The 110233-nt window shown below is 44.2% G+C and overlaps 6 protein-coding genes and 3 long non-coding RNA genes across 20 annotated transcripts; 3 read left to right on the top strand and 6 right to left on the bottom strand.

Annotated features, from left to right (window-relative positions):
• Positions 1-7649: 7649 nt before the first annotated feature.
• On the top strand, positions 7650-8547 carry LOC135260063 (uncharacterized). 2 transcript variants are annotated; one of them, XR_010331459.1, is made up of 3 exons: positions 7650-7847; positions 8049-8099; positions 8440-8547. It is a non-coding gene; the product is annotated as an uncharacterized LOC135260063 (long non-coding RNA). The 2 variants fall into 2 exon arrangements; XR_010331460.1 differs by lacking the exon at positions 8440-8547 and adding an exon at positions 8154-8249 and having other exon boundaries at positions 8049-8103.
• corin (corin, serine peptidase) lies at positions 8323-36894 on the bottom strand. Of its 4 annotated transcripts, none has more exons than XM_064345197.1 (22): positions 36701-36894; positions 34236-34380; positions 28655-29002; positions 26319-26529; positions 24968-25149; positions 23063-23176; positions 20968-21075; positions 19118-19228; positions 18605-18727; positions 17461-17568; positions 16689-16920; positions 15750-15895; positions 14600-14707; positions 13637-13750; positions 12995-13105; positions 12457-12580; positions 12030-12158; positions 11449-11498; positions 10892-11066; positions 10242-10513; positions 10003-10136; positions 8323-9029 (listed from the first exon to the last, which is right to left on the bottom strand). In XM_064345197.1, the coding sequence occupies exons 1-22, from the start codon at positions 36827-36829 to the stop codon at positions 8847-8849; spliced, it is 3357 nt and encodes a 1118-aa protein (XP_064201267.1). In that variant the 5' UTR covers positions 36830-36894; the 3' UTR covers positions 8323-8846. The 4 variants fall into 4 exon arrangements, with proteins under 4 accessions (XP_064201267.1, XP_064201269.1, XP_064201268.1 ...); XM_064345199.1 differs by lacking the exon at positions 36701-36894 and adding an exon at positions 34910-35145; XM_064345198.1 differs by lacking the exon at positions 36701-36894 and adding an exon at positions 34925-35144.
• A 404-nt stretch (positions 36895-37298) lies between these two features.
• nfxl1 (nuclear transcription factor, X-box binding-like 1) lies at positions 37299-62628 on the bottom strand. Of its 3 annotated transcripts, none has more exons than XM_064345201.1 (24): positions 62550-62628; positions 61179-61385; positions 60906-61085; positions 60686-60795; positions 60388-60518; positions 60098-60276; positions 59649-59810; positions 58958-59058; positions 58438-58552; positions 57769-57893; positions 56362-56484; positions 55686-55776; positions 54028-54148; positions 53315-53474; positions 52160-52251; positions 51068-51089; positions 47205-47345; positions 45023-45189; positions 44369-44438; positions 42886-42990; positions 42204-42290; positions 41340-41393; positions 39127-39332; positions 37299-39062 (listed from the first exon to the last, which is right to left on the bottom strand). In XM_064345201.1, exons 2-23 carry the CDS (start codon positions 61375-61377, stop codon positions 39159-39161), a joined length of 2709 nt encoding a protein of 902 aa, XP_064201271.1. In that variant the 5' UTR covers positions 61378-61385; positions 62550-62628; the 3' UTR covers positions 37299-39062; positions 39127-39158. The 3 variants fall into 3 exon arrangements, with proteins under 3 accessions (XP_064201271.1, XP_064201272.1, XP_064201273.1); XM_064345202.1 differs by having other exon boundaries at positions 37299-39077; positions 39142-39332; XM_064345203.1 differs by having other exon boundaries at positions 37299-39332; positions 62550-62626.
• Positions 62629-63315: 687 nt separating this feature from the next.
• On the bottom strand, positions 63316-68421 carry cnga1b (cyclic nucleotide gated channel subunit alpha 1b). Of its 4 annotated transcripts, none has more exons than XM_064345193.1 (8): positions 68171-68421; positions 67360-67518; positions 67164-67226; positions 66822-66863; positions 66579-66710; positions 66157-66261; positions 65693-65799; positions 63316-65411 (listed from the first exon to the last, which is right to left on the bottom strand). In XM_064345193.1, the coding sequence occupies exons 2-8, from the start codon at positions 67455-67457 to the stop codon at positions 63910-63912; spliced, it is 2049 nt and encodes a 682-aa protein (XP_064201263.1). In that variant the 5' UTR covers positions 67458-67518; positions 68171-68421; the 3' UTR covers positions 63316-63909. The 4 variants fall into 4 exon arrangements, with proteins under 4 accessions (XP_064201263.1, XP_064201266.1, XP_064201262.1 ...); XM_064345196.1 differs by having other exon boundaries at positions 67360-67472; XM_064345192.1 differs by having other exon boundaries at positions 68188-68421.
• Positions 68422-76409: 7988 nt separating this feature from the next.
• Positions 76410-78410, bottom strand: LOC135258631 (uncharacterized). The gene is made up of 4 exons (XR_010331051.1): positions 77962-78410; positions 77518-77593; positions 77209-77250; positions 76410-76856 (listed from the first exon to the last, which is right to left on the bottom strand). It is a non-coding gene; the product is annotated as an uncharacterized LOC135258631 (long non-coding RNA).
• Positions 78411-81348: 2938 nt separating this feature from the next.
• LOC135258630 (uncharacterized) lies at positions 81349-82064 on the bottom strand. Its single transcript, XR_010331050.1, has 3 exons — positions 82031-82064; positions 81689-81760; positions 81349-81437 (listed from the first exon to the last, which is right to left on the bottom strand). It is a non-coding gene; the product is annotated as an uncharacterized LOC135258630 (long non-coding RNA).
• Positions 82065-85077: 3013 nt separating this feature from the next.
• On the bottom strand, positions 85078-92622 carry LOC135260058 (uncharacterized). The gene is made up of 10 exons (XM_064345191.1): positions 88010-92622; positions 87771-87842; positions 87356-87508; positions 87027-87191; positions 86751-86816; positions 86571-86654; positions 86268-86342; positions 85985-86038; positions 85752-85845; positions 85078-85432 (listed from the first exon to the last, which is right to left on the bottom strand). The coding sequence occupies exons 2-9, from the start codon at positions 87828-87830 to the stop codon at positions 85771-85773; spliced, it is 732 nt and encodes a 243-aa protein (XP_064201261.1). The 5' UTR covers positions 87831-87842; positions 88010-92622; the 3' UTR covers positions 85078-85432; positions 85752-85770.
• A 351-nt stretch (positions 92623-92973) lies between these two features.
• On the top strand, positions 92974-96509 carry LOC135260057 (clumping factor A-like). The gene is made up of 2 exons (XM_064345190.1): positions 92974-93012; positions 93406-96509. Exon 2 carries the CDS (start codon positions 93490-93492, stop codon positions 95758-95760), a length of 2271 nt encoding a protein of 756 aa, XP_064201260.1. The 5' UTR covers positions 92974-93012; positions 93406-93489; the 3' UTR covers positions 95761-96509.
• Positions 96510-97962: 1453 nt separating this feature from the next.
• Positions 97963-102673, top strand: LOC135260056 (serine-rich 25 kDa antigen protein-like). Of its 3 annotated transcripts, none has more exons than XM_064345188.1 (10): positions 97963-98254; positions 98383-98437; positions 98574-98621; positions 99042-99086; positions 99573-99611; positions 99758-99823; positions 99925-99954; positions 100285-100320; positions 101183-101248; positions 101732-102673. In XM_064345188.1, exons 1-10 carry the CDS (start codon positions 98241-98243, stop codon positions 102017-102019), a joined length of 687 nt encoding a protein of 228 aa, XP_064201258.1. In that variant the 5' UTR covers positions 97963-98240; the 3' UTR covers positions 102020-102673. The 3 variants fall into 3 exon arrangements, with proteins under 3 accessions (XP_064201258.1, XP_064201259.1, XP_064201257.1); XM_064345187.1 differs by having other exon boundaries at positions 97965-98254; positions 99752-99823; XM_064345189.1 differs by lacking the exons at positions 99758-99823; positions 99925-99954; positions 100285-100320.
• Positions 102674-110233: the final 7560 nt, after the last annotated feature.

Below are 110233 nucleotides of genomic sequence, written 5' to 3'. Positions count from 1 at the left end.
GAAAGGAGGATTGTCAAAAAAGGCTTTCTCTAACAGGGTGCTAATCCTTGAGCTGTTGGCTAATTAATCTGTTATGAATATTGATGAATATTCTGTGTACTAGAATGCTGCTTTTACCATATCTTGCAGTGCATTGCATGGCATTAGTGTTCAATACTTGGTCCTTTTTTTCCAAGCAAATCTTCACAAAGAGAACCGAAATATGTAAACCTTTTTAAACAATCTCTTTTTAAGGTTAAACTTTTTTTTTTTTTTTTTTTGCTGCCTGTCTTTTCATTTTTATGCATTTTGTAAACGTATTTTTCGGCATATTATCGCTTATTGCTTTGTGATGATAGCTTTTAGCAGTTTGAATCACTGTATTTCTCAGCTCATTTGTTCAGCTCTGTTTATTCCCTGCACTTGTAATAGTTTTGCCACCGCTTGCAAATTAAAGACATCGTGGAGTAGGATGTAACTGCCATAAATCGATTGTTGGACAGCCTTCTTCAAAGTATAGAAGCTTTTTTAACAGCATTGCTTTATATTGTCGAATATTGCTCGGGCACATTTGGGCTTCAGTCTGGCAGCCATAGATTCTCCATTGTTGAGTGTGAATAATGAAGGCTGGGGAGTCTGTAGGAAAACAACACAGCGACTGATTCAAATCTGCATTCCTAATGTCGAAAGCGAGCCCCAGCTGTCCTGTGTGGTCAATAAATAGTCGCGAATTGTGCTATCGGAAACTCAGTTTTCATCAGCCAGTGTGACAGTGCCTTCTGGCAACCCACGGCTCCAGTGACAGTGATCCCGTCCTTCTCTTTCAGACTTACAAAATCAGAGGAGGAAAGTTACTTTTCTGCTTCGTTCACTAAATATGGACTTCGTGTGTAGGCAAGATGAAGTGATTTAAAGACATTTTTTAAAGTTTGTTTTGTCTGAAGGAGGGTGACATAGTGGTAAGAGGTGTTCTCAGTAAGAAAGGTTATGTTGTCAGGTTATAAAACACAGTACCAATAAGTTGGTATACTGTGGTTAATTGATTAAAACAAAACACCTGCATACATACCGGACCACCATGACCAGAATTGCCCACCCATTACTGCTTTGATGCCTCATGTTATTTGGGGCTTTTTTGCATGCTGTCCCTAATTCCACACACTGATGATTTCCACTCTACCTCTGGGCAGGTCTTTCCGTCACAAACGCAACAGCAACTTTGCATTTTCTCTTCAAAACCCATATTAATTGACAGCCAAAACTATGAAGATTACATAGCTGTCATTTTCAATTTCACTAGGCTAGAATTTCAACCAGCTACTGCGTTGCATTTCCATTAAGTATTTTGTAGTATTTCCTTTATACGGATAATATCATTTTTGTAAGCTTATTTGATCTACATTTTACTATGAACAAAACTTGATGGCTGGCAGTAATTTGTCAAAAAAGAAGGACAACAGAGTATTCATGAATGAAGAATCAATGAGGTAACAGTGAACATTGTAAGGTTTCGCTCTAGTCAGTGGCGTAGGTTTCGTTTGAACATCGAGGGGGACACATTAAGTGGGGGGTCTGGTGGTCCTCCCCCAGGAAATTTTGAGTGTCAAACACTTCATTTCCTGCATTCTGGTGAATTTTTTATGCACCAATTTGTGGCTTTTCCGTATCAATTCATGGTGGAAATGTCTTTATTTATGTAAAGGAAAACACAAACTTCAGTTTTTATTGGGAGGGACAAATGCACGTGTTCTAAATATTAAGGGGGAAGTATCCCCTGCAACCCCCAAAATCTACGCCTATGGCTGTAGTTAGCCATAGGCGTAGACGTTGGTCTCACCGCAGAGAAGCAACAGGGAATGGAAAAAAATTAAAAATAAAATTAAAATTAAAAAAACAAGTTTAAAAAGCTTCTCATTTTGACTTTAAGGCTTCAGGCACTGAAACCGTGTACTTCAGCAACCTGGCACAGGTCACTACACAGCATGGTTGTCATGGTTACTTTGCTCTTGTTTAGCATAAGTTCCATGTTACACTGTCTTTCAGACCAAACACTGGTGTTGTGCAACCACACCCTAAAATGTTTAGCGATACAAGAAGAAGAAAAAAAAAAAAACTAAACAATAGGGTAGTTTCACATTATCTCTCTCCTCACCTGTGGACCTAACACATTATTATCGTAAATGAACCACTCAATATTCCTGCAGTCAAAGTTCTCAACAGCTCAACATCAGAAGGAACATTGGCGGATGGTGACATCACACCAGCTAATGTGTGAATATGTGTGAATATGATCTGGGATTTCCTTTCTGGTAGTGCTAGTGCAGAGTCACAGAACCAGCCAGGTCTTCCGTTTAATTTACCAACTTGCTAAAAACACAGTAGCTCGATATCAATGGTTTTTTAGGGAGTGACTTTGATCCCAGCACATATAGCAGGAACAGATATTAAACTAGTGCTGGTACTCATCTTGTTGATAAAAGAAAGCAGCCAGGAAAGGTAGATCTAGCCATGGGCTGTGTTTGAAAATGCCAAATTGTGGCTCCGTAATACGAGTGTCTAAAAAAATCAGCGTCTCACAGACGACCTTTAACCCCTTAAGAAAACTCCTTTTCTGCAGAGGTAACCCAGGGTTCCTGACCATCCTGTGGTTTTGAGAGTTCAGCATTATACAGACGAAACCATTTAATCATTACATTACAGTACATTAGAGGCATTTAACATTTAACACTCTTATCCAGAGTGACAGAACTTTATACTGTGCATAGCATTTACATCGCATCCATTTATACAACTGGATATATACAGAAGCAATGTAGGTTAAGTACCTTGCTCAAGGGTACAACTGCAGTGTTCTACCCAGGAATTGAACCTGTGACATTTAGGTTGCAGAAACAATTCCTTACCCATTATACTACACTGCAAACCCACCATTCCCATCCGCTTGATACTGTGAGAAAGTCATGGTACCAAACCATGGCCTGATGCTTAGTCAGGCCTGCACCATCCTCAGCCTGTGATCCTCAAGCGTCTAGCTATTCACACACCCACTATCTACCGCGTTTCATCCATACTGGTGAATATTTGATTAGTAAACCTCACTTTTTTTTGGAGGTGGGACACAAAACAAGACTTGCATTGTGGAAACCCTGTGACCCAATCACAACTTGAATGGCCGAATCTCAGAGAAATCACTAACGGAAGAAACGCCAAGACTACAGTAAAGCATATGAATCCCTGAACGGTAGGTGTGTGAAAGAACTACTTCCTGCAGGTGAAAAATTGAAGTGGTGATACAATTAAGTGAGAGGACTTGCATTCTGCCAAGAGAGGAATGACCCTGTGGAAACATGACTGGTCCCCGAACACAGGCTTAACAGAAGCAACGCAAAGTCTAAGAGTAACCGAATCCCTGAACTGAGGGTGTGTGAGGGCCCTTTTACCCCCACCGGCAGAGCAGAAAACAGGTGTTAAATAAAGCAGGGACTATCCTAAAACTAGAAGCGGGAATACAAATAATTGAGACGACTCGCGTACTGCATAGAAAGGAATGACCCTACGGTATCAAGAAAGATAGATCCACAAATTAATATTTTAACAGGATCAATACTAAGACTAAAAACTAAAAGAATCACTGAACTGCAGCAGCGTAGGTGAAGTATTTTCAGCGAAAGGAAAACTACGGTTAAATAAAAAACCCTGAAGCTTTATCAAAAAATGATACACAAATGGAATAATAACCCTGCTTTCATTTTCGAGACTTCCGAAGGCGGCTGAAATTATTTTCTGACGGCTCAAGCAGCATTAAGCGTCAGGAGACATCTTGGCCCGCCGATTCGGAGGAAAATTAACAGGTAGGAGACTCAGCGATTTACCTCCAGTGAAAGGAGAAACACCCATGTGCATCTCGTCCAGCATTTCTGACACCCTATTTCTGCTGCAATTTTCATGTTCTGTAATGAACAATCAGGACTGACAGGATATGTTCTGATTTTACTGGGGGGGGGGGGGGAGGGCGGCATCGGGGGCACCCCACAATCAGGACTGGCAGGATACGCTTTGATTTTACTGGGAGGGGGGGTGTGGGGGGGCATGAGGGGCACCCCCTAAATAATAAAAAGCATGCAATCACAAAAGCAAAAGACATGCTGCAGCAGTCGGTCTGTGTCCTGCTGTGTACGGTGCATGTGTGACATTACAAATGAGGAGCAAAAATTGATTTGAGATTCAGAGTCAAGTCAAGCATGTATGCTTTGTAATTACTTGTAGTTACTTTGTTTTTTTTCTTAAAACCGAAGTAGGGCAATTAAACCAAAACAACATTATGGTATTATAAAGAAGCAAGAGGAACAAGACATAACTGCATCAGCAGATAATTGGAATGACCAGTAACACATTTCCTTTTGGGATGTGATGATGTTTAAATTTACCTTTGTCTGTGTCACTTGCAATGAGCATTGAGCTGAAGGAAAATTTCCATTTTATTTTATATTTAATGGACAATGTTTTTTCTATTCTATTCTAAAATAAATACAAATAATATTCATCGATTAATATTATTAATTAATGACCATTATCAGTTCATTTTTACAGGCTAGCACAGAGGCGGGCAATGTGGGCTGTGGGCTCATTCTCTGGTTTTAATGCTGACTTTTGGCCTCAGTTACATAATTATCCCTAACCTTTGTGCAAGCTGACATTTCAGCTGCATTTCCTGATAAGTGCACGAATGACAGCTGAAGGCGTTCTACTGTGAACTAACCCAGGAGTGAGCCGGAGTCGGGGTCAGGCAGCCAATTAGCTCGTTTAGCCAGGGTAACTGGTGGAAACGAAAACCAGCCGGCCCTCCAGGACCGGAACAGGACCCACCCATGGGTGTAGTGCAATGCTAGTTTTTGTTTGTTTGAATTTTAACAAGCTGTTACTTTTTTTTATTAATTATGTGCTTTTCATGTCTAGGGGGGTTCATTTACATAATAGTGCTTAAGATGGTAAGCAATACCTATAAGTATAAAAACCACCCAATTAAGAAAAATCAAGTTTGTTAAAATCCTGGGATTGGCTGGAACAAAAACCAGCATACACAGGGGGTTCCCAGGACCAAGGTTGGGAACCACTGGTCTAGTGTGTTTGGACAAGAGTCAAGACCCCAAAATGGTAACATACTGCCACCAAGTGGTAGTCTTTGTGTAGTGTACCTCAGGGAAAGATTTGTTAAAGAAAACATGTCCTTTCTGTTATTCACACAAAATACATAATTTCATTGTTCATATATACCTTTTTTCAAATATAAATTTCTTAATAATGATTATTATCAAGACAGTTGTGTTCACAAAGTTTATTATTTGATAGAAATTAAGTCTGGTATGCTTGCCATAAATGCACCTGCTTATACATTTTGCCTTTTCAAATCAGATTGTCATTTACAATTGAAATAATAACAAAACTGTAAAAATACCAAAGTCATGTTTGAGACTAAAACAGTTCATGTGCGCACATACAAAAAGCAGTATAAAAATACTTTAGAAAATTACAAACAACAAGTCTTTACATGGAATGTTACACTGAAACATTTAAGCATAAGAGTACGCATGTACTCATCGATACAGACATACACAAACACACACACACATACAGAAACACACCCAGGTACACGCCCACACACACACACATACACACACTCACTCACGTGCCCACAAGTGCACACGACACAAGTACTAATATCAACATCGTCTCTTTGAAGAGAAGAATAGTAGTTTCCACACAAGTACGTGCTGTATACACACAGAAGTAACAAAAAAGCATTTAGACTTTGGCGTAAGCCATCCAGTTGTCTTGGGCACACATAGCATTGCTGCTAACGTCGCGTACGGATTTTCAAACACAACTGAATGAATGTACTAGATGGATAATGAAACTTTGATTAAAACATTTCTATTTGCAATACTGCCGATAGCTGCACTGGTGGTGAATACTGAGACATGTGATACACTTCTGAAAATTGGCACTCACAGTTCTAATAAAGAATTAGCTATGCTGTGCTACTAAACTAGCTTATCTCACCTTTGCTTGATATAAACTTTGTTCGCTTGCTTAGCTTCTACAATTATAATTTTGTACAATCTGTTATATACTGTATGTGCATGACCAAAGGGATGAATTCATAATGTATATATTTGGTCATTCAATGGTTCATATGTAAGACCCCAATATGCAGACTTATCTGTAGTCATTGTCTGTTGTTTTGCCTGTCCTTTAAAGCAATACGTGGGTGTTATACAAACAGCTTCAAAGACACCAAGCAACTCTTCATGTGCAGGTTGTCTAAAATGTAAAAAAAATAAAATTTAAATACAAATATTTACGTATTACTGAAAAAAAGGTGCAAAGACAATATACTTTAGAGCTAGTCTGTTCACACACTGAGTCCATTTTCTGCTGAAACATTTTTCCTTCTATGAGCAATTCTACCAAACGTAGGAAGTCCATTCTGATATTTAAATATGTGATATTGATCTTTAAATGTAAAACATTTGACCTAAAAATAGCATGTTCAGATTTTCTATCGCAAAAGAGTTCTCATCTGTCAAGATAATAAACAATGAAAATTTAATTTCAGTAGTTTTCTCAAATTATTACTGTTTACGGGGGGGGGGGGTTGTACTGAAAAGCTGACATATTTGTGAATGAAGACATGTCATGAAACACTGCATTTAATATGAACTAATAAGAAGTCAATGTGCTATTTCATTTATGAATCTGGGATTCAGATACACTCAGGCTCAGAGGCAGATAGCAGCTATTTACGTGTAAAAAAAATGATAACAGTCACTCAACTGTGTGCAAAAGAGAAACAAATGGCACATATTTATCATTTTGTCTTCATAAAGGCTTTCAGAAGGTCTCCTATATTACTATACATTTTATGCTAGACCAAAATTAAGCCAAAAGTACCCCTCTGTCCAGGGGTTATTAAAAATCAAAAGTGTTTTTGTACTTTTATGTAATATGATACCCAGAAAAAAATGTAAAAATCAACATTTTAGGATAAATTAGCTTTACTAAGAGTACCTGACTCTTTAAAAAAAATGTCTCCACACATACAAGATTACCTGTAGCCATGAATCTAGTGTGTATTTGTATAAAGTTTGTGGTGATCATTCTGACATAAAATGTCTTCTTGTGTATCCTCCAAATGGATGAAACATGTTGTTGGTTGAGGTTAGTTGAGCTTCCCTCATTCACTGTAAAGTGTGAAAGGTTTTTATACAAACATAAATAATAATTTAATTATTGTTAATTATTTTAGTTATCATTATCATTATCTTTGTTTAGCATGTACACGGAGTGTGACAGTTTTAACATTGTGATTTAAAACACAGGATACACGCTTCACTTCTATTCCCTGTTAGAGCAGGACCTCTTTCACAATTTTATGCCTTGGTGTAAATGTCGCGCTAAATTAAGTTTCTGAATTGGAAAACCGTCATTTACATATTCTTGTGCTTCCTCCTTTTGCCTTTTCTTGATTCAATGACTCACTCACACCCACACACATGCACGCGCACACGCATGCGCGCACGCACGGACACACACAAAATAATGCACACATGCACACACAGACAAACACACATCCTGTTTATATCCTGTTTATATATAGTATGCATGTGGCGTGTGCATGTGTGTGTGTGCGTGGGTAGGTGGGTGTGTGTGCGTGGGTAGGTGGGTGTGGTGTGTGGGTGTGCGTGTGTGCATACGCGTGTGTGTGTGCGTGGGTAGGTGGGTGTGGTGTGTGGGTGTGTGTGCGTGGGTAGGTGGGTGTGGTGTGTGGGTGTGCATGTGTGCATACGCGTGTGTGTGTGCGTGGGTAGGTGGGTGTGGTGTGTGGGTGTGCGCGTGCGCGTGTGCATGCGCGCGTGTGTGTGCGTGGGTAGGTGGGTGTGTTGTGTGGGTGTGCGTGTGTGTGTGCTGCGTAGTTTGGGCTTGTGTGTGTGTGTGTCGTGCGTGGGTAGGTGGGTGTGTGTGTGGGTGTGGTGTGTGGCATCGTGTGTGGTGTGTGTGTGCGTGGGTAGGTGGGTGTGGTGTGTGGGTGTGCGTGTGCATCCGTGTGTGTGTGTGCGTGGGTAGGTGGGTGTGGTGCGTGGGTGTGTGTGCATCGTGTGTGGTGGCGTGGGTAGGTGGGTGTGGTGTGTGGGTGTGTGTGCGTGGGTAGGTGGGTGTGGTGTGTGTGTGTGTGTGTGTGTGATGCGTGGTGTGTGTGCGTGGTGTGGGTGTGTGTGTGGTGTGGTGTGTGTGCGTGGGTAGGTGGGTGTGGTGGTGGGTGTGTGTGCGTGGGTAGGTGGGTGTGGTGTGTGTGTGTGTGTGTGTGTGTGTGTGCGTGGGTAGGTGGGTGTGGTGCGTGGGTGTGTGTGCGTGGGTAGGTGGGTGTGGTGTGTGTGTGTGTGTGTGTGTGTGCGTGGGTAGGTGGGTGTGGTGCGTGTGACTCAGTCACAGGGAGACAGCAGCCCAGACGCTGCCGTACTGTGGAATGCAGGTCTGATGCATTTACACAGCTGGCTCGCAGCGTTCAGAGAGACAGAACAACGACTAAGACGACCAGAGTATCCGGCGGGCGTTTCCTCCTGGAATGGCCTCGGAACACAGTGACGGGGATCGCGCAAGTCCCGAAATCTCCCCTTCCTGGGACAACCAGAGGAGAGCCGCACCCTAACTTTCGGGGTTCCGCCCCTCTCTTACCAGCAACCCTGCCTTCAGGCCCACAGAGGAGGGGGACAGCGATCTCCCGGCCGGTTCCGCTCACGTCCCCTTCGACCCGCGCCTAAAGAAAGAGAGCGGGAAGCGACGGACCTCCCCGGCGCCGCGCGGCCCGGCTAGGTGAGCTGGAACGTGTGCAGGTAGATCTGTCTCTCGATCCACTCCACAAAGTGGGTCACGTTGCTGTAGACGCCGGGCCCCAGGACTTTGGAGAAGCAGACGGACCCCCAGGAGGTGAGCCCGTACAGACTCCAGCGGCCCCCCGGCTCCTGGCACACGAGCGGCCCCCCACTGTCCCCCTACAGCACAACATGGAACACGTTATACAAGCAGCCATCTTGGTTTCCTTCCACTATACAAAAAAAAAACATATTTTTTATTTTATGAAACAATCTTGAAGCACTGGTTTTGTTATTGCTGGCTGTGTAAAAAGCTAACATGGTAGTTAACCGAGTGTATATTTTTTCGTTAAGTGTGCTTAGTGACTAAAACTGATTTTTCTAAATTGAATTAATCAATTAATCTCCCTAACACAATGTTAAGAAGCTTTGTGTTACTTGCCGATTGATTAGTCAGATTGTTGGCACGCTTCTTAATCAAGGAAAATGAATAAAAACAGGTTGAGACCAATAACCAGATTAACGGAAAGATTTCCAGCCCAGCTATTTTCAGTTCACCAACTACTGCTTGCTGGGAGTCAATGTATAATTAACAATTTGGACTATCATCAAATGTTTCAGCCAAAGTGACTTTAAGGGACAAAATGTGGCTTGTTGGTGTTTGGTCCTACTGCTGCTGATGGCTTGGATATAAATTTTTTTCTCTTATTTTTTACATTTTACTCTCAAATATTCCATAAGCAGGAACGGTTGCATTCGGTACAGCTGTCTCCACAGTGGGTGTGTGAAAACCAGCACCTGCCGTCTGTGCATCTCAGATGAAATTATATATGGGGACAGTAGGAGGAAGGGGAGCCGTCTGTCAGAGGAAGAGTGCGTGCACAGGAAAAGGGTAAAAAAAGGATAATTCACGAATACGGTATTTTGGTACTTATAGACTGTACCTTGGCTGTGGATAAACACCCCAATCAGAAGAACAGCACACAAGCTGAACGTGACACGTTGTGTATGAAATACTGTTTCGATCATTTTGCTTCCACAAGAGGGCACTATTGAAACTATATTTACAGTTCTGAGTTTGAACAAATTAGAAGCGTTTTTTTTTTTTTTTTTAACAGTCAATGGGTGAGTCACATAAAAAAAAAGTGCTCACCATGCAGGAGTCCACAGTCCCTGACTCGTACCCGGCGCACAGCATCCGGGAGGTGATGGTCTTCATGTCAAAGTAAGACTGACACTGGTCCAGGGAGATGATCCTCACTTCCCCCTCCTGCAGCTTGAATGGCACTAACCACAGAAGAAGAAAAAGAAACAGGAAGTCAGACACTCCCACTCAGCGGCGGAGCAAAGAGGTCGCCGCGGTTACACAGGCAGACAAGTTCTCAAACTCACTCCGGTTGCCCATGTGACCCCAGCCGGTGATGTAGCAGTAGGTGTCGGGTTTGGGCAGCTGACCCCGGTGGGGGAGACAGACCGGGCGTACGTAGCTGGTCTCCTCCACCTCGCGGTCCAGCTCCACCACGCTGATGTCGTAGTCCACCACGGCGCGGTTGTAGCGCGGGTGAACGATCACGTTCTTCACCTTCCTGGTCTGCATGAAGGGCGACGGGTGGTCCAGGTTGTTGATTCCGGAGACCACCTTCCACACGTCCGCGCTCTCCCGGCTGAGGGATGGTTTGTTTAGAGACGTGAGTTACACTTCCAACTGAGAGTACCGACAGAGGGTAACAGAACTCACACACAGTAAGAAAGTGATACATAATTCAGGAGATTTAGGATTACTGACATGCACTCCATGCTTGATTAGAAAGGAAAAAGCATGTTCAAAGATATGACTGACATCTATTGTCTAATCACAAAACATTTATGGAACCTCATGATAGAGTATAGATTATGTTATCATTATTATTATTATTATTATTATTATTGTTGTTGTTGTTATTATTTCTTTGACTCTGTGAAGTTGCCTTTTTGGCTCTTTCAGGGCTGTAAAATGTATTTTTTAACTCTGGGAGGCACACGGACACTAGCAGGCGACTCACCCTTCGAAGCAGTGCGCCACCGTAAGTGCCCACTTCCGGCCAATCAGCACGCAGCCGCAGATGTGCCCGCTTGGGTCGCTCTGCAGCGAGCACTGCCACGGCCAGCGCCCCGGCCGGCTCGTTCGCCCGCCCAGAATCCGCTTCGACATGCGCGCTGCCGGGCGACGCCCACAGTCTGGGGGGGGGGAGAGGGGGGGAGAGAGGGAGGGGAGGGAGAGGAGGGGGAGAGGGAGAGAGGGAGGGGAGGGGAGAGAGGAGGTGGAGAGAGGAGAGAGGAGGGGGGGAGGGAGGGAGGGAGAGAGAGAGGGAGTGTGGGAGACAGAGAGAGAGAGACCATTTATCAGCTCATACATCACAATGGGAATTTTTATGCACTAACTTTTTTCAGTCCTGCTTGATTTATTTAATTTAAAGATTTTGTTCATTAAGTTCAGATATCCATTCTGGGACTCATGCAAAACTCCAATCACATTTATATAGTTGTTCTTGTAGACAGTGTTGACACACACACACAAACACATATGCACACACACACACACACACTCACACACACTTACCTTCTCTGGAGCAATGGAGGGATACTTTCGTACGTGAATGACACGGGTGTCTATTAAAAAAAGAAGGGATTTTTTCATTTTTCCATGATGAACACAGTCTGAATCGGACACTTAGCACATACATAAATCTCTTTATTCTCTTTAGTGCACTCTTTGCATTCCTCAGGGAAAAGCATTAGCATGCAGGCAGTTTTACAGGACATTAGCGATGAACGAGGGGCATAAAACTCCAACGTTTGTTTAAAAATGTGAGAATGGGACAGTAAAAAAGGAGGAATGCCAGACCAACACTTTTTATGTGCAAGGCCAGAAAGACTCACAGAATTTGCTAGGCCTTTAAGTTGTGAGGTCACAAACATGTCATCAGAATGTTCTTAACTGGACGTTCTAATGCTGATGTCACAATCACTGCTGGTGACTGCTGGTGAGTGGAGTTCTAGAATGCTGACTTAAGAATTTTGAATTAAAAAAAAAAACATTCCAAACAAACCTACTCTTCAAAAGGGTAAAAGGCACAAAGCACAGCTCTCACTGCTGCAGCACTAGTCTTCTGCACTAGGGTTCAGGTGCGAGGACCCTACCCTCTCTTCTCCAGCATGGCCTGCAGCGCCGACCCATTCTTCTGCAACCAATCAGGACGCACGTGGAGCCACCGCCTGCGACCCGGCTGGCTGGGCTCGTCCAATAGCATCTCAACGGCAGTCGGGACTCTGGAAAGCAGCAACGCACACAAGAGGGCCCACATGACAAGGGTGCGCACATCTTCCCTGTGAAGACTGGAGCACTGAAGCTAGCGTACCCAACTCAAACAGAAAAAGAGGAAAAACACACAAAGGAGTTCAGCGTGACTGCACTCGAAAATCTTCTCATGATGTCAGACCTGGGTGAAATACGTATTTGTTTTGGATTCAAGCGCTTTCCTACGCTTCACTGACACTGTGTGACCACACACAGCATGCAGGGCTCCACCCAGTTAGCAGCAGGTGCTCTGCCAGCTACTGACCTTACCCTAAACCCATCTGCCCGCAGGCCAGCCGACTCAGCGCCGGATGCCAGTCGTCCGCGCACACCTGGTACTCCGACGCCGTCCTGCGCACGGTCAGCGCCGCGGAGCTGCCATTGGACAGGGACACTGCGGAGACAGAAAAAAACGGCCAATCAGCAACCAGGGAGGAACGCCAACAATCACAGGCCCGCACAGGTACAGGTCTGTACATGTAGGCCGGGGTTATTATGAATGAAAGGCTGCGGGTGTTCCAGGTGGGTGTTAACGGGGAAGGTCCTGTGTGTCAGAAATTAGCGGTTTGTTGCCATGGATACAGTAAACTTAAGAATGCGAACTATAATGTCGAAAATAATTTTTAAGTCATTTTAACGATTTAATAATGCTTCCTGGTTAGCTGTTTTGAAAAATGTTCAGACATTTTTTAAAAGCTATAGCCAGTAACAAAACATATCTGATTAAAATAACGCGTTTCACGGTTTCTGTTCACTGCCTGCAGTAGCTAGTCGTATTGAAATGCTGCCCCCTTGTGGCCGTTCTTACCGCAGTCCCACTCATCAGAGCTGTCGGAGCAGTGCTTTCTCCCGTCGCACCACAGCGTGCGGTGGACACACTCGTGATTGTTGCACGCGAGCTCATTATCATCGCAGATAGCTGCGGGATTAAAACACACAGAGTACAGCGCAATTAATAAGACATCTGAAAACCTATCCATGCAGAAACTCCCTTTATCAACTCTGTGTGTATTCACCAGTGACACTAAGGTTACTTTATACAGACAGATAAGCTTCCTATGCTCTGAAATTTAAGTTTAAGTTAAATACGACTTAAATATGACCGTGTGTGTGTGTGTGTGCATGTGTGATTCTGTGTGTATGTGTGTGTGTTTGTGTCTGGGTGTGTGTGCGTTCGTGTGTGTGTGTGTGTGTGTGTGTGCACGTACATGTGGCGTCTAATCAGAGATACCTCCCTCAAGCTAACCAGCCTGGGTGTGTACCCTCACTGGTACAGCAAGCCCCAGGACTTTAGTGAATGTGACAGAAGCGCAGGGTGAGTCGGGCACATCTCCCGCTCGCTCGTCGTCAGCACAGAAGTAAACATCCCGCCATGCTTTAGGGCCGCAGAGCGCGGGGGGCACCGTGTGTGACCTCGCCCGCGGCTCCCTCCCCACGGACGCACACTCACTGCAGTTCCTCTCGTCCGCTAGGTCCGGGCAGTCTGGGAAGCCGTCGCAGATCATTGTGTGCTTGATGCAGGCTTTGTTGCTGGGGCATTCCCACAATCCCCTCTCCTTACAGCCTGGTAACAGGGAAAGGTCAGTGAATGCGCTGTCCTCTTGCGGGCAAAAAAAAAATGGACGTGTGGTCTCTCTGTGACTCAAATTTCTCAATAATTCAGAAGCATTCAGTTGCTTTTTATCGCCAAGCATAAAAACCAAAAACCAAGCATAGCAACCTGCAATGACTTAAAAAAAAAAAAAAAAAATTTGTTAAATGAAGGTAATTTGTTCTGGCATGTCAAAACATGTTCAGACACTCCCGCTGAAACAGTCACCCCGCGTGCAGGTACTTCTGGGCGTCTGAAGGAACAGGGTGACATTGGCCCCCAGCAGACCGTGTTCAAGAAGGAGAAAATGTGCCGCTCTCCTGTGTATTAGCATTAGCGAGCGGAGAGCGATGCCGGCCGTTTAGCATTCTACGAGCACCAGGCGTCCTCTGATAATATCATTAGTCTGGGTCAATTCAATTCTGAGTCGGCGCAGTCCGGTGTGACTGTCTGGAGAACTTTCTTGTCAAAGATGATTTGTGTCTCTCCCAAAAGACGCCCTGGGAAAGTATCACGGTGCCTTCGTAAAGTAAACCGTAAATCTATTTACACAAACAATAAATCCTATTATAGAAACTCAACTGCCCCCCGCCCCCCATCCCCCACCCCCCGGGCAGGGTCAACTATTCTCTGTTTCAAGATATGCTGGGACCCATTCTAATTTCTCTCATTTGTCTCGTCCCGTCTTGTTGGCCCCGTGCAAGAACAAAACGAAAAGACACGAGACAAGGTGAACCGGCAGCTGGAGAATAGAAATGATGAGACGAGCCAAACCCTCCCCCCACCCCCGCCAGAATGTGACACGGCAGTCTGCTCTCTCACCGCAGTGCTCTTCATCGCTGTCATCGTCGCAGTCCATCCGTCCGTCACATCTCTTGGAGGACAGGACACACCTCCCCGACCGGCACTTGAAGTGACTCGGGGAGCACTCTGTTCACACACACAGACAGCATCGAGATCAGAGGGGGGCGGGGCAGTTCCAGCTTGGGAGGGGCATTAACACAGCGTCACTGTAAATGAGTAAGCATGCTCAGTCAACCTACCCTGTACAAATAACGGGTTAAAATAAAACACATTAAATAAATAAAATTACATTATGCGAAGGCAGTTGTGGACAATTCCGATTCCTCGAGTCCACTTTGCTAAGTCTAGCCAAAAACTACTGACAAAGGCACAACAGCTTGTTGTGTTTTTGTTTCTTTCGTTTGTTCTGAATATGCTGAAATAACCACGTAGCCCTTCTTGATGAATAGTGACACAATCAACATCTTCGTTTGCAGAGACTGAACTGCGCTTGTTAGCACCTGCTTTATCCTTGATAGCGCAGACAGCGAGATCTTTCTCACCCTAAATACATCCACGTATCTGAGCACCGGCCATGTATTGTGGCATTTTCACACATCATGACAGCTTGATAAAGCCAAGAATAAAAAAAGAAGGAAGTCAGCAAGTTACTCCGGATTCGTAGAACATGAATAGGAGAACACAGGCCATTTGGTGAACGTTGAACAAAAACAAAGGAGAAAAGTAGATCAGTCAATTTTACTGTTTACTGTGGTCTAGTACGTTAGGCTAAAACAGCATTTGGTGGATTCATAATCCCCTTTTTTTTCCTTTTAGAACCTTTGTCTCTTTCTCCTTAGCCAAAGACATTTTGAAGAGGTAAACAGTAAAGGGGATGGGCGGCAGTGTAGTATAATGGGTAAGGAAAAGGTCCCAGGTACAATTGCCGGGTAGGACATCGCTGTTGTACCCTTGAGCAAGGTATTTGACCTGCATTGCTTCAGTATATATCCAGCTGTATAAATGAATGCAATTTAAATGCTGTGTAAAAATGCTGTGTAAGTCACTCTGGATTAAAGTGTCGGCTAAATGCCTGTAATGTAATGTAATGTAATGCTTCAGCTGTCACATATTTTGGCAGGTGACCAGCATAATTTGGTGGTCACCCAGTAGAACATAAAACACTGACCGTCTACGTCCGGGTCGGGCAGCAGACAGGTAGTGTTCCCCTGGCCGTCCTCGGGGAACTGGGTGCAGTCGGTGTTCTCAGGCCACTGCAATCCCACAATGCCGAGCACGGACTCGCACCGCTCCTTGGAGTTTCGGCACAAAGACCTGAACACAGACGGACACACAACATAGCGACTTCCTGTGTACAACCACAGACACTTTACAAACCGCTAAAACTGAATACGTCTATGGTTTTCTACAGTTACTATAGCAACAAAAACCCAATATATTTTTAGCTATCAACTGCAGAATTTAAGGTTTTTTAAGGTTGTTTTTAAATGAGTAAATTTAATCAGGGCGGCACATCATCATTGGGATAATTAATTGTTTGACCAACACACTGTATAAAAAACACACCACGCTTTCCTACTGAATGGTGGAGAAGACACGATGTTCTCGTTTTTTGTCAATTTCTCCCACTCTAATTCTTCCCCTGTTAATTTATGCTCTTTTCAGCCACTGCTAAATCAACAGCTCTTAAAAGTAGCCAATAAATTTATATTCGGAACAGTTATGTTAACATGGCAATGGCAGGTTTGTCCAAAATGGCAAGTATTTGTACAAAATGAATTTTAAATTATATGTATCCATAAATATAAGCACACAATGCATAAACGAGCAGATAAAAATGTGCATGGTTCAGGTGGACACAGTGGTCATTACATTACAGGCATTTAGCAGACCCTCTTATCCAGAGCGACCTACATTGTATCCAATCATACAGCCGGAGCAATGCAAGTTAGGTACCTTGCTCAAGGGTACAATGGCAGTGTCCTACCGGGGAATCGAACCTGTGACCTTTAGGTTACAAGACCAACTCCTTGGCCATTACACCACACTGCCGCCCCAAATGATAGATAATGAGTCACAGCAGTTGTAAAAAAAAGAGCTACTGTACCGGCAAGGAGGTACTTTCTGATGGCTCTCCGGGTCGCACTTGGGCACCAGGATGGTGCAGGCGAAGAACATGAGGTACTTGTAGCAGTTGGTCTGGACCAGAGCCGGGAAGAGAGAAGACTCCCAGCTGATGGACGTCTCCTTCTGGGTCTGGTGGCCCAGGTAGTTGGGGAAGCTGGTGGTGTTGTAAGGCAGATTCATACAGAGCTCCAGCGTGATGGGCTCACACTGACCTGGAGAGACAAACGCAAACCGGGGTCAACTGGGGGGTGGAGAAGTGCGTCCTGTAAAACAGTATTTATGACATTAAATCACATACCAGGCAACCTTGTCCAGGGTGACGTGAATAGCTTATGTTTGTGCCTTTCCTACGCGTTTGCACATCCGGATGTTTAGCTGAAGCAATTCCAGTTAAGTGGATTGTTCAAGGGTAAAATGGCTGTGACCAAGCTGGAATGTGAACTCGCAACCTGCGAGTCACAAGCCCGGTACCTAAATCATTGCGCTACACAGCACAGGTTCCTGGCTGTTGCAAACGTCTGACCCACTGCTAACACCTTTCTTACAGAACAAATCTGTAATTCGCCAATTGACTTTTGATGCTGTACAAGAGCAAAATACCTAACAATCAAACTTAAAAAAGCCAAATGCTTTCGAAGTGCTCACGGCTCTGTTGTAGCACATTTGGGGACTTATTTGTCCTCACAGGCAATCCAGTTTTTTTTTTTATTCAAATGTTGAGAAAGAGTCGCCAATTTTGGAGTCACACTTACTACAGTTGGAGCCGTTGGTGCGGCTGTCACAGGGAGTATTTCCATGGCAACCGTGAGTACATGTGGTGGAGATGCAGCTCGGTTGTCCAGGACTACATGTGCTCTGGCCTGTAAAAAGATTCCTTTTGAGATTTGTGCCGAAATAACAGCGAATAGATCCGAAGACACGCGGATTCTAATCAGGGTAGCATATTAGCAGTTGCTGAATATAACACGTTCATATTTCATAGGCGTGCATGGCATGATCCAGCCCCAAATATGTAACATGAAAAGCTGTATTTGGATTCAGACTAAATGTTTCAAGCCCCATTGTCACTACCGTTTTTTCAGCCTTCGAAAAGCAATAAATCATTATGGTACACAAACAAACAGAGCTTTCCACATGATTTTAAGGGCCAGAAGTCGTGGGACCATTAATGTTCTCAAAACCAGCACTGCACACAAAACAAGCTTTTTCTCATCAACTGGAGGAGGTTTGCTTTTTTTAGGTGTTCAGTACGTCATTGAATCAATCAATTCTCCATGTCAGTATTTGATACCATGACAAGTAAAGTTTTAAATATCTGTCCAGATTTTAAAATAATAATCTTCAAAAACATTCAAGATTTATGCACTTACAGATACATGGACAGGACCCTGCTCCCCCAACTTTGGGAAAACATGTTTTCCCAAAAGAAAAAAAAACCTTAAAAAAACTTTCCTGTTTGTCTCCCCCCACCCCCACCGAAAGGCTGAAATGAGATCTACATCCTTGTACACCAGGGGTGGCCAACCCAGGTCCTGGAGAGCTGCAGGGTCTGTCGGTTTTTGTTTGTCGCTCTGCACTTAATCGATCAATTAAAGCAGCCCATTTCACAGTTAACTCACCTCGCCTGGTTTCTTTGGGCTAAGCGGTTATTTGTATTTAAGGTGAAAACAAAAAACAGCAGACCCTACAGCTCCCCAGGAGTAGGGGTGGCCACAGCTGTTGTACACAGTATATTGCTATCTACCACCTTAGGAAAGACTCAAAATAAAAACAGTCAGGTGAGGGCTAATGAGAAGAATCAGTCGTGGATTTCTCTGACGTAACTCAAGCGTTCAGGCACAGTAGTGACCCAACGCGTGGAGTCCCCCGAGACAGGGGCTCAGGCGTTGCGCTCACTCTGATGGTGGGTGCAGTTGCCTTCGTCGCTGCCGTCCTTGCAGTCTTCCTCTCCGTCGCAGACGAAGGCGGTGGGGATGCACTGGCCGCTGCGGCACTCGTGGAGACCCTGGCTCTTACACGCTGGGGAAAAACCAAGAAGCGCAAAGTCCAATCAAATCAAAATGTATTTATATAGCACATTTCACAACAATTCACAGACAACCCTGGCCTAAACCCCCCACAGGAGCAAGCCTATAGCAACAGTGGCAAGGAAAAACTCCCTGTGTCAGATGGGAAAGCAGGTCATCTCACCAAAATAGATTGTGGCTTATGAAATATTACTTATGTTAAGATATAAATGTATGTGGCCTTTATTCTAAGGGGCGCTACATACATTTAAAACAAGAACTACTTGGATTCAGTTGATTAAACTTTTCAGAGCTCTGCAAGTAAAGCACACAGCAGGCTGGTGGTTTGCTGATCACATGATTAGGGTTAATCACATGACTGTGCAGAACGCGTGTGACTCACAGCAGTTGACCTCGTCGCTCTTGTCGATGCAGTCGTGGTCTCCGTCGCACAGCCAGTCTCTGGTGACGCACCGCCCGTCCCCACACCTGTGCTCCTTGGCCGGGTCGCACTCTGAAACGCAGCCCTCAGATGTCAGCCAGAGACAGCTCTGAATGCTTTCACAGCCTAAAATACCTACGGAGATGTATATTTAAGTAATGCACAAACCCCAGCTCTCCATACACCCACAGAACAGATGTGGCAGATGTAAAAAAAAAAAAAAAGGAAAAAAAGGTATTTTCAGGGTGCGTAAAAATACCTTGGCTGTGAAGGCATAATATAATATTCTCATTTCTGTTTTTTATCTGCAGGATAAGGGAGCTGGTTATCAGAAAATAGTACCTGTACCAGCTATTAGGATCACCCTAAGATTGCAAATCAATAATCACTTAAAATTATGTAAAAGGAAAAATTTAAAAAGTTGACATATGAGAACTGCAATAAAGAAACAATACTCAAGACAATAGTCAAAAGAACGCGCGGTTGTGATAATAACAATGACCCTGCCGCAGAATGGCAGTCGTGTGAGCAGCCAGCGTTCCCGAAATGCCGTTTCCGCGCAACTGTCGCCTGTCTCCGCGGCTTTCGTCCACGTGCGCACAGCCCAACGTCAGCCAGGGGGCGCCGAGCGTGACTCACTCCCGCGCCACGTCCGCTGTGACTCAGGAGACCGTCGCTACAACTGCCTAGGATTAAGGCCTAGAGCTTGGGCACCCAGGGTCCCATTCCCTTGCTGTGTCGCACGCCGAGCATTGTGGGAGTTGTAGTCCTACACCAGCCACTGTAAGGTCAGGAGGTCGTGGGAAGCTTCTAGAATTATCTAAAATATCCTATATTGCATACAAATAAACTGGCTGGGCCAATCCAAAACATGAGAAATAAAACATTGAAAAAACAGAAACTGAACTACCCTTATAAAATGAGATCCTATCACCTTATTGAGACATTAATACACAGTGAAAGGGTTGTATGTGGACGAGAACGAAACAGTGGGCGGTACTGTAGTTCTACAATCAATTTCTCAAGGTCTATGTTTTTCCGACCCACGCTGTGCTCAGTTAGCAGGTCAAATGTAAGACCTATTACAGCAGGCTATAGGTGGGCAGGGCCTGGATTTCTAACCATAGGCGATGGGACTGTCGCATCCGTCAAAAATAGACCACAGTTGTCTATTTCAGAAATGCGATGGACAGGCGTGCGGGGGACTGGAAAGCACCATAGCCCCAAGTAGACCGCCTTTCCCGTAGTCGTAATGGAATGCTCTGTGCTCTCATCTGTTCCACATGCCATTTTGAACGAGTGCGCAGTTGTGTATGGACTGTGGAGCGTCGCTAGGCTTTAGAGAGAGTACTGGAGAAACCGTGCACGAGGACAAGCTTTCAAACGTGAGTAGCAGAACGAACGTGGGAGGAGTGGGAAGCTGTTAGCAGGCTGAAGCGTTGTTGTTAGATAACAAAGCTCGGGTGCCGGGGAAACAATGGGCATCCCTCTCCGGCTCCTCACGCCCAACGGTTTCTCCCCCCCCCCGCCCCCCCCCCAGCCCCCACCGGAAAGTTCCGGAATAATCACTCATCCCGGAGGAGATGATCAGCGGGGGCCGACCACGTGCCGGAAAGACGTGGGCGGGGTGGGGGTTGGGGGATTGAGAGAGGGGAGGGGACGGGGGATGGATGGATGGGAGGGGGGGGTGAGAGAAATGACACTCGCCGCAGTTCTGTTGGGGGGATTGGGGGAGGGGTGGCGGGGGCCGGGTAATGAGGCTCACCGCAGTTTGGTTGGGGGATTGGGATTTGGGGAGAAACGAGACTCACCGCAGTTCTGCTCGTCGCTCAGGTCTCCACAGTCGTCGTATCCGTCGCACACGAATCCGTGGCCCAGGCAGCGCCCCGTCCCGCACCGAAACTGGTCGGCCTCGCAAGCTGGAGACAGAGGAAGAGCATGGCGGGGGGTTAGCTGCAGCGCAGGGGGGGGGGGGGGGGGGGGGGGGGCTAACTTGGCTCCAGGGCCCTGCGCATGTTAAAAACCGGCTTCGCCTCGCCTCGCTCCCTGAATGAGGGGCTGAGGGAGAGAGGGAGCGGTGTTGACTCATCCACGGCATTATGCTCGCATCTCAAAGAATTCACTTGAAGCAGAACCCAGCAAAACACAGAAGCCTCTCTTAGCAACCGTGAGAAAAAGAAAATAAAATGGTGGCTTTCAAAGATGAGTAACCCCTTTTAAGGGTTGACTTGGGGACCGTATACATTTGATGTGGACTCAGTTACTGCCAGCGAGTGGGTTTTGTAACGCTGGACAGAGCTGGAAAGGAAAACTGCAGCACAATTCCTGTCCAATATCAAAGAATCGCTCTTTATTTCAATGCCCACTTCCCCTGAAATAGAAGAACACCAATAATTTCCTTCTCCTCTTCCTCGTCCTCTCGGAGAAGAAGAAGCCGCTTGGCAGCAGCTGCCGCGAAACGCTGAAATCCAATCGCGGCAGACATTAAGACCGTCGGCACGGAAACGCAGCGGGCCGTGTGCCACGGAGATCTGTCAGTTCTGAATTTAAGACAGTACAGTAGGACGGGACGCCGAGGACGTGGAGCGTTGCTATTTTAATACGCCCTTGAGGGTCGGGGCACTCGTACGCCATTTTAACGGGATTTACTGGGCGCCTGAATCCTCTCGCTAATCAGACGGAAGAGCTCGCAGGAACACCGGCGTCGTAAATACTGCCTGTAATCGTCTGACAAACCGAATCCGTCGCAACTCCCGATACCGGCACTCCGCCTCCACCTGCGCTAATTAAAGGAAGACACATTTCTCAGGCAGCGTTCTGTCTGCCGAAGACCAGCCGGACAAAGTATCAGGACTAATTATTTCCCCTCAGACTGGCTTGTCCGAAAAACTTGGCTTCCCTTAGAGGGCAGGGGTGCGTAACTACGACCCATCCCATACCGGTGTTTGCACTGATTCAGATGGTGACGGAGTTAATGGGTTGAGATTTTCGGCAGTGAATAAGGTCCCGCTCAGTCCAGAACATTCCGGCAGGGGCAGGAGACAGGCTCTGACTTGCTCCCCCCCCCAGCTTTAGTCAGGGAGGGGTGACCTCGGTGTTTGACTTTTTCACACCAGCGTCAGGGATGATATTTGCAGTCTGGCAGAGGCATCCAGGGGTGGGGGCGGGGTGGAGGGGGTTGGGGTGGGGGTGGGGGGGACAGGGGTTTAGGGTCTAATCTTCAGAAACGAAGCTCGAGATCTGCAATGCCAGGTCAGAGCTCAGCACCGCCACAGTCAACTGGCGCGGAGGGGGGGGGGGGGGGGGGCAATTGCAAAATAATTATTAACAATTACAGAGTGGAAAAATGGCATGCGCCTCTGGGTGACAGGAAAATTGGGATTTGATTCTAATGTCAACTTATCAATCGCAGAGCTGTCAGGACCGAGTCCCATCACAACGCCACAATCACACAAAAACAATGGCGCGTTCGCAGCGTGTCATTTGGGTTGCGTCACATGAAGCCCAAAGAATGGAGGGAAGAACGTCAACCCATATGAACCTGGTGTTCATCAATTTATGTTTTTAATTACCAGGGTCCTAGATACTGAAAACCTTTTGGTTCTCAAACTCGGTCCTGGAGGACGAGTGTATGCTGGTTTTCTTTCCAACTGTAATCTGGGGTCCCCAGTCTTATCCAGAAAGGGCTAGTGTGGGTGCACACACCTGATTCTGCTCATCAACCACTAGAGTCCGCACTGGCCCTTTCTGGATAAGGCATTTAGTCGTAATATTAACTTGGTTTTTTGCAGTGTGGATGACACCTGGTGAACTCCCCGGGTTAAGCTGGGATACAGAAGGAGCCGTTGTCACGGAGACAGGATGGGGAGGGCACAAGGATGGGGATGGGGGGGGGGGGGCACTTACTGCACTCTGCCTCATCGCTCCAGTCGTCACAGTCGTTGTACCCGTTGCACACCAGCTTCCTGGGGATGCAGATTCCTGTCGAGCACAGGAAGTGATCTCGTCCTCCACACAGAGCTGGAGAATTAAAACCGACAGCAACAACAAACACACCATTTATATTTATGGGCCACTTCACCCTGCCAAAGCAGACGATAAAAAGATTAAATCAATTATAATAGATTTGTTTTTTTTAGCAGCGTAACCTGCCCACATGATATCCATGGTTTTGCAAGATAAACGGAATGAATCACAAACAATATGAATCATTGTTTAAAACCAGCACAAAACACAATTAACACATTAACAGTGCTGACTCCACGTAACCTCAGTTCTGCATCTTTTTTTAGCCAGTAGTAAACAACAAGGAATTTTTTTTCTGTTTGAGGTTTTCTTTGAGGTCTAAAATGCACTGCCATCAATCTACAGTTGCTATGACTAGTCACCAGCTGAAAAATTATATTAACCTAGAGGTTAATTTGTGTTCTGCGACTGCCTGTGCACGTTCTGAATTGTTCTTTAAAGCTTTGTTGTGCGTGCAGTGTGGGGTGGTATCTTTCAGTTTAAGAGCCAAGAAAACACATAATAATTACATATAAGGAAATCAAAAAGAAAAAGATGAAATTTTTATATTAAATGTATGGATATAAGCTGCACGTAACTATTTTTTTTAACTAACAGGGATGCTAATACAGATACTTTCAAGTATATAAAATATTCAAAAAAATATAACCCCAAATTGAACTGAAGCACAATGAGACACTTGTGCTAATTCGCGGGTACGCAGCCGTGACGTCACCCGTCAGAAAAAGGAAAACAGAAATTTAAAAACACAAACAAACAGGCGGATGGCACAGGACCGAGAGAGCGGTGTGTCCAAGGCCGCTACCCACAATCCCAAAAGCCGCGGGAACGCCGCGGTCTGGCGCTCTGACGTCAACGGGCCGCTCCTGAAGGCAGCCGACAGATTTTGCGGTGGAAAAACAAACCGGTTAATTCAGTAAAGGCTGGCGTACCTTTCCGCCTTTCCCTCCGTCTGTAAGCAGTACCGCTGGACACATGGCTAAGGCACGCGAAGGTAGCTTTATTTTGCTAACTTCCCTTTGCTGAAAACCTGGAGCGCTTCCAAACGTTTAGCGTTCAGATAACGCTTTATTGCCACCGCACTGAAATTGCCTTTGAGTGTCGCCCATGGCGATGTGGGTACAGTGTGGGAGAATGCGAGAATGCCATAGAAATGTTTGATATGAAAGACCGATCAGAGACACAGCAGAATGGGTCCTCAGATGGTATCGCCGTACTCAGTTGATTTTAGTTGGCCAATTTCCGACATTTTTTTTTTTTTTTTACCCCCTCTCTTTCTCGACCAGCTGGCAATCTGTTATCTAAAGACCCTTTTGGAACAAGGGGCCGTTTGTAGCCAGGCCAGATTTTAATACCTCAGTATGGTCATAAGTGTGTTAGTACATGACCTCAGGTCTGGGCCTAACCACAGCACACCCCGACACAGCGGGGCCTACTCAAGCAGGAGCTTTTCCACACATTGTAGCGGTTACTCTAAGTGCTCGTTCATGGCCACCGCCCATTCCCGCCATTCACCAGTCTTAACGGGTTTAATAGTCCTTTATTCCTACCCAACGCCGTGCTCAATCAGGCACTCACAGAAGAGCAGTCAGGCACTCACAGAAGAGCAGTCAGGCACTCACAGAAGAGCAGTCAGGCACTCACAGATGGGAAGTTGGGCACTCGCAGACAGGAAGTCGGGCACTCACAGACAGGAAGTCGGGTACTCACAGACAGGAAGTCGGGCACTCACAAACAGGAAGTCAGGTACTCACAGACAGGAAGTCAGGCACTCATGGGCCTTACCTTTGTCGTGTTTGGGGCTGTAGCAGACCGCGGCGGTGGCGCCTCTATCCGACGCGGCCGAGCCGTTGGTGAACTGGGAGCAGCGCAGGAAGTCGGGCCAGGACGCGTTGAACATCTGGAGCACGGGCTCGCACCCCTCACGCGCCGCCTCGCAGAAGGACATGCAGGGGAACACCAGCCGCCTGCGCGTGGGAACAACGGGAGAGCGGTCAGCGGTGGGGGTGGGGGGCGGGGGGGAGGGGGTTGTATGCCCACGGATGGCGAGACTAATCACACGCGATGAGTCAGCGGGGTCACACAAGGCTTTTAGCAGCATGTTTCTACGGATTATTGTGGGTGTGAGTATGTGTGGATGTGCACGTGTAAGTAAAAAGTATGTGTATGTGCACATGAGCAGGGTTCATTATTACTCTCTTCAATTGCTGCCATTGTCACGGGTGTTCCAGCAGTTTTGGTAACCATCTTAGCACACAACTCTGTCAAACGTTCATCTAAATGGAAATTATTTAGACTGACTGTAGTTGATTTAGGATACACGTGCACATAGAAAGCGCCGTGCTCAAAAGATATTCACGACGGCGCTTTGTCCAATGGCCGTTGACGCTGCCCTTGGGTGTGGGTTTGCAGCGCTGGGGAATCCCGGGTGCTGTATGGGAGTCTGAACGCGCCGCGCCGCGCGTCTTCCCCGGGCGCTAACGGGGGCACGCGTTTCAGTGACTCACTGCGTTATTTTCGGCGAGCGCAAAGCTCCTCTTGGACGGCAGTTCTGCTTGATGGCCAAAAAACCGGTGGAGCCCCCCCCCCCGCCCCCTCCCCCCCCCCCCTCGCTCACAATGAGGCACGCGGCTCAAGTGTGATTAAAATATTATCAGGTTCTGCTTCCGCGATTAGACACAAGCCGGGGTTTTAACCGCGTCGCAAAAATACGCATCTGAGAATTACAGGGAGCAAGCCTTTTGGACTTCCCATTAGAGAAATGAAATACACTGCAATATATTGCATACATGTGGACTATTTTTGAAAAATGTATGGATAAATCCAACTTACAGCACAGTATTGTAGTATATTTAAATACCAGAAAATGGCAATAACTGGTATATTTCCCATAAATTGTTGTGAAGTGAGTACAATATCTTGATAATGAGCATCAGCAGTGAATTAATTTTTTTGTTATTAATGTCTTTCACATTTCAGGCTGCCACTGTACCAAATTCCTCTCTTAAATCAGCATATCTCCTTCTGGGTGGGGGGGTGGAGCGGCGGTCACATGACCTCTCCTCAACAAGGGGCCAAAGGCCAAGCGGGAGGGGGGGGGGGGAGGTTGGGGGTCAAGGGTCACCTATTTGCATACCTTTCCTCGCCCTCGCTGATGCATTCTGGGAGGGCCAGGCTGCAGCCAAACAGCATGATGTGGCGGTAGCAGCTGAGGCGGTAGAGATAGCTGAAGAACTTGAGGAACATCTCCACCTCAATGCTCTTCACGATGGCACTGCTGGACGACTGGCTGGTCTGGTTGTAGGGCAGCATGTGGCACTGGCTCTCGCTGACGTCCGAACAGGCATCTGGAAGCCACAGGAAAACCATTAAAAGGCCGCCATTTCATGAATGCGCATTGCTTCCCCAGCAGGGCACTCATCCGAGAACCACAGAGTGCTAGGTTAACATGAGCAGAGAAGATGCTAGGAAGCCAATGTCAATATCAAATGTCATAAAAAGCAACTCAGGCTGCAAGTCAGCAGCCAGACCGCCCTGTATATTTCTCCTGCCTGGTGGGGTAAGCTAAGTAGGGCTGGGCTCAGATACTGCTTGGATGGGAGACCTGACAAAACTAGCTCAATGCTGGAAGTGGCATTAGTGGGTAGGCAGTCTTCCCCAAAGACAAGGAGAGGAAAGAAACCAATGCCTCAGTGAAACCATGGGAACGCCGTGTTGTAGGAATTAGACAGCCAAGATCCTGACTTCACTGGTCATCAAAGATCTCCAAGCATTCCCGACAAAGAGATTGGGTTGCCTAGTATCAAACAAATGTGTGGGAAGCATCCTGGCCCAGAATGGCAGGTGTTCATGAAGTTCACAGATTAGTGGCAGTTCAGGTGTGTTTGCCCCTTCACTTTAAAGCATTTTTGAGAGACTGAGAAGAAATAAAATGAAATATGACAATTAGGCTTTTCTTCCTTAACTTAGCACTGTCATGAAACACTGTATTTTTTAAGCCAAATAATTTAGTGGGTAAACAAAATATCTATAACATCATGCACCTCTTGCAAATGCACTGGAATGTCAGTTCAAAGCGACAGCATTCTTGTAAGATTACAATACTTACAGGCTTAAGAATTTAATACAACATAGTTTGCCTCTGCTTGGTAATGTAATTCAGTTCATCATATCAGTGCACACTACAGAGTTAATGGTCCTTGGAAATGCCTTCTTTTTGTTCATTTGCATAAGCATCTCCACCCAGTGCAAGACGTATGAGCAAACCATTAAAACACATTCCTGAACCACTGCGTCTGTTCAATTGACCGTGATAATGGTTCTTCCCAGTGGATTGCAGCTATGAAATCCAATGATTCATTCTTCAGATCATAATAGAACACAGAAAATTTCTTTGAACATTTACCCTGTATGGGGCAAAGTGTTAGATGTGATTCATCTATCCATTTTTTCATTAAAAACAAAAGTGCCGTTTTAAATGCTAGTGCACTGCTTTGAGCCACGCCACAGACATATATAAATAAAATTCAGTCCATACAACAGATTGCAAACAACACTGAAAACACAACTAAATCATTGACTGTACACACTTCTGATCTATATTGATTTGATTAGACCTGTCAGCAGGCCCGAAGCAAAAGAAAGTAAAACACAAATGGAGCGCTTAAAAGTGTGAAGGTTCTGACTTTCTAACCGCTCCTGTACATCTCATCTAAAAGGAAGCTTTAGCTCTCTCATAAGTAGCAGTTAGCGCCTAGCCTGACGGGTTCATTGTAATTCTCCGGATATTTCGCTGCCCTCAGAGCAGGGAATGATTCAGGAATATTTGCGCTGTGATTTATCTTTATGGCGCTTGGACCGGCCCGTGGAAGCAGCCTGTTCTTCCCTTCACCAAGGGGGGTCAGCGCTGGAGGACAACGCGGGGGTGCTGTATCAGGATTCCAGTCACTCCCGCTTTGCAAAGGACACACGCTGAAACCGTGCAATGATAACTGCGCCTGCCGTAGCTTCCATTAGCCGAGCAGAACAAACACAAAACGGAAATCAAATTTAAGGCAAGAGGAAGGATTAAAATGGCAAAGAGTAACTGTATTTTTTTAATTTCTTTCTTAAAGTCAGATAGAAGAAATGCCACATTCAATTAATTCAATTTTATTCCTTTTTTTCCCCATTCCAACCTTCAATAGATGTGTAAACACACAACAGGGAAAATGTATGGCATTAATATTGCAGTGCCATTGGGTAACATCCATGTTTTTACTAGCAAGGCCAAAGAAAGAAACTGAACTGATTGTTCTTTTGCTCCCCGGGTCCAGATGTCTCAAAAATGCACATACGCAGTCTTGGTCATTTAGGCCTCAAATTTGTGCAGGTAATGCGAGAGCAGCGATACGCTGGAATGTGCCTGAGGGCTAACCCGGCTAATTCGGCCTGCGACCCCCCCCCCCCCCCCGCCATACCCCAGGCCCTTACCCTGGTCCACAGAGGGGGTGACTCTGTCCCGGGGGGTGGCCAGTGCCGGTGGACCCAGCGTGGACAGGGAGGTCACCCACTCCGGGGTGCTGGTGGACGTGTCCCGGGGTGGGGTGGTCAGCGGGGGGTCAGAGGGGCGGGGCTTCCAGCGACCCCAGCCCTGGGCGGTCTGGTCACGGCCGGCGTCCAGCGACGCGGACTGCGTGCTAGGCTCCGCCCCAACCCTCGCGGTCGCCCCCGGCGATGCCGTGTTGAGCAGGGTGAAGGGAACACCGGTGGTGAGGGCACCTTCGCTGGTCGACAGCGTCTCCGTCTCGCTGCTCTCCAGGATTCCATTTCCGATTATACCTGCATTCACATCAGGGGATTCAGCGCTTTTATTTATTATTTCATTTTATCATTTTATAAACATTTATGTACTGCTTATGAAGGAGATAAGAAGCTCTTATGAAGGGCTATTCATAGAAAGTGATGCCCTAGAGCAGGGCTGCCCAATCCTGTAACTGGAGATCTACCGTCCTGCAGGTTTTCACTCTAACCCTAACAAAGCACTCCTCATTCAAACAGCTAGAGCAAGGCTGCCCAACCCTGTTCCTGGAGATCTACCATCCTGTAGGTTTTCATTCCAACCTTAACCTCATTCTTCAGCCAGCGACCAGATTAGAGCTGCAAAGTAAACCTACAGGACAGTTCATCTCCAGGAACAAGATAGGGCAGCCCTGTTATAAAGCATTAGCTAAAATCAATTCAAGAAACAAACATCTGTAAACAACAGTAAACAAGTGCTTACTTTCAGTTCCCCCAATAACCTACCACATAAAGCCAGACCAGGGATATTAAAAGTGCACGTATACATTTTTGTACGGACGTGTCTAAATATAAATATTCCGACAGCTGTGTCTAAAAACACCAGTGACCAGAACAAGACTTATAAATACCACGCCATGCGTGCCTGAAAAAAAAAAAGAAAAGAAAGAGGAGCCCTGACTGACAGCATCTGTTGAATTACTCACTGTTCTGGAAGGCGGTGTATTTATTTGTTTTGTAATGACGAATTTGAGTTTGTCCAAAAAAAAAAAAAAATGTAAAAAATGTACTGCCTTTATGTCCTCAACATGCCTCATAACAGACACTTACAAATGGAACAACATTTTATTATTTTATTATTATAAGCTATTATGACTTGGGGGGGGGTAGTTGTTTACAAAAGCAAATAAAAGAGAGCCCACATTCAAAACAAAAAATATATATATCATAGGTATCTTGGCAACATAGTTCCTTTTCAGCTCTTTATTGTGGGCACTGAAGAAAAATATGTTTTGGCCTCAGCTACCCTCAGTGTTTTTACAACGCCCTGCTGTCTGCACAACAGACGTGCACTTTCTGTCACTGTATCCTACTTCGTAAGTCTGATAGCAAAGGTGAACTGGAGGACTGGTCAGTCCTTCATTCCAGTGCTGACAGTAATCAGTCATATGCCCCTTCCACAAAACGACAAAATAGAGAAAATAGGAGGTAATCAGACAGCTAACGGCCAACTGTGACAGGATGATAAAGATGCATGACTCATGGGGGGGGGGGGGGGTGAAGGGTTCAAATCTCTTCAGGGAAAGTGAAGCTGTACCTTCGAGAAAGGTATCCATTTCAATCCGGAATGCTGAGTCAACAAGAAGGTTACAGGGGAAACGGGACAGAGCTCAGACAAGAATTAACCCTTTGAAGAGTAGGATTTTCTTTTTTTTTTTTTGGAATGTTCTTTTCAAAATTTCAAGTCAGTGTTCTAGAACTCCACGGCTTAGAGCTGCCAGTATTGATTGCTACATCAGCATTAGAATGTTCAGTTAAGAACATTCTAATCACATATTTTGTGCTCTCACGCCTTAAAGGGTTAAACAAGTCCCGCATTGGAAACACTCACACACCCTTTTGACCGCTGCCATTTCGCGGGATGTGTGTGTGTGTGCTCCTATGAAAACAGTGCTTTTCTCAGGGAGACAAATCAGTGAGGAGCTTATAGTTTCCATACATGATTGGCTGAACTGGCTGCGATAAAGGGAAGTGGGCACTGCTCTTTCAGCAGAACAGGAATGCGGCCCAAACAGCAGGATGTGCCTTTAGATGTCCAGACCCACACCCTCCAGGGAGTCTGTTTGGGCTTTTTTGTAGTATTTTTTTTTTTTTATTCCACTAAACTGACCTCCCACCGCCTTCCTCTTAAGACCCACAGCTGCGGAGCTGTAAAACCATCCATGTTTACGGCCCACCTAAGAAAAATGTTAGCTTGCATTCCTGTAGCATGGCAATAGCCAAAACAGAATGGCTTCAAACATATATTTTCTTTATACATAGATGTCAAGACTAGAGAAATGTGGTGCATTATTATTATTATTATTATTATTATTATTATTAGAACAAATGTAAAAGGGGTGTGATGATAGATTACTTTTTGAAAGCTGGTGGATGTTGAGTGGGGACGCAGAGCATGCTGTGCAGTAAAATGTTTGTACTCCATGTACTGAGCAATGGAGATGCCTTTTGGTTCCAGCTTTAGGAGCCATTTGTTTGCACTGCGGATAAGGGCTGTTGATGCCTCCTTCTGAAGCACTTGTTTTGCTGGGCGCAGACGCGCTCACGGGCCAGTGCGGAATCTGTTGTGGTGCCAGCCGTGACTAAACTAGCGTACAGCTGGCCACGGCATTTCACAAGGGCAGAGAGGGAGAGTTTTATTTGACAGGGGTTTCGTTTGTCCCGTCTTGCTGAACAAGGGCGGCTCCTCCGGTTGATAAGGCGTCTGCCGTCTCCCTGTGGCAAAAAGCACACGCCACTGCAATTTCAAACGACCGCACACTCTGCATTGTCAAAGTAAAACGTTCCACTGCGACATATCCCGTCTGAACGAAAGAGCATGATTTAGACTTCTGGTGTGTGTGCCCGGCAGAACTCCAGACACCTGAGGGGTCCATTTATGGCCTAAAGCCCAATAAACACACTGTTCCTCGAGTGCTGACTTGTGTCCAACAACACATACAGCAGACTGGTGGTCTGAAGAAATGTGTCCTTGTTTCAGAGAGAAAGAAAAAGGCCCATCGCTTTTGAAGTATGCCATGCATAGAATCTTCAAGGGAGAAGAGGACACATTTCATCTCGGGCAATTTTGGTACATTTGGGCAGAGAAATACAAACAACAGAAGCATTGTTTGCCACTATTGTAAGAGAACACATTTGGTGTGAAAGGGTCTTATCCTAATGTGATGGGAAACAACAGATGCCCTGGTCTGTATTAATGGGCCATGGAAAGCACATGTCAACAGGCCAGTCATTACACTGCTCGTGTCTGTAACCAAATATAACCTTAGCGCTACACAAACTGGCCACAGTGAACAACTGAAAACACCCTCTTAAAAGTCGGCAAGACGAAGTCGAACGCAGTACTCCGAGGATAAAGAAGGACTATTATACAGAAAGCTCAAGATTCTTTGTTTTAAAAAAAAGAAAAAAGAAAATAAAGCTTGACTAATTTCACCCTCGTGTTGTTAATTCTCCCGAGGTTGCTTTTAATCTGCCAATGCTTCGATCCGCGTTGCCGTGGGAATACAAATGGCCGCCTCCTCGTTTCGTAAGTTTTGTGTGTATGCCGCGAGTGAGTCACACGCTTCTGCTGACATAATTAGATATCTGGAGCTTATATTCAAAGCCTGCGAGTCAATGCCATCTGTGGATGACAGCAAAGGAAATGGGGGACGGGGGGGGAAAAGTTTCTTCTGCATAATAATGACACACAGAGGAAATGACAAATATGGTCATTAGCAATGTCATTTTCTTCTAACATGTAGAGCTGAATGCCAAAAAAAAAAAACGCTTTTACAATATGAAGCATGTGAAACGCATTCGCAGAGGAATGTTTGCTTCTTTCTGTCTCTACACAGCTTTGAAACTCATGCCCTGTCTTCGCGAGACACGCCCACCTACCTCCGCACTGATCCAGCTGAAATCGAGCAGGATAAAGACATTTAAATACACCCTCTCTGAAGCTACGAAGTGCCCATGCCTGCCAAACTATATTTATAAATGCAGCTCACAATATCTAATTAAGACCAAAAAAGACTCGCACGCAATTGATTTAATTATAAGCTGTCAGAGCACACCAGTGTGTTAAATTAATGCTTACAACCATCTGAGATTCTCTCCCTATTTTTTATTTATTTTTATATTTTGTTTACCATTTGCAGATTCCTGACCATGAAACAGAGAAAAGGATTAACCCACAGTATGGAAAACAAAAGATGAAGAAGAGTCACACATTGCATGTGGTTATTTTTGGTCATTTCTGTCTATAAATGTCTATAAAAAAAGCAAGTTAAATTTAATTTGGTTCAGAAGCAGCTGAGTCCAATTTTGCATACACAATGTGCACATGCTCCACATTGACCTGTAATTCACTGAGTGCATGAAAAGAAAATACAACAGTTGATTGATTATATGACGTATTGAGTATGATACAGTACAATTCTAAGTCTACATGTTATTACACAATGTCTCTGCTCTGAACGCCAATGATTGTTACCCCAGTGTCATAAATATGAATAGTCAAAACACTGTTCCCTGGGAAAAAATATTTCAGTTTCCCCCAGAGAACAGGGAGCAGTTTTCAGTTAAATGCTGGAACACACTAACAACAGCAAGTGATCACATTAAAGATTCAAATTTTGTTTGCTGGTGTTGATGTTTTTTTTCTTTTTTTTAAGAATATGATTGACTTCTACGGTTGAATGACCCTTCTTCCAAAGCCAGAGATGGATTTGGAATATAAAATCCTGCAAATTCTCTGCCACCCACCAGAGAGTAGGAGGGGGGGGAAAGAGAATGACTCCAGCATATGACAAAGCAACATAACGCTGGTGATATTTCAGTGAAAACGCGCGCCACATCTCAATGCACTCCCTGACGCACCACACGTTTTTGTTCTTTCAAAGAAAGGATGCTTTTTTTCGGTTTCTTACGTTTGAATGTACGCCACATATTTTGCTTCATAATTCTATTAAAACCAGGAATTGGAAATTTCACACTATATAAACTCACATGTGCGGCATTAAGTGCATAATATGCATTTTACTTGATTAGCCAAACCTATAGATCGGACATTCATTGATAAACTTACAGCACAGCAATGTTAGTATCACAGTACTGTTAATGTACTGTAGTTTTGCAAGTACACAAATATGAAATGTCTACCCCACAGACACATCACAAGACTCATTCCAAGGCATTCAGTTTTCCAAACTTTGACGTACATCTAATCGAAAGGTATTTCCTCCACCTTCATTTCTTCACACGAGATATATTGAGAGGTGTCACTATAAAACTAGCCATACAGTCAAGACCTTCCCATTTCCTTCACATGACACCATTCATGCTGCTTTGATTGTGCTCTCTGCTGCAAACCGTAACACGGAAAGCAAGCTATAAAAAAATGTATGAAAATCCCATTCTCTCTCCTTCATAAGTTATAGCAGTGAGTAGAGATACCGACCAAGAGATACACATGTATAATGAGAGGAATATGTAAGTCAGGGCTGCTTACCCACAAAAGCCAGGAGGATGACCAGCAAGCAGATGAGGGCACAAATGCAGGGGATCAGGATGAACAGGAGGAGCCGGAGGTACTTGGTAGATCCCAGCTTTTGAGAACAAGCATCCCCCATATTGTCTTCATCTGTCCCCAACACCTGTTTCAGGCAGGTTGCAAACACTCAAACCAAGGAGATGATCACACAACTATCAGCTGCAGAGCAGGGTTTAAAACAAACTCTGATTGTGCCCAGGGACGTTAAACGTGATACATTACGATGACAGGCTAAGATCCCTTAGGCTACCCATGCTCTATTTTAATACAGTGAGGCTAATTCAGTCAAGTTAGGACGCGACGGGGGGACGGGGGGGGGACGGGGGACGGGGGACGGGGGACGGGGGGGTGCGAAATTATACAAAACTTAATTTGTGAACAACGGCAATCGAATACAGAATTAAGTCGCAATGTGTTAAGACCCATGAAAAAAAATAATTATAAGGACCCCGAAGAGCTGAAGCATGAACCTCAGTGGTTCCTTTAGATAGATTACTGTACGACAAAGTTACTGGCACAGAAAACAAATAATGATACCAACATGTCAACAACATTATTATTAATAATAATAATAATAATAATAATAATAATAATAATAATAATAAAATTGAGCAAGTGGAAAAATCACTTACGATTAGACAGCTTACCTGGCAGCAATGCCACAGCAACAAACCTTTACTCTTTCACGCGTTTTTATTAGAACAACCTTCAATAACGCACCGTAGCGTTTAAGCGATAGGCTAACGTGGTTATAGTTTTAAAACTTACATTGAAGGAGACTTTTGGGAAGCAGTAAAGGGCATGATTCGGATTTCAGCAGAAGGCAACCAGTGCCTCTCTATCTCTGATAACGAGTTTTAAGAGAGAAGATGTTCCTAACGTTGTCAAAGCTGAGCGGTATGCCGCAGGGTCCTAGAGCGAGCATTGCATATGTAACAGTGCTATTTCGCATCTCTTGGTGTTTTTTTATCTTATTTATTTATTTTTATATACGTAAATAAACCCCATTATAGGCCAACTATGAAATTACGTTGGCGACTGAACACTCTCCCCACAGTGTGCATCATCATACTGTTAAGGATAGAATTTATTTATAGATAAGGCCCTAGGTGAGCTACTAACATGACCAACGTAAGTGGATTGTTTCCTGTCGTTTTCAACACCAGGGCAAATCATGGTAAAACACCTGATGACACAGCTGATGGGGTTAGGTACCCTCGTCCTGTATAGCCTACAGATCATTTACACTGACGAAAAATATAATAAATATATTTGAAACAACTTGCATATAAAGAATTCGCTAATGAGACAGGTAGGACGTCACGATTCAACATTTAGCGCAATACAACATGCAATTGCACGCTTGACGCGTGCTGCTATGCGGTCCCTACCATAGACACGTGCCTATGGTCCCTACAACCTGTGCGTTTGCGCTAGGACCCAGTACCATAGTACCACAGTCCCCTGCGTCCTGTGAGACCCGTCTCGCCGTCTATTTTTAAACAGGTATTTTTCACTTCAGACTTTCCATTCCAATGACAGTGGCACTATACAGCATGAGGGTCTGAAATCTCATCTTGGGAAGAGGAATATTTTTAGCTCGTGGAGGGGAATCGGAGCTCGTGTCTCCGCTAGGTGTGAGGTGGTGGTACAGTGAGGAGACGAAGCTCCACGCCGCCCCTTCCCCCTCCCCCCGTTTAAAATAGCTTCACACAATTCAAAACAATTCACCGGATTTAACCTTCCGAGCTATGGGACTTTCGGAAACACAATATGCTGTTAATGAACTACTACGTCAGCAAAGAGAGACACATAGGAATGCAAACGCATGCATCCCCATGGCTGTGAGTTTCATTTTACCGTGTGCCACTGAAATAAACTTTTAAAAACTTTCCGCTAACGTTGAATTTCCATTCAGAAATACAGAGCTATACATTATCATTCATAACAAGAAAACACTCGGAACCAAATTCTTAAAAATGAAAACGGAATAAACCTGGCAAAATCATTACTCAGTTTGAGAGAGTTTAAGAAATCAGTCACTGTAAATTGATGTGGTCAAAGCCGCCAACGAAACAGCGATTATCGGCCCTTTAGAGGTTTAAAAACAATTTATAAAACCAAAATAACTAGATGTCACAATTTTATTTATAATTCTTCAAAACACGAAAATACACAACCGTATAAACTTATAAAACAAACTGGCCAAAGCTTAGAAAATAAAATACACAAAATATAAAAACCACCAAATAGTTTACCACTTCTAGTCTGTGAAACTGATTCCTATAGGCTACTGTACGCAGAAAAGTAGATTCTTGTAAAAAAAAAAAAAAAGTTATAGAAAGCCCCATGTCAATCATTTAGTGAAGAAGCTGACCGATATGAAATAATGAATATGTGGAAAATGTATTGCATGATCTTACCGCGCTATTGAGACCGACGTGTGGGCATTGCTCTCCAGAGTCCTGAGAAAACTGTTGCATTGATAACATGACAAGGCGGCTCTCGTCAATGCATTTCGCTCCCGCTTTCCCCCTGCCCTCCCGCGTCATGAGATTTCAGGGGACTGGGTATCTGCAAATATACCACAATTTGCACTCTGCCGGTTCATGAGGCTCGCGGGGGTCTTTCTCGTGCATTATCCTAAACTCCACCCTCGCAGGACAATTTCAGACCCAACCCACATATTTTGCCAACATTCTTCTATTATTGTGGGGGGATAAATAAATAAACTCTAAAAAGTGTAACCTGTTAGCGTCTTTGAAAATCGAATACATCGAGAAATAAGTGAAATAAGTACTTACCACTGGTCACAAAAAATTTTTCCGCTAATAACTATCCTCCCCACCCAACAGTTGAGCAAGTGGGGGGGAGGGAAATTATAAATAAAATAAAAAGTAAGACTTACTAGGACCTTAATAATTGTTAATTCCCTGAACAGTTGAGTTTACGTTAAGAAAGCGGTGTGTGGCCACAATTAAAACCAAAAAAAAAAGAAAAAAAAAACCGAGGACCAAGAACTCAGGCTTAGACTTGTTTTATTAACCCCCAGAGATAAGATACATTTCTAAACAGCCAACATTTCAGTCAGTGTTCCTCTCTCTCCGTTTTTACAAAAAAATGATAACAGCTCCAATGGATAAGCTGCAAAAAAAAAAAAAAAAAGTAAAAATTTTAAACAATTTTACCAAACAATTACAGGGAATAAAATATCATTATGCTCCCATATCAAGCAGACTGACACATGTCACTCAAACTGAAAAGTTGATGGCAGTAAAAGATTTTATGAAATGCTGCCAAGTTTACAAACTGTCTCCAGGTATGCTACGTGGAGATGCAGAACTTGCGAGTAATTCATTAAAGTGAAAATTAGTCAGCTGGGTTGCGAGTACATGGTCTTAATTAAAACACTCCACATTTCATAGATCAGCACTCAAGGGGGTAGGTACAATATAACAACACTGTGTGTGCTTAGAGAAAGAAAAAAAGTAATTCAATTCAATCAAGGTTTAAGTCAGTAAAGCTACTCACAAAACAATTAATGTAAACTCAATATAATGGATATTCTTCATAAGGTCAGCTCAGCATTACAATGTTTTTTCTTGATTTGGCCTAGTACTCCACAAATTTAGATATGTAATTAAAGCACATATTTAATACATTTTGGTTTCACCATGTAGAAATTACAGGGCCTATCAGGGCACCATAAAGTTTGGAGAAAAAAAAAAAAAAGGCTTCACAGGTGTTCCTGATTAGTATTGTGTTCAATTACTTCCTTATTGCGGGCATAAGAGTGTGTTCAGTATTCAATCTTGATTTTAGGCTTGTGATTGCTTTTGGAGTCTGTTACTGGTGTTTGTCAACATTTGGATCAGGGTTGTGCCAAGGCATGAAAGTCAAGGAAGTCATTATAAGGCTGAGAGAAAAAGAAAAAAAGTCAAGAGACATTGGCCAAACCTTAGGCTTACCAAAATCAACCGCTAGGAAAATAGTTAAGAATAAAAATAAAAAGAGCACCGATAAGCTCAGTAATCGCAAAGGGCCTGGTAGGCTAAGGAAGACCTCTACAGCTGATAACCGAAGAATGCTCACCCACAGTGAACACCCGTCCAACAGATCAGAAACCCTCTTCAGGAGGGCAGGCATGGATGTGTTAGTGCCTACTGCCCCCGGAAGACTTAGGAAAACTGCAGGAAATGTGACAAAGTACTAAAAATACTTTCATTTATAAAGCATTAATATGTCCCAAACATTCTGATGCCATGAAATAGGGGGACCATTTATGAAAAGGGCTGTAATTTTTCTACAGGGTGAAATTACGTGAAGTGTATAAAATACTCTTAAATAAAAGCTGAGAATGTGCACCTTAATCACATGTCTATCGCTTCATTACAAATCTAAAATTATGGAGTACAGAGCCAAATAAAATAATAATAATAATTTTGTCTGTATCTATAAAAAATATAATACCGTGTCACCTAACTAATTTCTTAGTTTCATGTTATCTATTCAGATAACTTTTATCTTGACAAGAGGGAAGTACTCTTTACAATCAAATAAACATATTGAATGAATATCAGAAATAACAAAAAAGGAGTTTATCCAGAACATCGTTTCGTCTCTCTCCTCATAGTCATTAAAATAATCACACAGATTGGTTTTTAAAGACATCATCAGTGCTCGCTGTGTTGGTTTTCCAGCCTGATGCATCCAGAGGGGCTTATTGCATATGCTACAGTACCCTAAAGGAGACCCTGGATCTAACACAATAGCACGATACGATACGTTTCACCCAGCCGGGTACCCCGAGGCCTCTCAGGCCGGCGACTCTAAGGAGCACGCGTCCGAGGGTGGCGCGGGACAGGAAGCAGGAAGTGATGTTTAGCCGGTCTGAAGTAGATAGAACGTGGCCACGGCCAGAAGAGCGCCACACACTGGCACCATGAGGAACTTCCTGTACTTCTGCCAGGCGCTCTCCTCAGCCTCCACCTCCGCGGTGCGGCGCCCTTTCTTACGACGGCCCTTCTGCCTCTTCTCAAAGGCCTCCAGCTCCGCCTGCACCGCAAACACACACACACACGCACAGAGACACACACACACACACACACACACAAACACAGAGACACAACACCACACGAGCACACCAACGCCAACCACAAGACACACGACACACCGCACACCCGCACACACAAGCACACGAACCACACACACACACGACACACACGAGACACACCACAGAGACACCACACACACACACAACGGCACACAAGCACCCAGAGACAACACACACGACACACACAGACAACAAACACACGCACAAACACAGAGACACACACACCACGCACACACAAGCACCAACACAGAGACACACACACACACGCACAGACACGCACACACTTAACAGCTTCCATTGCCTGCTCTGTCCCTCCTGCCCTCCTGCCCTCCTCCTATACCCCTCTAGAAGGACCCGTCTGACCAACTCCACCTCCTTCACCACCTCCCTCCTCCTCCCTTCCCCTCCCTCACAGTGTGGAATGCTAGTTAATTTCATTTGATAAAAACACAAAGTGAAGTGTTTGGGGAAAGGCACTGGCAGGGGAGCTGCTAAATTAGAAGGCAGGGAACTCGCGTGATAATGCCGATTGGTGGAGGTTTACACAACCCACCGAGTCACGAAAACTCAGCAAGGCTCAAGTTCAACTATTCCACTTTCATTTCAGATTTATTTCAAAAAATGAAATAAATGGAAATGAAATAATGGAGGCATTCCAATTGGTTAAGAAAACATTTTTAAAGTATACTTTAGTTTTCCGTTTCAGACATTATTATTATTATTATATTATTATTACAGTGATTATTATGCTGAAACGCTGCTTCTGAAGAACCGAATGGCAGTTTTACAGTTAGGGATGGCTTCACAGTGGTTAGAGTTGGGCACGTTACAGCATTCTGTAGCACTAGCCTCCAAACAGCTGGATGGCGCCTTGAGAGGGATTTCTGTGTCAGCGAAACGAGCAGAGGGATCAGTTCAGTCAGGGGAACCGCTTCAGAAAGCCCCAGCAGCTCCCTGCCACGCCGCTGCTTCCACAAACAGGCACGGGAAAGAAAACTGTGTATCCTTTTACCGATTCCCACCGAGGAAGGAGGGGAAAAAAAACACACATCTGGCATTCCCTGAAAGCACGGGTCACTCACAGCCACTGCTACCAATGCGGCCTGCTGGCCTGCCCACAGGGCCAAAGCAACAGGCCCAGTACTACTTTTAAAACAAGTTTCAGTCGACAGAACCTGCGGTGGAATCTGGCGATGTGGACTTATTGGCTGGGATCGACCGGGTATGAAAACTACGGTCAGCGCGACAGGCCAATATGACAACGCAACAGGACCCTGCCAGAGGGGTCAGGCGTTTGAGGCAACACTGATGTCGTAAATCAAGGGAAAACGTCACGCGAAACTCAATAGATCTGCGGCCTCATGCACTTTGCTCTATAATAAAGCAAGCCGAAATATTTCGTTATACAAATAAAGACATCGGTACCCTCCAACTTCTTCCGTTAATGTGGAAACTTGGTTGCTGTGTACTTTTGTGCTATAATGATGAATACTGTAACACATTTATATACTTGCTTACTGTAAAAGTAGAGATGCTGAAATTATATATTTATATACATCATACAATAGACTCTATATATGTTTCCTTAGGTGATAATAATAAGGTTTTCTTACAAATATACTGACAGTTTTGCCATGATTAATCTGAATTTCAAAAGGGAGAAATCTGTCTACTTAATCTGAACATAAACAGTCGGTCCGCAATTAGGGCTGTGGGTATGACAGATCCTGCATACCACAGGCTTAAAGCGGATTGAACACTCAAACACGACAGCAGCAACGCAAGCGCTTGCGTGCACCGAATTTTCCATGAGCATTTTCTTTCCACCGCGCAGTTAAAGTGGACAGTACTTAAAAAAAAAAATAAAAAAAGGAAATAGCCTTCTCCGAGTTTGTTCTGTGTAACACTGAGGAGGGACAGGAGATTTTAGTCACAGACGTGAAACTCACTTGCTGCTTCTTCCGCTCTTCCTCAAGCAAGGCCTTTTCTTCAGCTTCTTTTATCTGTCGAGAAAACATCGTTTTTTTTTTTTTTTTTTAAATCGTGGAAACGTTAAGACGAGCAGCCTCTCGGCCTATCACAGCCTCCGGGCCTATCAGAGCCTCTCGGGCCTATCAGAGCCTCCGGGCCTGTCAGAGCCTCCGGGCCTATCAGAGCCTCCGGGCCTGTCAGAGCCTCCGGGCCTATCAGAGCCTCCGGGCCTGTCAGAGCCTCTCGGCCTATCAGAGCCTCCGGGCCTATCAGAGCCTCCGGGCCTGTCAGAGCCTCTCGGCCTATCAGAGCCTCCGGGCCTACCAGAGCCTCTCGGCCTATCAGAGCCTCCGGGCCTGTCAGAGCCTCCGGGCCTATCAGAGCCTCCGGGCCTGTCAGAGCCTCCGGGCCTATCAGAGCCTCCGGGCCTGTCAGAGCCTCTGGGCCTATCAGAGCCTCCGGGCCTATCAGAGCCTCTCGGCCTATCAGAGCCTCCGGGCCTGTCAGAGCCTCCGGGCCTGTCAGAGCCTCCGGGCCTATCAGAGCCTCCGGGCCTGTGGTAGAGTAAAGCCTGACAGCGTCTCGCGCCTCTTCTCTCACAGGGCGATAAACAAACGAGGCCGGGCAGCTTCGTTAACATCGCGGCTCCTCGTTGAGTCTCGGAGCAGCAGAGTAATCACGTGTAACGAAGTTAACGAAGCCCGTCGAGCTCGTTGCCCTCACACGTCCGAGCCCACCGCCAGGCGGCGAACCCGTGAGCCACAGGAGAGCTCGCGCTTCTAACCCCAGCCAATCAGAGACCGGCATCAGCGACACGTGCACACGCAGGTGAACAGGTTTACCTCCAACGCCTTTTTCTGCAGCTCTCTGCACACCTCGTCGCACGCGACCGACGGCTGGTCCTGGCGCACCTTCGAGCACGGGTACTCCTACGGGAAACGCACAGGCGGAGAAACGTCAGACGCTTACGCACGCAGAGCGACCCTGGCCAGCCATCCTGCAGGTACGTACGGAAGACTGCAGGTATGTACGTACAGAAAACCGCAGGTACGTACGGAAGCCCGCAGGTACGTACGGAAGACCGCAGGTACGTACGGAAGCCCGCAGGTACGTACGGAAGACCGCAGGTACGTACGGAAGACCGCAGGTACGTACGGAATCCCACAGGTACGTACGGAAGCCCGCAGGTACGTACGGAAGCCCGCAGGTACGTACGGAAGCCCGCAGGTACGTACGGAAGCCCGCAGGTATGTACGGAAGCCCTTAGGCCTCAGGCGGGGATTCCACAGCTGTCTCAAGATCAAGTGTGTGTGTGCACGTTATAACAGAGCTTTTTCCCACTTACCCTCTGGCTCCCTTCACGAGTCACTACATTAGGACAGCATTTCCTGCGGGGGACTGAACTGATCTGGGGTCACTTAATCACATGGTGTTCACCTTATTATGTGATAAACCATTTACCAGAAAAAATAAACACAAAAAGCAGTAGTGCCACCAAATAAAAAGCGAAACATAACTGGATACCTTTTTAATACGCTTGCACGGGCATTTCAGCTTGACCTTCTGGTTGCAGGTCTCCACACAGTCACCTGGGTGACATATCTCCCGGCAACGGTGGCCACAGGAGAGCTGAAAGGTAAGAGAATAACATGCAAGGTGGAGATTTAACACCAAGTTCCCCTCGCCCCCCACATTTAATACAAAGGGCATGCCGCTTCTGTGGAGAGGACATGAGCAGAACACTGTTGCCAATATCCAATCAGCACTGGCTTTAGTGATACCACATGATACCACTGCTTACACTGGCATGACTGCCAACCTTGATTACAGAAGGGAGCAAATTAAAGGGCTCATTTCAAATGGTTCTGCACTGGAGAACCAAACCAATACTGAAAAACATGCACATCAGGTATGCTTTAGCAGCTGGATGCAGAGTAAAGTAATACAGACAACCAATCACATTACAGAAAAGAAAAAACAAAAGGGGGGGGGGGGGATCTGGAGAAAATCTGGTGCCATGTGTTTGGAATCAGACGCAAGAGTTGATCTGAGTTACTGTGGCACAACAGCCCATTGTACTCACCAGAGAAAAATCACAACTCTACTTTCTCTGAAGCTGCTCACATCTTGCAGCCATGAGGGCAAACATGACTGGAGCCTTGCTTCCCGTAATATTCATTTTATCTGATCTTACATGTTGTGTGCGATACTTTTCAGGAACTATTAACCACCGCTGGTCTTAATGACTTAAGTGAGCGAAATGGACCTAAATTATCGAGAATTCGGGGACAGGATTCTTTTTACTGTGTGTGAGAGTGAATGTGCATGTGTGTATGTGAGTGTGTGTGCATGTGCACGCGTGTGTTTGTGTGAGAGTGTATGTGTGCGTGTTTGTGCATGTGAGAGTGTGTGTGTGAGAGTGTGTGCATGTCTGTGTGTGTGTGTGTGTGTTTGGGCTCTTGATTAATCCAACACTACCCTGCTTCCTCTCTTCATGGATCCACATTTTTACTGTGTAATTTAAAAGTATTTAGTTTTGACAAAGGAACACACTCCAGTCCAGAACTGTGGCAGTGGAATTAATGACCAGCATACAGTCAGATTACCTGGCACTATCAGCACACTGACACTGTAAGACGGGACAGTGTGTGAAATGAATGCGAGCCAATTAGAACAGACAGATGAATGTACTGCATTTCCTTCACTTCATTATACATTTGGCAATTTCAAATTATACTGTGCACAGTGGAATACCTTCCAAGAATCTTCCAGGATAATAATATTTAGTGGGAACCTCGTCTACAGAAGGAAGTAACAGAAAGGGGTCTGATGGGGAGACAGCTGAACCTTCATTTTCCTTACACAGGTCGGGGGGGGGGGGCACTGAAACATGTCCCGTGAGAACGGTGGGAACGTAAGGAAATATGTGCTGACTGGGGTCTGGAAACAGGCATCATAAATAGACCAGCGCAACGAGTTCAGACCCCCCCCCCTCACCCCTACAAACCTGCTTGGGACACTGGTTATTACAGGAGCCCAGGAGTCTCCTGGAGTCTTCATCAGTCGTGGTCAACTTCCTGAAGACAGAGAGGACAAACGAGGACAGCGTCAGGCGCAACGCGGTGCTCATGTTTTATTCAGGAGATGTTTCACCACACAGACACCGTTCTGGCTCAGCCAAACACCCACACCGCCGTCCCCACAGAAACACCTCCAGAGATCTGCATATTAACGCTGCCCGTGTGGAAAACACTGAGCTGCGCAAACAGGCCCCCGGGACGCGTTCCACACACTGAGCGCTCTCTCACAAAACCCCAAAACCAGCGAAAGCAGCGGCACGTCTAGCAGTGTGTGGTGCTGGGTCGTGTAGGACGCTGGGTTGTGTGCAGCGCTTGGTTGTGTAATGTGCAGGGTTGTGTGTAGGGTGCTAGGCAGTGTGTGGGGCTCTGGGTCGCATGGGGTGCTGGGTTGTGTGCGGCACTGGGTTGGGTGTGTGGCGCTGGGCCGTGCTGGGTTGTGTGTGGGCCGCTGGGTCATGCACAGGCTGCGCTGGGTTGTGTGCGGAGCTGGGCCATGTGTGGGGCGCTGGGTTGTGTGTGGCCCTGGGCCGTGCTGGGTTGCGTGTGGGCCGCTGGGTTGCGTGGGTGGTGCTCGGACTCACAGGCACTCGATGAACAGGGTGGTGATTTTGCAGTGGCATTTGAGCCGGACCATCTGGGTGCAGGGCGGGCAGGCCGCAGGGTGGCAGGGCAGGGGGCACGGGTGCGGGCATCCCGAGGGGCGGGGGCGCGCGCAGCCCTCCTCACACCGCGGGCACTCCTTCCCCGCCTGCGGAGGAGGAGGAGGAGGAGAGAGAGAGCATGACCACCGGAAGACTGACACAGAGCAGTCACAGCGGAGACAGGAGGCCAGGCAGCTCCCAGAATGCACCGCAACCAACAATAACGTCACGCGTATAAGGGCCCAGCATTTAAGCACTGAACACGTTTAACGGAAGCAATTTCATCCACGTTTACAAAACCAGGGTTCCGTTAGTTTGGATTTATGCGCCGTTTGCTTTTCTGGTGTGGCTCACGTTTTATGCTCAAGCTTTTCTCACTGCTATACTCTGTGCTGGCCGGGGAAAAGTTCCGCCCCTCGAAACAGAGCAATTTACCCTCTCAAGCGTCCCTGTCTCTCTCGTGTCCCGCTCTGAAACCTGGTCAGCCTAGGGAAACTTTTGATTATGCCCGACACATAGCTGGCATTCGACCTGACTGGAATATCAGGTGATGGCAGCTCGAGACCCGAACGAGAGACTGGAGCATTCTGTTCCGTTCTGGGGGGGGGGGGGGGTGTTCGTCATGGTTAAGGGGTGGGGGGGTGTTCCTGATGGTTAAGGGGCGGGGGTTGGGGTTCCTGATGATTACGAGCCGGATGCGTGCGATTCCAGTTCCATGATGACCAGAGTTAATCTCGGCGCCCCAAATCCGGTCCTTCCGCTCGCCGATGTCCGGCGGTCCAATCACGGTCGAGACGCTTGCGATCTCGCCACCTAGCTGCCTCCGGTGGGGCCGGGGGGGGCGAGCTGTAATTTCAGAAGGTGTGGGGGCACGGCCGGACCCCCCCCCCCGTCCTGCCGCACTGCTCGGACAGAACCACGTGGTGGGTGTAATGTCTTTCCCTCCTGGAACACCATCTCACAGGAATATTCCACAGTGTCTTTTTCCACTCGATGGGTGGGGGGGGGGACACTGTCATGCAATGAAATGCCAAAATAGCTCTACAGGTAACAACCACCAAACAGACTCCAGTCAGAACTGAGCGTTGTGTTCATGTGTTCTCTCTGACTGGCTTGGTGACTGGTTAAGTGACAGAAAATTATTCCATTTTCTCTTCATTGATGACTGAGTCGCAAGGCAACATTCGAAGATTCTATACATATATACACGTGTGTGTGTGTGTGTCTGTGTGTGCGTGTGTGAAAAATGTAACTCTCCAGTCATTACGTTACCTGGCTTGGTAACCGGGAAACATCAGCGTAAGTGATGACAGTCCTTTTTTAAGCGCAACGTCGGAGGTGTTTTTCCAACAGGTCCCCTGACGGGGTCACATTTTCTCATAATCAGAGAACGTCTCTGTAAGCACTGCCACCCACTCCTGAGCTCTGATACGGCAGAGCTAGCACCGCACCGGCGATACGGCACGGCTCGATAGGGCTCGGCTCGGACGTGTTGGGCGAAGGCGACGCCGCAGACGAGGCGGGGCCGCTGGATAAGACGGGGCCAGGCCCCGATAAAACATGGCGTCCCCTCCTGACACGTTCTAAATCGGGGAGGCGAGGCCTGCGTTGGGTCTGGAGCTATTTGAGCGGAGTTATTTCCTCAGCAACCTCGTGTTTGTGTCAGAGAGACAAACCCCTGTCCCCCCCCCCCACCCCAGGAGACGACGGGGGGGACGCAGGGGCGAACCCGTCGAGCCGCAGCGGACCCCGCCAGCGCTGAAAACTTCAGCACAACGAAGACGATCAGATCGGCGGGGAGGCCGCGGAGGCTAGCAATACGGTTTCTGAAACCAGACTGCGCACCGATTCAAAACACACGACTTTTCAAAACCAATAAAACAGCCCCAAATGTGACGTGAACAGAACAGGGACTGGGAGCAAGCTACGAAACTGGAATAAACAAGCATATTTTTTCTTTTACATAAAGTGCATAATGTTCTTGGTTCTCCAGATTAAAGACAGACGTCTGTAGAGGCACATTGTCTTAATTCCCCCTTTGTTAGAAGGGGACTGAAACTGAGGGAGGCCCATAGGGCTGACGCCATGGCAACGACGGGGTTATTCGGGCGTGGGACGCTACCTGCTGCGGGTCGCCCGCCCCGTCGGGCGGGGTGACTCTGTGGCACTGGCGGCTGCAGGCGTGGTTCCCGCAGGCCAGGGGCCGCCCGCACGGCCTGCCGCAGGAGAAGGGCCCGCGAGCGTGACACGGGACAGGGGACACCTGCAACAGAACCGCGAGCGTGAGGGACACACACACACACACCTGCAACAGAACCCTGAGCGTGAGGGGGGGGGACACCTGCAACAGAACCGTGAGGGGGGCAACAGAACCGTGAGCGTGAGGGGGGGGGCAACAGAACCGTGAGCGTGAGGGGGGGCAACAGAACCATGAGTGTGAGGGGGGCACCTGCACAAACCGTGGCGTGGGGGGGGACACACACCTGCAACTCAAGGGCAACTGTGAGCGCACATGCACATGCACACGCACACACAAATGCACACACACATACACACAGACACTCACACACACACACACACCAGACACTCACACTCCCACACACACGACACACACAGACACACACACATCCACTCACACAGACACAGACACACACACACACGGACACAGACAAGGACACCCTGGCGCAGCACTGAAAGCACACACACACAGGGAGAGCTGTGCTGGATTTGCTGTGTGTGGTTATGACTCCTTATGACAGTGGTTCACACAGCCTGTGTAAACAGGTTGAGACAGAGGACGCTGCGCCTTCCCAGGCCATCAGAGAGAGACAGAGGACATGGAAGGTGAGCGAGTCCACAACGCTGGATCATTCTACAACGTCCCTGGCAACTGCTTACCGACTTAAACCCAAAGGCCTTTAAAAGAGCAACGACAAAAAAAGTTCATTTTTCCATGTCGGACGGCAGCTTTTACCGAAATTTGACAGTGTTTTCTTTTTTTTAACAGCGCTATCAACCTTCAGCAACAGGCAGCAGGGGCATTAGACCTTCCATTCCAGGGATGCTGCACTCTGGCCAATCACGCGCTGCCATTGGGAACAGGGGCATGTGACAGGTTAAACAGTAGCAGTCAGGGGGCCTCCAGTGGCGCAGCCCATAGAGCGCTTTCCTCATGCTCGTTGCGAGCCGCGATGTCTGCGGTTCGAGTCCGATCGCCGACCTTTGTCACACATCTCTCCCTCTCTCGCCTCCTAGCTCTTCCTGTCTCTCTGCACCATCCTGTCTAATAAAGCTGAAAAAAGCTCCCAGAAAAAAAAAAAAGTATCAGTCAGTCACATACTGTCCTTCCCACAAAAAAGGGGCTGGTGGCAGCCCTTCTGTGTCCGACTAATTAAGCCTTCAGTGAAGTAAAACAAGCCCCCATCGTTCTTTATTAACTTCTGAATGTTTGAACCTTGCACTGACCCCGCCCAGATGCTGAAAACTGGGACACAGCTGCTGTGGGAAAGTTTCTAGCTGACGCACATTAAGTGCGCGTACGTGCTGAAGAAGCACTAAGGGGTTTTCATGCCCAAAAGAAAACACCACTTCTAATTCAATCCTTCAGGTCGCCCTGACGAGAGAGCACTTAATGTTCTGCAGAGTCTTCATGCCGATCCTGTTTGCTCTGTCGTCTTGGATACCAAGATGGATTTGATGGAGTTTAATGGATAATTCTTATATATCCATAAAACTATAAAAATGGTTGGCTGGACCAGGCAGAAGAAACCAATCTGGGTCTACTCATGAGGGTAGAAACGTATCACATCAGGATAATGCTTTCTACAGTGCTGCATTCTAGCCCGTAACTACAAACCCTCAAATGCAGACTGTTATGCATAGCTGGCAACACATCACTGACAGACGGGTTCAAGTTCCATGCCAATCTATTGCCACTTGTTTGACAGAACAGACAGTTAATCTGAGCTAAATGCCGATAATCAAGAGGTGAGACCCAGGAAGCCAGTTAAACCCTTTTCCACCTCCTGGATATGCAAGAGGCTCGATGTTCGATAGAAGTGACTCATCTTCAGTAGATTTCCTCTGATCTGCTCCAAGCGTGGGGATTAGTGACACGGTGCCATAGGAGGACTGGAGGGCCAACCTGGAGGAGCACCATTCCCAAGAATCCCCATTTTCTGCTTCCCCTTTTACTGAGGTCCCATGTGCTTACAATTAAAATGCACGTATCAAAGCAAAAGATTCAAAACTGACCAAAACACAAGGCACTTCTGCAGCCCAACTCCGTCCCCTGGAGATGACATTTCAGATTCGGAACAAAAAAAAAAAAAAATGAATCTAAACTGCTCGTTGATGAAAAGCCTGAAAGGCGGGCGGTGACCTTTCTCTTATCGGAGGCACGCGCAGCAGACCTCGCTCGCTATCTCCGCCGCTGCATTGTGGCGCTGTCGGCGGGCCGTGGCGAGGGCGAGGGACGGCTCGCGGCCCCTCGGCGAACCGGCGGCGTGGGGATCTTATCGCCGCGCTCCCCTTTGACTCCTCATCACCACGCGCTGCCGCTGCCGCCGCCGCACTTCAGCCCGGACGCTTTACCCAGCGCCGCACGAGGCTAAGCACGCTATGCAGTGTCCCCACCTACATTTTAGGGTTTATCAATCAACATCACTGCATGTTCAGCACGGGCTATCAAAAGAGCGAAGGCAAGGTCAGCTACGGCAGCATTAGTTTGGCCAAAAACAAACTCGGACCTCAAACACTTCCACCGTCTTTGGAAACTTTTCCCAAGAAAATGGGCAATCTGTAGTTGAAAGCCTTCAATAAACAGCATGGGGGTAACAGCATTCCGAAGGTTCAACTTGATGAGACTCTCCTGCCAACTAGCCTTACAGTACGCCCCTCTGAAAACAAGTTATGTGTACGAAGCGCGTACGATTAGACTTACTAGGTAAAAAAAAGAGAAGGAAAACGGCCTTCTGAACATTAATACATGGAATGTTTACAGCAAAAGCTGGAACATGTTAAAAAAAAGAAGAAGAAAAAAAAACAGACATTAAACATGTACATTTACGCTACGACAGCCAGGTTTAATTACAGATATCCGGAGGAGAAAAAGACGAGAGAAGAGCACAGTTTATTGAATTATCTTTAAACAGTCTGGCAGACAGACTACTTTTACAGCTTCAGCTAGCGAGCGAGTGAGCGAGCGAGTGAGTGAGAGAGAGAAAGAGGGTGAGGGAAAGAAAGCGATGGACATTCCAGAGGGATAAGGCAAACCTGGCCGTCCGCTGAGCGCATGCTACATCGTGCTAACGATACACCACACGGCCAGGCGTTACAGAGCCTGCTTATGATTACATCTGCAGAGCGCAAGACAATCGCTGCTTTTGTCTTGTAGTTCAAAGACTTGCTTTTTCTTTCTAAGTCATCTAAAAAGACACTACACGCGTATTAAAGCCTGCACGTGAAAAAGTACGCTCACAAAAACAATGTGAACGATTCTCCAACGTCAGCGGCTGAATCTGACGGACTGTGAATGTTTGACATTTACAGAGATCTTTGTATGGTTCCACGCATCAGCGACTTCCCTCAAAGCTGCACCTAAAGAAGCTGTGTTTACATTAGACCCGCAGTGCAGCCCCGTGTGCGGACCGGGTCTGAAGGAGGCCCTGTTAAATGGTCCATGTGCTGCCCTGTGCTGCCCTGTGCTGCCCTGTGGTTAGGATTGTTTTGACAGTGCTGACTGGATGGCTCTCGCACACACACGCACGCACACACACTCTCTCTCTCTCTCTCTCTCACACACACACACACTCTCGCACGTACACGCACGTACACACACATACTCTCTCTCTCTCTCTCACGCGCACACACTCTCGCAAACACACAGGCACGCACGCACACACGTGCACACACACACACACACACACACACACACACACACACACACACACACACACACACACACACACACGTCCTCGGACTCACCTCGTGTTTCCCAAGACAGGCCCTGTGGAGAGAAAACACAAAGGCTGCTTTAGCTCACGGCAGGGGGCATTTCTGCACAGCCCACACAAGGAGCGCACACACACACACACACACACACAGATACACACACACAGAAGCGCAAACATGAACGCACGCACACACACAAATGCACATGCGCACACATGCGCATGTACACGTGCACGCGCGCACACACACAAAAAATAAATAAAACAAAACGGAAGACTCTACTGATGAGTAAGACAGCAATGCATATGACAGCCCACACAGTGAGAGGAATCACACTGAGGTCCTGGCAACACCTTAACATAAACGCCTAATCAAAACAGCCATTGTGCTCTCTGTATAAAAAGCTGGAGTGGTCTTTATTTGTGTTATTCGTGACTTCACAAGTGAGACGTGGGATGCCGTGTTTTGATTCGCCTTTCTCCTCTCCAGTGAAACGGCGCTTTCTCCCTCCCCCCCCCGATGGCGGGTGTAGCGGTCAGAACCGAAGCCAGGACTCCATCTGCTCTACGCCGCCCCCGCCAGAAATGTCACCTCTCCTGCGGTGACTTTTTAAGGTGGAGCTTATCGCACGACGGTAATGAGAGCCCCCGGTAATCTCGCTGCTCGCGCTGAGAAACACCGCCAACGCGCACCGGGACAGAGTCGAGAGCGCTGCACCGAATCCTCACAGCTTGAGCAAGGTAGAGGGACGGGACAGCAGCTCGTCTTCTTCTAAAATGTCTCCTGAATTTCCCTCCCTGCAGTCAGGCCCAAAATAGTGCTGCTCACCCAAAAGGACCTGAACTGGGAACTGAGATGACAAAGCTGTTTTTGCAGCAGATAATGTTCTTTCCACTGCCATGCACGGCTGTAAAATTAAACACCTGCACCTCAGTAGTTCCAGTAGTAGTTGTGGCGTGTGGTGAACACATTTAAATTTCCATATTTGCATGTTAATGTAATGGCAGCATTAATGTGTTCGCTCTACAGGCTGCAGGCCTAGAAAGCAAGGGACGTGCTAACGGCTAACGCAGAGGCTGCCCTGTGAAAGGGGATACAGGTGAGGTGGGGGGGGGGGTCACTCACGTGGGTATGGGCACCAGGCAGGGGGGGCAGGGAAGGGCTTTGCAGACGAAGGCCGGCTCTGACGGCTGCTCCCATGGACCCGCGAGCTGGGCCTAAAACAGAGGCAGCGTGAGCTCACTGTACACTATGACATCACCAGCATGAGCTCACTCTATACCGTATGACATCGCCGGCCAACCAGAGGTCACTCTACACCGCATGACATCACTATGACACATCAACACTGCCTGTGCTGACGGTAAAGCAGAGCTCTAGCAACTCAATTCCATTTGTTTAGCGCTTTTCACTGTGGAAGCCAAGACCAAAAGAACATGATGTTTCCGAATGAGTGTGGAAGATTATGAGAAGAGATGATTTGTACACACGACAATAATGTTTAACCAACACATTCCGTAATCATGTGACTGATGCAAAAACAAAAACATCTGAACTAAAGAGTTGAAAATACAGGAAAATTGTGCTGACGATTGTTTAGAAGAAACTGGACTATGTACCCTGTTTTTAAACTTGTTTTTTACCCATTTGACCAGTTTGCATGACCCTGCGCATTTGACTGCATACTAAAAGGTATTTTTTCCTGCTTGGCAGAGTGCCAGCTGATCTCCTTTGGGGATTGTACCTCTCTATGTTGCACAAATAAACATTGTGGATTTAGAAACTACCCTAAACTCAGTGTTCATTCAGCAGGACATTACAAAGGGCTTTGGCACAAAGCAGCTCTACAGAGATCAGGGACTGAACCCCCCCTAGAGCAGCCCTGGGGTGACAGGGGGCAGGGGAAATCTCCCAGGCTGGTAACAGGAAGAAACCCAGAGCAGAACCTGACTCAGAGGGGAGGGGCTTTCTGCTGCTGGCTGGTACCGGTTAATTGGGAAAAGGCTGGTTACATAATAAAAGTATAATCAAGAGGAAAATGACACATGAAAGTCAAATAAAAGCAGAGCAGGGTGCAGTCAGCACACACTCAGTGGAAACAGGCGCACCTCGCCTTCAACTCTGACCACTTCAGGTACTCAAATTCTATTGGCTGAGAGAAGTTAAGAGTCACACGCGTTTGGGGTTAACCCAACGGGAACGTGGCCAGCGGCCCTCAGGACAGGCGGGTAACGCGTGCGGTCTGTGCGTGCGACACCGCGACCCCGCCCCTCCCCTTACCCTGTCGGCCGTCTTCACCATGACCTCGTCGTGGCAGGGGGCGGGGCAGGCGTGCCCGCAGGCGCCCAGGGCGCGCTGGCAGGGCAGGCGGCAGGGCGGGCAGGCCCCGGGGTGGCAGCGGTGCCCCTCGCGGACGGGGTGGTGACACGTGGGCGGCGTCCTGTGCGGGAACGAGAGGCAGAGAGGCGTTCTGAGGACACGCCGGTTACCGCGGCGACCGGGACGGGGCGCGCGACCTTCAGGAGCCAGCATCCCCCCCCCCCACAGCAGCACAGTACCCCCCCCCCCCCCCCCCCCCCCAGCAGCACGGGCACTCCCCCGCCCGCCGCCGCGCCTCGCGTGATGAACGATGAACCCGTAAAGATGGGGCGATAAATCACACCGTCACTCGGGACATTTTAAGGGCGGCCTGTCTCCCCCACAGCGCTGCCCTTGGGACGCGCGCCGGCCCACAATGCCTCTAATTATCCGCCGGATTCCGCGGCTGAGGGCACGGCAACCTTCATGGAACGACTGCTCCTCTTCCTCATTAAGCCAGCAGCACTGGATTCCCTAAAAATCGATGCACAGTGAATTTCTTTCTTATTGTCTTGTTTTGCTTAAAAAACGTATTATTCTTATTCGGGCTACACGAGGTCGGGGCGGTACGGGGGTGTGTCGGTACGGGGGTCAGGTGGTATGCAGGTCGGGCCCGTGCCGGGCCGGAGCCTCACCTGCACAGCTCCTTGCAGCGGGGGGGCTTGGTGCTCCTCTCTCGCCCGCACGGCACCATCAGGGCCGTGGAGCCGCACTGGCACTTCACCTCCACCGTCTCCGGGCACGGGTAGCAGCTGCCTGTCAAAGCAAACCAATCAGCATCTGAGGAGCGAGGTCACAAAGGCCTGATTGGAATGCTCTCAACTGAACATTCCAATGATGATGTCACAATCACTGCCGGCGACAGAGCAGGGGAGTTCTGGAACACTGACTCAGAATTATGAAAAAAAAACCTTACAAGAAAATCTACTCCTCAAAGGGTTAATAAACCTGTCAATCAAAGCTCATTCCAGGTACACTCGACCATATGAACCCAAAGTAACCCAAAGTAACCCAAACACAATGCGAATAAACAAAGTTGGCTGTAGGGTCACCTATCACACCATCAGAAATAACCCTCAAAACTGAGCTAGTTATTCAAGTGTGTATCCATTTTCCCCTTTAAATGTATTCATTTTTATTTCATTGAAATGTTCAGGACAAAGGTGATTTCACCAATATCCCTACAATCAATAACCCTTTAAATATTGCCACCAAATTCAGAGAAACATAATGTGGAAGATTATAACCCAGGAAACATCAATGTTAATATCAAATATTAATGTACAAGTGGCATTTTGTTAGCTGGGAACAAAACATTTCTTTAACAGTTTGCCCTTTTACACATCTACAGCCCTGACAGAGAAGAGAATGGGCCCCGTGGTCCTCCATCCTAACAATTAACAATCCTTTTCATTTTGCCAGAGAAGCCATCTAGTTCAGGCAAGCACAGCAAAAGGTCAATAAATTAAATATCACATGAAATATAAATGAGCCAGTCCTATTCATACTTTTCCCTTTATCTGCAAACTGAATATTCATCACGACTCTGGGAAGCAATCCATTATTTACGGTTTTTGTCCGAGAAGCAACAGCAAACCAAAACACCGCAGATAGGAATCGGCGTTGTCTAGACGGGTCTCAATGTCCGACCCCCGGACTTCTATCTTTTCAAAGAAAGGATCCAGAACAATCAAGACATGTGATGCCTATCTTAAAAAAACAGAGAACCTTTATTCTTATACTTTAATACAGGGCCGTCCATGTCTTCATGTTAACCAGCACGAGAGTGGAACACTAGCCTCACTTCCGCGCTGAAACCGTCTGGCCCAAATCCCGCGCAATCCGCCGCTAACTGTGCCAGATTAGCGCTCTCTGCCAGCTGGCCCTCTCGGGGCGGGACGGGGGCCTTCCGCCGGCCTTCAGCAGGACCGGCGAACGAGGACAGAGGTTGGCGTCCCGGGGCGACAGAGCCGAAGCTCTGGGGGGCGTGGCCGTCTCTTGACCTATCAGCTTCCGGCGCTTTCTGGGCCGCCGTTCAAACCAGCAGGTGGGGGCCCGTCGGGACGGGGACGGGCCAGAGCCAAACCCCCCAAAAAAACCCCCAAAAAAACCAGTCCCTGAAGTGTGACAATGCACACTGCAGGAAGCATGTCTGATGCAGCCGCCATCTTACCCTGGTGACAGACAGAAGTGCATGCCCAACACACCCGCCATCTTACCCTGGTGACAGACAGACGGGCACACCCGCCATCTTACCCTGGTGACAGACAGACGGGCACACCCGCCATCTTACCCTGGTGACAGACAGACGGGCACTTGTGGTTCCTGCAGCCCAGGGTTCGTCCGCAGTTGAGGTCACATGGGGGGCAGTTCCCGGGGCAGCACTGCAGAACACAAACACAGTGAGTGCACTCACACCCACACGCCCCTGCTCAATCACTTCCCAGGTTCAGGCGGCACTGTAAATCAGAGAAGCTGCATTTAATTAGCCGGAAAAGCCTACAGACACAAGGCCTGAGAGAACAGCCTCTATGTGAACAGACAAGCCTGTTTAATAATAATAATAATAATTGTACACACAGGCAGATGATCAGGGGTTGACATAAGTGGTGTGTAAATACACATGCACAACAAAAAGATTAGAACGTGCTGCAATTTCACGTCATAACGAAAAGCCCACCAAAAAATAGCCACATAATCCATGTATATATCCAGATATTTACTGAAGCAGTTCAGTCAACAGGACGCCAGCAAACACCCTGTTTACCAAAGCGGCACAGACCCAGCTTCTGAAGGCTGCAGACACAGTGCCCCAACTGGGAATCAAACCTGCAACCCCACAGCTGCTAAGCTGATTTCCTCTGCACTGCCACCCCTCAGTGCCGGGCGCTTCCCAGAGAAAGGCACAGTCATGCCACACTGCCACCCCTCAGCGCCGGGCACAGTCGGGCACCACCCTGCGCGCTCACCTTCCTCTTGCACTGGTGGCGCTGGCAGCCGCGGGTCTTGGCGCACTTGGACTCGCAGAGGTACTCCCTGTGGCACGGCATGCGCCTGGTGTACCTCCCGCAGCGGCACTGCTTCTCCACCTCCTGCGCGGGGAAAGCGTGCACATTTACGGCATTAAGCACATCAACCGCATTTACTGCATCAACCGCATAAACTACATTAACCACATCAACCGCATTTACTGCGTCAACCGCATAAACTACATTAACCACATAAACGGCATGAACTACATTAACAACGACAACAACAAAAACCTGACTCCAGAGGAAGACATGCAATGCATCATCAGCATCAGTGCATTTCTTTAGAGAGGTAGTCCTGTAAAGTGCCATACAAGAAGAAGGGGACTCAAAATCACGTAGCGAAGCAGAACCGCAAACACAAACTTTCACAAACAACACCAGAGAAAACTGTCCAGTGTTTTACACTCAGGTGTTTGACGGCTGTATACAAACAGACGATATTAACAGCTCAGTTTTTGAAGGTTCGAGGAGCAAACAGCCATTCCAGTGTAAGCTCTAAGAAACTATTTACAGTATGCTCTCAGTGCTTTTCAAACATTTCCACATACAGTGAAGACCGAGGCCAAATGGATACTCAGGTTGTTTACAGGTTTATTACAATTTAACAACAGTTTGAGATCTGAGAACAGCATCCCTGTAATTAAATATACAATGAAACACACAGTCCTGAGGCAGGCATCTTGATGGTGGCGATTATTTGACTGTAACTTAGCCTCTCCAGCTCTAGGGGTTTTTATGACCCTATTAAACGCACTCTAAGTCCAGCTGGCTGAAAGCATCCATCCAATGAGTAACTTGTAAAATATAAGTCTTAAGAAAAAAAAAGGCTGGTGTAAAAAGCAGGCGCTCAGGGATATTGCACCACCTAGTGGTTATAGATAAAAGTGCACTGTATAACTGCTGCGAAGCAGAGATGCATGCTCCATGTGGAGGAATGAGGGGGAGGAAAAAGGTATAAAATAAATCACTACCCTCAAACAATGAGGGTGAATGAACAACCAGAGGGTCACTGTTTACCTTAAGAGCAGATTGTTAATGAACAAAATGTTTTTTAACGCGGTTTCAAAACTTTTTCAGCCTGTGGACCCGCAAGGCTGAGTCTCAAAGTCTCAGGGACCGCCACACATCGCCAGGGCAACAACACCGTGCGTTTAATTACGACTGACTGCAAGTGCTGGGGACCGGCGGCCATGATGCTATTAGGGACCGGCAGCCATGATGTTATTAGGGACCGGCGGCCATGATGCTATTAGGGACCGGCACCGGTCCACAGACCAGCGTTTGGGACCCACGGCTCTAACAGAAATCGGTCGATCAGAAAGTTTTTTTTTTTTTTTTTCTCACCTGTCTGCAGGTCTCGCACGCCCCCCGGTGGCAGCGCATGGAACAGGTGTGGAGCCCGCAGTCCAGGTCTCTGTCGCAGGTGTCGCCGCACGTCGGCACTTCCTCCGTGCAGGGCAGCGAGCACTCTAAACGCAGCGGGGTCACAGACAGGGGTCAGATACAGGGGTCACAGGCAAGGTCACACGCAGGGGTCACAGGCAAGGTCACACGCAGAATCAGGGTCACACGCAGGATCAGGGTCACACGCAGGGGTCACAGGCAGGGTCACACGCAGGGGTCACAGGCAAGGTCACACGCAGGGTCACACTCAAGGTCACACTCAAGGTCACACGCCTGCCCTCACTGTTACTCTCATTTCTTAAACACCAGACTATCCTGATACGACTCACTCCGAGAAAGAGCGCCATCCTCATTCAATCATGACGCATGAAGGGAACAGCTGGTGTTTACACCACACCTTTTGGGTCATGGGAAAGACTTTTAAAATGGTGTCGCTGAGTCTTTCAAAAAAGCACCTGAAATGAAGGCGGATGAAAACTGAATAACAAGCTACAAGAGTTTAATGATATCATGCCTGCAGCGTAAGAGTGAAGGAAATAGTGAAATAGCAAAATAAAGCAGCAAGGCATTTCAGAGGGAGGAAAATGTCCCAGAATGCTTAGCACTTACTGCATTTCCCACAGGGGCAGGCCCGGTTTCCGGAGCGAGGACACTCCCCACAGCGTCCGGAGTGGCACACCTGCTCACAGGTGTGGTTTCCACACGCTAGGGGTCTCCCACACACCTGGAGAGAAACGCGGGGGGGGGGGGCAGGTGAGTTTCTCAACGGCGCAGTTGGAGAGAGAACAAATATCACTACTGCTGTGATATAACTGGCATATGTACCTCCCACGAAAAAGCGTTTCTTACCAAGACTTCAGGTTCCCTAAAGGTCAACCATGCAGCCTGATCAGGGTCCTGAATGTGTACTAATACCAAAACAAAACAGCTATGAGATACGCACACATAGTCAGCGTTTGTGTGCTGCTGTTTGTTTCAGGTAATTATTCTGTCATTTTAATCTGTCGGAAACCTGGTGAGGCCACTAAATTAACAGAGAGACTGTCAACAGTTCAGCAAACATGGTGGAGATGCGAAGAGAGAAGGAGAGGTTGGGCACGGGGGGGGTGTTGGTGGGGGTGTGTGTTACCTGTTGGCAGTGCCAGACAGGACTGGCACACAGTCTCTCAGACACCTCCCCGCCACAGACACAGCGCTGAATACTGATCCTGGGGCACGGATCACAGTCACCTGAGGACAGGGGGAGGGGGGGGGGGGCAGAGGGAGGGAGGAGGAGAGGAAGAGAGAGCGGGAGAGACAAGGGGGAGGGGGAGGGGGAGGGGGAGGAGAGAGGGAGGGACGGAGGAAGAGAGGGAGAGAGAGACACAGGGAGAAAGTGAGAGAGAGAGATAAATAGCTTGTTAAATAGCACACCCGAGACTGCATCCCCATCAGGTGAAATACAGAAAGGCAATTATTAAATATCAAAGTGTTCTGTTCCAGCCTGAATCCTATCAGACTGACTAAGCAGTCCATTCTGTTGTTATTTTTCCTTATGTATACTCTGAGACATGCATGTCAGGGACAATTACAGTAATGCACAGAAAATGCCTAGTGTAAATGGAACTTATCTTACACTCCCACAGAAGTCCCTGTGTGCAACTGGAACACTCAGTGCTGCATCTAACATGTTAACCAGGAGAGTCTGCTGCCCGGACACACATAGCAGAAGAGTTCATTGCTCTCTGTGATAGGAGTACCAGGACAGGTCCACATTCTGACACGTGTAACAGTACAGTTCAGTATTCTGACTCCACCGTGTGCCACGTGGCCCAGCTCACCTGCATGGCAGGAGTCCTGGCAGGGGTGCTGCCCGCAGGGGAGCACTCTGCCACAGCGCTGCTGGCACGACCAGGCCTTGGCACTGCATCGTCGTGGCACTGGCGTGGCCTTCTTACACAGACACGTGACGGACACCATCTTAGGGCAGGGCGGGCAAGGGCCTAACGCACAGGGGAGAGAGAGAGAGAGAGAGAGAGATACACTTAATGCAGGTACAGGCCTACGGGCCGGCTGGTCCATGCGTGGGGCCAAGAGCTCTGCTCGAGAGCCAACTCATAAGCACAGGATCACAAATAAACATCTACATAAACTGAATCTGAGCGGTCAAACTGCATAAGCAATAGGTGTAGCACACAGCATGATCCAACACCCAGGTTTTTAATGCACATGATCTGAGGTTTTTCCCCACCCACACACACACACACGCATGCCAATCATTGATGGTTACCTGGGTGACAGAGCAGCAGGCACCTGTGGCCGCAGGCCGGCTTGTAATCCCGGTCGCACACCTGGCCGCAGGAGTGAGGCAGCAGCCAGGGGTCGAAGGGCGGGTCCTGCACCTTCCCGCAGTAGCAGTAGTAGCGCCTGGGCGTCTGCTGAGGCTTGTACTCACAGCGGCACTTTGGGCTGGCCACAGGGAGGGGAACAAAGGGTTAAACACAGCTGGTCTTCAGTAACGCAGCGTGCGCCATTTTACACGTTCGTCTGCAAGGAGACCGGGGGGGGGGGGGGTCTCACCATGGCCACGGGTGCTCCTTCGTCCCGAAGTCCTCGTCCGTTACCGAGGAAACGAGGAAAACGCTGTCCTTGGCCCACTTCTGAATGCAGGAGATGTGGAAGATGCAGTAGCATCCCGAGCAGCTCCACACCTACGGGAGTGAAGACATTACGTGATTACCAGGGGAAAAAAAAAACCAACAGCAGAATCACACCTGTGTCAAATAAAACACATCAGATGTGCTGAACATCTGGGGGTTCCGGTTCCTTCCGTGCGTAAAGCCTGGTGTAAACACTTTTGGCGGTTTGGATGGCGTACCGCCTGATTCCTCTTCACTGAGGCGATGCAGATGAGACAGGTGATGGCGCCGGACTGAAAGGCCTCGTTCAGGTACTGCCGGGTGCGCTCCAAGTCCGTCGCGTCTCCGCCTGAGAACGAACCACACGCAAAATACAGCCCACTGACAGCAACTTCACCGTCGGCGAAAACAACAGCTCGCTCGCTCACTGGAGCCCCAGAAACATGAGCCCAGCCGCACCTGTCTGATGGGTGTAGGAGGTGAACGTGGAGGCTACAATCTTCACGCGCTTTCCATTCTGCTCTTCGTCCGCCTCTTCGTCGTCTTCATCCGAGGAAGAGAACTGGCTGTCGGCAAGCCTCTGGGCCTTCGCCTGATTTGCCTTCCGGATCTCCTCGAACTTGGACTGATTGGACAGCTCTGTCGGATAAATAAGATTTGGCGCATGAGATTGGCAGGCATCAGAACATTCTAGAGACTTTTCTGAAGTTAAATAAGACCAGAATCCTTGACCTCTCTTTGGTGGGGGTTCTGGTCCTCTCGGTGAGGTCACTCCTCTCCCAATCTGTGGGCAGGGACCACTGTCCAATCTGACGGGCTGCTGGGCACCCCTCTCTCTCTGGGACCTGTTGGCATCAGCGTCCGGTTGGGTTTGGCCCCTACCCCGAACCCGGCCCCTCCCTTTGCCTTGCTGACGCCAGGCTGGCTCCATAACTGCGCCTGCACATATCAGAGAAAAGCATGAACACGATTAGTGTTCATCAGCGTCCCCTCCTACGTGTTGGTTAGAAAGAGTCTACTGATGTACTGTACGGTCACGTTTTAACATTTTTAAGTAGATTTAGTTACTCTCAAATGACAGAAGCATACTATATGAAGAGGAGTGCGTTTCACCTTCAAATGTCAAGCTAATATAGACAGTGCCTTTCCAACTTCTGCAAAAACACTAGTGCTGTAACCCAATGCCACTGCAGGAATGTGTCTCCCTCGATTTGAAAAATAATTTGCTACCTCTTGATTAGCTAGCTAATACGTGCAAAATCTAACTGCATACTGCGTCGGGCAAGATTGTACTAAAATGTAAAAAAATCTAATTAATACACAAATTACCCTGGGATTATTGGGGGATCAATACCTATTACTATTTGGTCTTGACTGTCAGCCAAGACAAGGTTTACTTTTTCGTCAACCCCAAACTCACAAATTAGAAGTTATAGCAGACCAACTGGTTAACCATACAGTTGTGGTGGCTAGCAAACGTCAGTATTGCTAAACGTTAATTTAGTGCAAGCTATCTCAGAACACAGGCTGTAGCTAAAAAAAACTGTGCGATTAATAGGCCAATTTGTGTAGCTAGTTAGTAACGGCAGCCCGTTTGCTAGCAAAACATTACTGCATGAAATAACGTTAATTTAATATCTCATCGAGCACTAGTCTCTATACTTTGTTCAGCTAGCTAGCTAGTCTAGCTAGTATACTTTATTTTAGCCTGCTTCAACAGCTGACCGGTTGTGATTTACAGTAGCTGACATTACAGTAGTAGCTACTGTCAACTGAAGAGATAATTTATTAGCTTCCAGGTAGTTAAGTAAGTAGCCAAGCAAGCAATACAGTAAGCCAACCTGCCTATTAACTAACGTTAGCCTGCTAACTGGACTAACATTTGGACTGCAAGCTAACGTTAGCTAGCTAGCAAACGCTAGGTTATTAATACAAGCTCGTCTGCAAGCATAGCAGATGATGGCCAAATTAACAGTGTTCAAACTTAGCCAATATCATATATCGTGACTTGTCGAAATTGTCACTTCGTCCTGGAGGATGGCATCATTCAATATTACCGCAAATTATTTACAAATTCAAATTCCCATTCAAGAAAATACGTACCAGACTTTTTTACTATACACTCATCGGGGAACCTTCTTTTGCCATGCGCAGACTTCAAATGCGGAAAATGAATCCTGGGATTAGAAGTCCTTACAGCAAGTCCTGTACTGTGAAAATCATATACTGAAAACTACAACTCCCGATGTACACAGGTCCACACACCTGCAACGTGTCAGACTCTGGAACGTTTCTGCAAAGAACGCTTCGTAACCAGCCAATGCTCAAATCAAATGTGTCTCCGTAGCTAGTATGTTATGGGGGTGCTATTGACTCATAAATAAATACATTGTATGGAACTTCCATAAATAAATTTTAGATTCAGAAATATATTGGGTCACAAATAAATATAATTTCTTCGTAAATAAATTTAACTTGTTCACAAATAAATGCAGCTGGTTCACAAATAAATGTGTCTGGTTCATCAAAATGTTTTTGCACTCTCAAACGACCCCTACCGATCCCTACCGATAAATGACTCAGTGAGCATTTTGGTTTGATGTGGATTAATTGAGGAATTATGTAATCAATGAACTGTTTTTCTTTTCTTCACAAAGTTTGTTGTGGCTTATTCATTATGCATGCACCATTTGTCTTGCTTATAAATGTCTGCCAATGAAACATACAAAGAATATTAATGGATTAACTTTAGGCGTGAAAACAATCAAATGGTGTGCCGTGACTGCTGTATAAGCCATTGCCACCTTTTACATCAACAGTTAATGAAAAAAAAAAGAAACATTCAATTGATGCAATGAAAGCTTACATATACATCCATAATTCATAATTTATTTACTTTATTTGGAAAGTTGACCAAAAATGGACTGAGGTGTTGCATGTGGAAAATAATGAGATGTACCTAAATAAATGCTATGAGGAAAACATGATGGCGTAATGAGGAAAATGGCTGAGTAAAATAAGAAATATATATATAAGTGAATATTGTGAGGAAAAAAAAGTGATCAGGGCAAAGTTACAGTAGTGTATGGTGTGCGTTCATATGCTTATGGAAGATTTAAAAATAAATACGTGATACATTTTACATCATAAAAATAATATTTTTCTTTTCCACTGGTTGTGATGCTCAACGTCCAGATAGCATGTTTGATAAATATCAGGCTATCTCTGCATTCATTCTCACTCGTATTCTGTTATTTTGAACAGCTCTTGTTAGTCCCGTGAATGAACTGTCCACAGTACACATCCTTCTTCCTTTTCAGTGGTCCCTGTAAAATAACCCTTCAACTCTGCAAAATACAGCATTATTTTTTTTTACACACTGATGTACTGAATACATTTTACATTCTCACATTAAGAGCAGCACAAGAAAAAAGTTCTCAGGAGATTCAGTTATGCACGGCTACTACTTCTTCTCTTCCTCCTTTGTCTCTCCCTCTTTTTTCTCTTCTGGCTTTTCTCCCTCCTTTTTCTCTTCCTCCTTTGTCTCTGTCTTCTGATCCTCTGCCGCCGTTCCGCGAGTCGCTGCCTCCCGGGCCGCCATCTCGGAGAAGACCACGCCTCCGGCGTCGGTGATCTTCCTCTCCAGCTTGGTGACGCGCTGCTTCAGCTTCATCTGCAGGGCGTCGTGCTCGGCCAGCAGCCGCGCGAACTTCGTCTGGAGGAGGTCCAGGGTGCCCGTCATCTTCGTCACCTTCTCCTCCATCTCCTTGGGGTCGGGTCCCTGGGCGGCGATTTCCAGGTCCAGCAGCCCGTCCTTCATCAGGATCTGCCTGCCCTTCTCCTCCAGCATGGCCTTGGCCTCGGGGTACTCCGTCAGCGCCTCCATCAGGTCGTCCTTGGACAGGCAGAAGAGGTCGGAGTAGCCGAGGCTGCGGATGTTGGCGGTTCGGCGGTTTCCCGCCTTGCTGCCCTTGATGTTCAGGATGCTGATCTCGCCGAAGTAGCTCCCGTCGCTGAGCACCACGAACTGCTTGATGCCGTCGTCCGCCACCACCGCCAGCTTCCCCTCCTTGATGATGTACATCTCTCTGCCGATGTCGCCTTTCTTGCAGATGTAGTCCCCCGGACTGAAGACCTGAGGGCGCAGCTTCAACACCAGCTCCACCAGCAGGCCCGCCTCGCAGTCGGCGAAGATGCGCACCTTCTTCAGCGTGTCCAGGTGGACGTTGATGGCCACTTCGGCCCGTAGCTTGTCAGGGAGGAATTTGAGCACCTCCCTCTCGTCCAGAGCCTTCTTGTTGGTCCACAGGTAGTCGAACCACTTGACGACCCTCTTCTCGAGGTCCTTGCTGACCTTCCGGAAGCTCATGTACTGCTTGATGGCGTCAATTCTGGCCTGGAAGTCGGCCCGGGCGGCGTTCATGTTGGAGATCATGGAGCCGACGTTACCGACGATGGTAGCGAAAATCAGCACGCCCATCAAGAAATCGATGACCACAAACAAGTACTCCGAGTTCTCAGCGGGCGGAGGGGTTTCACCGATGGTGGTCAGGGTCAGGGTCGACCAGTACATGCTGTATGCGTACTTCCTGATCAGGCGCCCAAACTCGGGGTCCGAAACATTGGGATAGACGAACGGGTCTGCTCCGAACCCAATGGCCTTCGAGAAGGAGAAGTAGAAACAGGCGTTCCAGTGGATGATGATCACGATGTACATGACGAGGTTGGAGATCCGGAAGACGTTAGGGAAGTTGGTCCTCGTTTCTGTCCTCTGGAAGAACTCGAACATGCGATTCACTCGAAGCAACTTGTTGAGACGGATTTCCGGGTATTCGAGTCCGTAGTATAAGTAGAAAACGTCAGTTGGTACCATAGAACCCAGATCTAATTTGAATTGCAGGCTGTCCATGTATCGGTCTCTGAGCTTTTTCTCATCTTTGACCAACAGGCCTTGCTCCAGATATCCTAGATGGAGGACAGGAAAAACAGCAATACTGAAGGTAATTCAGACTATAAATCATTTATTATTATTAATAATAATAATAATAATAATAATAATAATAATAATAATAATAAAATATTTGCCAGTTTCCAGTAAATTTGTCTAGGAGACTTGTCTGAACATTGGAACTATATTTATCCCAAAAAAGACTGCTATGCTGGCAGCAGAGGCTACCCAATGTTATCATATCAGAGGGTAGTGTGTTATTCTGTGTGCCATCTTTAACTCCTGCCAAATAACTCACCTGTTCTGGTCCTGAATGCCATGTCAGCCAGATACAATAAGTCTGATGCAAAGTCCATGATGAACCAAAAGGTCAAGTAGTCATTCTGCAACTCTTCAAAACATGCTCTGCATGGATACAGTAATACAGTGTTAGTGTTCATACACACACACACACACACACACAAATGCGATATCACATCATTGATATGTTCCTGCATTTCTGCACTTGAGAATGCCAATCTCAATTGAATGACTAGAAGCTACTCTGTGTCAAGTGCTGCAACAGGTATTATACACAGAAGAGCTCAAACACTGTGCAAAATATACACAGTAAGGAAAACGCGGAAGGTTCCATTTTGCTGTCATACTTAATTGCTGATCATTTTAAGTGATCGATAGGATTCCCAATAAAGAGCTTGAGCAGGCTCATGAATCATATGAAGGCCTCAATAGGCCACATACGATTGTTCTTTTTCACGTTACCTGGCGATGATCAAGGTCCAGTTGTACATCACAGGTATGGTGATGACCAAGAGCCAGTTGTAGTACATGTTGCCCGCTGGGTCGATCACAAAGATTTCCTTGGGCCTGCCACGTACACATGCACAAATACATTCATTAGCAAAACACACTCATTTATTAATGCATTTTCATAGTTAAATAAGATCCACACAGTACAATTATTAGTGTTTATTTAACTCCATCATAGTTTATATGAGCCCAGATAAAAATGTACTCAGTGAGAATTGATTTAGTACTGAACATGTTACTGTGATAATATTTCATTGAATCTCTCAAATTTTGTTTGTTTTTGTCTGTTGGAATTAATTTGCAGTTTAAATCTTCTTTAAAATTGTTGCTGTAAAAGTTAAGGATTGATGATCGCACAAGATTTATCCACATACTCTTCCTTTTTTTCTTTTTCTTTCTCTTTTTCTTTTTCTTTTTCTTTTTCCTTTTCCTTCTCTTTCTGCTTTTCCTTTTCTTTCTCTTCCTTCTTCTTTTTCTTTTCTTTCTTGTCTTTCTTTTCTTTTTTTCTGCAGGAAAAAAATGGGAATTCATGTGATTTATTTTTTTAACTGGTATTCTGAACTGAATGTGGCTTGCTATGGAAAAGATTTTGACTACAGTTATACATGATGTCTTACTCTTTTTTTTCTTTCTTCTCCTTTTTATTTTTCTTCTCATCTCTGTAAAAGAGTAGGGTGAATATGCAGTTTTAAACTTGCCATCTCTCTCAGTTGTTGTTATTTATTTGTATGTAATACATGATTTCAGTAGTTATTCGAATACAACCAGTGTTTCTAACAGAAAATTTGGATGTTTAGCCTTAAGTGTCAGTATCCACAGAAGTAACAGGCATGACTAGGCGATGTAAGAAGCAACTAGCGCCTGATTGATCAGCAGGAAACTCATTCACAGGAAGTTATCTCGTAAAGAACACTTCATGTCACCCGTCTAAAGGACCATTTTATAGCTTTCATACTTACTCCTCCTTGTTGTTGCTGTTGTTTACGTTGAATAGAATGGCAGGGCAGGGGCTCCGAACATCTCTGTGGTGGGGGGGAGGGGGGGGGGAGAAGAAATAAAATTGATGAATATATTTGTTGAGACCTCTTAGCGTTTGCTCAGGAAGTTAAGGTGCAAGCACATTGAGTCACAAACACGCAGAAGCCCAGTGCTCACGTTTTGTCTGCGCCATCTTGCTCGGGTCCAACACCCGTTGCCAGCAGGACAATCCGAGGGGGGATCAGGTGTGTGTGCTGTGTGTTAATCCTGGACATCTTCTGTCTCGGTTCCTACCAAACACAAACCGAGCCGAACCGTACCATGGGAGGTAAGGGCCTGCATCAGAGGCACAACACGTCACTGTACATTTCAGTATTAAATGGTGCCAATAATTTCATAACCCTTGTTTCAGAAACCGAATATATTTTTTAAAAAGTTAAAAAGAAGGGTATAGGCAGTGGACATTGCCACAGAATAATACTCAACGCTTGCCCACTGATGTCGTTATATGAACCAGTCTGTCCTTCTCCCTGACGACATGAGGACTGGGGACAGGTTATAATTAGGTGCAGTTGTCCCGGATTTGATTCTATCTACTTATTTAATTTGATCACACATGGATTAATCGCAATTTTCAGCCTTTGTTTTGAGGCAAAATCACTTGTGGGAAAAGTTGTGGGTACAAGTACAAAGTACAATATAATTGCAGTATATAATAATAATGATGATGATGATGATGATTATTATTATTATTATATTGGTTTTAGAAATGTTTAAATAATAATAAAATAAACAATAACCCAGCTAAGCTAAGCTGCATTTATAAATATCAATAATTTACTTTTAGTTATGACAGAAAAAACAACCCCTGTAAAATAGGCCTGCTTTAACATACAAATACTTCTAATACATCAAGAAAATGTGAACAGATGTGAAATAACTTCATACTTATTAAATGTAAGATTAAATAAGCGAAAATCTCACTCACCTAGAGCTAGCAGTCACCGTAATCCAGGTCTGTGTGGCTTTTATTGTCTCCTATTTGTCAAGATCCATTCCCGAATGCAAAGATACTCTGACGGACGATCATTTTCCCTGACAGGCGCACACAGAATTTCTCAGTCTCCCCAAAAGTGTCACATTTGCTGATAATTTCCCATATTTGTTCCCCAGCTTCAGAGTAGCGCTGTTGGTCTGTTAGAGGACTTAATTGGCCCTGAGTGTGATTTGAGGATTTGCAGATGGATCAAAATGGCCGTCGCAAAGTCCCCGTTTGCCCCACCTGGCCGAGAGCTCATAAATATGGATGAGGTGCTTTATGGGGCTGTGGTATGACAGAGCCACTGTGCTGGTGTGTATACATTTTAAACCATAATTCATATATCACAGCTATGTCACAACTGGGAGGACACTGGAATCAGCTGTAACACCTCTGCTTTTCAAACCTGCAGCTAATGAGATTTATTTATTTCTTTAAGGGTTAGAGTGAATGGACTTCTGGCTTGCAGACAGAGGAAAGTAATCAGTATTTTGTTTATTTTTTCATGACCACTGTAATGTCCTCTGCCTGCACTGTTTGTTTGTCATCGTTGTATTGGTACCTTGGAAGATGTTTTAGCCCTGTTAAATACTGATAGTGTCACCTGATGTTTGGCCACGCCCCCAAATCCAAATGTGTTTGTACTAAGTGCTGACATTGGGCACTATGTACTCATGCAAGTTTATCCATCAGACAACCACGTTTGATTTCTAACGCCTTACTGCTCGTGTATAGTCTGGACACTCGTAGATCAGTGAACCTGAAACCAAAACAGGCCATCATTTCTCCCATGTGAAGACAGATATGGGCACTGCTTTGATGGGGTTTTTGGGCCTGTGTGGATACAAGCATAGCAGGGAATATGTTCTGCAGTATAGAAGGCTGTCGGGCACGAAAGTCACATACGTGAGTGTATACATGAGTGTGCTAGGCTACTGGGTGAAATAGAGAATCACCAGTTTTTGGAGGTTTTTGAATTTTCGAGGCCTCCCTCACATCTACCCTCACTGCAGTTTCTCACCTGGGAGCCGGTTCACCTGGAACCCGGTTCACCTTGAGCCGTGAGCAGTGGAACAGCTAGGATTACTCCGTCGAGCCCAGCTTTCTCTTATTCTGCCCTGTCAGCATTACACCCTATCCCTTAATCCTATTAAAGAGAGCCTTCTGGGTTAACCTCAATCAGAACAGTGCTGGCCCTCTTCTCCACTCTATAACTGAGCTAGAACCAGGACGTTGCTGGTTTAAAAGCCTTATAAAGAAGTACAGGTACAGCACAGGTAAAGTAAGGGTTACTAACCTTAATCTCTTAAGGTTGATATCCAGACATAAAATGATCAGTATGCACTGTAATACATGGTGAATACATGTCACCTTGGCAGCTTACATCAACTGCTCTTGACACTGAAGAGAACAAGATAATCCGCAGTGTGTGTAGTTTGTCTAAGCATTTCAGACACAAGGCAGAGTTTGCATAGTGTTGATTTTACCAGACAGCCAATCCCTGCTTGTCTGTTCTGACATCACGCTGTGAGAAACATCAATGCGGTGCTTCGCACAGTCACTTAAGGAATGAGCAGAGGCACAGCATGCAATCTCCCTAACTGCAGTGCAGCTGTGATGATCACAGTTTGAATGGCTGCGTGTGGCAGGGCTTTTAGTGCATTCTCTCTAATGCTGCTTCTACACACAGCTGATGTCTTTAATGAATACCAAAGGGAGGGAGGAGGTACATTTTTTATAATTCATAAATATGTAAATGGTAGATGTTTGCATAACCACCATCACAATTCATGAATCCCCCCACCCCCCCGCCCACATCAGCTGAGTCACTAAAGTACCTCATTAGGTTCTTAAGGTAACCTTTTATCGTAGGTGTGAAAAGTGTAAAAGCTCCCAGTTAGAACCTTTTTCCCCTGGCAAAGAACCCTTGAGCAGGATTGGATTCCCCTATGGAGACACAGAGCAGCCTTTATGAACCCTTTCTTCTGACTGTGAGTGGACTCTGCCAGGGTTGATCGGGGCAGTCAGTCATTAGGATAACTGTCCCCGTGACAACAGGTCACATTTAGTTCCTCTCATAACTCACAAGCAAACTCATCCACTGCATGGGCAGGGTTCACTTGTGTTATACGATAATCCCCACAAAGCAGGGCCTACTGTACACGCCTGAGCCGAGAGCCTCAAACTGAACTGCTCTATGGTGTCAGCGTGATTGTGAGCCTGATAAAAAAAAAAAAAGTTTTTTAATTGTTATTTGCAGAGAATGGGAAATAGCATAGTTCCCATCCCTCCGTACCAAACAGTTGCCAAGCCAGTATGGTGGTTTCGTATTTTATTTTTTATTAAATGCTGCGCTTCAAACTGTAGACATTCACTTGCAGCAGGCCAATAACATCAGGACAAAACAAAACAAAAACAAATAAAAACAGCTAAACGGATGCCCAGCATATGATCCAGCATATGTGAACTGTGGTAATCTTAAATAAGGAGTGTCAACAAAATAACGATTCCCTGCACTTTCTAAATGAGAGTGGAGTGCACCATCACACTAACGTACAGGTGGGTGAAAACCGAAAATGTCGCTAATAATTATTCGCTTCGGGTTTGGCGGGATGGGACATTTGTGGGAACGGGGCGGGCCCTCTCTCTGCAGGAGCGCGGTCCCGTTGCCGTGGAAACAGTCTCTTCCTCCCGTGCCCCCGCCGCCCCCCAAGTGGCAGCGGCGAATGCGTGGTGACCTCGCTGGGCTCCGGGGGCGGCGGCGTGGGGGGCATCTGCTGCCCGCCGAGGGTGGTCTCCTGCCTGTCGCAGGGTCTGAATGTGTTAACCCTGGCTGAGCTGGCTGCATTTCCTGCGTCGGCTGCATGTCCTGCACTTCCTGCATTTCCTGCATTTCCTGCATTTCCTGCACTTCCTGCATTTCCCGCATTTCCTGCATTTCCTGCACTTCCTGCATTTCCTGCGCCTGCTGCACTTCCTGCATTTCCTGCGCCGGCCTCCTGCTGTCCCTCCTGCTGGACGCCGGACGGCATCTCCGCCTCGGGCCCGTTCACCAGGACGGACTCCGTCTGGGACACCGTCGGCTCGGTGGGCGGGGAATTCCCTTGGTGGGCGGGGCCTGGCAATTCGGGGTTCTCCGGGTTGGGTAGGATGCCCTCGGGTCCAGGAGCCTCTTCGGTGGGCTCCTCTTCCTCGTTTTTAATGCCCATGTTGGGCCCCCCGGGAATCATGGGGCCCAGGCCGTTAATTATGATCTGAAATTCCAAAAGGAAGGAGAGCCATTGGGCAGGAACAGCATGCGTTCTGCGTACACAACATTTCTTCCGTTAAATTATTCTGTGACTTAACTGGAAACGCCTAATAACTGTAATCGTTTATTAATTGGCTTTCAGTTCACCCTTAATTCAGTCTAGCCTTATTACCCTGTTTTAAAAATTACGTTTTCCAGGTATCTATAGGAAGACAAAATTTAATACATTTTTATATTTTTACTCACAGTTGGCTGATTTCCTTCCTCCGAACTTGACCCTCCCTGAAAGAAAATTATTGATGTGTCATAGCAATTTGTATTCTCGTATCCAGAAATGATCATTTCATTATGACTTAATAAAATTTCTATAGTGCTGAAGCCCAGGAGGTCACTTACTGCTTGTGTTTGCTGAATTACAATGCTGAAAAGCTGTGGAGGAACACACGCAAATGAGTGGCTGGATTCAGTCCGAGGCACAGATACTGATAGCGAGTGACGTCCATTTTGTGGCATTTCAGTATAATTACCTGCGTCTGTATGTCAGTTTCTGCTAACGGGCCTGTTTGAGGTGTCGTGGGAAAGAATGTCTGCCCAGTCTGTAAGCACAACATTTCATCAGTTACACTTTAGCTGCTTTAGATCTGTTATAGATCCAAATGCTCTATGTCCTCAAACAAGGTAATGAAATCCGATCTGTAAGAACAAGACACATTTTATTTGTTTTCAAAAAAGTGTATTTGGTATTTTTTTGAGGCCAATGGCAAACTTACCACTCCATACTGCTGTGGAATGAACGATGGTAATGGCATAAAATTCAAACCTGGGAATACCTGTTAAAGGACATGAAAAAGGGACATGGTTTTTAACATTTAAAATCACTCTATGATCAAAGAGAATATTTAAACCTTTTGCAAGAAAGAAAGGGAAATTACCTGCGTCTGTCTGTCTGGAGGGAGAAACGGTTGCGGTGTACTCAGAAGGAATGGAAAATTTTCATATAAAGCGGTCAGAGGATCGAAGTTGAAGAACTGGAAAGGATTCAGTGAAAATAATAAGATTTGAGAGAAAAAGTAAAAAAAAAAAAAAACATTTAATTACATTTGTGTACAGGTTGTTAAAAAGGAGGATTTCTTTAGTGGAGACCCAGCTCAGTGATGAATACCTGTGGAGACATTTCCATTGGTAACTGGTAAACTGGGGGATCCTGGGCAAAACGTGGAAACAACAGTGATTGGCCGGCTGGTTTTTCTGGCGGAGCCTTTGTCCTTGCCTGAGCGGAGAGAATAGTGACATTTCAATTATTACCCTACTGTACAGGTTCACAAAATCATAGAAATATACAGCGGGCGTAGCTATGGTGATGAATTATGTTAGTAACTAATCATTGGACTCACTTTGCTTTTGTAAGGGGTACTTACTAACAAAGTACTCCCTACTTTGCCCATTAAGGAGGTACTTACCGGCCTTGCGACAGCATTTCCAAGAAGACACATGATTAAAGCCATCGGCCTCATGGCATTCCACGCTACCTAATAAGGGAAATATGAATCATTTTATTTTAGCACAATAAACATACAACATATTGCGTTAAATAATGTATTCATTTTTCACCAAAAAGTTCTGAAATCAGGTTGTCACCTGTGTTGTAGCCTTTAGCCTCATAGCAACGGCTGCTGTGCAGAGCAGGAGTCAGAGCCGCAGTGTCGTTCTGAGTTTCTCTTGCGGGTTGCACCATTCCTGTCAGAATTTAAACTGCGTCCCCCCGAAAAAAAAAAAAAAAAGACCAATCACGTGAGCGTTGAGGAAATGTCTCACGTCTGTCAAAAGCTTACAGCTTTTCATTAGCAGGTTTTCACTCCATGTGTCATGGCTGCTCATCCAGACACATTCACGTGTCATCATACTACACTACGTGTCATTATGCTAAGCTTTTCACACTTTGAAGTTCCCAAAAATTCATCTTATTCCTTTGTGTATATATGGCACCACTTTTCTTGTATGTTTGTGTTTATCTTCATTTGCCCTTCTCTCCAGTGGTACAGTAGCTGACGTATTTCCAGAAGCTAATGAAAAGTAAAATTTTTCCAGAAAAAAAAAAAAGAAAAAGGATAAAGCCTGCGCTACTGACTTAAAGGAAAGTGATTTGTATGTTGTGAAGGCGTTTACAGAGCGATCTCCTTGTCAAGCGCTCTGCTTCCCCACCCAAGACAGGCCCACAAACACTACAATTTCAGGTCTTTAAATCTCAGACACTCAGCCTGGAAGGCTAATCCTATGTGCAGCAAATTCTTTGTAGAGTGAAAAAAAAAAAACTTCACATCTCATTTGTCGGTGGATCTATATGGAGACAGACAAATTGCACAAAATTCTGTAACTGTAGTAGTATGTTGTGATCCAGGAGCAGTGATGTAATTGCATTACATCTCAGCTTATCTCCCATCCCAGTAGGTACAAGGATAACATGTTTTAGTGGAATTGAGAGCAGCTTTGAAATTAGCTCTGTTTCTAGCATGTGCACCTGGGGAGCCGGATACCTTAGGAACTCAATAAAGCAGCTCTATTGCTAACCCCACAGTTACTGACTCCCACCACTTCGAAAACAACTGTTGAGGTCATGGAGGGTCAGAGGCCTAGGTTCAACCGTAACAGCACACCAGACATTACGATGCAGTTAGCAGACAGCGTTAGCTTCAGTGGATTTAAAATAGATGAGTTTAAGTTTAACTTCTCAACCTCAGCTGGACCATAGCTGACATGAAGTTTTCTATTTTTTTCACATTTTGCTGAATTAGGGGAAATCTTCTTTGCTCAGTTAATTTACGAGACACCTTTTCTCTCCCGCTGACCTTATAGACAGTTTTAGAATCCAAAACTGTTTGGTGCGTAAACGTTTGGTACGTAACGCATATTTTTTTCATGACTTGGATCTGTACTCCGCAATTTTTGCAATCAAACAATTCACATGTGGTTTGGGTGCAGATTCTGAGATTTTATTAAAGGGTATTTTTTTGGTTTCATCGTGTAAAAATTACAGCGCATTTCGTACACAGTCCCTCAATTTCAGGGCAACATAATGTTTGGGACATAATATAATGCAAATGAAAGTTGCTGCTACTGTCAGCAGTTACATCATCAACAAAGATGAGTGAGCCAGTACCTGTGGCAGCCACACATGCCCGAACCATTACACCCCCACCACCATGTTTCACAGATGAGGGAGGGGTAGGGGGGTGCTTTGGATCTTGGGCTGTTCTTTTTGGCCTCCATATTTTGTTCTTTGCTCTCTTAGCTCTTGCCATCACTCTGATAGAAGGTCTCATCCGTCCACAAGACCTTTTTCCAGAACTCTGTTGGCTCTTATATGGTGCTATGGGGGACTTTGTATAAAAAAGTTCCATAATTTCTACATGGTGAAACCAAAATTTGTTTAAAAGAAAACCTTTAATAAAATTTTAGAATGTGCACTTTGACCACATGTGAATTGTTTGATTACAAATGTAAAATTGTGGATTACAGACCCAAATCAAGAAAAAATATGTCTTTGTTCTTCATTTGCTCTTCCTGTCCCCAGTTCAGAAAAGTGTAACTTTGTGGTATTTTATTTACAGTACTGAAATGTGTGTTAATACAAGGGGAAATTCTTATTAAGTCCCAACTGTAGTGGGGCAGTGTGGGCCTTCGTGAAGCCAAGCTAATTAACTGACATACTCAATAATGTATCAAAGTTTCTCCTTAATGTCTTGTCTTATATTTTTCCCCACATGACAAACATCAATCATAAATGAAAGAAATCTATGACATACTATAATATATGAAAAGATGACCAAATATATTTATATTAAGCATATCAGTCAAGAATGAGCTCTGAGATCTCAAAATTGTTTCATCACAGCTTGTCAGGAGTACAGTAACAGTTTAATTTATAGAAGAAACATTATTACATTAATGCAATTATAATCACTATCATGTTATTACTATTAACGAACTGAGATTATTAGTATTCACAAGATATTTATGAAACCCATTCTAATAATCATAATATTATATTTATGAAGTGTTTATTTTTTTTTTTTTTTCATTTGCAGAGTACCCAAAGAACAGTACAGATTACAAGGACCACACAATTTATGAAACACCGTGGAAACATCATTAAACCAAAAACAGAAACACCATAAAATTAAGGCTTAAAGCTAATTTCTAAGGATATTTTCACACGCATGTTTTCAGCATTCTGGGAACACCGAACTGTCCAAAAACATGCTGCAGTGGGGTCTGGCAGAAGGCATTCATTACCTCCCCACTGCCGCTGTCTCTGAGATTACAACCTCTCTGCTCAGCCCCTTCCTGGTCTGCATTAATCCAATAATGTATCTGTGCGAGTGCAGTCCAGATCAGACGTGTAATCACCAAGCAGAAGCGTGTGTCATGCTAGATTCTGCCTGTGTCCTCTACCTGCCTATCCCGACGAAGAGCGTAGAGCGTGTGACTCAAGTGGTCTGGTGTTTTTTTATTTATATTTTATGTAAGCAATAAAAAACATGACGGGTCTCAGATTGAGATGAGAAAGAGAGAGAAAGTGTGTGTGTGTGTGTGTGTGTGTGAGAGAGAGAGAGAGAGAGAGAGAGAGAGAGAGAGAGAGAGAGAGAGAGAGAGAGAGAGAGAGAGAGAGAGAGAGAGAGAGAGAGAGAGAGAGAGAGAGAGAGAGAGATGATCTTAATTTCACATACAAAACTACACACAAAACACGGTGATTGATACCAATATGTCCACAGGAAATTAAATGGATCTTTGTCACATTTCATATGTTCATGACATATGTTTTTCTAACACCCAGTTACAAATAAAATTCTGCTTATTTTATATGTTCATTAATCTTAATCTCTGATTAATATTCATATCACTACCCTAAAGTACCTTACAACAGCATTGCTACACTGTTATGTACATGTGACATTTTTCAGACTCAGTTGTTTCTTTCTTTATTTATTTATTTAGACTGAAGGCAACACATGCTGAATGCTATTTACTATGTTTTAGCGTTGCAGACTCATTAACAATGTCAGCATCAGGTGCTTGGGCTATCAATATATATTAATATAAGCCTGAAAATGAGACGATTCAACAAAACAAAAACAAAAAATCGTATCTTCATATGTCTCCTCGTCCGCGGGATGGAGTTGTAGGGGCCGCCGTGGTGCTGGTTACTAGTGGCGGTAGTATCTCCGGTAACGGAACCGGCAAAATCTCTGGAAATGGAAACGGTGGCGGTAGCGGAACTGGAACGGGCTGGGGAATAAACCTTGGGAAGTACATCCAGGGCACCGCAAAATATTGGGGCGCGGGCCTCGAAATGTAGAATGTTGAAAGCCGGAGGACCCGCCCTCTCTGCAGAACAGAAACGAAGATTAAATTATAAACGTCGTATAATCAGTAGTTTCTTAAAATACTACTGTGCTGAGACAAAAAGCCTAGGCTATTATAGAAGCTTTTGCATGGCCAAAAATACAAAATTGAGGTATAGTGATTGCAACTAAATTCTTGTACCTAACATTTTACTTTTTTCAACAAAGAGCATTCTTGATGCTAGCAATTCCAGGGATTCGTCTCATCTATTGTAAATGTTGAATTGAAAAGACAAGACTCTCCCCAGTTTTTTTTTTTTTTTATTTTTTTTTCTATTTTTTTATTTTTTGAATCTTCAATTTCCATGATTTTCCAGGGTACACTGCTTACTCACCTCTTCACTGTCAGAGTGTCTCCGACGTTGGCGGCCTGGAAGCTAACGGTGACAGAAACAGACGTAATTAATTTATATATCACTGCTTGGAAAGTAAATGACATAAATATTTTCTAACGCTAGTTAGCTATCTTATATATTGTGTTATGATCCTGGACTACGACTAAGATATAATATTGTCTACTACCATCCACGCATTCTGTAACCGTGACCTAGTGCTATTTTACACACACATATTAATGACACACAATTTTTTTTTTTTTTTTTACATATGTGTGAAAATGCCTCTGCTGTTGGTGTAATACTCACAACTCCAGGAAAACTCATCCCAAGTATTAAGAGGAAAAGAGCACTGGTCCTCATTCTGCCAGTAGTTTCATAACCCCTAAAAAAATCAGTCCAAGGTAAAGTGTGACTGCTCCTGCTCCATGGATTTTCAAGAATACTACGCTCACCATGGCCTTCTTGAATAAGATGTTGAGTGCTTTTTAGGTTTTTTTAAATGACATAATCTCACAAATGGGAGTAAATTCCTGGTAATTTGAATCATTTGTTTTAATCAATAAATAATTTTGAAGATTAAAGGATTTCAAAGGCAATGCTCTCCATAGATCATAACACAAATACCATGTAATTCCTTGTAATCTAACTACACCAAATTATGGAACAGTATATTATAAATCAGAAAGTTTAGAGTACGCAGTTTAGTTTCCACGCAGTTCATCACAGTTCAAATAAACAGCAATTCCTTACCTCCGGTGTCTTCTGGGCAACAGTCCTGTTTTGATTGTACAAAAAAAAAAAAATCCTAACAGATAATTATTTTTACTTTGGGGTAATCTGAACTACAGTTTTTGTATTTTTACGATTAAATAATTTATGGAGTAAGTTTTGGCATCTTAATGCTGAGCTGAAGAAAGTTTTCCTTCAGGTACGATTCCAGTCCCTGGTTGAAGTAGCTTGTACACAGAGTACTTGAACAAGAGCTGACAAGCCTCTGCCTCCAACGTTGATACCAGCTGAAGGAACAGTGGGGATTTACTCACACAGAAGATGTAACAGCCGAATAATTAGACATCTCCCTCTGTCTTGCAGGTGCAGTGTTAACACCAGGTATGTTTTCCTGCCTGTTAATGTGGCTTTATCAGTGTGTGGAGTATATCCCTTTTGGTCACTTTTGAGCATACGTCTGGCGTGGCAGACAGTTTAAGAGGCATGTGACTTGTGACATCAAATCACAGCATTAATCTAGCTGAGTGCTTTCATCAGCATGTGTTTGCATGTTTGTTTATTTGTTTGCTACTGTTCTTTCACATGTTCCATGATATATATAGAACATGTGCTATGTAAAGGGCTGCATCGACCTTCTCTTCCCTCAAAATCAAATGTTTATCCAGTTAAACACTAGACTACTGTACACTGCCTCCACAGCAACATGAAAAATAATTCACATTTAATAATTATAAATAACATTTTGTTTTTTGGTGTGATGCATGAAGAGATTAAGCCCAAAGCCCAGTTAAAGTGTTAGAAGTGTGTTCACATTTACAGTGTGGAAATGTCACCACTTCAGCAGGAAGCAAACTATTATGTGAGTGACTTTTGGCTTCACCAGAATTCTAGTGTTTTATTTTAAAATACATATGATCCCTCTTGTGGATTTATATATCAGTTATATCAATTTCAGTAATTAGCAGGAGGAACAGACAGGAGTGTTACTGGGTCAAGGTTTAGCACGTCCCAGGGGACTGCATTCCGTCGCCTAAAAGGTAATAAGGTGATGGGACAGAGGTACGGCAGTTTAAAAAAATCCTGGTTACATAACCTCCTTCCCGGACAGCGGTGAGGAAGAGTGCCGCACGTGCTGATGGTTGGTCGGCCCTTCCAGACTCAACGCGGTGCGAGGCTTTATTGCAGTGTCATGTCTGTGTGACCGTGAGTGATGTGTCAGGCCTGTGGTGAAAGAGCTGCCCTCCTCAATGGCCAGCGCAGCCATTGTGCTTATTGTCTAGAACTTCAGAACCCATAATCCACCACAAGGATCAGATCGGTTAATTACACCAATCAGCGATGAGAAACCCGTGCAAAGCATTTGTCTCTGCTGCTGTCTCATTGTGAAATCTTTCTTTGTGCTATTTAAAGAAAAACTACATCAGCATTCTCCTTACACATAATGACCTTACACGTGTAACCTTTAGAGAAAAAAGCTTTTCAGATATTGAGGGATTCGGCCAGTAGATGCACAACTACCTAAAATGTATTAAACACAGCAGTGTTATGTACATACATAGTTATGCTATGGTAAGTATGAATAAGCATTATTGTTGGATGAATGAATAAGTATTATTATTGTATGAGCTTTCTTTATGAATAGCAAGCTAGTTACTGAAATGTTTAATAAATATGAAATTCATATATTTTAAAAGTTATTTTCAAAATTCTTTGTATTTTCATTGATGTGCTTTGCACTTAAATCATTGCTTAATAGTATGTCATTGACATCATTAATATTAAATATTTTTAACACTTACAGAAATACATTTTCAATTTTGTTTTCTTACAACACAAATTTTATCTCAAAAAATTATATTTGCTATATACAGTACTTTTAAAAAAAAGGTTTTATGAATTATACTGTATATGTATAATTAGAAGGCTTAATTATGTATAAATTTAAACTCTTTTAGATACTATAGTTATTGTATTTCAATTTTTTTTCTAATTTCTGTTCAGTGTGAATACTATTTGAAAGTATCTGTATGAATGCTTACTGTAAATATAAATGGATCAATCTCTTATTTCAAAATTTTATCTCAAAATAAGGGTTTTTAGATTGATTTAATTCAATATATTTCTAAAATAACTATTAGGTGGATATATAGAGTCTATATAGAGTTTAACCTGTACATATGCAGAGATATTCACAGTAAGATGCATGATTGCTATCAGCCTATACCTGTAATACCATCAGCAATGCAGAGACTCTTGACTTAGGGCTACTGGGTGGCTCATTCAGTTAAGGCACCATGCTGTGGTGCATGGACTAGTTCCACAGCACTAAAGGATGGTTTAACAAGACCAGGTCAAAACCTGGCTGGACCAGCCGACCAATGGTGTGACTGCATAACTCGGCCGACCAATGGTGTAAATTCATCACTCACTCAGTCACTCAGTCACAGACATTCACGTTTGTAGGGCTGGCCCCGCTGTTGCAGTCCAGCCAAAAATGACAGCAGTATATGATTGATTTTGAAAAAGCTTTTATTATACCCCATTTCAAACAGTATTCAAATTTAAAGGTTCGGTCCATAAGGCTCAGTACTCAGCACAAGCAGATATCATCCTGCTTCAGCCATTGGATAGAAATAATAATCCAATAAACACTTTTTGTGAAAGACAGATAGATACAACACTACAAGCTCACTATTTATCCTATGTCTTATTTTACTTCATCTTTTTACTATTTTACCCAACTAAACCCCAGTCTTTGTGTTTCCTAACAGAGATGTAAATATGCAGGACATATTGTACATATGGTAGAACATGTTGAGGCCGTTAGCTGTGGTGGTGGGGATGAGGGTGGTGAGCAGTAACATATTGTAGAGAAGCTGTTAGCCAGTGGTGGTGGGAGTGAGGGCGGTGAGCAGTAACAGGGTCAGCAGCAGTTCATCTTGGCCCGCTCCGAAGGGCGAAGTCCCAAGGGCCGGGTTCACCAAGGAAGGTATTTGGTAGGGGATAAATCTATTTATGTAATCCTACGAGGAAAAAAAGAAACAAAAAAAAAAAAAACACCAAAGAAAAAGCAAATGTATTTACTATTCTTTGTTTACATGCCTGTTATATTGACATATAGCATTAAGACAGACTTTCAGTTCTACAGGAAGGACAGGATACTCTTGGAAAAAGAGATATTCATCTCAGTGGGACTCTCCTGGGGGGTATTCCACGAAGCTGGCTAGCTGAGTAAGCCTGTAAGGGTAAGGGGTAAGGGTTTTACTCAGTGCATAAGCCAGCCTTACTCAGTTAGCCAGCTTCGTGGAATACTCCTCCGGTAAAACAATAAGCAAATAAGCAAATAAATAAATGCATAAATGCAAATGCACATATTTGTGAAATTGTGGATTATAAAACTTGTTCAGCACAATTGTATATTTCCCTGTGTTTGTTAAGCAGCCCTGCATTGCACTGACCTCATTGCTGCTGGAGCGTTTGGCACGTTCGGGAGACAGCTGTGAGAACGACACACATCAAACTCTGGATATTAATGTCAGAACACAGCACCGTACAACACTGACTGTGCATTAGCCCAATGCATTTTATCACACGTAGGTTACACTGGTGTTGAAGAGACTGTTTTCCTTTTTCGATTCCCTGGCTTTTGATTAGCTGCTGCAATACATATTTTTTTGCAGTAGCTATAGTAACAGAACGGAAGAAAAAAAAATGGAGAGAAAATGGAAAGGATATTGTTTTCACTTACCGGAGCAGATGCGCAGAGTCCAAAAAGACACAGCAGGATGATTGTCCCCTTCATGATTTAAAGCTTTCCCTTCTGTTAAAATGATGGAAATTGAATAAAGAAGTTGAGTACATGAAACTGTTTTTCCCCCTCTTATGGTTCCTTCCTCAATAAACACCTCAGAAAATTAATTTGCTCCTGAAAATTAATTTGTGCCAACTGGAAAAATAATTTACTAATTGGGTCGCATTAGCGTGCTCCCAAGGTTTTCAGTTCAGGAGCGCTCGTCCTCCTCGGAAAGGATGTTGGTGCAGATCCCTGCAAAGACACACATTTTATTAACCAAGAGTTTTTTGCTTTTACCTGAAGTGATAGAGCAGCACAGGACAAATCAGCCAAAGGTAGATTTTGAATTTGAATCCAATGTGAGGGCCTTTTAAAGCATTTCTGATGAAAAAGGCAGCCAATCAGCTCTCACGACTGAAACACAATCCTTAAGACTTAATGGCATTATTTCTGTTTTGTAACCGAATCAGTTTGTCATAGCCACCACAAAAGAATGATACATTACTTTCACAATGCAGTGTTTCTCTGGATTTATGCATGTTTTGTGTACCTTCCTTCTGGAAGTGATGAATTTGTGAAATTCCTCTGCTTATTATGCAAGATGGATTAAGAGTATCATGGAAGATTTCAAAATAGACAAAAAGCTAACAACATCCTTTTCAATAGAGAATTTTGTATCGCAAGATAATATATTCACCGAATTTATTCAGATGTCTATATTTTCAATGCAATCTATAACTATTCTATCATAATTTGAAAGTGTAAATTGATGTATCGTAGTCAAAACGAAAGGATCACTTCGGCCAATGAAGCAATCAGACACTGCCCATAGGTTAAGATAAAAGCTCTGGCAAGGCTGTGACATCATTTGTTTGCTGATGCCAAATTTCATTCTAACTTACAACACCGCTCCATATTTGTCTAGATTAAACAAAAGAAGGATTTCAATTTTTGTAAGTTTTCTGATTGTGTATAACAGATAAAACTTGAAATAGATACTGTACTTGGAAAGTATTCAAGCCTATTTGTCTCATTCATACTATTGACTGTTTAGCAGAAAACCCATCCAGGGTGTATTCCTGCCTCTCACCAAATGCATGCTGGGATACGCTGGAATAGATAATGGATGGATGGATGGATGGATAGATAGTACCTTTTATGCATTGTATTGTGATACATTGGTAATCAAACATTAAAAAGTATATTATTGATCATACTGACAGGTTTTGACAGTATATAATATACACGATGCACCATTCAGTACCATACTGTACTAACTGTATAGCATCTGATTTTATTACAAATTATCACAAATCTCAAAAATTAAGAGCAGGCTACTGCGTAGCTTCTGTAATATAACATATCTCATTTTCAACCTAAATCCCAGTTAAGAATGTAATTCCACAGCAGTTTGTTTGCTTCTTAAAAACACAGATCCGAGTGTTTTTTATCAGTTAATTCCCAGCATTTAAAACTCTCTTGCAGTATGACTCAAGTATCCCAGTGCTGGTGAGGAGCTCCCAAAAGACATGTTTGTGTTGTGAAATATTTCACATTTTGGGTTGTCAAGCATTTAATTATGTCAATGGTTGCCACATACAAATATTGAGTGGTTGCAACATGTGTAACATATGTAATGTTTTGTAAAGTGCATTTGTTCATTTGTCATAATTTTTTTTTGGACTTTTGATACATTGTTTTTTTATCATTTTGGACATTTGCGGCATTGTGTGGAATAAGACCGTATGGATGGTGTATGATATTCTGCATGTAAGTCATAATTTTACAGAAATTCATGTTTATGGTCCTTTATAACAGCTTCTTTCTTTGTGCTCCCTCTGACAATCTGTTGCAGTCCCCAGTCACTTTTCATCTGCCATGTGTTCCAGTTGTTTACACACACAGATAATCAGTTTCACAACGGCCTGCTATGTACAGGAGGCTGTTGGACAGTAGGAGACAGGTCTGAAGGTAACTGAAATATTTAGACGGCTATGCACGGTAGACTAAGCAACTGTGTTACTCTGAAAATTACACCCTTTCATAACTATGTTTATCGTTCAGGAGATTCCTGTCTGCTACGTTACATTACTGCTATTTAAAGATGCCCTTTCAGGCCATTGCAACTCATACAATTTTACATTTTATGCATCTGATTATATGCTGAAGCAATTCCAGACAAGGTTACACTGGCAATGCCCCCCAGGGAATCAAACCTGCAATCTTTGGGTTACGAGCCCAGATCAGTGTGAATGACCTCAGGACTGGTCCGAGGAGAAAATCAGTGGAGGACACAGTCCTAGCCGAAGGAGCAGGCGCATCCATGGTGATGCGTGGTCATAAACGTGTGGTCAGACATTGCTGCAGCGGTGACTATGTGTTTTCCTGAGGTCATGGACAGGTGGGAGCTGGGTGGAGACCGGCCTAGGGACAGGCAAAAGGTTTATCTGGGCCTGAAACCAGTATGATGGGGGAAACTAAGGCGGTGCCAAATAAAATTGAATGGCTGATCAGTGCGCTGAAGTTGGGATTTCATATGTAAAAGCAGTTCTTAAAGGTATATTCTTAAAGGTATACGGTGAGCATTTTAGTCCTGACTCTGAGATTGCAAGGAGCAGTGGTATAGCAGCCAAAAATATAAATATGGATATATTTTATAAGATATGAAGGTGCAAATAAAATTTTCAAAATAGATAGCTGATGACATTTAAACTATTTGTAGATAATTTTATAGGTATGGAATTTTTTTTGTGTGAAATAATGCAATGATGTCACTATTATTATCATCATAAAATGTTTTGAATCATACTAAAACCTGCATAATTGCTCTAATAAAATGCATAATCTTGGTTTTTGCCTGCAGAGATTTATACATTTGTTCATTTCTCTTTGCCACTAGATGGAGGTATAGTCTGGATCTTGTGGGACAGGATGGCTGTAATTTTTCAATTAACCTCATCCAGAATTAAAACTAAAAACAAGCCTCCGGTTATATATTTCCATTACATTTGAAGGTGTACACATACATAATATGCATCTACATTATGAAATTTTAGTGCAATGATGCTAATTAGCTCCGAACACCTATCAGTAACCCCATTATCCAGCAGGGGGCAGCTGTGAGCTCAGACCAAACATAGAGGGCACAAGATAGGCCACAGAGATGGACACACATTGTTCAGTCATTTTGAGATATACAGCAATGTTTTAGTTACAGCAGCTGCATTGTCCACAGTGCCCATGAAAGACCATGTCTGGGTGTAGCACTGCTTTTGATATCAAATAATTTTTCCCTCTACTCACACATCCATCATTCGAGTCAAAAAAAGAAGAAGATACTAAAAGACACATAAGGGTCATCATTTATTTTTTTGATATCCACAAAGTGAGTATATTTCAAACTTCAAAAGATCATTTATCAAGGGCAGTTCACACCTTTCTTGTTATTCAACATAAAACTTTATTGCGTCCTTCAAAAATGTGCAAATGCACCACAATGTCATGTGTGTTTTTTTCTTGTACAAAAAGAACAAAGGGCAGCATTTCTCCAACAACATTGGGTTTAAAGAGATTATATTATTATTAAGGTTAAAATTAAGTCTTCATGCTGTTATTTCAGCTTCTGTGAAGGAGGAATACATCTCTCTGGCAAGCCTTCACATATTCTTCTGTGCTGTGAAGTTGTTTCAAAGGTACTTCCTATTATTTAGAGAGAGAGAAAAAAAATTTGGAATAGTTATGATGTCATGATGTAGTTTCATTTGTATTGCATCTTTGCCCTGTATTCATTGTGAATCACCTTGATAATAAACATTTCCGTTTACCATTTTCTCTTCCACTGCAATGTGTTTTCACAAAGCAATATGTAACAAAGCAATATGTAATAGAAAAGCTATGCAGTTGTCTCAACATTTTGAGTGACAGAGGAACAACGCATTTATATTAAATAAAGCTGTAAAGATGTAGAAAGGGTTGTGAATAAAGATAACAATCTCCACATTTAACGGGAAGCCCTCACCGTCAAAACTGCTGGAGGCTTAATCCATCTTAAGCAGTCTTGGAACAGGTTGCAGTTCAGTAGGAGCTGGGGTAGGGGCTATCTCCGAGGGGTCCTACAAGGAGGGAGTGACCAAAATGAAAACATCCCTACTTTTCCCTATGAAATTAGTCGTTAATCATCTGGAAAACAAAGCAAAACTGACATAAATTATGGTAATTTAAAGTCATGCCAGAAGTAAAATAAAGCCGTACCTCATTTCGCGCCCGTGCGCAGGCCCTCCCAGGAAACTTGAGAGGAAGTGCTCGCTGAAAATAGGGTATTGTGGGTATTAACATCCAGTAAAAGCAAACAAACACAAAATGGAGTGCATTAGGTCACAAATACGTGATTAGAATGCTCTTAACTTAACATTCAAATGCTGATGTCACAATCACTGCTGGTATTTGAAGGCAGTCGAGTTCTAGAGCACTGAATAAGAATTTTGAAAAAAAAAAACATGCACAGACATAAGCAAGTGAAGCGGTCACCACGTACCCTGTACCTCCTTATTGGCCCAGTCTCCGCAGGCCCAGGCTGCTGGTTGCCATTCCAAGGTCTGCCAGTCGTTTCCTGAGGAGCGACGTATGGAGGAGAGTCAATCGACGAGCAACGGGAGCGTCTGACACCGCTTCAGACCCGTGCTAAAACATTTGATCATGCTGAGGAAAGTTTTGCGCTGCCCATCCATTTGGGATGGCAACATCCATGATTTCCAAATGGAAGAAAGCTGACAGGGTGCTCATTTAGGAGATTTTGTGGTGCTGAATCACTGCTGACTAGGAGTGTGGGGAACCTCACCATGACCTGCTGTTGAATGGGATTCACTCCTTGTGGAGTTCCCATGGGATTTTGCGGTTGCACACCCATGTAGTAAGGCTGTCCCTGTCAATCAGAGGGTTGGAAGGAGCCATTAGATTTCAGGTTTTACGATTAACTAAAAAAAGAATGCCGAATAAGAAAAAGCATCTTTGCTCCTACCATCCCTTGCTGCTGGCCAGGACGCACTCCTTGTTGAACTCCAAAGTTATTTGGTGGCACAGATCCCTGGCAATTAAAAGATTGTAAGAGGTCATTGTGGATATTCCTTTAAAATAGCATCATCATTTTTTTTTTCTTTAGAGCGCAAATTAATAAATGAATTTAAACAAAATTCAACTTAGAGAAATGGATCGGACGAGAAGGCGTTCTCCTTTAACAGCTTTGATCTTTTAAAGAGTCATGTTTTACTTATTATGTTTTATTATTAATTTTTACCCCATTAGCAGGGAAACCAGGCTGTCTGGGGAACTGCTGCTGCTGCGGGTACCCCAGTTGGGGGTACCCCAGTTGCGGGTACCCCATCTGAGGGTACCCCAACTGAGGGTACCCAAACCTCGGGACAAAGGGGGACTGCAGGTATGTGGGGACCCCAGGAAGGACCTGCAAGGAGAATGTACAGTTTTTTATTTTTGTTGTTTTTATTTTTATTTTTTTTAAACAAAATAAAAAACAAAGTGTGACAGCTCGGATACGGAGGGAACACACTTGCAAATGCAATGCTTAAACTTAAGACAGATACGGACTTAAGTCTAAAGAGTGCTTACCTGGGCAAACGGGGGCTGTGCAATCACACCCCCACCTGCGATCAGAGGGTTGATTCCACCTACCGCCAGCCCTGGGTTAACTCCGCCCAGGATTAGCCCGGGGTTCAGACCAGCCACCAGTCCGCCATTCAAGCCTGTGATCAGTGCTAATTTCTGACGGGAAGACAAGAAGACGGTCTTTAGATCGTCTTTCTGTCACAGTCACGATTGCCATTTATTCAGCTTTGAGTTCCCTTGGTGGGATCTGCAGTAACGTGGGCATGACAACGCATATGCTGTGATCAAACTCTTTCTTACCCTATCAGCATTGACCTAGGGATACAGGCACAAAGACAAAGTTGTATGCATCAGTTAATTTGTAATAACTCATTCCGTATGTTAGTTCACATATTGCTTGGATGCTTTGGGCTTATACAGAGCACATACTCACATGGAGAATGGTCGCAGCTAAGACGATGAAGATGATGCACTTCATGATACAGTCTGACTGATGAAGACACAACATTGCAATGATAAAGATGTCAGCACTGCTTCCTTCATTTGCTAACTCTGATTCAGTCCCAATGAATTCCACAAAAATCATAATGTAAAGTTATAAATGAATCCACAATTGAATATAAAAAATCGAAATGCATGTCCAGTAAAGGCTGTTACCTTATTTCCAGTCTTTGCTGAAGTCCAGAATGGAGATATGTTGCGGACTGTGATACGATCACACCTTTTTATACAGTTGGCATTTTACTGTTGATGATTGACCAATACGTGCAGCTGTGGATCCAGACAAAGGCGTCTTTCAGAAGAAATCCCATTTGTCTCATTGGTAATTCCTCAAATTACCCCCTCTGCGCTTCTCCCCATCAGGGCAAGTAAATACGGTTAAGTAAATATGGTCATTGTATATGTGTGATGTGCTGTCGATGCAGGATGACAGAGTAAATTTGGGGCCATTGTGCACCTGACATCTCAGTGAGATTCGAGGCTTTGGTGCGAGTGACACGTCTGATGAGATCACTAGACCTCCTGTGACCCGCGTTCCGCAGAGCGAGTCGTCCATCGTTCAGAAGGTCAACAGCATTGTCTAGCCCACACAATGCCTCCCGAACGCGGGCATGTTCGGTGGGTGCGGCCCAATACTGAGGTATTCCCCCTTGTTGTTGTAAGAGTGAGCGTGTACATTCACGGCGTGAGATCTGCGCGTGAATCGACTGAGGAATCTCGGCTACTTCCTGTGATGCGATCACCTCAGGATGTACCCACTTTTCCTCAGCCATTCACGCGTGGTTTTATGTCTGCCGGGGCATCTGGATATGCAGTGATTAGCACAGAGATAAATAGCCCTTTTGGTGCCTGGAGGAATGCGTAATTACACGGTCCACGGTGGTTCGGGTTAGTGAAGTCAGAGAAAGGCTTCTGGTTCATAAGTTAATTATACACGTCTGCTAATGACCTCATTATTCCAGCCTCGGCACAGACATAACACACTTAATTGCCGAGATGTGGACAGTTAACTGCAAAACACCGGTTCAGTAGCTCAGTGATAGTATTACACACTCCATGTATAGTATATAGCTTCCTTGTACTATACGTAAAACCCTGTAAAATGCTAAAAGAAAATAGTGTACCAGGGACTTTTTTCATTCTCTTAAGAGATTTAAGGGAAACATGTTTAGAATACATGCCAAGTGATTATATGTGATTAACTGAGTGTCTTTGACACTATGCATTTGAATTACTAGTTTATTTCAGTGTGGAATCCAATAGATTTTCTATTTGTTACAGGATGTTCAAAATAAACTGCTGGTTGCATTCCGTGAACTCCATCCATTATCCATCCATTCATTATCTAACCTAGTTATTCGTGGTCACGATCATGTGGGGGGACTGGAGCCTATCCCAGCATGCACTGGGTGACAGGTGGAACATGCCCTAGCCAGGTCGGCAATCATTCGCAGGGCACACACACCATTCATTCACACACTCATACAGTATCTATGGCTCTCCAAGTAGCCTAGAGTAACCACACAGATATAGGGAGAACACACAAACTCCATGCAGGAAGGCCCAGGCCAGATTCTAACCCAGGACCTTCTTACTGTGAGGCAATAGTGCTATCTACTGTACCTCTGTGCTAATCTAATCAACACATCAAGTTCAAGTTCACATTATCCAGATTTCAGTGATTTAGAAAGGAATGCACCCAGCTATAAAGTTGTATTCAGGTTCCTGAGGCATGTGGCTATGGAACGAGCAAGCATTGAAGTAACAAACTAGTGTAATCATTGAGCTGAAAATGACAAACGTGGATGGTCACTACCTGCTGATGCAACCCGATGTGAGCTTCCCCAGGTGTCTGGTGTTGGATTCTAGCCCCACCTGCTGGACATAAACAAAAATAGCCAAGGATATGTGCAAACGAAATGTGGTCTGAGCGTAGCTTCCGAAGAAAGACATCACAGTCCACTCATTTGACACTCGCTATTGAACAAACACAGACTATACTTATAATAAAACTGCAGCCTCCAGGTTCATCCAAGGCCGTGTGAGTGTATTTACATCAGCTATTTAATGTAGGTATCAAAATGTCTCATAAGCATTGGCATAGTGTATTGCTCTCTGAATCAACAACTCAAGAGTACCTACACACTACTGAATACACACACACACACACACATATGCACACTCAGACATATGGGGAAACCTGCTGACACTTTGATGGCCTACTTTTTACCTCTAATGAGAAAAGCAACTTGTGTGGATTCAGAAACTTCTGTGATAATGAGAAAACGGCCAGACAAGAGTTATTATTACCACTTTTATTGGTATGCCAGATGCCCTTTTCCATGTCCATGAGTCATGCTTACTTATTTCTTTATTACTAATTGCCATATTACTTTCATATTACATCAATATGGTCTTTCAGAGTAACTTTACATAGATTTGCCATCTGTACCACAAGGAAAGTAAACATTCTATAAACAATTGCAATGGACTGCTGAGGTAAAGGAATGGATTATTTTAAGGAATAATTGAAGTGTGATTGCATTGCGTCTCAGATTGTTTAATGAGAAATGTACTATGAAATGGATCTTAGAGTTTATTAAAACTTTCACTGCATCCACGTCTGTTGTCTTTGGACATACGCTGAAAAATATTGTATCAGTCCGCTTTCCACCCACGGCTCTGCCGCAGAGCCTACACAAACCACAGGGAAGCTGTCAAACGCTGCGGAAGAAAACATCTGTGAAATTTGAACTTCGGATTTAGAATGAGAGAGAGGGCTGCTGTTCTGAGCCTTTACCAAGAGATTTTTCAAGAAAATCTGTAGTTTTTGGCCAAAGAATGAACTAAAACTAAGAAGAGGAGTATAGCCAAGCCGCCCTTTTCTCTTACATGATTTTAAATAAACAATAACATTGCGTAAGAACAAGAAGTTTTGTACGCTCAGGATGAATATGAAATCACATATTTTAGGCGATGTGAGTTCACAAAGCGCGAGGTCTCCGTGTACCCCGCAGGCTTGCGTTAGCTGTGTTCGTCTGGGCCTTCTGTGACAGCCACATCCTACCGAGATGAAACCTCAGCCGTCCCGCCAGCATTCCATAGCTCGTCCTCGGGGATAAATTGCAGGATGCGAACGCCGCTCGCTTTGTAATTATCCCGGAAAGGCCCACATATTCCTTGATTTCGCCCAAATTTTTGCAATCAGGTCTCGGCCAAAACGAGTTGGGAAAGCATGCGAAGGTTCCAACGTTTCATCGGCTTCCTCTTTTGAGCGCAGTCTTAGAATAAAGCGGGGAAAAGACTTCCGCAGAAATAGGGAGAGGCGCTGTGCGGTCTCGTCTAATTGTGCGAAAGAAATAAATCTCACGGAACTGACAGAAGCGAGAGGCCGGAACATGAAATGTCAAAGGAAGTCAGTCGAGTGGACCAAATATGGTTTTCCGAGAAGCGGTATACAAGACGAGAATGTGTGTGTGTGTGTGTGTGTGTGTTATCTTTCGAAGGACATTTTCTGAAAAAAAGAACACAAGAAACATATGATCATTACCGTTTCACTCTTCCATAATTACATTAGATTAATTGCACAGATTGCATATGGTGCATTTAAAAAGTTGCACTTTTATAGATACAGTCATTGTCCCTAATTTTGTTCAAGGCCATGACAGTACCCGGATTAAAATATCCCAGGGTCAATATCAGTTCTACAATGCCTCACACCACTTTCTCTTCAAATGCGACAAAAAAGACAAGAAAGTATAAGTTAATCAAAGTTGTGTGTGCATTTTCTGACAGGAGGCTATACTTTGTGGGTGGTGTGAGGTTTGAGAATGATGTGGTGGCATTGGTAGCGGTGTATACTATTTTACATGAAGCAGAGGCAGGGTGTATGCAAGTGTGTAAATTTGGAAAGCTAAACATTAACATTTTTTGAAAAGTTTCAATTACATGTATGTGGCAGCAATCATTTTCAAACCGCGTATGTTTCTTTTAAATTATACCTGATGACAGGAGGAAGTGTAGGCGTCGTACGCGAAGGTAGCATAAGAACAGGGCCGCAAGACAAACATAGTATAAAAGCTTGTGACCGTGTTCTCCTCTTACAGTACATAACTTTACTTTGGTTAAATAGGAGTCACCTCAACAGCATTTTAAAATACGTATTCAGACATAGAAGTATTTTATAAGCCAAAGAAACTAATTCCGCAAAGGTAAGAGTGTTCTTGAATACTCAGCGTGTTGGGTGACATGATTTATAACTGCAGATATGTATAGAGTGCTTTCCAAACAAATTGTGTGTGTAAACAATAGCACTTTTATTGTTTATGCATTAATTTTGATCATTAGCTGAATGACATTAGCTGAATATTTTACACAGGCATAACACGTCATTATGATTAAAACTGATTTTATTTATATGCATAATGCTTTGGTCTTTTTTTTAACTAAATGGTTTTCTTACTGAAGTTAATGTATTGGGATTTTCTGAATATTCATGTCTACCTGTACATATGGTAGAAGTTATGGAATTATGCAGTTATGTTCCTTTGGGAAAGTTAAGTACTCAAGCCGTTAGTGGTGATGAGATGCAAGACCTTTGTACTAATTCCGAAAAGCATGTTTTGGTGGTTTTAAGCTGCATACAAATATTCTCAGTCATTTTCAGTTTTTGTATTTTAGCATTCTAGATTGAGCTTGATTGTAACTTCACACAGAAGGTGTCCAGAGTGTCGTTTTTATTAATATGTGCTTTTACAAGTATGTCCCAAATATATCGGTTAAATCACAAAGACAACTTAAATGTTCAACAGAAAATATTTATTTTATTTTATACTATTTATTTATTCATTCATTTATCAATTTATTTTATTTTTTGCAGGGTTGGGCACCATTATGAAGTCTGCTGTTTTATTCATTTGCAGTTTGGCTCTATGTACTGCTTGGCCTGTAAGTAGTGCATATATGACATGTTTTCCTTTGCTTTTAATAAAACTATATACTGGAAATAAAAACAAAACATGCTAATGCTACTATTGCTATTAGACTCAACACGAACAAGCTTTTGTGACGTTTAGTTTTTGTCTTGTGAAAAGTGTCTTACTTTGTTTTTTTAGACTTACCGGAGTAAGCGACAGTTGGAAAGTTCAGAGGAAACTCAGGTATTTAGTCATTAAGAATCTAGAGTGACCTCCCATGACTGTGTGTGTGTGTGCGTGTGTGTGTATGTGTGTGAGAGAGAGAGTATGTGTATCTGTGTGAATGTCAGAATAATCCATTATTATATGAGTGAAATTTACACATGTATGCAGACCCTGTATGAAGGCAGTGTGGTAATATGAAATGTAGTTCTAAAGTTGTATTGATCTTTTGTAGGCTTACTAGAGCAAGTAGCAATTACTGTAGAAAACTCAGAGGAAATTGAGCTATGTAGTCTTACGCATGCATGCACACACACACACACCCACACAAGAAAAACACATTTTCAGCTTTATTTCTCAATTGCTTTTGGCCTACTGTATCATATCTTTAATATCATATCTCCTTTAATACAGAATATTGCAGAAGGCAGCCATATTAGCACAGCAGAAGCCAATCTGCCAAGTGGATCATCTGATGTCAGTAACCACGGAAACTTTATGAATGGGAGCCCCGGAGATGGTGAACAACCCAGTATTGTAACTGTCAGTTTAACCGACTTGGAACACAATACAACAGCGGCCGTGATCAATGTCATCACCAGTGAGGAAGAGCTCAGTGGTTCAGCTAAACATCATGACAAAGAACTGAATCTGAACAATAGTACAACAAGCCATGGGAGCAATCAGATGTCAGTGTTTAGTGATGAGGATTTGCAAAGCGATGGCCCTGTGGTCACCCACAACTTGGCCTCTGTCACTGAGACAGGAAAAATAAATGAATCTGACTCAAGTTCTCGCAGTGAGACAGGAAGTAGCAGTGAATCTGACTCAAGTTCCAGCAGTGAAACAGGAAGTAGCAGTGAATCTGACTCAAGTTCCAGCAGTGAAACAGGAAATAGCAGTGAATCTGACCCAAGTTCTAGCAGTAATACAGGAAACAGCAGTGAATCTGACTCAAGTTCTAGCAGTAATACAGGAAACAGAAGTGAATCTGACTCAAGTTCTAGAAGTGAAATAGAAAATAGCAGTGAATCTGACTCAAGTTCTAGCAGTGAAACAGGAAGTAGCAGTGAATCTGACTCAAGTTCCAGCAGTGAAGCAGGAATTAGCAGTGAATCTGACTCAAGTTCCAGCAGTGAAACAGGAAGTAGCAGTGAATCTGACTCAAGTTCCAGCAGTGAAACAGGAAGTAGCAGTGAATCTGACTCAAGTTCTCACAGTGAGACAGGAAATGACAGTGAATCTGACTCAAGTTCTAGCAGCAAAACAGGAAAAAGCCGTGAATCTGACTCCAGTTCTAGCATGAGTGAAAGCTGTGAATCTGATATAAGTTTGACTACTGAGACAGGCAAAAAGATTGAGTCAGACGAAAGTGATGACTCTTGTTCAGGCAGTGAGACGGACCAAAGCACAGCCGTAAGTTCTGACACCGAGGAGGGCACCAGCAGTGAATCGAGTCGTCGCTCAACCATTAGGAAAAAAGTCCCGGAAGCTTCTCTAAAGCCTTCTGTTGAGCCTGACACCCCAAGAAGAACAGCAGACAGCAGCAGTGACTCCTATTCTGTCTCTAGCAGTGAAGAGGGGGAAAACAGTGACTCCGCACTCCAGTTTAAGAGTGCTTTGAGAAGCCCACACTTTGTTTGGGTCAGTGTGGGCAGTGAAGTCCAAAACAATCCCAGCTCAGCGCTAACCTTAAGCAGCCATGGAAACAGCAGTGAAGATACTCAAAAGGTGGATTCACGCTCCAGTGCTAGCGCTAGCAGTGAATACAGTGCTAGCAGTGAAGACGCCTCTGGTGATGGTGATGAAGAGGATCGTAACAGTGATTCTGACTCGAGCTCGAGCAGTGAAGAAGACAGTAAAGGAAGCTTAAAAGACTCCAGTCCTAGCGCTGCTCCCGCTACCCAGGAGAATAACGACATCGGCGAAAACCGCGATGCTATCAGCGTGATTCAGCTAAGCAGTGCGTTAACCTCTAGCTCCAGCAGTGAAGGCCAGCTCAGCGAGTCCACCTCGAACTCCATCTCTTTGCCAAACCCCAGCGCGGAGTTCGCCGCTGGCTTTCTCATTACCTTAAGCAGCGAGTCCAGCTCTAGCAGCGAGGAAAGCCAGGATTCTGCCTCCAGTGCACCGAGTCCAAGTCCGCGCTCCATGCCCGACTCCAGCAGCGAAGAGAGTAAAAGCAGCGAGCCGAGCCCCGTCATCGCAAACACGGTGAGTCTGACCACCGAGCTCGGGTCCAGCTCCAGCAGCGCGGCTAGTTCAAGCGCGGAGTCTGGAAGCAAAGAGACAGACGGACACAAGCTCAGCTCCGGAACCGAAGCACGGCTAAGCAGCGATCGCGAATCTAGCCATAGCAGTAGCACCAAAGAGGCTAACAGCAACAGTGACTCCGGTTCTCGTTCCGAGGACAGCCAAACCAGCGTCTCGTTTTCCAGTTCCACCAGTAAGGAAGTGAAGCACAATGTGCCAAACTCCAGCTCTAGCTCTAGCGATGGCGGTAAAGACACCCAGTCCGGCGGTGAGGGGGGCAAACAGAACAAGGAGGAACACGCTAGGGCTGTGTCCAGTTATTCACTTGACACAGCCAGCGTCAGAACCTTTCTGAGACAGCTGAACCTGGATAAGGTGTTAAAGCTAAAACCCTTCCTGCCTGTGCTAATTACCCAGCGCAAACCTACAGGCCATCGGATGCTAACCAGCAGCAGCAGCAGTGAGAGCCTTAGCAGTAGCCAGAGTACGGACAACAGCGAGGAAAGCAAAAAATGAGATTAACAAAAATATCTGTGAGCTTGCTTGTCTCATTCTTGTAGATCAGTGTTATCTAAGTGCACGAGCACGTTGGAGCCAAGCCTTGAAACTTTAATGAAGGACAGTGAGTAAATAGGGTGGAAATGTTTATGTATTGATTATAAACCACAAATACCTCTGTAACAAAATTGCCCAACAGTATATAGCATTTAATGCTTGTATTCAGTCCAGGTGCTGGGCTGTTTGTTTGTAACTGTGAATAAGTATGTTATACCCATTTCAATTACTCTGTTCATAGTGTTGTGTAAGTATTAAAATTGTGCACTTTGTTGAATTTGTTACCTATAATTAAAATGTAATCAAGTTGAACACCTGACACATGATGGTATTCTCATGGTGTTTGGAATGTGCAATCTCTTATATGACAATACCTCAATACAAAAACCAACTGTGCATTTTAAATGTAGGCTACAGACAGTTCAAGTTTCATTTCTGTGACATAATGCACACATGTCCAATGTATAATACAGATATAAATAAACGGACTTTTGTTACTTTTTACCGTCAATATTTGTACCTGCACGATAATATATCTTGTTAATTTTGTATTAATGGAGATTATTTGAAAGTAATTGGTTGTAAGAAATGGCTGCCTACCAACATTAGGGTGTTTCAGTGAGCTTATGAATCCCATCTGGGACTAAGGCTTGTATTCAAACAACATTTATCAATGACTGGCAAATAAATTCAAGAATGACTCTCCAGTGCATCCCTTTTTTCAATAATTTGCTGAGCATGAACTCCTTCAAGTCTCTCTGAAGAATACAAATGGATATTTGCATACCATTTTGAGCAAAAATGTAGGACAAATGTTAATTGAATCCAGGCCTTATTGTTCTTGTATATACTCCACTGTACCAATGTGGTACTTCTACCATTTGAACACTTTGGGGCCGCAAAAACATTTTTTGTATTGGGCCACCAATAGGATGGCAAATATGTTCCTACATATTTAATTTTGCCTTGTCACTCATAAGGTCAGTTTCTACATAAACCACGACAACAATAACTGCAACAACAAATATAGCACTCGAAAACAAGCTGCATCCAACAAATTATAGCCTAAAAGCCACATACATAAATAATTATCAAGTGAGGAAGTGACCAGGGAAGGGAGCTAGGGGTGGCTGTCTGCTTGACAGCATGGGGAATTATTGTGAAATTTTGTCCTCATAGGACATGAAGCTCCTCCCACTCCTTCCTCTATTACGATGGAAACACACAGAAACAAACAAGTCGCAAAGAATCAGGGCATTTCCTAGTGCAAAGGAAAAAGGTGGTGACACATTTGAGAATAGTTGTATTTATTTGTAAGCCAAGTTGCACAAACTTGACTTTTTTGTATTTCTATTTTAATGGTAACCCAAAATCTTTCCTCTGGGTGTGGATGTTTTTATTTCTGAGCGTAGCATAAATACATTGGTCCCAGAATGCTTTTCAGTCACAAGGTGGCATGAGCTACCCAATTGTGATTGCTTTCTGGCATCTCACTTAACCATTTATACACAAGTTTTCATGTCATGCAAAGGTTAAATGAATATTGACAGAGGTCAAAGATAATATTTAAACTTCAGTTTACTCATCATGTATTCACTTACATGGTATTCATACAAATATATCCCACTCACCACGGGCTGCCTCTTGTCCATTTAAACTTGTACTGAAACTCATTAATAGCGCACACCATACATGGTGCCTGTTCATTCACAGAGGAGCGCTGGCTTCACAAGATGAGGTACGGTGTATCCTGCCAGCTGAATTTCTCCCTCCCTGGCAAATTTTACATTAACCAGCAGAACTAATGGTCACAGTCAGAACAGGGGTCAAGGGTCTCTGTATCATGGACTAATATGTTATCTATAGAACTGACCAGAAGTGAAGTGATCTATAGAATAACAAATGACACGGAATAAAAAATATATAATAATGTTATGGATTCCTTCTACCCAATAATAGGAACCACGTAAACAATTTGATAAACATACACATTCATTGCGCACTCGTTTGCAAAGAGAACAAGTGCTTTTTTTTTCTTTTTTTGTCCCAGAAGTCAAAAAAGCATAACAAACAAACACATAAATCCACATGCCTCATGTGGCCGTACATCATGTAGCAATCGTTTAAAATTAGAGCGCTTTGCTAACGCAGCCGGGGGCCGAGGGGAATTGGGGAAGGCATCCTCAGACCACCAGGCTGTTGAGAACAGAGCTCTCTCTCCTATGACAGAGGGGAAGTGGAGGGAGGTCAGGGGTCATGATTCACACCATGGCTTCCAGCTGATAAACAAGTGGAAGCTGAATACTCCACATATAAACCTAGCCTCAGCTATCGCAACTGTTACGCGTGCAGAGGAAGCTTCACTTGGATTTTTATTTCAGTAGCAAGGCCTGTTGGGAGACCAAGATTACAACTGAAAGGTTTTCACTGGGATCTTGAATATGAGTGGGAAAAGGTAAGGATTAGTATACTTTTTTGCTGAAGGTAGTTAGGTGTCATGCTGGCAACCATTTTGAAACTTAATTTTAAAACCTGTTTTCACCGGATCTGGTAACAGCAGAGAAAACTGATTTCTTTCATTAGGATGAAGGTGATGCTTGTCGTTGTGTGCCTGTTAGGAGCAGTCTTTTCTAACCCGGTAGGTTTTCTCAATTAAGAAAAAAAATGATGATAATAAAATGAACGAATATATAAATAGAGAGAGAGATATATGAGAAAAAAGTAATATGTAAAAAAAAATGTTTTCCTATTTGGTTCCTTGTATTACTGAGCAGATTTTTCAAAACAATATCTTCAATGAAATTACAACAGAGGCGAACTCAGTGAGTACATCAATATTATTTTGTGTATTGTCTAAATACTTATGTTTGTTGCACAATTCTTTACTTTTACTGGAAAATGGATAGCCTTCTGCTTTTGGAGGAAGAAAGTGATAAAAAAGAAGAATAAGCTCACATCTCATCCCTTCATTATAGGTTTCTGAATTGCATTGTCCGTATGATTAGTACCCACACCACACTACTCATTTGTTTGGGAAAATAGATATCTCTTTCCTGCTGTAATACTGTTGGCAGTAGAGGTGCAGAACATTCATGTATGTAGGTCCATTCATTTATGACTGTTTCTATTGTTGCTCTTGTGATTATTCTATATATTTATATAATTCTGTTATATAATTCTGCTGTATAAACTGATTGTGATTTTTTTTTTTTTTTACTTTTTTTACTATTATGTCTATCTAGATTGTCAATGCTACATTGGTTGGAGACAGTGTTTCTGAAAATAAGGTGAATTAGTATTTTTTGATGATTACTAAATGATTACTTAGATGTTAAAAGATTCTAGAGTCCATTATTTATTTAGAGTCTATTTATGACAGGATAGTTACTGATAATGAAAGTCAATCAATATTTCATTAAAATATTTTTGTTTGAGTTTGCTGATAAGTAAAAATAGACATTTTTGACAGTTTCTTGCTCATTTATTTTAAAAGCCCATTCAAACGCACATCTTGGATGAAATGGTGTGGTGCAGAACAGGCTCATTTATAAGGCACCCGCCAGCTTTTTCTGATCAGCAATCACAGTTGATTGGCCACACCCACGTATGCACACCTGAAACCTGAAACTAATCAGACTGAGTAAGACAAGCCTGTTGAGGACATAACAACTTCAAACAACATGTTATGTTACTGAAATACCGCGTGCATTCAAAACAGCTTTTCACGTTGAATGGTTAATTGATTTTTTTTGTTTCTTCGTTTGTTTGCGCAGATTGTCCGACTGGATGAGCCAGCCCCGCAGACGAACACTGTGAGTAATTTCAGCTGAGGAAATGAGCCAGTTTCTGGGATTTATTTTGGGACAATTATTGTTGAAATTGACAAAAGCATTGGAAGATTTATGGAAATTCACACTCATATATTCATCAGTATGTATTAATTTACTGTCAGTTGCAGACCCCAGCTCCAGTACCAAATTCCTCTTCGTCTGAGAGCTCTGAAAGTGTTGAGTCTGAGCCTGATGTAGGTACAGGAAAAACCTATGATTACATGACCACAAGTACAATAAATGACATTATTAAGAGACTTACATTTTTACTAAATAAAGGCATTTTTTCCCACAGAGCTCTTCAGAAAATACATCTGAAGATACGGTAATATCAATGAAATATATCAGACGTGATTCAGTGCATGAACCTTCATCCATATTTTTAGATCACCTTTAATACTCAGCAATGCTGACTCAGCACAGAACTTATTTTGAATTTTAACTATACGCAAAATATTGTTGATAACTGCATGTTTTTTTTAAATCCAAAAACAGACATCTGAGTCAATGGAAACCACATCTGAGGACAAGTTGATCTTAAAATTTCATTAACCATCTGATATAGAGTTTACAAGCTTTTAGTAACCATGAAATACATTACTGTTAAAGTGATTACTGCTATAGTAATTTCCATATTTTCTTATGCCTTCAACAGACATCAGAGGAGAGTGTACGCAATATTCTGGAAGTGGTAATGTTCAAAGCAAACTTTCATCTACCAACTGTAAAGTATTGCATGCTACATTTTGCCCAGACAATAGTGTGGTGATATTATTACACAAAAATATTTCACACAAAAAAATATAGCGTGTCATTTTTCAAACAAAACATGTATAGATGGTAAAAAATACCATCTGAAAACCTCTTAAAATACACAGAGATTAATGCTATACTGTAATTCTAGTTCAAGTTTGAATTCTAGTTTGTTAATTATTTATAGTTACATGTGCAGTGCCTTGCTGCTGGACTGCAGACCTGTGGGACACAATCCGCTTCAGTATCACAAGCCAGCTGCTTTAGCACTACTGCACGATAGCTACATTAGAAACCAGCTCTGCACTGACCGGAGCACTGAACCTGTCCTTCTGTGTATATACCATTGCATTGCAAAATAGAGGGGGGATACAGTGTGTGCACCATGACAGATACTTAGGGGGTGCTGAAAATGTGTTTGAACAGCACACAATCACAGTGAGTGCTGTTAGTACATGCAGTTGTGTGCAGCCCATGAAAACTAGCAGAAACAAGACAGCACTACCACGTCCAAATGCATTTTGTGAATTATATTTTAGGTCGTAACGTAGCAACACTATACTTTTTCCCCCGGTAATTTGAACACTGGGTAGTTAATTCTGCAGAAAGAGGTAAAGATACGGCAAAGCAAAATATAATTTTTTCTGCCTAAATACAGTCTAAAGTGGTGCATGGTCCCAGCAATTTAGCATCATTTTGAATTCATTATCCTGAGGCTAAGCTACCCGGGCCTCCTGGGCGCGCTCGTCTCTGTGCTGCTGAGGCAGTTCTGACGCCTGCGTTTCGATTGGTCTGAACAGAGAGATCCTGACGGGAACGGCGATATGAGAGACGACAGCCGGGGCAGCGAGGAGGACAATCGGAGGGTGAGCTAAGAGTCTAGACAATGGCTGAGAAAGCTGGGATACATCCCAGTCTCTTCCCTCCAAAACTACACGCACAACATTAATGGCCACCGGGGGCAGAGCGGCCATATGTTGGTCGGTGTTCCTCAGCTTAACCACACAGCAAATCCTCCCGCCCACGCGGCCGCCATGTTTTTGTCGGTGAAATACACTGGAGGAATGTGTACTAGTGATAACTCAAGGGACACGACTGGGAACTTAAAACTAGGGTTTTTTATAATGTATATAAAACAGGAAAAACAGCAACCTATATCATCCATTCATTCATGCATCCATTATCTAAATCCGCTTATTCCTGGTTGGGTTCGCATGAGGTGCTGGATCCTATCCCAGCATGCATTGTGCAAGTGGCAGGAATTCACCCTGTACAGTTCGCCGGTCCATCACACAACCTATATCATGATTACATTCTTCAAACCCGATCGTTTTATTTTTGCCTTTTAGAAATGGATGCGGTTCTACGGGATTAACCTGAAGAGTGCGGAGGACAGCTCGATCAGCCGGGCGAGCAGCCCGGAGAGCAGCCCGGAGAGCAGCCCACAGAGCAGCCCGGAGAGCAGCCCGGAGAGCAGCCCAGAGAACAGCGACAGCTCTCAAAGCAACAGCTCCAACAGGAGGGCGACGCCACAGAGCTTGCTCCTCTTTCTGTGCGCCGGCGGTGTGGACACGGTGGACTGCAGAAGCACTGAGTCCACTGAAGGGGAGGGCAAATTCGGAATCGGGGGTCCTTGATCACGCGTAGAAGGAAACTCGTTTGTGGTGATTGCCTCCTACGGAATGCCACAGATACGATAAACACGCACGTGCATTCACGCTCACACACGTGCACACGCACGCACACGCACAGCATGTCTTTAATAGACCGAGGATCAAAACTTCAGACACGTTTACAGAAAACGAAAAATGATATGGCACTAACAGATGATTTTTATTACCAGCGTACGCCTAAAGTTATTTCATTTTTTTTAAACAATGTTGCCGCAATGTTATGAATAAAAGGCCTCTACATTGTTTTTTTTTTGTTTTGTTTTTTGTTTTTTTTACCACCCTAAACCACAATGTTCCACCTACAGTTAATAGGTTTTTCCACATTAAAACCTGTTCCGAAGCCATGTCTGTGATCTGACGACATGTCTCGCTCATTTCCCACAAAGTTCTTGCACGTTGTTGAATAGTGTTCTTTTTTTCAATTTTGTTTTGTTTGAATTGTCTTGCCTCGTAATATTTATTGTATTGCCTGTTGTTACTCAGCTGGAGCTGAATGCACAACTATTGAGTCGCAAGTTAAGTTATCTAATCATTGTACTATACTATTATGCTGTACTATACATCACATATGTACTATACTGTATATAAATGAGCAAATAAATGTAGCTCCGCCCTCTCCCTCTGACTCACTGTGTGTCAGTCCTTGTGACTTGTGGCCATAGTTAGCATTAGCACAGCCAGGATTAGGTTCAGAACCTCAGCAGGACTTTGGTGCCACATCATACTTTTATATTTTAGAACTAAACCAAGTTGTTATTTTTTTAAATCCTTTTTCCACCTTTGAGAACGCCCAATCACATTCAGCAACTGTGCTCACTGCTGCAACACTCTTTATATTTAAACCACTATATTTAAACCAGTGGACTACTGCAAATGGCCCAGAAAATTTCACCGCAATTTAATTGAAATGTATGCACGTGGATGTATGAGCGAGCATGCGAAGAAACTGCCACTAGCTGTTCCTAAATTTAGTCGCTGCTGAATTACATGGATCTATTTGGCTGCAGCTCGGTGGGGTAAATAACATGGTTAGCAGTTATGCTGACGTAAGCAATTAAGGGGACGATGTTATTGGTTATCCACTTGAAGAAAACTCGTATGGATAAGCTCGGGATTTTTTTTTTTTTTTTTTTTTTGGAAAGTTGTTTATCTTATTTAAAGAATTCTCCCCTAAAGCATCTTCCACATTATTGTGCATGCGAAAGTGTTGGCTATTTGTGCAGATTGAGGTCATATATAAAAATACGTGCAATATAATGAACGCAAAAAGCATCGTTTTAATTTAGTAATGCAGAGTGCAGAGGTGACCTTTGCATGGTCCCAATCTTCAGCATTCGATTCTGGAGAGAGAAAGTGATGAACTGCTTTATTCTGGCTTACCACAAGTACAACCTTCCTGCATCCTCAAACACATAATTCAGCCTGTATCTTATGATTAGCTGGGAAACGCACCTGAGTTTATTTATATTTGTACAGCTTGCAATGTTATGGTTTATTCATGATACGTGTGGGAAAAAAAAGTCACTGTGCCACCCTATATTCCCAAAATACCATTTTGCAAGAAGGAAATGTTACACACCACTTATGATATTTTACATTGGTAATAATCTTGTGACCTCATATTATAAGCAAATGAATTCTTATCACCAGAAAACAAAGGACTGTACTTTTTAAAAACCATTTTATGGGCTATTTGTTTTGAAATCTGTCATTTTGCTGCAGAAAAAAAAATCAAAAATCATATAATAACAAGAACAAATCTACACTTTGTATCCAAGGACGCATTTGTTTTTCAGTGTACTAATTTAAATAATAGGGACAATGACACAAATGAGGAAGCCACAGCTGTAGCACGGTACTGGGGTGTATTTATTTATTTACTTATTTATTTGTTTTACTCTCTGCAACAGCAACGCAGCAGTGCATACATCGAGGTCTAGGTCTCTGGCTAGTTTAATAATAGTTTAATAATAAACAGCCATCATTAAAATTTTTGAAAATCAACCATTTAATGTTTTTTTGTACATTTCCCAACTAGAATATGGAGTTATATTTCCCAAACACAATTCGATGTTGGCTTGTGTATCGGTGCACCCATTCACCTGCCAAATCACTGCCTCACCTGAGCTGTGTACCTGAGAACAGGCTGTGTAAACACACCCTCCCACTTCTCTCCGCAGGTAATTGTATACATTAAGTGGCCAAAACAGAAATTTCTGAGGAGGCACCATATTATGCGGACGGCGTGCGTGTCATTAGTCAGCCACAGCTGTATTTTAAGGTAAATATATCTTCAGGCCCAATGGACGTGTAGTAATGCTACCACTTTGGGAGAAAGTTGGTCACACCTTGTGACATCACTACCATCGCAGTGTTTTGAATTTTTTTCGGCCTCGCCTGCGTCGGTTTAAATAGGCAACCACAGAGCACAGCCACCTCACCACAGGATTTTACCTCACACCCACAAACCACAACCTCACAGGTGGATATACCAGCATTTCCAAGGGACACCAAAAAGGTAAGGAGGCTAGTTAATACCATGTAAAGAACTATAAACCCATACAGATTCTATAGAAATTTCAAGAAATAATTTTTTTTCTGGAATTACTGGAACAATTGCATGAGAATATTTGTCAATGTCTTTGAAAAAAATATTAATAACTGCAAGGCCACTGAGTGCTATATAACGCTGAGAGGAATGTGTGTAATATATTGCAGAAAATCCTGAAGTCATGGAAGCAACATTGCTGCTATTTTGTCTAGCAGGAACACTGTCTGCTCTCCCTGTAAGTACCAATGTTTAATAATGTTTTTATGGTAGATGTGGCAGTGTAGTATAATGGCTAGGAAACTGAGTTTATGGCTTTAAGGTTGGAGGCTGGTTTCCCCATTGGTTTCTCAGCTCTTGCACCCTTGTGCAAGCTACCTAACCAGAGCCAATGGGAAAAACCAAATGTATGCAAATGTAATCTGTATTGTTCTAGATAAGAGTGTCTTCTGAATTCTGAAAAGTCATGTCAAAAACAGAACTTCATTTTGTGATATATATACTGAAAGTAACGAGCGTAATTTGCATTACAGATACCACAAGAGGAGATCCTTTTCACAGTGAGTATGGGATGCACATGCCTTGCAGCTCTGCTTCATTCAGATTTTAAAGCATAGAACAAATGGTTATGACTGAAAACTAAAGCTAAGATTTTATCAATCTGCAAAATGCACCACTCGCAGCTGGTTGAAAGTGGAGAAGTTCATGAGGTTGTCAGTAATGTGGGTGTGTGTGTGTGTGTGTGTTTGTGTGTGTGTATATGTGATGGAAAATACAGATATTACCAATTCTGCAGTTGTTTCTCTGTTTCTGCATTTCTTTTTTAGGGTAGTGGTGATGGTGGCTTCTACAGCAATGCACCACAGGTATAAGCAGAACAAATGCACAAATGCAGGCCACTTTTGTTACTGTATTGATCATTCAACTATTGATCTATAATCAACACAAAAAACTGATCCCAGCTTGAATGCCATAAAAGTCTTCTTTTTGTTTCAGAACAATAGTGAAATAAGTCTGGTGCTCCTGGGCCTACCTGGAGAGCCAGCAGGGAGTGGAGATGGAGGAATTCAAAGCAGCTCAGAGTCCAACAGCAGCTCATCTCAGAGCTCGAGCAGCAGCTCAGGGGAACAGTCCGGTTTTTACTCTGAGGAACACTTTGAAATTAAATACTTTGTGTCCTCGTATATTACTAACTATACACTCAACGTAAGTTCTATTAGCAGCGAAAACTTCACTGTTGGAGACGAAGTACTTGATGGCACAACGGCCCCTATGATAGAACACGATGCGAGTGCCATAGCTTACACGGAAGTACTGACACACGGAGCAGAAAGCTTAGAAAGCCCTGTGAAAAGTCTTAGGCTTTCGAGAGATACGTGCCTTCAGAAGCGCAGTGCTGGCGAAGTGAAAGACGAAGCTAAAGACAGCGGAGACGTTTCTGATCCTGAGGCACTTGGTGACAAAACGGCAAACCGTGACACTGCCCCTTCCGCTGAACAGAAGGCGGACGACGAAAATGATGAAGGTATGCAGGGCGACGATCCATTCGATTTTAGTTTGAGCGCATCCAATGCTGTTGATGCCTTAATTGATTCTGGCACTCAGAGTGACTCCAAAAAGTCAAGTGGCCCTACCGATTCCAATAAGTCTGGCAGTTCCAGTGATTCAAGTGATTCAAGTGATTCAAGTGGTTCTAGTGACTCAAGTGACTCCAGTAGCTCTAGTGATTCCAGTGATTCTAGTGACTCAAGTGACTCCAGTAGCTCTAGTGATTCTAGTGATTCTCGCGACTCAAGTGATTCCAGTAGCTCCAGTGATTCCAGTGATTCTAGCGACTCAAGTGACTCCAGTAGCTCGAGTGATTCAAGCGACTCAAGTGATTCCAGTAGCTCGAGTGATTCTAGCGACTCAAGTGACTCCAGTAGCTCGAGTGATTCTAGCGACTCAAGTGATTCCAGTAGCTCGAGTGATTCTAGCGACTCAAGTGACTCCAGTAGCTCTAGTGATTCTAGTGACTCAAGTGATTCCAGTAGCTCTAGTGATTCTAGTGATTCTAGTGACTCAAGTGATTCCAGTAGCTCTAGTGATTCTAGTGACTCAAGTGATTCCAGTAGCTCTAGTGATTCTAGTGACTCAAGTGATTCCAGTAGCTCTAGTGATTCTAGTGATTCTAGCGACTCAAGTGATTCCAGTAGCTCGAGTGATTCTAGTGATTCTAGCGACTCTAGTGATTCCAGTTCAAGTAGTGACTCCAGCAGTTCGAGTGAATCATGCAGCTCAAGTGATTCAAGCGATTCAAGTGATTCAAGCGATTCATCTGACTCATGCAAGACCAGCGACTCTAAAGATTCAGAAAGTGGCTCGGACAAGAACAGCAGTAGTCAGGAGAGTAAATGACCCAGACGGGGTCCTCAGAATGTTGTGCTAGAAGTCAAGTATTTCTTCTCTGTTTTATGTTGCATGTTTTCCCTGCTTGTCATTTATTTCATTTTATTTCATTTTAAAAAATAGAATGGTTTCGAAGCCAGCTTGTGTGATACTACTGTTTTGATAAATGTAATATTTTATACATGTGCAATATTGTATGTTTGCTAAGAAAAGTAAATAAAGTGTCATATATAATAATGTGGACATATTCTATTTTTTTTTACATGGAGCCAATGGTGGACAGAAAACGTTTTTTTTATTAATTTTTGAAGATATAAATAAAATATTTAGGTAAAACAAAGTGTAAAGGGTTAGCTGTGCAAAGTAACCAATCGGGAACATTGAAATGAATGGCATGATTTCACACCACACAGTTTCATAATTAGCTAATAAGCTGTGCTTACTGTTACAGCATTTACTCATAATTATAAATATCATAAATCATAAATATCCATTTTTATACCGTCCACATTATTTCTTTCCTTGAGCACATCACGTTGCCTGTGACAGAAAATGGTTCCAACCGAAAATAACATCAAACATACATTTCCTGAGGAATAATTTGGTAAAATACATAGCACAACTTCTGGAGGTTTAACCTGTTGCTTTGGAGACATGAGAAGTGCATTTCCTCGATTTAGATCAGGAAGCCCCGAATGCCCTGTACCTAGTACTGTAAAGCCAGAAAGTTGCCAGAAACTCATGCAACTATCTAAAATGTCCTTCTTCCAAGACACACATGCACACACACACACACAAAAAACTGATTGGGCCAAAGGTTTTGTTTTTGACAATCACAAAGGTTTAAAATAATCTGAAATTATAATACTTTGGCAATAACAATGCTCTAAACACCTTTCGGTGTGCTTAATTTAAAGTAGGTCATCACAGTACAGACGCAAAATAAACACCACCCTCTTATAAACTACATAGTTTCCCTGTGGGGGCGTTTGTTGGTGCAGTCAGAATTACGCAGACTAATCACCCGGGTGACGTAAAATGTGGGCTCTGTTTAAATGAAATTGTTCCTTTGGGTATTGCTATTGTTCCGCGGGATTCAAAATTAAACAAAGATCTTGGAGACAGTATTTTAGCATTCGTTTTACGTATTATTATTTTCAGACTTTTCACCTATATGCGCAACCAGGTAAGAATCATGCAAGCTATTTTATGCCCATATGGTATTTTAAAGGTAAAGTAAGAGCTTATTAAAAGTTTACTGATTATTTTTACATTTTATTATAGAATTATTATTATTATTATTATTATGATTATTATTATTATTATTACTACTACTACTACCACTACTACTACTATTTATATTGCCCTTTTTGACTTTCACTCATTTTAAACCTGGAGGAGATTTATAAAAGCTTTATTCTCTTGCAGATCAACACAATGAAACTTGCATTGTTTTGCATCTGCCTTCTAACATCAACCTTTGCTTCACCAGTACGTATAAAGCATATATTCTTAGTAATCAATCATTTGAGTGTTTATCAATTAAATCATTAACAAATAGGCTTAAATTGGTTGAAGGTACATAGGAGATGGGCAACCAGGTCGGACAGCTCAGAGGAAAGCGAGGTACGTGGGTCACCATCGCTTTGAATCTTTACGCTGTCGACTTTTCCCATATTGATTCTGCAAACATAATACATTCCACGGGCATCCAATACAAAGTCAGTTTTATTTTAAAGGTACTGAACACTGAAATGGGCATTTGTAATGTACAGATTGGTAATCTATCACTTTGTCATGAATAGAAATGTTTATTCATTTCCCTAACTGTTTTTTTCATTCTTGTATGCTGCTGAGTGTTATGAGTGCTTTTTCAGTTAAATGTTTCCATGACGATTTACACATAGTTCCATATCACTCCCTTCCTGATCCTCCCAGTGTGTCTCTAATACTGTTTGTTCCTCTTTTATTTCCTGTAGAGTAATTATGGCACAGAGAGGAGCAACAATTCAGAAGCAACTTGTTTTTATGGTTTTCGGTTCTATTACGTTTTTTATGACACACTACACAATCTCACTATAAACTATTTTTAGCCTTGTAAATGCTGTACATACGATTGCAGTGTAATGTATGAGCTCCTGAATACTTCTGATATTTAACAGACTGAACTTCCACCACGCGGCCACTCAAATATGTCCCGCGAAGACAGTAGTACTGCTGGTTCCCTTTTCTACCTGAGTTAATTGATTGGTTAATGCCCCTGGTTGGCCAGAGCTTCCACTCACCTGGAGTTGCAGGTCTAAATCAGTCCCTGATTAGAGAGCAAGAAGGAAAAAACAGCAATACTACTATGTAGAAGATCAGTGGTGGACTTTTGAGATGATTTATATGTGAATGTATAAGACTGAGTAAGGACTTAGTAGAGGCTAACTCTTTATATCTTTCTACAGAGGGATTCCAGTGAATCAAGTGATGAAGAATGGAAGGTTGATGAAGGTGAAGAAGATGGAGAAGCAGATGGGGAAGAGGACAATGAGGATGAAGAGGGCAGAGAAGGAGAAGAGGTTGAAGAATATGAATATAATGAAAATGAAGAAGGAGAATATTACAAGAAGGGAAATGAAGATAGAGGGAAGGATGATAAAGATGATGATGATGATGATGATGAAGAAGAAAATAAAGATGAGGGTGGAGATGAAGCAGGAGATGATGAAGAGGGAGAGTATGAGGAAGTAAAACAGGAAGGTGGAGATGAAGGAGGGGAAGAAGATGAAGATAAAGATGGTGGGGAACAAAAAGAGGATGATGGAGATGAGGAAGAAGAGGAGGATGATAAAGAAGAAAACAAAGAGGATGATGATGAAAGAGGGGAAGATGATGAAGATGAGGATGAAGATGGGGATGATGAGGAACACAAAGAGGAGGATGGTGATGAAGAAAGGGAGGAAGATGAAGATGGTGAGGAAAAGAGGATGGTGGAGATGAACAATGGGAGGATGATGAAGATGATGATGGTGAGAAAAAAGAGGATGGTGGAAATGAAGGACATGAGGAGGATGAAGATGAAGATGAAGATTATGGGGATGAAGAGGCAGTAAAAGTAGTCGTAAATGAAGGGGCGGGGATGAGAGGGAAGAGGATGAAGAGGGAGGCGAGGGTGAAGAAAAAAGTGAAGAGGAGGAGAGTGGAGAAAAGGATGGGGATGGAGAAGGAGAGAAAGGAGAGAGAATGGACAAATCACC

The sequence above is a fragment of the Anguilla rostrata genome, chromosome 7 (genome assembly GCF_018555375.3).
Source record: "Anguilla rostrata isolate EN2019 chromosome 7, ASM1855537v3, whole genome shotgun sequence".
NCBI classification, from domain to species: Eukaryota; Metazoa; Chordata; class Actinopteri; order Anguilliformes; family Anguillidae; genus Anguilla; species Anguilla rostrata.
Note: the sequence above shows the minus strand (reverse complement) of the source record. Positions and strands in the feature narration are given on the sequence as shown.

Excerpts from the sequence above, each read along its gene's own strand:
- cnga1b (XM_064345193.1), bottom strand. The coding sequence starts at position 67,457 with ATGTCCAGGATTAACACACAGCACACACACCTGATCCCCCCTCGGATT. Across the intron at positions 67,227-67,359 it reads CAAGATGGCGCAGACAAAAC|AGATGTTCGGAGCCCCTGCC; the intron begins GTGAGCACTGGG and ends CCCCCACCACAG. Across the intron at positions 66,711-66,821 it reads GAGAAGAAAGAAAAAAAAGA|AAAAAAAGAAAAGAAAGACA; the intron begins GTAAGACATCAT and ends TTTTTCCTGCAG.
- nfxl1 (XM_064345201.1), bottom strand. The coding sequence starts at position 61,377 with ATGGAGCCAGCCTGGCGTCAGCAAGGCAAAGGGAGGGGCCGGGTTCGG. Across the intron at positions 56,485-57,768 it reads CGTGCGAGACCTGCAGACAG|GAGGTGGAGAAGCAGTGCCG; the intron begins GTGAGAAAAAAA and ends TTCCCCGCGCAG. Across the intron at positions 39,333-41,339 it reads AAGAGCGGAAGAAGCAGCAA|GCGGAGCTGGAGGCCTTTGA; the intron begins GTGAGTTTCACG and ends TTTGCGGTGCAG.
- LOC135260057 (XM_064345190.1), top strand. The coding sequence starts at position 93,490 with ATGAATGGGAGCCCCGGAGATGGTGAACAACCCAGTATTGTAACTGTC.
- corin (XM_064345197.1), bottom strand. The coding sequence starts at position 36,829 with ATGACGCGGGAGGGCAGGGGGAAAGCGGGAGCGAAATGCATTGACGAG. Across the intron at positions 23,177-24,967 it reads CAGCCCCAAACACGACAAAG|CTCTGTGTGGAGGACGAGAT; the intron begins GTAAGGCCCATG and ends TTAATTCTCCAG. Across the intron at positions 16,921-17,460 it reads CACCAACGGCTCCAACTGTA|GTCAGTGTGAGCCCATCACG; the intron begins GTAAGTGTGACT and ends TTGTCTCTCCAG.
- LOC135260058 (XM_064345191.1), bottom strand. The coding sequence starts at position 87,830 with ATGAAGTGCATCATCTTCATCGTCTTAGCTGCGACCATTCTCCATGTG. Across the intron at positions 86,817-87,026 it reads CTGGTTTCCCTGCTAATGGG|GGATCTGTGCCACCAAATAA; the intron begins GTAAAAATTAAT and ends TTTAATTGCCAG. Across the intron at positions 85,846-85,984 it reads GCGCACGGGCGCGAAATGAG|GACCCCTCGGAGATAGCCCC; the intron begins GTACGGCTTTAT and ends CCCTCCTTGTAG.
- LOC135260056 (XM_064345187.1), top strand. Across the intron at positions 99,955-100,284 it reads AAAATACATCTGAAGATACG|ACATCAGAGGAGAGTGTACG; the intron begins GTAATATCAATG and ends TGCCTTCAACAG. Across the intron at positions 101,249-101,731 it reads GCGAGGAGGACAATCGGAGG|AAATGGATGCGGTTCTACGG; the intron begins GTGAGCTAAGAG and ends TTTGCCTTTTAG.